The 142,561-nt window shown below is 52.6% G+C and overlaps 5 protein-coding genes across 10 annotated transcripts; 2 read left to right on the forward strand and 3 right to left on the reverse strand.

Moving 5' to 3' along the window:
* Window positions 1–47,286: 47,286 nt before the first annotated feature.
* On the reverse strand, window positions 47,287–57,349 carry LOC141157631 (uncharacterized). 3 transcript variants are annotated; one of them, XM_073645134.1, is made up of 2 exons: window positions 57,195–57,349; window positions 47,287–50,582 (listed from the first exon to the last, which is right to left on the reverse strand). In XM_073645134.1, exon 2 carries the CDS (start codon window positions 50,467–50,469, stop codon window positions 49,078–49,080), a length of 1,392 nt encoding a protein of 463 aa, XP_073501235.1. In that variant the 5' UTR covers window positions 50,470–50,582; window positions 57,195–57,349; the 3' UTR covers window positions 47,287–49,077. The 3 variants fall into 3 exon arrangements, with proteins under 3 accessions (XP_073501235.1, XP_073501234.1, XP_073501236.1); XM_073645133.1 differs by having other exon boundaries at window positions 57,183–57,335; XM_073645135.1 differs by lacking the exon at window positions 57,195–57,349 and adding an exon at window positions 57,034–57,151.
* Window positions 57,350–60,706: 3,357 nt separating this feature from the next.
* CUNH3orf18 (chromosome unknown C3orf18 homolog) lies at window positions 60,707–80,429 on the reverse strand. Its single transcript, XM_073645136.1, has 5 exons — window positions 80,274–80,429; window positions 76,653–76,885; window positions 75,454–75,479; window positions 73,745–73,862; window positions 60,707–62,212 (listed from the first exon to the last, which is right to left on the reverse strand). The coding sequence occupies exons 2-5, from the start codon at window positions 76,827–76,829 to the stop codon at window positions 62,132–62,134; spliced, it is 402 nt and encodes a 133-aa protein (XP_073501237.1). The 5' UTR covers window positions 76,830–76,885; window positions 80,274–80,429; the 3' UTR covers window positions 60,707–62,131.
* On the forward strand, window positions 64,355–73,469 carry LOC141156633 (uncharacterized). The gene is made up of 3 exons (XM_073642823.1): window positions 64,355–64,367; window positions 64,714–66,968; window positions 73,443–73,469. Exons 1-3 carry the CDS (start codon window positions 64,355–64,357, stop codon window positions 73,467–73,469), a joined length of 2,295 nt encoding a protein of 764 aa, XP_073498924.1.
* Window positions 80,430–80,575: 146 nt separating the features above from the next.
* HEMK1 (HemK methyltransferase 1, mitochondrial release factors N(5)-glutamine) lies at window positions 80,576–114,200 on the forward strand. Of its 4 annotated transcripts, none has more exons than XM_073645139.1 (12): window positions 80,576–81,014; window positions 86,621–86,815; window positions 87,330–87,421; window positions 90,380–90,473; window positions 90,741–90,869; window positions 91,423–91,487; window positions 91,559–91,608; window positions 93,394–93,499; window positions 93,587–93,682; window positions 93,773–93,886; window positions 94,314–94,388; window positions 113,566–114,200. In XM_073645139.1, the coding sequence occupies exons 2-11, from the start codon at window positions 86,624–86,626 to the stop codon at window positions 94,354–94,356; spliced, it is 981 nt and encodes a 326-aa protein (XP_073501240.1). In that variant the 5' UTR covers window positions 80,576–81,014; window positions 86,621–86,623; the 3' UTR covers window positions 94,357–94,388; window positions 113,566–114,200. The 4 variants fall into 4 exon arrangements, with proteins under 4 accessions (XP_073501240.1, XP_073501241.1, XP_073501239.1 ...); XM_073645140.1 differs by lacking the exon at window positions 113,566–114,200 and adding an exon at window positions 112,231–113,543 and having other exon boundaries at window positions 80,576–80,810; XM_073645138.1 differs by having other exon boundaries at window positions 80,577–80,810.
* On the reverse strand, window positions 110,379–113,436 carry CISH (cytokine inducible SH2 containing protein). Its single transcript, XM_073645142.1, has 3 exons — window positions 113,105–113,436; window positions 112,674–112,924; window positions 110,379–111,700 (listed from the first exon to the last, which is right to left on the reverse strand). Exons 1-3 carry the CDS (start codon window positions 113,149–113,151, stop codon window positions 111,198–111,200), a joined length of 801 nt encoding a protein of 266 aa, XP_073501243.1. The 5' UTR covers window positions 113,152–113,436; the 3' UTR covers window positions 110,379–111,197.
* Window positions 114,201–142,561: the final 28,361 nt, after the last annotated feature.

Here is a 142,561-nt window from a genome sequence, read left to right on the forward strand (position 1 = left end):
AGGATCAGTAATGTAATGTATGTACACAGTGACTGCACCAGCAGAATAGTGAGTGCAGCTCTGGAGTATAATACAGGAGTTAACTCAGGATCAGTAATGTAATGTATGTACACAGTGACTGCACCAGCAGAATAGTGAGTGCAGCTCTGGAGTATAATACAGGATGTAACTCAGGATCAGTAATGTAATGTATGTACACAGTGACTCCACAAGCAGAATAGTGAGCGCAGCTCTGGAGAATAATACAGGATGTAACTCAGGATCAGTAATGTAATGTATGTACACAGTGACTCCACCAGCAGAATAGTGAGCGCAGCTCTGGAGCATAATACAGGATGTAACTCAGGATCAGTAATGTATGTACACAGTGACTGCACCAGCAGAATAGTGAGTGCAGCTCTGGAGTATAATACAGGATGTAACTCAGAATCAGTAATGTAATGTATGTACACAGTGACTCCACCAGCAGAATAGTGAGTGCAGCTCAGGAGTATAATACGGGATGTAACTTAGGATCAGTAATGTAATGTATGTACACAGTGACTGCACCAGCAGAATAGTGAGTGCAGCTCTGGAGTATAATACAGGAGGTAACTCAGGATCAGTAATGTAATGTATGTACACAGTGACTGCACCAGCAGAATAGTGAGTGCAGCTCTGGAGTATAATACAGGATGTAACTCAGGATCAGTAATGTAATGTGTGTACACAGTGACTCCACCAGCAGAATAGTGAGTGCAGCTCTGGAGTATAATACAGGATGTAACTCAGGATCAGTAATGTAATGTATGTACACAGTGACTGCACCATCAGAATAGTGAGTGCAGCTCTGGAGTATAATACAGGATATAACTCAGGATCAGTAATGTAATGTATGTACACAGTGACTCCACCAGCAGAATAGTGAGTGCAGCTCTGGAGTATAATACAGGATGTAACTCAGGATCAGTAATGTAATGTATGTACACAGTGACTGCACCAGCAGAATAGTGAGTGCAGCTCAGGAGTATAATACAGGATATAACTCAGGATCAGTAATGTAATGTATGTACACAGTGACTGCACCATCAGAATAGTGAGTGCAGCTCTGGAGTATAATACAGGATATAACTCAGGATCAGTAATGTAATGTATGTACACAGTGACTGCACCAGCAGAATAGTGAGTGCAGCTCTGGAGTATAATACAGGATATAACTCAGGATCAGTAATGTAATGTATGTACACAGTGACTGCACCATCAGAATAGTGAGTGCAGCTCTGGAGTATAATACAGGATATAACTCAGGATCAGTAATGTAATGTATGTACACAGTGACTCCACCAGCAGAATAGTGAGTGCAGCTCTGGAGTATAATACAGGATGTAACTCAGGATCAGTAATGTAATGTATGTACACAGTGACTGCACCAGCAGAATAGTGAGTGCAGCTCTGGAGTATAATACAGGAGGTAACTCAGGATCAGTAATGTAATGTATGTACACAGTGACTGCACCAGCAGAATAGTGAGTGCAGCTCTGGAGTATAATACAGGATATAACTCAGGATCAGTAATGTAATGTATGTACACAGTGACTCCACCAGCAGAATAGTGAGTGCAGCTCTGGAGTATAATACAGGATGTAACTCAGGATCAGTAATGTAATGTATGTACACAGTGACTCCACCAGCAGAATAGTGAGTGCAGCTCTGGAGTATAATACGGGATGTAACTCAGGATCAGTAATGTAATGTATGTACACAGTGACTGCACCAGCAGAATAGTGAGTGCAGCTCTGGAGTATAATACAGGAGGTAACTCAGGATCAGTAATGTAATGTATGTACACAGTGACTGCACCAGCAGAATAGTGAGTGCAGCTCTGGAGTATAATACAGGATGTAACTCAGGATCAGTAATGTAATGTATGTACACAGTGACTGCACCAGCAGAATAGTGAGTGCAGCTCTGGAGTATAATACAGGATGTAACTCAGGATCAGTAATGTAATGTATGTACACAGTGACTCCACCAGCAGAATAGTGAGTGCAGCTCTGGAGTATAATACAGGTTGTAACTCAGGATCAGTAATGTAATGTATGTACACAGTGACTCCACCAGCAGAATAGTGAGTGCAGCTCTGGAGTATAATACAGGATGTAACTCAGGATCAGTAATGTAATGTATGTACACAGTGACTGCACCAGCAGAATAGTGAGTGCAGCTCTGGAGTATAATACAGGATGTAACTCCGGATCAGTAATGTAATGTATGTACACAGTGACTGCACCAGCAGAATAGTGAGTGCAGCTCTGGAGTATAATACAGGATGTAACTCCGGATCAGTAATGTAATGTGTGTACACAGTGACTCCACCAGCAGAATAGTGAGTGCAGCTCTGGAGTATAATACAGGATGTAACTCAGGATCAGTAATGTAATGTATGTACACAGTGACTCCACCAGCAGAATAGTGAGTGCAGCTCTGGAGTATAATACAGGATGTAACTCAGGATCAGTAATGTAATGTATGTACACAGTGACTCCACCAGCAGAATAGTGAGTGCAGCTCTGGAGTATAATACAGGAGGTAACTCAGGATCAGTAATGTAATGTATGTACACAGTGACTCCACCAGCAGAATAGTGAGTGCAGCTCTGGAGTGTAATACAGGATGTAACTCAGAATCAGTACAGGATCAGTAATGTAATGTATGTACACAGTGACTCCACCAGCAGAATAGTGAGTGCAGCTCTGGAGTATAATACAGGATGTAACTCAGGATCAGTAATGTAATGTATGTACACAGTGACTCCACCAGCAGAATAGTGAGTGCAGCTCTGGAGTATAATACAGGATGTAACTCAGGATCAGTAATGTAATGTATGTACACAGTGACTCCACCAGCAGAATAGTGAGTGCAGCTCTGGAGTATAATACAGGAGGTAACTCAGGATCAGTAATGTAATGTATGTACACAGTGACTCCACCGGCAGAATAGTGAGTGCAGCTCTGGAGTGTAATACAGGATGTAACTCAGAATCAGTACAGGATCAGTAATGTAATGTATGTACACAGTGACTCCACCAGCAGAATAGTGAGTGCAGCTCTGGAGTATAATACAGGATGTAACTCAGGATCAGTAATGTAATGTATGTACACAGTGACTCCACCAGCAGAATAGTGAGTGCAGCTCTGGAGTATAATACGGGATGTAACTCAGGATCAGTAATGTAATGTATGTACACAGTGACTGCACCAGCAGAATAGTGAGTGCAGCTCTGGAGTATAATACAGGAGGTAACTCAGGATCAGTAATGTAATGTATGTACACAGTGACTGCACCAGCAGAATAGTGAGTGCAGCTCTGGAGTATAATACAGGAGGTAACTCAGGATCAGTAATGTAATGTATGTACACAGTGACTGCACCAGCAGAATAGTGAGTGCAGCTCTGGAGTATAATACAGGATGTAACTCAGGATCAGTAATGTAATGTATGTACACAGTGACTGCACCAGCAGAATAGTGAGTGCAGCTCTGGAGTATAATACAGGATATAACTCAAGATCAGTATGAGTGCAGCTCTGGAGTATAATACAGGATATAACTCAGGATCAGTATGAGTGCAGCTCTGGAGTATAATACAGGATATAACTCAGGATCAGTATGAGTGCAGCTCTGGAGTATAATACAGGATATAACTCAGGATCAGTATGAGTGCAGCTCTGGAGGATAATACAGGATGTAACTCAGGATCAGTATGAGTGCAGCTCTGGAGTATAATACAGGATATAACTCAGGATCAGTATGAGTGCAGCTCTGGAGTATAATACAGGATATAACTCAGGATCAGTATGAGTGCAGCTCTGGAGGATAATACAGGATGTAACTCAGGATCAGTATGAGTGCAGCTCTGGAGGATAATACAGGATATAACTCAGGATCAGTATGAGTGCAGCTGTGGAGGATAATACAGGATGTAACTCAGGATCAGTATGAGTGCAGCTCTGGAGTATAATACAGGATGTAACTCAGGATCAGTATGAGTGCAGCTCTGGAGGATAATACAGGATATAACTCAGGATCAGTATGAGTGCAGCTCTGGAGGATAATACAGGATGTAACTCAGGATCAGTATGAGTGCAGCTCTGGAGGATAATACAGGATGTAACTCAGGATCAGTATGAGTGCAGCTCTGGAGTATAATACAGGATGTAACTCAGGATCAGTATGAGTGCAGCTATGGAGTACCTGCAGCTTGAAAGATACTTGACATTTGCAGACATTTCCAATAAAAATGGAGACGTGTCTGTGACTCTGATGACTGGAATGTTCTATACTTAAAATCATAATTTGGTAATAACAGTAAAGAAATGATAATTAGTGGGGTAATCACTCCTGGCAGTGTCAGGGCGGTCTGCAGAGAGCACGGTGGCAGACATGTCAGTGACAGGCGACACATTTTATGTTTGCAGCCACCTCTTCAAAAGGCTTAGATACTCCGCAGACAGTATCACAGAGGATGGGATTGGATACACTGGCAGTGTCACCCCTCCCCCGGTCCTTGTACCTCTGCTACCTGTCTGTTTTCCTCTGTTTGTGGATGGAGGAGCTGCTGTCACTCTCCGCCGCCCCCGTCCTCTCTCCTGTCAGTGTTAATAAGCCGGCAGACATCTTTATCTCACCCCGGAGCTGCGATCTCTCGGGCTAATGCTTCAAGGGACCTTCCATTGATTTGGGTTAATAGAGAATAAAATTGCCTCTGAGCTGCGTCCGGCTCCTGTGTGTGAATCACGTCCTTCCCAAATATCCAGGGGAGCAAAGCATGCTGGGAAATGTCAGGAAGAGCGAACTCCGCCAGATGGGGGCGCTGCAAGATCAATACTGACAAAACTATGGAGGCATCACAAAGCTGAGACAAGAAACCAGGGGGGCTGAGAAACACCCCAAATCCAAGTGTGACGTCAGGTGATAGATAAGCGGCATTCTCAGTGATGTCACCGCTGATCTCTGGTGATGGATAGGAGGCATTCTCAGTGATGTCACCGCTGATCTCTAGTGATGGATAGGCGGCATTCTCAGTGATGTCACCGCTGATCTCTAGTGATGGATAGGTGGCATTCTCAGTGATGTCACCGCTGATCTCTGGTGATGGATAGGCGGCATTCTCAGTGATGTCACCGCTGATCTCTGGTGATGGATAGGAGGCATTCTCAGTGATGTCACCGCTGATCTCTAGTGATGGATAGGTGGCATTCTCAGTGATGTCACCGCTGATCTCTGGTGATGGATAGGAGGCATTCTCAGTGATGTCACCTCTGATCTCTAGTGATGGATAGGCGGCATTCTCAGTGATGTCACCGCTGATCTCTAGTGATGGATAGGCGGCATTCTCAGTGATGTCACCGCTGATCTCTAGTGATGGATAGGTGGCATTCTCAGTGATGTCACCTCTGATCTCTAGTGATGGATAGGCGGCATTCTCAGTGATGTCACCGCTGATCTCTAGTGATGGATAGGAGGCATTCTCAGTGATGTCACCTCTGATCTCTAGTGATGGATAGGCGGCATTCTCAGTGATGTCACCGCTGATCTCTAGTGATGGATAGGAGGCATTCTCAGTGATGTCACCTCTGATCTCTGGTGATGAATAGGCGGCATTCTCAGTGATGTCACCTCTGATCTCTAGTGATGGATAGGCGGCATTCTCAGTGATGTCACCTCTGATCTCTAGTGATGGATAGGCGGCATTCTCAGTGATGTCACCTCTGATCTCTAGTGATGGATAGGCGGCATTCTCAGTGATGTCACCGCTGATCTCTAGTGATGGATAGGAGGCATTCTCAGTGATGTCACCTCTGATCTCTGGTGATGAATAGGCGGCATTCTCAGTGATGTCACCGCTGATCTCTAGTGATGGATAGGAGGCATTCTCAGTGATGTCACCTCTGATCTCTAGTGATGGATAGGCGGCATTCTCAGTGATGTCACCTCTGATCTCTAGTGATGGATAGGCGGCATTCTCAGTGATGTCACCGCTGATCTCTAGTGATGGATAGGAGGCATTCTCAGTGATGTCACCTCTGATCTCTAGTGATGGATAGGCGGCATTCTCAGTGATGTCACCTCTGATCTCTAGTGATGGATAGGCGGCATTCTCAGTGATGTCACCGCTGATCTCTAGTGATGGATAGGAGGCATTCTCAGTGATGTCACCTCTGATCTCTGGTGATGAATAGGCGGCATTCTCAGTGATGTCACCGCTGATCTCTGGTGATGGATAGGCGGCATTCTCAGTGATGTCACCGCTGATCTCTAGTGATGGATAGGAGGCATTCTCAGTGATGTCACCTCTGATCTCTAGTGATGGATAGGCGGCATTCTCAGTGATGTCACCGCTGATCTCTAGTGATGGATAGGCGGCATTCTCAGTGATGTCACCTCTGATCTCTGGTGATGAATAGGCGGCATTCTCAGTGATGTCACCGCTGATCTCTGGTGATGGATAGGCGGCATTCTCAGTGATGTCACCTCTGATCTCTGGTGATGGATAGGCGGCATTCTCAGTGATGTCACCGCTGATCTCTAGTGATGGATAGGAGGCATTCTCAGTGATGTCACCTCTGATCTCTAGTGATGGATAGGCGGCATTCTCAGTGATGTCACCGCTGATCTCTAGTGATGGATAGGAGGCATTCTCAGTGATGTCACCGCTGATCTCTAGTGATGGATAGGCGGCATTCTCAGTGATGTCACCTCTGATCTCTAGTGATGGATAGACGGCATTCTCAGTGATGTCACCTCTGATCTCTGGTGATGGATAGGCGGCATTCTCAGTGATGTCACCTCTGATCTCTGGTGATGGATAGGCGGCATTCTCAGTGATGTCACCTCTGATCTCTAGTGATGGATAGGCGGCATTCTCAGTGATGTCACCTCTGATCTCTAGTGATGGATAGGCGGCATTCTCAGTGATGTCACCTCTGATTTCTGGTGATGGATAGGCGGCATTCTCAGTGATGTCACCGCTGATCTCTGGTGATGGATAGGAGGCATTCTCAGTGATGTCACCGCTGATCTCTGGTGATGGATAGGAGGCATTCTCAGTGATGTCACCGCTGATCTCTGGTGATGGATAGGAGGCATTCTCACTGATGTCACCGCTGATCTCTGGTGATGGATAGGCGGCATTCTCAGTGATGTCACCTCTGATTTCTGGTGATGGATAGGCGGCATTCTCAGTGATGTCACCGCTGATCTCTGGTGATGGATAGGCGGCATTCTCAGTGATGTCACCTCTGATCTCTAGTGATGGATAGGAGGCATTCTCAGTGATGTCACCTCTGATCTCTGGTGATGGATAGGCAGCATTCTCAGTGATGTCACCGCTGATCTCTGGTGATGGATAGGCGGCATTCTCAGTGATGTCACCGCTGATCTCTGGTGATGGATAGGCGGCATTCTCAGTGATGTCACCGCTGATCTCTAGTGATGGATAGGCGGCATTCTCAGTGATGTCACCGCTGATCTCTAGTGATGGATAGGCGGCATTCTCAGTGATGTCACCGCTGATCTCTAGTGATGGATAGGAGGCATTCTCAGTGATGTCACCGCTGATCTCTGGTGATGGATAGGCGGCATTCTCAGTGATGTCACCGCTGATCTCTGGTGATGGATAGGCGGCATTCTCAGTGATGTCACCGCTGATCTCTGGTGATGGATAGGCGGCATTCTCAGTGATGTCACCGCTGATCTCTAGTGATGGATAGACGGCATTCTCAGTGATGTCACCGCTGATCTCTAGTGATGGATAGGAGGCATTCTCAGTGATGTCACCGCTGATCTCTGGTGATGGATAGGCGGCATTCTCAGTGATGTCACCGCTGATCTCTGGTGATGGATAGGCGGCATTCTCAGTGATGTCACCGCTGATCTCTAGTGATGGATAGGCGGCATTCTCAGTGATGTCACCGCTGATCTCTAGTGATGGATAGGCGGCATTCTCAGTGATGTCACCGCTGATCTCTAGTGATGGATAGGCGGCATTCTCAGTGATGTCACCGCTGATCTCTAGTGATGGATAGGCAGCATTCTCAGTGATGTCACCGCTGATCTCTGGTGATGGATAGGCGGCATTCTCAGTGATGTCACCTCTGATCTCTAGTGATGGATAGGCAGCATTCTCAGTGATGTCACCGCTGATCTCTAGTGATGGATAGGCGGCATTCTCAGTGATGTCACCGCTGATCTCTAGTGATGGATAGGCAGCATTCTCAGTGATGTCACCGCTGATCTCTGGTGATGGATAGGCGGCATTCTCAGTGATGTCACCTCTGATCTCTGGTGATGGATAGGAGGCATTCTCAGTGATGTCACCGCTGATCTCTGGTGATGGATAGGCGGCATTCTCAGTGATGTCACCGCTGATCTCTGGTGATGGATAGGAGGCATTCTCAGTGATGTCACCGCTGATCTCTGGTGATGGATAGGAGGCATTCTCAGTGATGTCACCGCTGATCTCTGGTGATGGATAGGAGGCATTCTCAGTGATGTCACCGCTGATCTCTGGTGATGGATAGGAGGCATTCTCAGTGATGTCACCGCTGATCTCTGGTGATGGATAGGAGGCATTCTCAGTGATGTCACCGCTGATCTCTGGTGATGGATAGGAGGCATTCTCAGTGATGTCACCGCTGATCTCTGGTGATGGATAGGAGGCATTCTCAGTGATGTCACCGCTGATCTCTGGTGATGGATAGGCGGCATTCTCAGTGATGTCACCTCTGATCTCTAGTGATGGATAGGCGGCATTCTCAGTGATGTCACCGCTGATCTCTAGTGATGGATAGGCGGCATTCTCAGTGATGTCACCTCTGATCTCTAGTGATGGATAGGCGGCATTCTCAGTGATGTCACCGCTGATCTCTAGTGATGGATAGGCGGCATTCTCAGTGATGTCACCGCTGATCTCTAGTGATGGATAGGCAGCATTCTCAGTGATGTCACCGCTGATCTCTAGTGATGGATAGGCGGCATTCTCAGTGATGTCACCGCTGATCTCTGGTGATGGATAGGAGGCATTCTCAGTGAAGTCACCGCTGATCTCTGGTGATGGATAGGCAGCATTCTCAGTGATGTCACCGCTGATCTCTGGTGATGGATAGGCGGCATTCTCAGTGATGTCACCGCTGATCTCTAGTGATGGATAGGCGGCATTCTCAGTGATGTCACCGCTGATCTCTAGTGATGGATAGGAGGCATTCTCAGTGATGTCACCGCTGATCTCTGGTGATGGATAGGCAGCATTCTCAGTGATGTCACCGCTGATCTCTGGTGATGGATAGGAGGCATTCTCAGTGATGTCACCGCTGATCTCTAGTGATGGATAGGAGGCATTCTCAGTGATGTCACCACTGATCTCTGGTGATGGATAGGCGGCATTCTCAGTGATGTCACCGCTGATCTCTGGTGATGGATAGGCGGCATTCTCAGTGATGTCACCTCTGATCTCTAGTGATGGATAGGCGGCATTCTCAGTGATGTCACCGCTGATCTCTGGTGATGGATAGGAGGCATTCTCAGTGATGTCACCGCTGATCTCTGGTGATGGATAGGAGGCATTCTCAGTGATGTCACCGCTGATCTCTGGTGATGGATAGGAGGCATTCTCAGTGATGTCACCGCTGATCTCTGGTGATGGATAGGAGGCATTCTCAGTGATGTCACCTCTGATCTCTGGTGATGGATAGGAGGCATTCTCAGTGATGTCACCGCTGATCTCTGGTGATGGATAGGAGGCATTCTCAGTGATGTCACCGCTGATCTCTGGTGATGGATAGGCGGCATTCTCAGTGATGTCACCGCTGATCTCTAGTGATGGATAGGTGGCATTCTCAGTGATGTCACCTCTGATCTCTAGTGATGGATAGGAGGCATTCTCAGTGATGTCACCTCTGATCTCTGGTGATGGATAGGAGGCATTCTCAGTGATGTCACCGCTGATCTCTGGTGATGGATAGGAGGCATTCTCAGCGATGTCACCTCTGATCTCTAGTGATGGATAGGAGGCATTCTCAGTGATGTCACCTCTGATCTCTGGTGATGGATAGGCGGCATTCTCAGTGATGTCACCTCTGATCTCTAGTGATGGATAGGAGGCATTCTCAGTGATGTCACCGCTGATCTCTGGTGATGGATAGGTGGCATTCTCAGTGATGTCACCTCTGATCTCTAGTGATGGATAGGAGGCATTCTCAGTGATGTCACCTCTGATCTCTGGTGATGGATAGGCGGCATTCTCAGTGATGTCACCTCTGATCTCTAGTGATGGATAGGAGGCATTCTCAGTGATGTCACCGCTGATCTCTGGTGATGGATAGGAGGCATTCTCAGTGATGTCACCTCTGATCTCTGGTGATGGATAGGAGGCATTCTCAGTGATGTCACCGCTGATCTCTGGTGATGGATAAGAGGCATTCTCAGTGATGTCACCGCTGATCTCTGGTGATGGATAGGAGGCATTCTCAGTGATGTCACCTCTGATCTCTGGTGATGGATAGGAGGCATTCTCAGTGATGTCACCGCTGATCTCTGGTGATGGATAGGAGGCATTCTCAGTGATGTCACCGCTGATCTCTGGTGATGGATAGGAGGCATTCTCAGTGATGTCACCGCTGATCTCTGGTGATGGATAGGAGGCATTCTCAGTGATGTCACCGCTGATCTCTGGTGATGGATAGGAGGCATTCTCAGTGATGTCACCGCTGATCTCTGGTGATGGATAGGAGGCATTCTCAGTGATGTCACCGCTGATCTCTGGTGATGGATAGGAGGCATTCTCAGTGATGTCACCGCTGATCTCTGGTGATGGATAGGCGGCATTCTCAGTGATGTCACCGCTGATCTCTAGTGATGGATAGGTGGCATTCTCAGTGATGTCACCTCTGATCTCTAGTGATGGATAGGAGGCATTCTCAGTGATGTCACCTCTGATCTCTGGTGATGGATAGGCGGCATTCTCAGTGATGTCACCTCTGATCTCTAGTGATGGATAGGCGGCATTCTCAGTGATGTCACCTCTGATCTCTGGTGATGGATAGGAGGCATTCTCAGTGATGTCACCGCTGATCTCTGGTGATGGATAGGAGGCATTCTCAGTGATGTCACCTCTGATCTCTGGTGATGGATAGGCGGCATTCTCAGTGATGTCACCTCTGATCTCTAGTGATGGATAGGCGGCATTCTCAGTGATGTCACCTCTGATCTCTGGTGATGGATAGGAGGCATTCTCAGTGATGTCACCGCTGATCTCTAGTGATGGATAGGAGGCATTCTCAGTGATGTCACCTCTGATCTCTAGTGATGGATAGGCGGCATTCTCAGTGATGTCACCTCTGATCTCTGGTGATGGATAGGAGGCATTCTCAGTGATGTCACCGCTGATCTCTGGTGATGGATAGGAGGCATTCTCAGTGATGTCACCTCTGATCTCTAGTGATGGATAGGAGGCATTCTCAGTGATGTCACCTCTGATCTCTGGTGATGGATAGGCGGCATTCTCAGTGATGTCACCTCTGATCTCTAGTGATGGATAGGAGGCATTCTCAGTGATGTCACCGCTGATCTCTGGTGATGGATAGGTGGCATTCTCAGTGATGTCACCTCTGATCTCTAGTGATGGATAGGAGGCATTCTCAGTGATGTCACCTCTGATCTCTGGTGATGGATAGGCGGCATTCTCAGTGATGTCACCGCTGATCTCTAGTGATGGATAGGCGGCATTCTCAGTGATGTCACCTCTGATCTCTGGTGATGGATAGGAGGCATTCTCAGTGATGTCACCGCTGATCTCTGGTGATGGATAGGAGGCATTCTCAGTGATGTCACCGCTGATCTCTGGTGATGGATAAGAGGCATTCTCAGTGATGTCACCGCTGATCTCTGGTGATGGATAGGAGGCATTCTCAGTGATGTCACCTCTGATCTCTGGTGATGGATAGGAGGCATTCTCAGTGATGTCACCGCTGATCTCTGGTGATGGATAGGAGGCATTCTCAGTGATGTCACCGCTGATCTCTGGTGATGGATAGGAGGCATTCTCAGTGATGTCACCGCTGATCTCTGGTGATGGATAGGAGGCATTCTCAGTGATGTCACCGCTGATCTCTGGTGATGGATAGGAGGCATTCTCAGTGATGTCACCGCTGATCTCTGGTGATGGATAGGAGGCATTCTCAGTGATGTCACCGCTGATCTCTGGTGATGGATAGGAGGCATTCTCAGTGATGTCACCGCTGATCTCTGGTGATGGATAGGAGGCATTCTCAGTGATGTCACCGCTGATCTCTGGTGATGGATAGGAGGCATTCTCAGTGATGTCACCGCTGATCTCTGGTGATGGATAGGAGGCATTCTCAGTGATGTCACCGCTGATCTCTGGTGATGGATAGGCGGCATTCTCAGTGATGTCACCTCTGATCTCTAGTGATGGATAGGCGGCATTCTCAGTGATGTCACCGCTGATCTCTAGTGATGGATAGGCGGCATTCTCAGTGATGTCACCTCTGATCTCTAGTGATGGATAGGCGGCATTCTCAGTGATGTCACCGCTGATCTCTAGTGATGGATAGGAGGCATTCTCAGTGATGTCACCGCTGATCTCTGGTGATGGATAGGAGGCATTCTCAGTGATGTCACCGCTGATCTCTGGTGATGGATAGGAGGCATTCTCAGTGATGTCACCTCTGATCTCTAGTGATGGATAGGCGGCATTCTCAGTGATGTCACCGCTGATCTCTGGTGATGGATAGGAGGCATTCTCAGTGATGTCACCGCTGATCTCTGGTGATGGATAGGAGGCATTCTCAGTGATGTCACCGCTGATCTCTAGTGATGGATAGGTGGCATTCTCAGTGATGTCACCGCTGATCTCTAGTGATGGATAGGCGGCATTCTCAGTGATGTCACCGCTGATCTCTGGTGATGGATAGGCGGCATTCTCAGTGATGTCACTGCTGATCTCTGGTGATGGATAGGCGGCATTCTCAGTGATGTCACCGCTGATCTCTAGTGATGGATAGGCGGCATTCTCAGTGATGTCACCGCTGATCTCTGGTGATGGATAGGAGGCATTCTCAGTAATGTCACTGCTGATCTCTAGGGATGGATAGGCGGCATTCTCAGTGATGTCACCGCTGATCTCTGGTGATGGATAGGCGGCATTCTCAGTGATGTCACCGCTGATCTCTGGTGATGGATAGGCGGCATTCTCAGTGATGTCACCTCTGATCTCTGGTGATGGATAGGCGGCATTCTCAGTGATGTCACCGTTGATCTCTGGTGATGGATAGGAGGCATTCTCAGTAATGTCACTGCTGATCTCTAGGGATGGATAGGCGGCATTCTCAGTGATGTCACCTCTGATCTCTGGTGATGGATAGGCGGCATTCTCAGTAATGTCACTGCTGATCTCTAGGGATGGATAGGCGGCATTCTCAGTGATGTCACCGCTGATCTCTGGTGATGGATAGGAGACATTCTCAGTGATGTCACCCCTGATCTCTAGTGATGGATAGGCGGCATTCTCAGTGATGTCACCGCTGATCTCTAGTGATGGATAGGCGGCATTCTCAGTGATGTCACCGCTGATCTCTGGTGATGGATAGGCGGCATTCTCAGTGATGTCACCGCTGATCTCTGGTGATGGATAGGCGGCATTCTCAGTGATGTCACCTCTGATCTCTGGTGATGGATAGGCGGCATTCTCAGTGATGTCACTGCTGATCTCTAGGGATGGATAGGAGGCATTCTCAGTGATGTCACCGCTGATCTCTGGTGATGGATAGGAGGCATTCTCAGTGATGTCACTGCTGATCTCTAGGGATGGATAGGCGGCATTCTCAGTGATGTCACCGCTGATCTCTAGTGATAGATAGGCGGCATTCTCAGTGATGTCACCGCTGATCTCTGGTGATGGATAGGAGGCATTCTCAGTGATGTCACCGCTGATCTCTAGTGATGGATAGGCGGCATTCTCAGTGATGTCACCGCTGATCTCTAGTGATGGATAGGCGGCATTCTCAGTGATGTCACCGCTGATCTCTAGTGATGGATAGGAGGCATTCTCAGTGATGTCACCGATGATCTCTAGTGATGGATAGGAGGCATTCTCAGTGATGTCACCGCTGATCTCTAGTGATGGATAGGCGGCATTCTCAGTGATGTCACCGCTGATCTCTGGTGATGGATAGGTGGCATTCTCAGTGATGTCACCGCTGATCTCTAGTGATGGATAGGAGGCATTCTCAGTGATGTCACCGATGATCTCTAGTGATGGATAGGCGGCATTCTTAGTGATGTCACCACTGATCTCTGGTGATGGATAGGCGGCATTCTCAGTGATGTCACTGCTGATCTCTAGGGATGGATAGGCGGCATTCTCAGTGATGTCACCACTGATCTCTGGTGATGGATAGGCGGCATTCTCAGTGATGTCACCGCTGATCTCTAGTGATGGATAGGAGGCATTCTCAGTGATGTCACCGATGATCTCTAGTGATGGATAGGAGGCATTCTCAGTGATGTCACCGCTGATCTCTAGTGATAGATAGGCGGCATTCTCAGTGATGTCACCTCTGATCTCTGGTGATGGATAGGTGGCATTCTCAGTGATGTCACCGCTGATCTCTGGTGATGGATAGGCGGCATTCTCAGTGATGTCACCTCTGATCTCTGGTGATGGATAGGTGGCATTCTCAGTGATGTCACCTCTGATCTCTGGTGATGGATAGGCGGCATTCTCAGTGATGTCACCTCTGATCTCTGGTGATGGATAGGAGGCATTCTCAGTGATGTCACCTCTGATCTCTAGTGATGGATAGGCGGCATTCTCAGTGATGTCACCGCTGATCTCTGGTGATGGATAGGCGGCATTCTCAGTGATGTCACTGCTGATCTCTAGTGATGGATAGGAGGCATTCTCAGTGATGTCACCGCTGATCTCTGGTGATGGATAGGCGGCATTCTCAGTGATGTCACCGCTGATCTCTAGTGATGGATAGGCGGCATTCTCAGTGATGTCACCGCTGATCTCTGGTGATGGATAGGCGGCATTCTCAGTGGTGTCACCGCTGATCTCAGGTGATGGATAGGCGGCATTCTCAGTGATGTCACCGCTGATCTCTAGTGATGGATAGGCGGCATTCTCAGTGATGTCACCGCTGATCTCTAGTGATGGATAGGCGGCATTCTCAGTGATGTCACCGCTGATCTCTAGTGATGGATAGGCGGCATTCTCAGTGATGTCACCGCTGATCTCTGGTGATGGATAGGCGGCATTCTCAGTGGTGTCACCGCTGATCTCAGGTGATGGATAGGCGGCATTCTCAGTGATGTCACCGCTGATCTCTAGTGATGGATAGGAGGCATTCTCAGTGATGTCACCGCTGATCTCTGGTGATGAATAGGCGGCATTCTCAGTGGTGTCACCGCTGATCTCTGGTGATGGATAGGGGGCATTCTCAGTGATGTCACCGCTGATCTCTGGTGATGGATAGGGGGCATTCTCAGTGATGTCACCGCTGATCTCTGGTGATGGATAGGCGGCATTCTCAGTGATGTCACTGCTGATCTCTAGTGATGGATAGGAGGCATTCTCAGTGATGTCACCGCTGATCTCTGGTGATGGATAGGCGGCATTCTCAGTGATGTCACCGCTGATCTCTAGTGATGGATAGACGGCATTCTCAGTGATGTCACCGCTGATCTCTAGTGATGGATAGGCGGCATTCTCAGTGATGTCACTGCTGATCTCTGGTGATGGATAGGAGGCATTCTCAGTGATGTCACCGCTGATCTCTAGTGATGGATAGGCGGCATTCTCAGTGATGTCACCTCTGATCTCTAGTGATGGATAGGCGGCATTCTCAGTGATGTCACCTCTGATCTCTAGTGATGGATAGGCGGCATTCTCAGTGATGTCACCTCTGATCTCTAGTGATGGATAGGAGGCATTCTCAGTGATGTCACCTCTGATCTCTAGTGATGGATAGGAGGCATTCTCAGTGATGTCACCTCTGATCTCTAGTGATGGATAGGAGGCATTCTCAGTGATGTCACCGCTGATCTCTAGTGATGGATAGGAGGCATTCTCAGTGATGTCACCTCTGATCTCTAGTGATGGATAGGAGGCATTCTCAGTGATGTCACCGCTGATCTCTAGTGATGGATAGGCGGCATTCTCAGTGATGTCACCGCTGATCTCTGGTGATGGATAGGCGGCATTCTCAGTGATGTCACCGCTGATCTCTGGTGATGGATAGGCGGCATTCTCAGTGATGTCACCGCTGATCTCTAGTGATGGATAGACGGCATTCTCAGTGATGTCACCGCTGATCTCTAGTGATGGATAGGCGGCATTCTCAGTGATGTCACCGCTGATCTCTAGTGATGGATAGGCGGCATTCTCAGTGATGTCACCGCTGATCTCTGGTGATGGATAGGCGGCATTCTCAGTGATGTCACCGCTGATCTCTGGTGATGGATAGGAGGCATTCTCAGTGATGTCACCTCTGATCTCTGGTGATGGATAGGCGGCATTCTCAGTGATGTCACCGCTGATCTCTAGTGATGGATAGACGGCATTCTCAGTGATGTCACCTCTGATCTCTAGTGATGGATAGGAGGCATTCTCAGTGATGTCACCTCTGATCTCTAGTGATGGATAGGCGGCATTCTCAGTGATGTCACCGCTGATCTCTAGTGATGGATAGGCGGCATTCTCAGTGATGTCACCGCTGATCTCTGGTGATGGATAGGCGGCATTCTCAGTGATGTCACCTCTGATCTCTAGTGATGGATAGGAGGCATTCTCAGTGATGTCACCGCTGATCTCTAGTGATGGATAGGCGGCATTCTCAGTGATGTCACCGCTGATCTCTAGTGATGGATAGGCGGCATTCTCAGTGATGTCACCGCTGATCTCTGGTGATGGATAGGAGGCATTCTCAGTGATGTCACCGCTGATCTCTAGTGATGGATAGGCGGCATTCTCAGTGATGTCACCGCTGATCTCTAGTGATGGATAGGTGGCATTCTCAGTGATGTCACCGCTGATTTCTGGTGATGTATAGGCGGCATTCTCAGTGATGTCACCGCTGATCTCTAGTGATGGATAGGCGGCATTCTCAGTGATGTCACCGCTGATCTCTGGTGATGGATAGGCGGCATTCTCAGTGATGTCACCGCTGATCTCTAGTGATGGATAGGAGGCATTCTCAGTGATGTCACCGCTGATCTCTGGTGATGGATAGGAGGCATTCTCAGTGATGTCACCGCTGATCTCTAGTGATGGATAGGAGGCATTCTCAGTGATGTCACCGCTGATCTCTGGTGATGGATAGGCGGCATTCTCAGTGATGTCACCGCTGATCTCTGGTGATGGATAGGCGGCATTCTCAGTGATGTCACCGCTGATCTCTGGTGATGGATAGGTGGCATTCTCAGTGATGTCACCGCTGATCTCTAGTGATGGATAGGCGGCATTCTCAGTGATGTCACCGCTGATCTCTGGTGATGGATAGGCGGCATTCTCAGTGATGTCACCGCTGATCTCTAGTGATGGATAGGAGGCATTCTCAGTGATGTCACCGCTGATCTCTAGTGATGGATAGGCGGCATTCTCAGTGATGTCACCGCTGATCTCTGGTGATGGATAGGCGGCATTCTCAGTGATGTCACCGCTGATCTCTGGTGATGGATAGGAGGCATTCTCAGTGATGTCACCGCTCATCTCTGGTGATGGATAGGCGGCATTCTCAGTGATGTCACCGCTGATCTCTAGTGATGGATAGGCGGCATTCTCAGTGATGTCACCTCTGATCTCTGGTGATGGATAGGTGGCATTCTCAGTGATGTCACCGCTGATCTCTGGTGATGGATAGGAGGCATTCTCAGTGATGTCACCGCTGATCTCTAGTGATGGATAGGCGGCATTCTCAGTGATGTCACCTCTGATCTCTGGTGATGGATAGGCGGCATTCTCAGTGATGTCACCGCTGATCTCTAGTGATGGATAGGCGGCATTCTCAGTGATGTCACCGCTGATCTCTAGTGATGGATAGGCGGCATTCTCAGTGATGTCACCGCTGATCTCTAGTGATGGATAGGCGGCATTCTCAGTGATGTCACCGCTGATCTCTGGTGATGGATAGGAGGCATTCTCAGTGATGTCACCGCTTATCTCTAGTGATGGATAGGCGGCATTCTCAGTGATGTCACCGCTGATCTCTAGTGATGGATAGGCGGCATTCTCAGTGATGTCACCGCTGATCTCTGGTGATGGATAGGCGGCATTCTCACTGATGTCACGGCTGATCTCTAGTGATGGATAGGCGGCATTCTCAGTGATGTCACCGCTGATCTCTGGTGATGGATAGGAGGCATTCTCAGTGATGTCACCGCTGATCTCTAGTGATGGATAGGAGGCATTCTCAGTGATGTCACCGCTGATCTCTAGTGATGGATAGGCGGCATTCTCAGTGATGTCACCGCTGATCTCTAGTGATGGATAGGCGGCATTCTCAGTGATGTCACCGCTGATCTCTGGTGATGGATAGGCGGCATTCTCAGTGATGTCACCGCTGATCTCTGGTGATGGATAGGTGGCATTCTCAGTGATGTCACCGCTGATCTCTAGTGATGGATAGGAGGCATTCTCAGTGATGTCACCGCTGATCTCTAGTGATGGATAGGCGGCATTCTCAGTGATGTCACCGCTGATCTCTGGTGATGGATAGGCGGCATTCTCAGTGATGTCACCGCTGATCTCTAGTGATGGATAGGAGGCATTCTCAGTGATGTCACTGCTGATCTCTGGTGATGGATAGGCGGCATTCTCAGTGATGTCACCGCTGATCTCTGGTGATGGATAGGAGGCATTCTCAGTGATGTCACCGCTGATCTCTGGTGATGGATAGGCGGCATTCTCAGTGATATCACCGCTGATCTCTAGTGATGGATAGGAGGCATTCTCAGTGATGTCACCGCTGATCTCTGGTGATGGATAGGCGGCATTCTCAGTGATATCACCGCTGATCTCTAGTGATGGATAGGAGGCATTCTCAGTGATATCACCGCTGATCTCTAGTGATGGATAGGAGGCATTCTCAGTGATGTCACCGCTGATCTCTAGTGATGGATAGGAGGCATTCTCAGTGATGTCACCGCTGATCTCTAGTGATGGATAGGAGGCATTCTCAGTGATATCACCGCTGATCTCTGGTGATGGATAGGCGGCATTCTCAGTGATATCACCGCTGATCTCTAGTGATGGATAGGCGGCATTCTCAGTGATGTCACCGCTGATCTCTAGTGATGGATAGGTGGCATTCTCAGTGATGTCACCGCTGATCTCTAGTGATGGATAGGCGGCATTCTCAGTGATGTCACCGCTGATCTCTGGTGATGGATAGGCGGCATTCTCAGTGATGTCACCGCTGATCTCTAGTGATGGATAGGAGGCATTCTCAGTGATGTCACCGCTGATCTCTGGTGATGGATAGGCGGCATTCTCAGTGATGTCACCGCTGATCTCTGGTGATGGATAGGAGGCATTCTCAGTGATGTCACCGCTCATCTCTGGTGATGGATAGGCGGCATTCTCAGTGATGTCACCGCTGATCTCTGGTGATGGATAGGAGGCATTCTCAGTGATGTCACCGCTGATCTCTGGTGATGGATAGGCGGCATTCTCAGTGATGTCACCGCTGATCTCTGGTGATGGATAGGCGGCATTCTCAGTGATGTCACCGCTGATCTCTAGTGATGGATAGACGGCATTCTCAGTGATGTCACCGCTGATCTCTAGTGATGGATAGGCGGCATTCTCAGTGATGTCACCTCTGATCTCTGGTGATGGATAGGAGGCATTCTCAGTGATGTCACCGCTGATCTCTAGTGATGGATAGGCGGCATTCTCAGTGATGTCACCGCTGATCTCTGGTGATGGATAGGCGGCATTCTCAGTGATGTCACCGCTGATCTCTGGTGATGGATAGGAGGCATTCTCAGTGATGTCACCTCTGATCTCTGGTGATGGATAGGCGGCATTCTCAGTGATGTCACCGCTGATCTCTGGTGATTGATAGGCGGCATTCTCAGTGATGTCACCGCTGATCTCTAGTGATGGATAGGAGGCATTCTCAGTGATGTCACCGCTGATCTCTGGTGATGGATAGGCGGCATTCTCAGTGATGTCACCGCTGATCTCTAGTGATGGATAGGAGGCATTCTCAGTGATGTCACCGCTGATCTCTGATGATGGATAGGCGGCATTCTCAGTGATATCACCGCTGATCTCTAGTGATGGATAGGAGGCATTCTCAGTGATGTCACCGCTGATCTCTAGTGATGGATAGGCGGCATTCTCAGTGATGTCACCGCTGATCTCTAGTGATGGATAGGAGGCATTCTCAGTGATGTCACCGCTGATCTCTGATGATGGATAGGCGGCATTCTCAGTGATATCACCGCTGATCTCTAGTGATGGATAGGCGGCATTCTCAGTGATGTCACCGCTGATCTCTGGTGATGGATAGGTGGCATTCTCAGTGATGTCACCTCTGATCTCTGGTGATGGATAGGCGGCATTCTCAGTGATGTCACCGCTGATCTCCAGTGATGGATAGGCGGCATTCTCAGTGATGTCACCGCTGATCTCTGGTGATGGATAGGTGGCATTCTCAGTGATGTCACCTCTGATCTCTGGTGATGGATAGGCGGCATTCTCAGTGATGTCACTGCTGATCTCCAGTGATGGATAGGCGGCATTCTCAGTGATGTCACCGCTGATCTCAGGTGATGGATAGGCGGCATTCTCAGTGATGTCACCGCTGATCTCTAGTGATGGATAGGCGGCATTCTCAGTGATGTCACCGCTGATCTCTGGTGATGGATAGGCGGCATTCTCAGTGATGTCACTGCTGATCTCTAGTGATGGATAGGAGGCATTCTCAGTGATGTCACCGCTGATCTCTGGTGATGGATAGGCGGCATTCTCAGTGATGTCACCGCTGATCTCTAGTGATGGATAGGCGGCATTCTCAGTGATGTCACCGCTGATCTCTAGTGATGGATAGGCGGCATTCTCAGTGATGTCACCGCTGATCTCTGGTGATGGATAGGCGGCATTCTCAGTGATGTCACCGCTGATCTCTAGTGATGGATAGGAGGCATTCTCAGTGATGTCACCGCTGATCTCTGGTGATGGATAGGAGGCATTCTCAGTGATGTCACCGCTGATCTCTGGTGATGAATAGGCGGCATTCTCAGTGGTGTCACCGCTGATCTCTGGTGATGGATAGGGGGCATTCTCAGTGATGTCACCGCTGATCTCTGGTGATGGATAGGCGGCATTCTCAGTGATGTCACCGCTGATCTCTGGTGATGGATAGGCGGCATTCTCAGTGATGTCACTGCTGATCTCTAGTGATGGATAGGAGGCATTCTCAGTGATGTCACCGCTGATCTCTGGTGATGGATAGGCGGCATTTTCAGTGATGTCACCGCTGATCTCTAGTGATGGATAGACGGCATTCTCAGTGATGTCACCGCTGATCTCTAGTGATGGATAGGCGGCATTCTCAGTGATGTCACCTCTGATCTCTGGTGATGGATAGGAGGCATTCTCAGTGATGTCACCGCTGATCTCTAGTGATGGATAGGCGGCATTCTCAGTGATGTCACCGCTGATCTCTGGTGATGGATAGGCGGCATTCTCAGTGATGTCACCGCTGATCTCTGGTGATGGATAGGAGGCATTCTCAGTGATGTCACCTCTGATCTCTGGTGATGGATAGGCGGCATTCTCAGTGATGTCACCGCTGATCTCTGGTGATTGATAGGCGGCATTCTCAGTGATGTCACCGCTGATCTCTAGTGATGGATAGGAGGCATTCTCAGTGATGTCACCGCTGATCTCTGGTGATGGATAGGCGGCATTCTCAGTGATGTCACCGCTGATCTCTGGTGATGGATAGGAGGCATTCTCAGTGATGTCACCGCTGATCTCTGGTGATGGATAGGAGGCATTCTCAGTGATGTCACCTCTGATCTCTGGTGATGGATAGGCGGCATTCTCAGTGATGTCACCGCTGATCTCTGGTGATTGATAGGCGGCATTCTCAGTGATGTCACCTCTGATCTCTGGTGATGGATAGGAGGCATTCTCAGTGATGTCACCGCTGATCTCTAGTGATGGATAGGCGGCATTCTCAGTGATGTCACCGCTGATCTCTAGTGATGGATAGGAGGCATTCTCAGTGATGTCACCGCTGATCTCTAGTGATGGATAGGAGGCATTCTCAGTGATGTCACCGCTGATCTCTGGTGATGGATAGGGGGCATTCTCAGTGATGTCACCGCTGATCTCTGGTGATGGATAGGAGGCATTCTCAGTGATTTCACCGCTGATCTCTGGTGATGGATAGGGGGCATTCTCAGTGATGTCACCGCTGATCTCTGGTGATGGATAGGCGGCATTCTCAGTGATGTCACTGCTGATCTCTAGTGATGGATAGGAGGCATTCTCAGTGATGTCACCGCTGATCTCTGGTGATGGATAGGTGGCATTCTCAGTGATGTCACCGCTGATCTCTGGTGATGGATAGGCGGCATTCTCAGTGATGTCACCTCTGATCTCTAGTGATGGATAGGCGGCATTCTCAGTGATGTCACTGCTGATCTCTGGTGATGGATAGGCGGCATTCTCAGTGATGTCACCTCTGATCTCTAGTGATGGATAGGCGGCATTCTCAGTGATGTCACCTCTGATCTCTAGTGATGGATAGGCGGCATTCTCAGTGATGTCACCGCTGATCTCTAGTGATGGATAGGCGGCATTCTCAGTGATGTCACCGCTGATCTCTGGTGATGGATAGGCGGCATTCTCAGTGATGTCACCGCTGATCTCTGGTGATGGATAGGCGGCATTCTCAGTGATGTCACCGCTGATCTCTAGTGATGGATAGGCGGCATTCTCAGTGATGTCACCGCTGATCTCTGGTGATGGATAGGAGGCATTCTCAGTGATGTCACTGCTGATCTCTAGTGATGGATAGGAGGCATTCTCAGTGATGTCACCGCTGATCTTTGGTGATGGATAGGAGGCATTCTCAGTGATGTCACCGCTGATCTCTGGTGATGGATAGGCGGCATTCTCAGTGATGTCACCGCTGATCTCTAGTGATGGATAGGCGGCATTCTCAGTGATGTCACCGCTGATCTCTAGTGATGGATAGGAGGCATTCTCAGTGATGTCACCGCTGATCTCTAGTGATGGATAGACGGCATTCTCAGTGATGTCACCGCTGATCTCTAGTGATGGATAGGCGGCATTCTCAGTGATGTCACCGCTGATCTCTGGTGATGGATAGGCGGCATTCTCAGTGATGTCACCGCTGATCTCTGGTGATGGATAGGAGGCATTCTCAGTGATGTCACCTCTGATCTCTGGCGATGGATAGGCGGCATTCTCAGTGATGTCACCGCTGATCTCTGGTGATTGATAGGCGGCATTCTCAGTGATGTCACCGCTGATCTCTAGTGATGGATAGACGGCATTCTCAGTGATGTCACCTCTGATCTCTAGTGATGGATAGGCGGCATTCTCAGTGATGTCACCGCTGATCTCTAGTGATGGATAGGCGGCATTCTCAGTGATGTCACCTCTGATCTCTAGTGATGGATAGGCGGCATTCTCAGTGATGTCACCGCTGATCTCTGGTGATGGATAGGAGGCATTCTCAGTGATGTCACCGCTGATCTCTAGTGATGGATAGGAGGCATTCTCAGTGATGTCACCGCTGATCTCTAGTGATGGATAGGTGGCATTCTCAGTGATGTCACCGCTGATCTCTAGTGATGGATAGGTGGCATTCTCAGTGATGTCACCTCTGATTTCTGGTGATGTATAGGCGGCATTCTCAGTGATGTCACCGCTGATCTCTAGTGATGGATAGGCGGCATTCTCAGTGATGTCACCGCTGATCTCTGGTGATGGATAGGCGGCATTCTCAGTGATGTCACGGCTGATCTCTAGTGATGGATAGGAGGCATTCTCAGTGATGTCACCGCTGATCTCTGGTGATGGATAGGAGGCATTCTCAGTGATGTCACCGCTGATCTCTAGCGATGGATAGGCGGCATTCTCAGTGATGTCACCGCTGATCTCTAGTGATGGATAGGCGGCATTCTCAGTGATGTCACCGCTGATCTCTAGTGATGGATAGGCGGCATTCTCAGTGATGTCACCGCTGATCTCTGGTGATGGATAGGCGGCATTCTCAGTGATGTCACCGCTGATCTCTGGTGATGGATAGGTGGCATTCTCAGTGATGTCACCGCTGATCTCTAGTGATGGATAGGAGGCATTCTCAGTGATGTCACCGCTGATCTCTGGTGATGGATAGGAGGCATTCTCAGTGATGTCACCGCTGATCTCTGGTGATGGATAGGCGGCATTCTCAGTGATGTCACCGCTGATCTCTAGTGATGGATAGGAGGCATTCTCAGTGATGTCACCGCTGATCTCTGGTGATGGATAGGAGGCATTCTCAGTGATGTCACCGCTGATCTCTGGTGATGGATAGGCGGCATTCTCAGTGATATCACCGCTGATCTCTAGTGATGGATAGGAGGCATTCTCAGTGATGTCACCGCTGATCTCTAGTGATGGATAGGCGGCATTCTCAGTGATGTCACCGCTGATCTCTGGTGATGGATAGGCGGCATTCTCAGTGATGTCACCGCTGATCTCTAGTGATGGATAGGAGGCATTCTCAGTGATGTCACCGCTGATCTCTGGTGATGGATAGGCGGCATTCTCAGTGATGTCACCGCTGATCTCTGGTGATGGATAGGAGGCATTCTCAGTGATGTCACCGCTCATCTCTGGTGATGGATAGGCTGCATTCTCAGTGATGTCACCGCTGATCTCTGGTGATGGATAGGAGGCATTCTCAGTGATGTCACTGCTCATCTCTGGTGATGGATAGGCGGCATTCTCAGTGATGTCACCGCTGATCTCTGGTGATGGATAGGAGGCATTCTCAGTGATGTCACCGCTCATCTCTGGTGATGGATAGGCGGCATTCTCAGTGATGTCACCGCTGATCTCTGGTGATGGATAGGAGGCATTCTCAGTGATGTCACCGCTGATCTCTGGTGATGGATAGGCGGCATTCTCAGTGATGTCACCGCTGATCTCTAGTGATGGATAGGCGGCATTCTCAGTGATGTCACCTCTGATCTCTGGTGATGGATAGGTGGCATTCTCAGTGATGTCACCGCTGATCTCTGGTGATGGATAGGAGGCATTCTCAGTGATGTCACCGCTGATCTCTAGTGATGGATAGGCGGCATTCTCAGTGATGTCACCTCTGATCTCTGGTGATGGATAGGTGGCATTCTCAGTGATGTCACCGCTGATCTCTGGTGATGGATAGGCGGCATTTTCAGTGATGTCACCGCTTATCTCTGGTGATGGATAGGCGGCATTCTCAGTGATGTCACCGCTGATCTCTAGTGATGGATAGGCGGCATTCTCAGTGATGTCACCTCTGATCTCTGGTGATGGATAGGAGGCATTCTCAGTGATGTCACCGCTGATCTCTGGTGATGGATAGGTGGCATTCTCAGTGATGTCACCTCTGATCTCTGGTGATGGATAGGCGGCATTCTCAGTGATGTCACCGCTGATCTCAGGTGATGGATAGGCGGCATTCTCAGTGATGTCACCGCTGATCTCTAGTGATGGATAGGCGGCATTCTCAGTGATGTCACCGCTGATCTCTGGTGATGGATAGGCGGCATTCTCAGTGATGTCACTGCTGATCTCTAGTGATGGATAGGAGGCATTCTCAGTGATGTCACCGCTGATCTCTGGTGATGGATAGGCGGCATTCTCAGTGATGTCACCGCTGATCTCTAGTGATGGATAGGCGGCATTCTCAGTGATGTCACCGCTGATCTCTAGTGATGGATAGGCGGCATTCTCAGTGATGTCACCGCTGATCTCTGGTGATGGATAGGCGGCATTCTCAGTGGTGTCACCGCTGATCTCAGGTGATGGATAGGCGGCATTCTCAGTGATGTCACCGCTGATCTCTAGTGATGGATAGGAGGCATTCTCAGTGATGTCACCGCTGATCTCTGGTGATGGATAGGCGGCATTCTCAGTGATGTCACCGCTGATCTCTGGTGATGAATAGGTGGCATTCTCAGTGGTGTCACCGCTGATCTCTGGTGATGGATAGGGGGCATTCTCAGTGATGTCACCGCTGATCTCTGGTGATGGATAGGCGGCATTCTCAGTGATGTCACTGCTGATCTCTAGTGATGGATAGACGGCATTCTCAGTGATGTCACCGCTGATCTCTAGTGATGGATAGGAGGCATTCTCAGTGATGTCACCGCTGATCTCTGGTGATGGATAGGCGGCATTCTCAGTGATGTCACCTCTGATCTCTGGTGATGGATAGGAGGCATTCTCAGTGATGTCACCGCTGATCTCTGGTGATGGATAGGAGGCATTCTCAGTGATGTCACCTCTGATCTCTGGTGATGGATAGGCGGCATTCTCAGTGATGTCACCGCTGATCTCTGGTGATTGATAGGCGGCATTCTCAGTGATGTCACCGCTGATCTCTAGTGATGGATAGGAGGCATTCTCAGTGATGTCACCGCTGATCTCTGGTGATGGATAGGCGGCATTCTCAGTGATGTCACCGCTGATCTCTAGTGATGGATAGACGGCATTCTCAGTGATGTCACCGCTGATCTCTAGTGATGGATAGGCGGCATTCTCAGTGATGTCACCGCTGATCTCTGGTGATGGATAGGCGGCATTCTCAGTGATGTCACCGCTGATCTCTGGTGATGGATAGGCGGCATTCTCAGTGATGTCACCTCTGATCTCTGGTGATGGATAGGCGGCATTCTCAGTGATGTCACCTCTGATCTCTAGTGATGGATAGGCGGCATTCTCAGTGATGTCACCTCTGATCTCTAGTGATGGATAGGCGGCATTCTCAGTGATGTCACTGCTGATCTCGTGATGGATAGGCGGCATTCTCAGTGATGTCACCTCTGATCTCTAGTGATGGATAGGTGGCATTCTCAGTGATGTCACCTCTGATCTCTAGTGATGGATAGGCGGCATTCTCAGTGATGTCACCTCTGATCTCTAGTGATGGATAGGCGGCATTCTCAGTGATGTCACTGCTGATCTCGTGATGGATAGGCGGCATTCTCAGTGATGTCACCGCTGATCTCTAGTGATGGATAGGCGGCATTCTCAGTGATGTCACCTCTGATCTCTAGTGATGGATAGGTGGCATTCTCAGTGATGTCACTGCTGATCTCTGGTGATGGATAGGCGGCATTCTCAGTGATGTCACCGCTGATCTCTGGTGATGGATAGGCGGCATTCTCAGTGATGTCACCGCTGATCTCTGGTGATGGATAGGCGGCATTCTCAGTGATGTCACCGCTGATCTCTGGTGATGGATAGGAGGCATTCTCAGTGATGTCACCGCTGATCTCTAGTGATGGATAGGCGGCATTCTCAGTGATGTCACCTCTGATCTCTAGTGATGGATAGGTGGCATTCTCAGTGATGTCACCGCTGATCTCTAGTGATGGATAGGTGGCATTCTCAGTGATGTCACCTCTGATCTCTAGTGATGGATAGGCAGCATTCTCAGTGATGTCACCGCTGATCTCTAGTGATGGATAGGCGGCATTCTCAGTGATGTCACCTCTGATCTCTAGTGATGGATAGGTGGCATTCTCAGTGATGTCACTGCTGATCTCTAGTGATGGATAGGAGGCATTCTCAGTGATGTCACCGCTGATCTCTAGTGATGGATAGGCGGCATTCTCAGTGATGTCACCGCTGATCTCTGGTGATGGATAGGAGGCATTCTCAGTGATGTCACTGCTGATCTCTAGTGATGGATAGGAGGCATTCTCAGTGATGTTACCGCTGATCTCTGGTGATGGATAGGCGGCATTCTCAGTGATGTCACCGCTGATCTCTAGTGATGGATAGGCGGCATTCTCAGTGATGTCACCGCTGATCTCTAGTGATGGATAGGCGGCATTCTCAGTGATGTCACCGCTGATCTCTAGTGATGGATAGACGGCATTCTCAGTGATGTCACCGCTGATCTCTAGTGATGGATAGGCGGCATTCTCAGTGATGTCACCGCTGATCTCTAGTGATGGATAGGAGGCATTCTCAGTGATGTCACCGCTGATCTCTAGTGATGGATAGACGGCATTCTCAGTGATGTCACCGCTGATCTCTAGTGATGGATAGGCGGCATTCTCAGTGATGTCACCGCTGATCTCTAGTGATGGATAGGCGGCATTCTCAGTGATGTCACTGCTGATCTCTAGTGATGGATAGACGGCATTCTCAGTGATGTCACCTCTGATCTCTAGTGATGGATAGGAGGCATTCTCAGTGATGTCACCGCTGATCTCTGGTGATGGATAGGAGGCATTCTCAGTGATGTCACCGCTGATCTCTAGTGATGGATAGGCGGCATTCTCAGTGATGTCACCGCTGATCTCTAGTGATGGATAGACGGCATTCTCAGTGATGTCACCTCTGATCTCTAGTGATGGATAGGCGGCATTCTCAGTGATGTCACCGCTGATCTCTAGTGATGGATAGGCGGCATTCTCAGTGATGTCACCGCTGATCTCTAGTGATGGATAGGCGGCATTCTCAGTGATGTCACCTTTGATCTCTAGTGATGGATAGGCGGCATTCTCAGTGATGTCACCGCTGATCTCTAGTGATGGATAGGCGGCATTCTCAGTGATGTCACCGCTGATCTCTGGTGATGGATAGGCGGCATTCTCAGTGATGTCACCGCTGATCTCTGGTGATGGATAGGCGGCATTCTCAGTGATGTCACCTCTGATCTCTAGTGATGGATAGGAGGCATTCTCAGTGATGTGACCGCTGATCTCTAGTGATGGATAGGCGGCATTCTCAGTGATGTCACCGCTGATCTCTGGTGATGGATAGGCGGCATTCTCAGTGATGTCACCGCTGATCTCTGGTGATGGATAGGCGGCATTCTCAGTGATGTCACCGCTGATCTCTGGTGATGGATAGGAGGCATTCTCAGTGATGTCACCGCTGATCTCTGGTGATGGATAGGAGGCATTCTCAGTGATGTCACCTCTGATCTCTAGTGATGGATAGGAGGCATTCTCAGTGATGTCACCGCTGATCTCTAGTGATGGATAGGAGGCATTCTCAGTGATGTCACCGCTGATCTCTAGTGATGGATAGGCGGCATTCTCAGTGATGTCACCGCTGATCTCTGGTGATGGATAGGCGGCATTCTCAGTGATGTCACCGCTGATCTCTGGTGATGGATAGGAGGCATTCTCAGTGATGTCACCTCTGATCTCTAGTGATGGATAGGAGGCATTCTCAGTGATGTCACCGCTGATCTCTAGTGATGGATAGGCAGCATTCTCAGTGATGTCACCGCTGATCTCTGGTGATGGATAGGCGGCATTCTCAGTGATGTCACCGCTGATCTCTGGTGATGGATAGGCGGCATTCTCAGTGATGTCACCGCTGATCTCTAGTGATGGATAGGCGGCATTCTCAGTGATGTCACCGCTGATCTCTGGTGATGGATAGGCGGCATTCTCAGTGATGTCACCGCTGATCTCTGGTGATGGATAGGCGGCATTCTCAGTGATGTCACCTCTGATCTCTAGTGATGGATAGGCGGCATTGTCAGTGATGTCACCGCTGATCTCTGGTGATGGATAGGAGGCATTCTCAGTGATGTCACCGCTGATCTCTAGTGATGGATAGGAGGCATTCTCAGTGATGTCACCGCTGATCTCTAGTGATGGATAGGTGGCATTCTCAGTGATGTCACCGCTGATCTCTGGTGATGGATAGGCGGCATTCTCAGTGATGTCACCGCTGATCTCTGGTGATGGATAGGCGGCATTCTCAGTGATGTCACCTCTGATCTCTAGTGATGGATAGGCGGCATTGTCAGTGATGTCACCACTGATCTCTAGTGATGGATAGGCGGCATTCTCAGTGATGTCACCGCTGATCTCTAGTGATGGATAGGAGGCATTCTCAGTGATGTCACCTCTGATCTCTGGTGATGGATAGGAGGCATTCTCAGTGATGTCACCTCTGATCTCTAGTGATGGATAGGCGGCATTGTCAGTGATGTCACCGCTGATCTCTGGTGATGGATAGGAGGCATTCTCAGTGATGTCACCGCTGTTCTCTGGTGATGAATAGGCGGCATTCTCAGTGATGTCACCTCTGATCTCTGGTGATGGATAGGAGGCATTCTCAGTGATGTCACCTCTGATCTCTGGTGATGGATAGGCGGCATTCTCAGTGATGTCACCGCTGATCTCTAGTGATGGATAGGAGGCATTCTCAGTGATGTCACCGCTGATCTCTGGTGATGGATAGGCGGCATTCTCAGTGATGTCACCTCTGATCTCTAGTGATGGATAGGCGGCATTCTCAGTGATGTCACCTCTGATCTCTAGTGATGGATAGGAGGCATTCTCAGTGATGTCACCTCTGATCTCTGGTGATGGATAGGCGGCATTCTCAGTGATGTCACCTCTGATCTCTAGTGATGGATAGGCGGCATTCTCAGTGATGTCACCTCTGATCTCTAGTGATGGATAGGCGGCATTCTCAGTGATGTCACCGCTGATCTCTAGTGATGGATAGGTGGCATTCTCAGTGATGTCACCTCTGATCTCTAGTGATGGATAGGCGGCATTCTCAGTGATGTCACCTCTGATCTCTAGTGATGGATAGGCGGCATTCTCAGTGATGTCACCTCTGATCTCTAGTGATGGATAGGCGGCATTCTCAGTGATGTCACCGCTGATCTCTGGTGATGGATAGGCGGCATTCTCAGTGATGTCACCTCTGATCTCTAGTGATGGATAGGCGGCATTCTCAGTGATGTCACCGCTGATCTCTGGTGATGGATAGGCGGCATTCTCAGTGATGTCACCTCTGATCTCTAGTGATGGATAGGCGGCATTCTCAGTGATGTCACCGCTGATCTCTGGTGATGGATAGGCGGCATTCTCAGTGATGTCACCTCTGATCTCTAGTGATGGATAGGAGGCATTCTCAGTGATGTCACCGCTGATCTCTGGTGATGGATAGGAGGCATTCTCAGTGATGTCACCTCTGATCTCTGGTGATGGATAGGAGGCATTCTCAGTGATGTCACCTCTGATCTCTAGTGATGGATAGGAGGCATTCTCAGTGATGTCACCGCTGATCTCTGGTGATGGATAGGAGGCATTCTCAGTGATGTCACCTCTGATCTCTGGTGATGGATAGGAGGCATTCTCAGTGATGTCACCGCTGATCTCTAGTGATGGATAGGAGGCATTCTCAGTGATGTCACCTCTGATCTCTGGTGATGGATAGGCGGCATTCTCAGTGATGTCACCTCTGATCTCTAGTGATGGATAGGCGGCATTCTCAGTGATGTCACCGCTGATCTCTAGTGATGGATAGGAGGCATTCTCAGTGATGTCACCTCTGATCTCTGGTGATGGATAGGCGGCATTCTCAGTGATGTCACCTCTGATCTCTAGTGATGGATAGGCGGCATTCTCAGTGATGTCACCTCTGATCTCTAGTGATGGATAGGCGGCATTCTCAGTGATGTCACCGCTGATCTCTGGTGATGGATAGGAGGCATTCTCAGTGATGTCACCTCTGATCTCTGGTGATGGATAGGCGGCATTCTCAGTGATGTCACCGCTGATCTCTAGTGATGGATAGGAGGCATTCTCAGTGATGTCACCTCTGATCTCTGGTGATGGATAGGCGGCATTCTCAGTGATGTCACCTCTGATCTCTGGTGATGGATAGGCGGCATTCTCAGTGATGTCACCTCTGATCTCTAGTGATGGATAGGTGGCATTCTCAGTGATGTCACCTCTGATCTCTGGTGATGGATAGGCGGCATTCTCAGTGATGTCACCTCTGATCTCTGGTGATGGATAGGCGGCATTCTCAGTGATGTCACCTCTGATATCTGGTGATGGATAGGCGGCATTCTCAGTGATGTCACCTCTGATCTCTGGTGATGGATAGGCTGCATTCTCAGTGATGTCACCGCTGATCTCTAGTGATGGATAGGCGGCATTCTCAGTGATGTCACCGCTGATCTCTGGTGATGGATAGGTGGCATTCTCAGTGATGTCACCGCTGATCTCTAGTGATGGATAGGCGGCATTCTCAGTGATGTCACCGCTGATCTCTGGTGATGGATAGGTGGCATTCTCAGTGATGTCACCTCTGATCTCTGGTGATGGATAGGCGGCATTCTCAGTGATGTCACCTCTGATCTCTAGTGATGGATAGGTGGCATTCTCAGTGATGTCACCTCTGATCTCTGGTGATGGATAGGCGGCATTCTCAGTGATGTCACCTCTGATCTCTGGTGATGGATAGGCGGCATTCTCAGTGATGTCACCTCTGATATCTGGTGATGGATAGGCGGCATTCTCAGTGATGTCACCTCTGATCTCTGGTGATGGATAGGCTGCATTCTCAGTGATGTCACCGCTGATCTCTAGTGATGGATAGGCGGCATTCTCAGTGATGTCACCTCTGATCTCTGGTGATGGATAGGCTGCATTCTCAGTGATGTCACCGCTGATCTCTAGTGATGGATAGGCGGCATTCTCAGTGATGTCACCGCTGATCTCTGGTGATGGATAGGTGGCATTCTCAGTGATGTCACCGCTGATCTCTAGTGATGGATAGGCGGCATTCTCAGTGATGTCACCTCTGATCTCTGGTGATGGATAGGCGGCATTCTCAGTGATGTCACCTCTGATATCTGGTGATGGATAGGCGGCATTCTCAGTGATGTCACCGCTGATCTCTAGTGATGGATAGGCGGCATTCTCAGTGATGTCACCGCTGATCTCTGGTGATGGATAGGTGGCATTCTCAGTGATGTCACCTCTGATCTCTGGTGATGGATAGGCGGCATTCTCAGTGATGTCACCTCTGATATCTGGTGATGGATAGGCGGCATTCTCAGTGATGTCACCTCTGATATCTGGTGATGGATAGGCGGCATTCTCAGTGATGTCACCGCTGATCTCTAGTGATGGATAGGAGGCATTCTCAGTGATGTCACCGCTGATCTCTGGTGATGGATAGGCGGCATTCTCAGTGATGTCACCTCTGATCTCTAGTGATGGATAGGAGGCATTCTCAGCGATGTCACCTCTGATCTCTAGTGATGGATAGGAGGCATTCTCAGCGATGTCACCTCTGATCTCTAGTGATGGATAGGAGGCATTCTCAGTGATGTCACCGCTGATCTCTGGTGATGGATAGGCGGCATTCTCAGTGATGTCACCTCTGATCTCTGGTGATGGATAGGTGGCATTCTCAGTGATGTCACCTCTGATCTCTAGTGATGGATAGGAGGCATTCTCAGCGATGTCACCTCTGATCTCTAGTGATGGATAGGAGGCATTCTCAGTGATGTCACCGCTGATCTCTGGTGATGGATAGGCGGCATTCTCAGTGATGTCACCTCTGATCTCTAGTGATGGATAGGCGGCATTCTCAGTGATGTCACCTCTGATCTCTAGTGATGGATAGGCGGCATTCTCAGTGATGTCACCGCTGATCTCTGGTGATGGATAGGCGGCATTTTCAGTGATGTCACCTCTGATCTCTGGTGATGGATAGGCGGCATTCTCAGTGATGTCACCGCTGATCTCTGGTGATGGATAGGCGGCATTCTCAGTGATGTCACCTCTGATCTCTAGTGATGGATAGGCGGCATTCTCAGTGATGTCACCGCTGATCTCTGGTGATGGATAGGCGGCATTCTCAGTGATGTCACCGCTGATCTCTGGTGATGGATAGGCGGCATTCTCAGTGATGTCACCGCTGATCTCTAGTGATGGATAGGCGGCATTCTCAGTGATGTCACCGCTGATCTCTAGTGATGGATAGGCGGCATTCTCAGTGATGTCACCGCTGATCTCTGGTGATGGATAGGCGGCATTCTCAGTGATGTCACCGCTGATCTCTAGTGATGGATAGGAGGCATTCTCAGTGATGTCACCTCTGATCTCTAGTGATGGATAGGCGGCATTCTCAGTGATGTCACCTCTGATCTCTAGTGATGGATAGGTGGCATTCTCAGTGATGTCACCTCTGATCTCTAGTGATGGATAGGAGGCATTCTCAGTGATGTCACCGCTGATCTCTAGTGATGGATAGGTGGCATTCTCAGTGATGTCACCGCTGATCTCTAGTGATGGATAGGCGGCATTCTCAGTGATGTCACCGCTGATCTCTAGTGATGGATAGGAGGCATTCTCAGTGATGTCACCTCTGATCTCTAGTGATGGATAGGCGGCATTCTCAGTGATGTCACCTCTGATCTCTAGTGATGGATAGGTGGCATTCTCAGTGATGTCACCTCTGATCTCTAGTGATGGATAGGCGGCATTCTCAGTGATGTCACCGCTGATCTCTAGTGATGGATAGGTGGCATTCTCAGTGATGTCACCGCTGATCTCTAGTGATGGATAGGTGGCATTCTCAGTGATGTCACCGCTGATCTCTAGTGATGGATAGGTGGCATTCTCAGTGATGTCACCGCTGATCTCTAGTGATGGATAGGCGGCATTCTCAGTGATGTCACTGCTGATCTCTAGTGATGGATAGGTGGCATTCTCAGTGATGTCACCGCTGATCTCTAGTGATGGATAGGTGGCATTCTCAGTGATGTCACCTCTGATCTCTAGTGATGGATAGGAGGCATTCTCAGTGATGTCACCTCTGATCTCTAGTGATGGATAGGCGGCATTCTCAGTGATGTCACCGCTGATCTCTAGTGATGGATAGGAGGCATTCTCAGTGATGTCACCTCTGATCTCTAGTGATGGATAGGCGGCATTCTCAGTGATGTCACCTCTGATCTCTAGTGATGGATAGGCGGCATTCTCAGTGATGTCACCGCTGATCTCTAGTGATGGATAGGTGGCATTCTCAGTGATGTCACCTCTGATCTCTAGTGATGGATAGGCGGCATTCTCAGTGATGTCACCGCTGATCTCTAGTGATGGATAGGTGGCATTCTCAGTGATGTCACCTCTGATCTCTAGTGATGGATAGGAGGCATTCTCAGTGATGTCACCTCTGATCTCTAGTGATGGATAGGCGGCATTCTCAGTGATGTCACCGCTGATCTCTGGTGATGGATAGGAGGCATTCTCAGTGATGTCACCGCTGATCTCTGGTGATGGATAGGAGGCATTCTCAGTGATGTCACCGCTGATCTCTGGTGATGGATAGGCGGCATTCTCAGTGATGTCACCGCTGATCTCTGGTGATGGATAGGCGGCATTCTCAGTGATGTCACCGCTGATCTCTGGTGATGGATAGGCGGCATTCTCAGTGATGTCACCGCTGATCTCTGGTGATGGATAGGCGGCATTCTCAGTGATGTCACCGCTGATCTCTAGTGATGGATAGGCGGCATTCTCAGTGATGTCACCGCTGATCTCTGGTGATGGATAGGCGGCCCTGTATAACCTAAAGCACAGGTCGGAAATCTGAAAATTGTCAGGTTCGGCCAACTGTTATCTAATGTGAGTGTGGGGCTGTACAAGCAGAGCAGGTGGCTGCAGAGGGTCCCGTAACCCAGGGGAGGAGATACGATTGATGCAGCCACACAGGGGCCCAGGAGGTCAGGGGGCCACGTCTACCTTCAAAGCAGGTGGAATTGTGCATTATTCGGGGCTATTGGACTGGAACGGGCCCATATACTGTTCCTGCACAGGGGTCTCTGCTGTCTGTGTCCGCCAGTGCCGTGACCCCTATACTTTATATTTACCGCCAGCAGTTATTTGCATCAATAATAAGATAAGTTTTGTTTTTAAACGGATTATCCTGACATCACAGATCACCGACACATGACAGCGCCACCTGGTGTTCACAATCTATAGCAATGGGCACATTTCTGTAAGAACTTCTAGATAGCAGAGCGAGGGGCGATGGCGCAGTCCGTCTCTTCCATGCACGCCGTCTCTCCGCAGCACTTTACCAATAACGCAAAGCACGAATGAGAAACAAGCAACGGGATGTATGACTTCTCCAACCGCTCCACCGACCAAAGGATCAAATGTAAAAACCAAAGTGCAACCCCTGCACTTCTCCAGCGGATAATCCTGATAATATTCATATCGAGACGCCGTGTGAGGACCGCAGGTGAAAAGAAATGCACCCCATCATTACCACTCATAGTGATCGACTGGGATTACAACATTGAATACTACTACTAACATATAAACACACATCCAGCATTATACTCCAGAGCTGCACTCACTATTCTGCTGGTGCAGTCACTGTGTACATACATTACTGATCCTGAGTTACACCCTGTATTATACTCCAGAGCTGCACTCACTATTCTGCTGGTGCAGTCACTGTGTACATACATTACATTACTGATCCTGAGTTACATCCTGTATTATCCTCCAGAGCTGCACTCACTATTCTGCTGGTGCAGTCACTGTGTACATACATTACATTACTGATCCTGAGTTACCTCCTGTATTATACTCCAGAGCTGCACTCACTATTCTGCTGGTGGAGTCATTGTGTACATACATTACATTACTGATCCTGAGTTACCTCCTGTATTATCCTAGAGCTGCACTCACTATTCTGCTGGTGCAGTCACTGTGTACATACATTACATTACTGATCCTGAGTTACATCCTGTATTCTACCCCAGAGCTGCACTCACTATTCTGCTGGTGCAGTCACTGTGTACATACATTACATTACTGATCCTGAGTTACATCCTGTATTATACTCCAGAGCTGCACTCACTATTCTGCTGGTGCAGTCACTGTGTACATACATTACATTACTGATCCTGAGTTACATCCTGTATTATCCTCCAGAGCTGCACTCACTATTCTGCTGGTGGAGTCACTGTGTACATACATTACATTGCTGATCCTGAGTTACATCCTGTATTATACTCCAGAGCTGCACTCACTATTCTGCTGGTGCAGTCACTGTGTACATACATTACATTACTGATCCTGAGTTACATCCTGTATTACACTCCAGAGCTGCACTCACTATTCTGCTAGTGCAGTCACTGTGTACATACATTACATTACTGATCCTGAGTTACCTCCTGTATTATACCCCAGAGCTGCACTCACTATTCTGCTGGTGCAGTCACTGTGTTGATACATTACATTACTGATCCTGAGTTACATCCTGTATTACACTCCAGAGCTGCACTCACTATTCTGCTGGTGCAGTCACTGTGTTGATACATTACATTACTAATCCTGAGTTACCTCCTGTATTATACTCCAGAGCTGCACTCACTATTCTGCTGGTGCAGTCACTGTGTACATACATTACATTACTGATCCTGAGTTACATCCTGTATTATACTCCAGAGCTGCGCTCACTATTCTGCTGGTGCAGTCACTGTGTACATACATTACATTACTGATCCTGAGTTACATCCTGTATTGTACTCCAGAGCTGCACTCACTATTCTGCTGGTGCAGTCACTGTGCATATACATTACATTACTGATCCTGAGTTACATCCTGTATTATACTCCAGAGCTGCACTCACTATTCTGCTGGTGCAGTCACTGTGTACATACATTACATTACTGATCCTGAGTTACATCCTGTATTATACTCCAGAGCTGCGCTCACTATTCTGCTGGTGCAGTCACTGTGGACATACATTACATTACTGATCCTGAGTTACATCCTGTATTATACTCCAGAGCTGCGCTCACTATTCTGCTGGTGCAGTCAATGTGTACATACATTACTGATCCTGAGTTACATCCTGTATTATACTCCAGAGCTGCACTCACTATTCTGCTGTTGCAGTCACTGTGTACATACATTACATTACTGATCCTGAGTTACATCCTGTATTATACTCCAGAGCTGCACTCACTATTCTGCTGGTGCAGTCACTGTGTATATACATTACATTACTGATCCTGAGTTACATCCTGTATTATACTCCAGAGCTGCACTCACTATTCTGCTGGTGCAGTCACTGTGTACATACATTACATTACTGATCCTGAGTTACCTCCTGTATTATACTCCAGAGCTGCACTCACTGTTCTGCTGGTGCAGTCACTGTGTACATACATTACATTACTAATCCTGAGTTACATCCTGTATTATACTCCAGAGCTGCGCTCACTATTCTGCTGGTGCAGTCAATGTGTACATACATTACTGATCCTGAGTTACATCCTGTATTATACTCCAGAGCTGCACTCAATATTCTGCTGGTGCAGTCACTGTGTACATACATTACATTACTGATCCTGAGTTACATCCTGTATTATACCCCAGAGCTGCACTCACTATTCTGCTGGTGCAGTCACTGTGTACATTCATTACATTACTGATCCTGAGTTACATCCTGTATTATACTCCAGAGCTGCACTCCTATTCTGCTGGTGCAGTCACTGTGTACATACATTACATTACTGATCCTGAGTTACATCCTGTATTATACTCCAGAGCTGCACTCAATATTCTGCTGGTGCAGTCACTGTGTACATACATTACATTACTGATCCTGAGTTACATCCTGTATTATACCCCAGAGCTGCACTCACTATTCTGCTGGTGCAGTCACTGTGTACATTCATTACATTACTGATCCTGAGTTACATCCTGTATTATACCCCAGAGCTGCACTCACTATTCTGCTGGTGCAGTCACTGTGTACATACATTACATTACTGATCCTGAGTTACATCCTGTATTATACTCCAGAGCTGCGCTCACTATTCTGCTGGTGCAGTCAATGTGTACATACATTACTGATCCTGAGTTACATCCTGTATTATACTCCAGAGCTGCACTCAATATTCTGCTGGTGCAGTCACTGTGTACATACATTACATTACTGATCCTGAGTTACATCCTGTATTATACCCCAGAGCTGCACTCACTATTCTGCTGGTGCAGTCACTGTGTACATTCATTACATTACTGATCCTGAGTTACATCCTGTATTATACTCCAGAGCTGCGCTCACTATTCTGCTGGTGGAGTCACTGTGTACATACATTACATTACTGATCCTGAGTTACATCCTGTATTATACCCCAGAGCTGCACTCACTATTCTGCTGGTGCAGTCACTGTGTACATACATTACATTACTGATCCTGAGTTACATCCTGTATTATACTCCAGAGCTGCACTCACTATTCTGCTGGTGCAGTCACTGTGTACATACATTACATTACTGATCCTGAGTTACATCCTGTATTATACCCCAGAGCTGCACTCACTATTCTGCTGGTGGAGTCACTGTGTACATACATTACATTACTGATCCTGAGTTACATCCTGTATTATACCCCAGAGCTGCACTCACTATTCTGCTGGTGCAGTCACTGTGTACATACATTACATTACTGATCCTGAGTTACATCCTGTATTATACTCCAGAGCTGCACTCACTATTCTGCTGGTGCAGTCACTGTGTACATACATTACATTACTGATCCTGAGTTACATCCTGTATTATACCCCAGAGCTGCACTCACTATTCTGCTGGTGCAGTCACTGTGTACATACATTACATTACTGATCCTGAGTTACATCCTGTATTATACTCCAGAGCTGCACTCACTATTCTGCTGGTGCAGTCACTGTGTACATACATTACATTACTGATCCTGAGTTACCTCCTGTATTATACTCCAGAGCTGCATTCACTATTCTGCTGGTGCAGTCACTGTGTACATACATTACATTACTGATCCTGAGTTACCTCCTGTATTATACTCCAGAGCTGCACTCTCTATTCTGCTGGTGCAGTCACTGTGTACATACATTACATTACTGATCCTGAGTTACATCCTGTATTATACTCCAGAGCTGCACTCACTATTCTGCTGGTGCAGTCACTGTGTACATACATTACATTACTGATCCTGAGTTACCTCCTGTATTATACTCCAGAGCTGCACTCACTATTCTGCTGGTGCAGTCACTGTGTACATACATTACATTACTGATCGTGAGTTACATCCTGTATTATCCACCAGAGCTGCGCTCACTATTCTGCTGGTGCAGTCACTGTGTACATACATTACATTACTGATACTGAGTTACATCCTGTATTATACTCCAGAGCTGCACTCACTATTCTGCTGGTGCAGTCACTGTGTACATACATTACATTACTGATCCTGAGTTACATCCTGTATTATACTCCAGAGCTGCACTCACTATTCTGCTGGTGCAGTCACTGTGTACATACATTACATTACTGATCCTGAGTTACATCCTGTATTATACTCCAGAGCTGCACTCACCATTCTGCTGGTGCAGTCGCTGTGTACATACATTGCATTACTGATCCTGAGTTCCCTCCTGTATTATACTCCAGAGCTGCACTCACTATTCTGCTGGTGCAGTCACTGTGTAAATACATTACATTACTGATCCTGAGTTACCTCCTGTATTATACTCCAGAGCTGCACTCACTATTCTGCTGGTGCAGTCACTGTGTACATACATTACATTACTGATCCTGAGTTACCTCCTGTATTATACTCCAGAGCTGCATTCACTATTCTGCTGGTGCAGTCACTGTGTACATACATTACATTACTGATCCTGAGTTACCTCCTGTATTATACTCCAGAGCTGCACTCTCTATTCTGCTGGTGCAGTCACTGTGTACATACATTACCTTACTGATCCTGAGTTACCTCCTGTATTATACTCCAGAGCTGCACTCACTATTCTGCTGGTGCAGTCTCTGTGTACATACATTACATTACTGATCCTGAGTTACCTCCTGTATTATACCCCAGAGCTGCACTCACTATTCTGCTGGTGCAGTCACTGTGTAAATACATTACATTACTGATCCTGAGTTACATCCTGTATTATACTCCAGAGCTGCACTCACTATTCTGCTGGTGCAGTCACTGTGTACATACATTACATTACTGATCCTGAGTTACCTCCTGTATTATACCCCAGAGCTGCACTCACTATTCTGCTGGTGCAGTCACTGTGTAAATACATTACATTACTGATCCTGAGTTACCTCCTGTATTATACCCCAGAGCTGCACTCACTATTCTGCTGGTGCAGTCACTGTGTACATACATTACATTACTGATCCTGAGTTACATCCTGTATTATACTCCAGAGCTGCACTCACTATTCTGCTGGTGCAGTCACTGTGTAAATACATTACATTACTGATCCTGAGTTACCTCCTGTATTATACCCCAGAGCTGCACTCACTATTCTGCTGGTGCAGTCACTGTGTAAATACATTACATTACTGATCCTGAGTTACATCCTGTATTATACTCCAGAGCTGCACTCACTATTCTGCTGGTGCAGTCACTGTGTACATACATTACATTACTGATCCTGAGTTACCTCCTGTATTATACCCCAGAGCTGCACTCACTATTCTGCTGGTGCAGTCACTGTGTACATACATTACATTACTGATCCTGAGTTACATCCTGTATTATACCCCAGAGCTGCACTCACTATTCTGCTGGTGCAGTCACTGTGTACATACATTACATTACTGATCCTGAGTTACATCCTGTATTATACTCCAGAGCTGCACTCACTATTCTGCTGGTGCAGTCACTGTGTACATACATTACATTACTGATCCTGAGTTACATCCTGTATTATACTCCAGAGCTGCACTCACTATTCTGCTGGTACAGTCACTGTGTACATACATTACATTACTGATCCTGAGTTACCTCCTGTATTATACCCCAGAGCTGCACTCACTATTCTGCTGGTGCAGTCACTGTGTACATACATTACATTACTGATCCTGAGTTACCTCCTGTATTATACCCCAGAGCTGCACTCACTATTCTGCTGGTGCAGTCACTGTGTAAATACATTACATTACTGATCCTGAGTTACATCCTGTATTATACTCCAGAGCTGCACTCACTATTCTGCTGGTGCAGTCACTGTGTAAATACATTACATTACTGATCCTGAGTTACCTCCTGTATTATACTCCAGAGCTGCACTCACTATTCTGCTGGTGCAGTCACTGTGTACATACATTACATTACTGATCCTGAGTTACCTCCTGTATTATACTCCAGAGCTGCATTCACTATTCTGCTGGTGCAGTCACTGTGTACATACATTACATTACTGATCCTGAGTTACCTCCTGTATTATACTCCAGAGCTGCACTCTCTATTCTGCTGGTGCAGTCACTGTGTACATACATTACATTACTGATCCTGAGTTACCTCCTGTATTATACTCCAGAGCTGCACTCACTATTCTGCTGGTGCAGTCACTGTGTACATACATTACATTACTGATCCTGAGTTACCTCCTGTATTATACTCCAGAGCTGCACTCTCTATTCTGCTGGTGCAGTCACTGTGTACATACATTACATTATTGATCCTGGGTTACATCCTGTATTATACCCCAGAGCTGCACTCACTATTCTGCTGGTGCAGTCACTATGTACATACATTACATTACTGTTCCTGAGTTACATCCTGTATTATACTCCAGAGCTGCACTCACTATTCTGCTGGTGCAGTCACTGTGTACATACATTACATTATTGATCCTGGGTTACATCCTGTATTATACCCCAGAGCTGCACTCACTATTCTGCTGGTGCAGTCACTGTGTACATACATTACATTACTGATCCTGAGTTACCTCCTGTATTATACTCCAGAGCTGCACTCACTATTCTGCTGGTGCAGTCACTATGTACATACATTACATTACTGTTCCTGAGTTACATCCTGTATTATACTCCAGAGCTGCACTCACTATTCTGCTGGTGCAGTCACTGTGTACATACATTACTGATCCTGAGTTACCTCCTGTATTATACTCCAGAGCTGCACTCACTATTCTGCTGGTGCAGTCACTGTGTACATACATTACTGATCCTGAGTTACATCCTGTATTATACTCCAGAGCTGCACTCACTATTCTGCTGGTGCAGTCACTGTGTACATACATACATTACTGATCCTGAGTTACCTCCTGTATTATCCTCCAGAGCTGCACTCACTATTCAGTAGTCTTCAGGGCAGAAATCTCTCATTATTCCCAGTTTATTGGTGATGTACTTTCCGGCTGCTCCTGGATTACAGGATCTCTGTTGTTCTGATGCTTTTTCTTGGGGTGTCTGTGTATGAGGCCACGGCCCCACTATCAGTATTTGGTCAGTATTCGGTCAGTATTTGTTCTCAGGAGTTGGTGATAAATGCAGAATTGGTGACTTGTTTCTATTAGACCTTTCCTCTGATTGTTCCTCGCCTGGTTTTGGCTCCCACTCCTGAGAAACAATACTGACCGAATACTGACGGAATACTGATGGAATACTGATGGAATACTGATGGAATACTGATGGAATACTGATGGGGCTGTGGCCTTAAGCTGAGAGTTTGTTACAATGTATAAGTCTGGGGAATCCTTTGCAGTAAGCACATCAGCACATGACTGCGGAGCTCAGTGATTGGCTGCAGTGCTGTCAATGTGACATCCGCTCTGCAGACAAGAACAGACACCAGGAGCAGCAGTGAGACTCAGCACGGGACCTGGGGAGGGTGAGTAATCCGCCAGTTGCTCTTTGGAAGATATTGCATTTAGGGAACAGAGGTTTATCCAAACTGGAAAACCCCTATTACCCCTCACTGCTTTGAGAGCACTGGAAGTCCCTGGAGGAATGTAAAGAAGGTCGCACAATGGGGAAGGAAAGGATGTGTGCTGTGGAATTAATACCGCTATATAAGTGAGTAAAAGAAATAAATGTGACACGAGACACAATGTCCGATGGAGAAGCTGCAGCCGGACTGACCGGCGGCAGCAATCATAAATGTCACAAAGAGAAACGTCTGAGCTGCGCAACACAACAGAAAAGGAAACAGGAGACCAGCAAAGAAAGAAGCAGAGAATGCAGCCTCGTGTGAACACTGTCTGGCCGTCGCACACATCGCAGAGTCCTGTCAATCAAGCAGAGTCGTGAAGGGAGCAGACGTGGACCCGCCTTAATGTCTGCTCCCCGCCCTGGTGACTGCTCCCCGCCCTGGTGACTGCTCCCGACCTGATCACTGCTCCCCGCCCTGGTGACTGCTCCCTGCCCTGATCACTGCTCCCCGACCTGATCACTGCTCCCCGCCCTGGTGACTTTTCCCCGCACTGGTGACTGCTCCCCGCCCTGATCACTGCTCCCCGCGCTGGTGACTGCTCCCCGACCTGGTGACTGCTCCCCGACCTGATCACTGCTCCCTGCCTTTTTCTTCCTCCCAGAATAATGCTGTTAGTGATTCCGGATGCAGAAATCATCCCCCAGATCCGCTTAACTTCTTCCTGCCCGGCAATGATGCGAGATGTGCAGGTTTCCGCTACCTCCGACCCCCCACCCTTGGGGGCAATGTGACTGTCCTCTGTGATAAACTGTTCTGGAGGTAATTAGTGACGGATCCTCATAAGAGGCGATAAGAGGATCAGCGGCCGCAGCGTAATGTGGGGGATAATTACAGCTTCTCCAAGTGTCAGGTGCAGTCACGTCTCCACCCGCCCATCCAGAGCCTCCAGCCCTACCACTGCACCCCGACACCGCCATACCGCACCCTGACACCGCCATACCTCACCCCGACCCCGCCATACCGCACCCCGACCCCGCCATACCGCACCCCACCACCATACCGCACCCCGACACCGCCATACCGCACCCCGACACCGCCATACCGCACCCCGACACCGCCATACCGCACCACAACACCGCCATACCACACAACACCGCCATACCGCACGTCGACACCTCCATACCACACCCCGACCCCGCCATACCGCACCCCAACCCCACCATACCGCACCCCACCACCATACCGCACCCCGAAACAACCATACCGCACCCCAACCCCGCCATACCGCACCCCGACCCCGCCATACCGCACCCCACCACCCTACTGCACCCCGATACCACCATACCGCACCCAGACACTGCCATACCGCACCCCAACACCGCCATACCGCACCCCACCACCATACCGCACCCTGACACCGCCATACCGCACCCCGACACCGCACCCCAACACCTCCATACCGCACCCCGACCCCGCCATACCGCACCCCACCACCATACCGCACCCCGACACCGCCATACCGCACCCCGACACTCTCCATACCGCACCACAACACCGCCATACCGCACCCCAACACCGCCATACCGCACCCCGACACCAACATACCGCACCCCGACCCCGCCATGCCGCACCCCAACACCACCATACCTCACCCCAACCCTGCCATACTGCACCCCGACACCGCCATACCGCACCCCGACACCACCATACCGCACCCCGACACCGCCATACCGCACCCCGACCCCGCCATACCACACCACAACACCACCATACCGCACCCCGACACTACCATACCGCACCCCGACCCCGCCGCACCCCAACACCACCATACCTCACCCCGACACCGCCATACCGCACCCCGACACCACCATACCGCACCACAACACTGCCATACCGCACCCCAACACCATCATACTGCACTACAACACCCGGCTATACCGCACTGCAACACCCAGCTATATATGACCGCTATACTGTAAAGTAATACCGCTGCATCTCACTATAACACAGATACACAACACTAAGACAAAGTCATCTTCTTAGCACTGTGGCTCAGTGGTCAGCACTGTACTATATACAGAGCAACACGGTGGCTCAGTGGTTAGCACTGTACCATATATAGGGCAGCATGGTGGCTCAGTGGTTAGCACTGTACTATATACAGAGCAGCATGGTGGCTCAGTGGTCAGCACTGTACTATATACAGAGCAGCATGGTGGCTCAGTGGTCAGCACTGTACTATATACAGAGCAGCATGGTGGCTCAATGGTTAGCACTGTACCATATATAGGGAAGCGCGTTGGCTTGGTGGTTAGTACTGGATGGTGGCTCAGTGGTCGGTAGTATTGCTTTGCAGCACTGGGGTCCTGGATTCACTTCCCATTGAGAATAACATTGGCCAGGAGATTGTATGTTCTCCCGGTGTTTCGTGGGTTTCCTCCAGGTTCTCTGTTTCCTCCCACCCCCCATAGCCTGATTGGGAATGTAGATTGTGAGCCTCGATGGACACAGTGATTGTGATGTCTGTACAGTGCTGTGGAATATGATGGCGATATATAAGTAGAATAAATACAGACGGGAGATTCTGTTCCTTCTGCAGCAGCAGAGATGGAGACCGTCAGTCCGGGTGATGCTTCTCCAGGTCCCCGTCCCGTGTTGGTGGCCGCGCTTTCTGACATGATGGGTGAGCCCGCTATTACCAGAGCATGTGCCACCAGTGACAACCCGAAGTGCAAGTCAGAAACTGTCACAGCAGTTGTCACCCCCCTCACCTCATAGATAGCAGTGCTCAGCAGGGGGCAACACTGAGCAGAGGATCATGAAACCAATGCCCCGAGCTGGGGCATGATGGCCGATACCAGGGCTGTTAGCATCAGCGGTGACTGGAGTAACCCTCTGACCCGCCATCAATGTGCAGCACACGGTGGACCTACTGCAGACGAGGGGACAACAGTGAGACAACGGCGCCACCAGGTGCCCACACCAGATACTGCTCCACCAAGGATGCACGTGCCAGAGAGGTCGACCTGGTACAGGGTCCAAAGTAAGGAAGCCAACACCAGGCACAGCCCATGGACCATAGTGCTGCTGTGTTTGGAAGAAAGTAGCCATGTTTTTCACGTCTTATACAACCTTTTTAATATTTCCTCCACCAATAATGCCCCCAATAACGGCACTGTGACCCCACTGACAGCGCAGCAGCTGGAACGAACAAAAGTTTATTGATTTTTTGTTTTTCTTATATGAATAATCTTCTAATACTTAGATTTAGCAATTTAGCCTCGAACAGCTCTCATCCATCAGGGGCACACCTATCCCATGTCTCTTCTCTCGGGGGCACACCTATCCCATGTCTCTTCTCTCGGGGGCACAGCTATCCTGTCTCTTCCCTCGGGGGCACAGCTATCCCCTGTCTCTTCCCTCGGGGGCACACCTATCCCATGTCTCTTCTCTCGGGGGCACAGCTATCCCATGTCTCTTCTCTCGGGGGCACAGCTATCCCATGTCTCTTCTCTCGGGGGCACAGCTATCCCATGTCTCTTCTCTCGGGGACACAGCTATCCCATGTCTCTTCTCTCGGGGGCACAGCTATCCCATGTCTCTTCTCTCGGGGGCACAGCTATCCCATGTCTCTTCTCTCGGGGACACAGCTATCCCATGTCTCTTCTCTCGGGGGCACAGCTATCCCATGTCTCTTCCCTCGGGGGCACAGCTATCCCATGTCTCTTCCCTCGGGGGCACAGCTATCCTCTGTCTCTTCCCTCGGGGGCACAGCTATCCTCTGTCTCTTCTCTCGGGGGCACAGCTATCCTCTGTCTCTTCCCTCGGGGGCACACCTATCCCATGTCTCTTCCCTCGGGGGCACACCTATCCCATGTCTCTTCTCTCGGGGGCACAGCTATCCCATGTCTCTTCCCTCGGGGGCACAGCTATCCCATGTCTCTTCCATCGGGGGCACAGCTATCCTCGGTCTCTTCCCTCGGGGGCACAGCTATCCTCGATCTCTTCCCTCGGGGGCACAGCTATCCTCGGTCTCTTCTCTCGGGGGCACAGCTATCCTCGGTCTCTTCTCTCGGGGGCACAGCTATCCTCGGTCTCTTCTCTCGGGGGCACAGCTATCCTCGGTCTCTTCTCTCGGGGGCACAGCTATCCTCGGTCTCTTTTCTCGGGGGCACAGCTATCCTCGGTCTCTTTTCTCGGGGGCACAGCTATCCTCGGTCTCTTCTCTCGGGAGCACAGCTATCCTGTCTCTTTTCTCGGGGGCACTGCTCTCCTCTGTCTCTTCTTTCGGGGGCACTGCTCTCCTCTGTCTCTTCTTTCGGGGGCACTGCTCTCCTCTGTCTCTTCTTTCGGGGGCACTGCTATCCTGTCTCTTTTCTCGGGGGGCACAGCTATCCTCGGTCTCTTTTCTCGGGGGCACAGCTATCCTCGGTCTCTTTTCTCGGGGGCACAGCTATCCTCGGTCTCTTTTCTCGGGGGCACAGCTATCCTCGGTCTCTTTTCTCGGGGGCACAGCTATCCTCGGTCTCTTTTCTCGGGGGCACAGCTATCCTCGGTCTCTTTTCTCGGGGGCACAGCTATCCTCGGTCTCTTTTCTCGGGGGCACAGCTATCCTCGGTCTCTTCTCTCGGGGGCACAGCTATCCTCGGTCTCTTTTCTCGGGGGCACAGCTATCCTCGGTCTCTTTTCTCGGGGGCACAGCTATCCTCGGTCTCTTCTCTCGGGAGCACAGCTATCCTGTCTCTTTTCTCGGGGGCACTGCTCTCCTCTGTCTCTTCTTTCGGGGGCACTGCTCTCCTCTGTCTCTTCTCTCGGGGCACTGCTCTCCTCTGTCTCTTCTTTCGGGGGCACTGCTCTCCTCTGTCTCTTCTCTCGGGGCACTGCTATCCTCGGTCTCTTTTCTCGGGGCACTGCTATCCTCGGTCTCTCTTCTCTCGGGGCACTGCTATCCTCGGTCTCTTCTCTCGGGGGCACAGCTATCCTCGGTCTCTTCTCTCGGGGGCACTGCTATCCTCTGTCTCTTCTTTCGGGGGCACTGCTCTCCTCTGTCTCTTCTTTCGGGGGCACTGCTATCCTCGGTCTCTTCTCTCGGGGGCACTGCTATCCTCTGTCTCTTCTTTCGGGGGCACTGCTCTCCTCTGTCTCTTCTTTCGGGGGCACTGCTATCCTCGGTCTCTTTTCTCGGGGCACTGCTATCCTCGGTCTCTCTTCTCTCGGGGCACTGCTATCCTCGGTCTCTTCTCTCGGGGGCACAGCTATCCTCGGTCTCTTCTCTCGGGGGCACCTATGCTGGGTGCTGCATATTCATGCTGTTTTGGTTTCCTATCTGGATATTTCTCGAATCGTGGATCTCAATGGTGGATCCTTGTCCTGGTAATATTAAGTTTGGCTGCAGCAATAACTGTTGACAGAGACGAGCGTTGACGGCGTGCAGCTCCTCCTCGTTACGCTGTATCTCCCCCAGAGCCTGGGACAGGCGTGCAGCATCTTCTAGCTGTTTTTCGGACAATCGTTTCGCCTGTTCTATTTGCCATTCTTCTCGCTGAGTTTTGATCACATTTTCTTTGAATGTTTTCTTCACTCTGGTGTCAAAGAGCGGAGACCTCTCCTCGAGGCGCGTTAATGTGCTCAGAGCTAACGGCATGGGCCTTATTGTAGGGTTAAATCTTGGAATAAGAGGAATGACAGTGCCGCACTTATTTTGGTCTTGGATGGAGTTCATAAGGACGACATTGGCCTGGAACTCGCCCCACTTGGACAGAAATTTGTCTGTGAGCAGAAGAACGATATAGGCAGAGTTCTTCACCGCGTCTTCCAGGCACCGGAGAGGACTTCGTCCTGCAATCTCAAAACCTTCACAAAACGTTGTGCCGTTCCCAATCTTGAGGTCATGCAGAACTGTGCACACCCTCTGAGCTTCCTCCTCATCCTCGGGGACGTGAAGTATGACAAAGCTGAAAAACTTTACCGAAGAGGGTAAATAAGAGACAGAGGGGGGTAAACCGGGGGCAGAGGGGGGTAAATCAGAGACAGATGGGAGAAAACCAGCGGCAGACGGGGGTAAACCGGCGGCAGATGGGGGTAAATCAGAGAAAGATGGGAGCAAACCGGCGGCAGACGGGGGCAAACCGGCGGCAGAAGGGGGTAAACAAACAGCAGATGGGGGTAAATCAGAGACAGATGGGGGCAAACCGGCGGCAGACGGGGGCAAACCGGCGGCAGACGTGGGTAAATCAGAAGCAGAGATGCCAGGAGGTCCTGGAGACATAGTGCCCATCTGACTGCTGCAGGCATGGCATACTACAGGTTGGCAGAGGGAGTCTCTGATTTCTTCTGCATGTGCTTCGCCTTCACCTTCCCGCTCCTTCGCTGCGCTCTCAGTCTCCCCGAGCTCGCTCGATGCGGCTGCTGTCGGATTTGTGGCACATGAACGATCAGATGCATCTGAAGGGCTGGAGCCGCAGGGTGAGAGGCCACTCTTCAGGCCACTGGTCGTCTTGCATTGGCTCTTGTGCTCCCCCGTTACGAGTTCTGCACTGTGTGATCTACTGATCTGCAATGAATAAGATGCACAAGACGGATCTGGCGATTCCGGCAGCAGGATCCCATTGTTCAGTAGATCAGAACGTAAAGTGTGTGGCTCGTCCTGGTCTGAGCTGAGACCCGGCTCCAGCATGGTGATCTGCAGAATGAACGGTCACCAAGGTATTAATTAAGATCCGGTGAGTCCCCGAAATGCACGATGGACGTCGACATTACAGGAAATCTTCAGAATGCACCGTGCCTCGGCTGCAAGGAAAAAGAAAAGAAATGGCTTATCAGCCGACGTTCTGCAATATCTGCGCCAAATCCACAGCGACGGCTCGAGTCCCTATAAACCGATGGTGAAACCTGCACTGATGATTCTGCAGCACGTCCACAACAGAGCGAGCCGCGAATCTGAGACTCGGCAGCACTTTCTGCGTGGAAACTTTCCTCAGTATGAGGAAAAGATGTACGATTTCTTGCTGACATTTTCTGTAACATTTCCGACTATTGGAAACTTATATCTATCAAGAGCGACATTACAGATGAAGTGCTATACAGACACGACCGAAAGATGCAGAGCAAGAGCGCGACAGCGTGCAGACACGACCGAAAGATGCGGAACAAGAGCGCGACGCCGTGCAGACACGACCGAAAGATGCGGAACAAGAGCGCGACGCCGTGCAGACACGACCGAAAGATGCGGAACAAGAGCGCGACGCCGTGCAGACACGACCGAAAGATGCAGAACAAGAGCGCGACGCCGTGCAGACACGACCGAAAGATGCAGAAAAAGAGCGCGACAGCGTGCAGACACGACCGAAAGATGCAGAAAAAGAGCGCGACAGCGTGCAGACATGACCGAAAGATGCGGAACAAGAGCGCGACAGCGTGCAGACACGACCGAAAGATGCGGAACAAGAGCGCGACGCCGTGCAGACACGACCGAAAGATGCGGAACAAGAGCGCGACGCCGTGCAGACACGACCGAAAGATGCGGAACAAGAGCGCGACGCCGTGCAGACACGACCGAAAGATGCGGAACAAGAGCGCGACACCGTGCAGACACGACCGAAAGATGAGGAACAAGAGCGCGACGCCGTGCAGACACGACCGAAAGATGCAGAACAAGAGCGCGACGCCGTGCAGACACGACCGAAAGATGCAGAACAAGAGCGCGACGCCGTGCAGACACGACCGAAAGATGCAGAAAAAGAGCGCGACAGCGTGCAGACACGACCGAAAGATGCAGAAAAAGAGCGCGACAGCGTGCAGACACGACCGAAAGATGCGGAACAAGAGCGCGACAGCGTGCAGACACGACCGAAAGATGCGGAACAAGAGCGAGACGCCGTGCAGACACGACCGAAAGATGCAGAGCAAGAGCGCGACAGCGTGCAGACACGGCCGAAAGATGCAGAACAAGAGCGCGACGCCGTGCAGACACGACCGAAAGATGCGGAACAAGAGCGCGACACCGTGCAGACAAGACAGAAAGATGCGGAACAAGAGCGCAGCGCCGTGCAGGCACGACCGAAAGATGCAGAACAAGAGCGCGACGCTGTGCCGACACGACCGAAAGATGCGGAACAAGAGCGCGACACCGTGCAGACACTACCGAAAGATGCAGAACAAGAGCGCGACACCGTGCAGACACGACCGAAAGATGAGGAACAAGAGCGCAGCGCCGTGCAGACACGACCGAAAGATGAAGAACAAGAGCGCGACACCGTGCAGACACGACCGAAAGATGCAGAACAAGAGCGCGACGACGTGCAGACACGACCGAAAGATGCAGACATTATCCAGACATTTGTTGGGAATCTCTCTCAAGTAAAACTAACAGGTCAAGCAAATTCTTATCCTCTCTTGCTGACAACTTTATCTTCCAAAAGGTAGGGGAGAAAACAAGGGGATCTGCTACTTTGGATCTAATTCTTATAAACAGGGAGGAAATGGTTGAGGAGGTAAAGGTGGCTGGGACCCTAGGAGGCAGCGATCATGCTATTATAGAATTTTGGATAACTAGAGGAGGAAGACATGTGAAGACTCAAACTTCAAGGTTAGATTTTAGAAAGGCAGATTTTAAGAGACTCAGAAAGAGAATAGGAGGGATCCAATGGCTGGATGTCCTTAAGGACAAAAATGTCCAGGTAGGATGGGAAATTTTTAAAAATGAGATTCTCAAAGCACAATCGTTAACAATCCCGAAAAGTAGGAAGAATGGGAAGCATTTAAGGAAACCAGGATGGATGAACACAGAACTTAAACACATGCTAAAAAGAAAGAAAGAAATGTTTATTAAATGGAAAGAGGGAGGCATATCTAAAGAAGATTATAATGCAGTCTGCAGATCCTGCAGGGCACGTATCAGGTTAGCTAAAGCTGACAATGAATTAAGGCTTGCAAGAGATGTCAAAAGCAATAAAAAAGGATTTTGGGGGTATGTCAAAAGTAAAAGAAAAGTCAAAGATGCTATAGGATTTTTACAGGATGAAAATGGAGAAATGGTAAGAGAGGATGTTGAGAAGGCCGAACTTTTTAATTCCTATTTTGCATCTGTTTTCTCTCAGAAAGAAAATGTAACATCAACTGATCTTCACTGTCCTTTTAAAGGAATAGAGGAATCCAAGTTATCAGTAAACAGAAAGATTGTGAGGGAATATTTAGCTAACATAAATGAGTTCAAGTCTCCAGGTCCAGATGAATTACACCCCAGAGTACTGAAGGAGATTGTAGAAGAAATTTTAGAACCACTCTCCATAATCTTTGAAAATTCTTGGAGAACAGGAGAAGTCCCAGAAGACTGGAGAAGAGCAAATGTTGTTCCTATCTTCAAAAAGGGGAAGAAGGTGGACCCAGGGAACTATAGGCCGGTGAGTCTGACTTCTATACCAGGAAAGATCTTTGAACAAATTATTAAACAACATGTATGTAAGTACATGGATAAGAATGAAGTGATTAACCAGAGTCAGCATGGGTTTGTAACTAACAAGTCATGTCAGACTAACTTAATTTCCTTCTATGACAGAATCACTGACTGGGTGGATCAGGGAAATGCTGTAGATATAGTATATCTTGACTTCAGCAAAGCATTTGACAAAGTATCTCACATCATCCTTATTGAAAAAATGACCAAGTATGCAATGGACCAGGCAACTGTTAGGTGGATTCATAACTGGCTTAGTGATCGGACTCAAAGGGTGGTTGTAAATGGCTTCACATCCAGCTGGATGAATGTCTCAAGTGGGGTACCACAGGGCTCCGTCCTGGGACCTGTATTGTTCAACATCTTTATCAATGATCTAGATGACGGAATTGAGGGTAAACTGATTAAATTTGCTGATGACACAAAGCTAGGAGGGATAGCTAATACTAGAGAAGAGAGAGAGAGGATTCAAAAGCATCTAAACAAACTGGAGCAGTGGGCAGCAACCAACAGAATGGTTTATAACAGGGAAAAATGCAAAGTACTACATCTGGGCAATAAAAATGAAAAAAGCATCTACAGAATGGGAGGAATAGAGCTAAGCAACAGTACATGTGAAAAAGACTTAGGTATACTAATAGATCATAGACTGAACATGAGTCAACAGTGTGATGCAGCAGCAAAAAAGGCAAATACAATTCTGGGATGTATTAACAGAAGCATACAGTCTAGATCACGTGAAGTCATTATCGGTCTTTACTCCTCTTTGGTCAGACCTCATCTGGAATACTGTGTACAGTTTTGGGCACCACATTTTAAAAAAGACATCGACAAACTGGAGCAAGTTCAGAGAAGAGCGACCAGAATGGTGACTGGTCTGCAAACCATGTCCTATGAGGAACGGTTGCAGGATTTGGGAATGTTTAGCTTGCAAAAAAGAAGACTGAGAGGAGACTTAATAGCTGTCTACAAATATGTCAAGGGCTGTCACATTGTAGAAGGATCATCTTTATTCTCATTTGCACAAGGAAAGACTAGAAGCAATGGGATGAAACTAAATGGGAGGAGACACAGATTAGATATTAGAAAAAACTTTTTGACAGTTAGGGTGATTAATGAGTGGAACAGGCTGCCACGAGAGGTGGTGAGTTCCCCTTCAATGGACGTCTTCAAACAGAGGCTGGACAGACATCTGTCTGAGATGATCTAGTGAATCCTGCTTTGAGCAGGGGGTTGGACCAGATGACCCAGGAGGTCCCTTCCAACTCTACCATTCTATGATTCTATGATTCTATGCAGAGCAAGAGCACGACTCCGTGCAGACAAGACCGAAAGATGCAGAGCAAGAGCACAACGCCGTGCAGACACGACCGAAAGATGCAGAAAAAGAGCGAGACGCCGTGCAGACACGACCGAAAGATGTAGAACAAGAGCGCGACGCCGTGCAGACACGACCGAAAGATGCAGAACAAGAGCGCGACAGCGTGCAGACACGACCGAAAGATGCAGAAAAAGAGCGCGACGCCGTGCAGACACGACCGAAAGATGCAGAAAAAGAGCGCGACAGCGTGCAGACACGACCGAAAGATGCAGAAAAAGAGCGCGACAGCGTGCAGACACGACCGAAAGATGCAGAACAAGAGCGCGACAGCGTGCAGACACGACCGAAAGATGCGGAACAAGAGCGCGACAGCGTGCAGACACGACCGAAAGATGCGGAACAAGAGCGAGACGCCGTGCAGACACGACCGAAAGATGCAGAGCAAGAGCGCGACAGCGTGCAGACACGACCGAAAGATGCAGAACAAGAGCGCGACGCCGTGCAGACACGACCGAAAGATGTGGAACAAGAGCGCGACACCGTGCAGACAAGACAGAAAGATGCGGAACAAGAGCGCAGCGCCGTGCAGGCACGACCGAAAGATGCAGAACAAGAGCGCGACGCTGTGCCGACACGACCGAAAGATGCGGAACAAGAGCGCGACACCGTGCAGACACTACCGAAAGATGCAGAACAAGAGCGCGACACCGTGCAGACACGACCGAAAGATGAGGAACAAGAGCGCGACACCGTGCAGACACGACCGAAAGATGCAGAACAAGAGCGCGACGACGTGCAGACACGACCGAAAGATGCAGAGCAAGAGCACGACGCCGTGCAGACAAGACCGAAAGATGCAGAGCAAGAGCACAACGCCGTGCAGACACGACCGAAAGATGCAGAAAAAGAGCGAGACGCCGTGCAGACACGACCGAAAGATGTAGAACAAGAGCGCGACGCCGTGCAGACACGACCGAAAGATGCGCTCTTGTTCTGCATCTCTCGGTCGTGTCTGCACGGCGTTGCGCTCTTGTTCTGCAACGTCGTGCAGACACGACCGAAAGATGCAGAACAAGAGCGCGACAGCGTGCAGACACGACCGAAAGATGCAGAAAAAGAGCGAGACGCCGTGCAGACACGACCGAGAGATGCAGAACAAGAGCGCGACGCCGTGCAGACACGACCGAAAGATGCAGAACAAGAGCGCGACGCCGTGCAGACTCGACCGAAAGATGCAGAACAAGAGCGCGACGCCGTGCAGACACGACCGAAAGATGCAGAAAAAGAGCGAGACGCCGTGCAGACACGACCGATAGATGCAGAACAAGAGCGAGACGCCGTGCAGACACGACCGAAAGATGCAGAAAAAGAGCACGACGCCGTGCAGACACGACCGAAAGATGCGGAACAAGTGCACGACGCCGTGCAGACACGACCGAAAGATGCAGAACAAGAGCGCGACGCCGTGCAGACACAATCAAAAGATGCAGAACAAGAGCGCGACGCCGTGCAGACACGACCGAAAGATGCGGAACAAGAGCGCGACGCCGTGCAGACACGACCGAAAGATGCGGAACAAGAGCGCGACGCCGTGCAGACAAGACCGAAAGATGCGGAACAAGAGCGCGACGCCGTGCAGACAAGACCGAAAGATGCGGAACAAGAGCGCGACGCCGTGCAGACAAGACCGAAAGATGCGGAACAAGAGCGCGACGCCGTGCAGACACTACCGAAAGATGCGGAACAAGAGCGCGACGCCGTGCAGACACTACCGAAAGATGCGGAACAAGAGCGCGACGCCGTGCAGACACGACCGAAAGATGCGGAACAAGAGCGCGACGCCGTGCAGACACGACCGAAAGATGCGGAACAAGAGCGCGACGCCATGCAGACACGACCGAAAGATGCGGAACAAGAGCGCGACACCGTGCAGACACGATCGAATGATGCAGAACAAGAGCACGACGCCGTGCAGACACGACCGAAAGATGCGGAACAAGAGCACGACCAAAAGATGCGGAACAAGAGCGCGACGCCGTGCAGACACGACCGAAAGATGCAGAAAAAGAGCGAGACGCCGTGCAGACACGACCGAAAGATGCGGAACAAGAGCGCGACGCCGTGCAGACACGACCGAAAGATGCAGAACAAGAGCGCGACACCGTGCAGACACGACCAAAAGATGCGGAACAAGAGCACGACACCGTGCAGACACGACCGAAAGATGCGGAACAAGAGCGAGACGCCGTGCAGACACGACCGAATGATGCAGAACAAGAGCGCGACGCCGTGCAGACACGACCGAAAGATGCAGAACAAGAGCACGACACCGTGCAGACAAGACCGAAAGATGCGGAACAAGAGCGAGACGCCGTGCAGACACGACCGAAAGATGCGAAACAGAAGAGCGGCTTTGGTATAAAAAGAGCAGAAGTTCAATAAAGAACTTATTACGTAATAGTTACTTCGGGGTTAGACAGAAGTCTTATGCTGGCTGCCGGCAGATCTCGCAGTCACGGCTCCTGTAATCTGACCAGGCAACATGGCGACTGACGAGGAAGTGAAGCCCATCGCTGCCCGCACACCGCACGCTCCGCACACCGGTCACACGCACCGATATACTTGCCCTTTGGTAATTGCCCTTCTCTGGGGGGTTTAGGTCTTTTCTTCCTTATAGGAAGTCTTGGAGGTTTCTGCCGTCAGCTCAGCGTCTGCTTCCTCAGGACTACAACCCCTCCCTTCCGAGATGAAAGGTCACATTCCACATCAGATCTAGGGCTCGTCTCTCCATCTCGTCACCTGCTGCCGGGACATCATCTCAGGGCAGTAGGACAAGTCCCAGCACAACGAGGCGTGTGAATGCGGAGGAAGAGGCTCGAAACGGAGTTTGGGGAATAGAGAATTCGCAGCAGTCGAGATACAAATGGGCAAATCTGTCTGGTGCCCCCCATGGAAGAGCACTGCAATGTGACCAGAGACCTGCGTGCACATGCCGCCCCCTGTCCGCACACAGCGGGGTGCAGGCTGGCTGACAGACGCCTTAAATGTAGGGGTTCTGGTCCTTGTCTACATCCCGCTGAGGTCTAACAGTCAACGAACCCCAAGAAAAAAGTATCAACGGAATGGAAACCGAAGCCGCCAGTGTCTGCGGCGATCAGCAGCAGCGTGCGCGGCCTGGAGATCTGCACAGCTCCGAGGACCCCGATAATGTCCAATACACCATCTGTATCCAGGACCGAGGAGCAGCGCACCCTCCCCATACACCTGCAGCTGGGGGCACTTAAACAGTGGCATGTAAAAGTTTGTGCACCCCTGGTCAAAATTCCTGTTATTGTGAACAGTGAAGCAAATTGAAGATGAAATTATCTAAAAGGCCTAAAGTTACAGATGACGCATCTCCTTTGTATTTTAGGCAAAAAAAATAATTATATTTTCATCTTTTACATTTTAAAAATTGCAAAAAAGGAAAATGGGCCAATGCAAAAGTTTGTGCACCCTGCATGGTTAGTACCCAGTAGCGCCCCCTTTTGCAGGTATCACAGCTTGTAAACGCTTTTTGTAGCCGGACAAGAGTCTTTCAGTTCTTGTTTGAGGGATTTTCCTCCATTCTTCCTTGGAGAATTCCTCCAGAGCTGTGAGATTCCTGGGGCGTCTTGCATCCTCTGCTATTTTGAGGTCTAGCCACAGATTTTCAATGATGTTCAGATCAGGGGACTGTGAGGGCCATTGTGAAACCTTCAGCTTGTGCCTTTAGAGGTCGTCTATTGTTGATAGTGACCTGGGTTTAGGATCATTATCCATTTGTAGGATCATCCTCTTTTCAGCTTCAGCTTTTTTACAGATGGTGTTATGTTTGCATCAAGAATTGGTTGAAATTTCATTGAATCCATTCTTCCCTCTACCTGCGAAATGTTCCCCGTGCCATTGGCTGCAACACAACCCCAAAACACGATTGATCCACCCCCATGCTTAATGGTTGGCGAGCTGTTCTGTTCCTGAAATCTTGTGCCCTTTGTTCTCCACACATAACTTTGATCATTGTGGTCAGAGACTTCTATTTTACCTCATCGGTCCACAGGACTTGTTTCCACAATACATCACGCTTGTTTAGCTGTTCTTTTGCACTTCTGATGCTGAATTTTATGGTGATGACGCAGGAGACGTTTTCTTCTGATGACTCTTCCATGAAGGCCATATTTGTGCAGGTGTCTCTGAACAGTAGAACAACGTACCACAACTCCAGAGTCTGCTAAATCTTTCTGAAGGTCTTTTGCAGTCAAGCGGGGGTCCTGATTTGCCTCTCTAGCAATCCTACGAGCATCTCTCACTGAAATGTTGCTTGGTCTTCCAGACCTTATCTTGACCTCCACTGTTCCTAGTAACTGCCATTTCTTTATTAAATTTCAAACTGAGGAAAGGGCAACTTGGAAACCCTTTGCTCTCTCCTTCTAGCTTCTCCTGCTTTGTGGCCTCCACCATTGTCAGAGCTCGGCAGCTGCTTAGAAGACCCCACGGCTGCTTGTTTGGGCAGAAGGTTAGAGGAGGTTTTTATAAAGCTGGAAATTTGCATCACCGGCCTTTCCTAATGATGATAGTGAACAAGCCATAACCCTAACAGGATAATTAAGGTCTGACACCTTGGTCAAAGTTATCTGAGCACACAAACTTTTGCATCGGCCCATCTTCCTTTTTGTCATTTTTAAAATGTAAAAAGATGAAAATATAATTTTTTTTTTTGCCTAAAATACAAAGGAGATGCGTCATCTGTAACTTTAGGCCTTTTAGATCATTTCATCTTCAACTTGCTTCACTGTTCACAATAACAGGAATTTTGACCAGGGGTGCACAAACTTTTACATGTCACTGTATGAACACTGCAGACCCCCAGCCCTGACGCTCGCACACAATGCACCATACTAACCAGCGCCAGCGCTGCATTTTGACTGCATTTCTTCAGCGATGCCGCAGGCACTTAACCCCTCGTGATTGACAGCAAAAACTGACGAGAAGTTGAATTGCTGGAAATGCCACAATCCCGGCACAATAAAAAGTTCAGCAACTTTCTAAAAGAATTTGCATTTCGACTCCTCTCTTTTCAATGTGTTGGTTTGCTGTGAATGGAAACCTTTATATTTAGAGGCTGAGATGCAGACAGGAAAGGGTTTGCTACAATGTAGTACAATACACAAGCTGAACATCTGGCCTTTGTTACAATGTATCAGTGCAGGTAAAATGTATCACACCAGGTACTAGTGAAGCCAATGCTCATCTGGGAGAAGGAGCGCAGCGGCCGGCGCTGTCCATGTACTAGATTGGGATTATTTTGGGGTCGCGCTGCCCCGAACTGACAGCTGCGGTCCAGACTGACAGCGAATCTGGAATCTGCTTACTTCACAATTAATCTCTTTAATCTGCTCGGCGGCCACAGAAGATTACACTGCACCAAAACCGGAGCGCTCCCCCGAGCAGCCCCCGCCTGCGAAAGTATTATTCTGAGCCCATGATGGACGCAGTCCTCCTATCTGAATGACCAGGCCTACCTTCTTCCGGGCAGCACCAGCGAGGCGCAGTCGCCCACTCCCGTCCTCCTCGGGGGAGGGGGGGGAGCAGTCGCCCGTTACCGTCCTCCTCGGGGGAGGGGGGGGAGCAGTCGCCAGTTACCGTCCTCCTCGGGGGAGGGGGGGGAGCAGTCGCCAGTTACCGTCCTCCTCGGGGGAGGGGGGGGGGGGGAGCAGTCGCCCGTTACCGTCCTCCTCGGGGGAGGGGGGGGAGCAGTCGCCCGTTACCGTCCTCCTCGGGGGAGGGGGGGAGCAGTCGCCCGTTACCATGCTTCAGGAGTGTGGTGCATGTAGCAGTCGCCCGTTACCATGCTTCAGGAGTGTGGGGCATGGAGCAATCGCCCGTTACCGCACTCCCCTTTTGGAGCAGTCGCCCGTTACCGCACTCCCCTTTTGGAGCAGTCGCCCGTTACCGCACTCCCCTTTTGGAGCAGTCGCCCGTTACCGCACTCCCCTTTTGGAGCAGTCGCCCGTTACCGCACTCCCCTTTTGGAGCAGTCGCCCGTTACCGCACTCCCCTTTTGGAGCAGTCGCCCGTTACCGCACTCCCCTTTTGGAGCAGTCGCCCGTTACCATCCGCGGGGTCTGAAGAATTTTTAATGAAGCACAAAAGATCCAAACAAATAAATATCAAATAGGAACAGGACAAAATGGCGCGGCGGCGAATCTGTGGAGGAGGAACAGCCTCACCACCCGGCTGTGCTGTCAGTCTAGCAGCAACCAAGGGGTTAAACCGCTCAGCCGTGTCCAAAAGTGAGAGGCTGGACTGACACAAAGCAACAAAACTCCAGCAGTGCTGTGCTGCAGAATGGAGGGTGAGAGGGTTTGCGGACTGACTGAGGGACGCGGTGCATGGTAGTGATATTAAGGCATATGCACAGGAGGGTCCCGCCCGGGGTCCGCACAGCCGGGGTCTCACACTGCGGGCAGCATCTGTAGAGGGGGCCGGAGAGCAATATAGATATACAGTCAGCGCTCGAGGGGCAGAAACCACCAGAAACAGGAGATGAGTGACCCCAGCCCGCCTGCGCGAGGGAAGCCACGTGTGTCACAGGGCGGAGCGCTCTGCGTGGTGTAGCTCTCTCTCTACGGGCGGAGCGCTCTGGATCTGTCTCTAGGGGCGGAGCGCTCTGCGCGGTGGAGCTCTCTCTCTACGGGCGGAGCGCTCTGGAGCTCTCTCTACGGGCGGAGCGCTCTGGATCTCTCTCTACGGGCGGAGCGCTCTGCGCGGTGGATCTCTCTCTACGGGCGGAGCGCTCTGCGCGGTGGATCTCTCTCTACGGGCGGAGCGCTCTGCGCGGTGGATCTCTCTCTACGGGCGGAGCGCTCTGCGCGGTGGATCTCTCTCTACGGGCGGAGCGCTCTGCGCGGTGGATCTCTCTCTACGGGCGGAGCGCTCTGCGCGGTGGATCTCTCTCTACGGGCGGAGCGCTCTGCGCGGTGGATCTCTCTCTACGGGCGGAGCGCTCTGCGCGGTGGATCTCTCTCTACGGGCGGAGCGCTCTGCGCGGTGGATCTCTCTCTACGGGCGGAGCGCTCCGCGCGGTGGATCTCTCTCTACGGGCGGAGCGCTCTGCGCGGTGGATCTCTCTCTACGGGCGGAGCGCTCTGCGCGGTGGATCTCTCTCTACGGGCGGAGCGCTCCGCGCGGTGGATCTCTCTCTACGGGCGGAGCGCTCTGCGCGGTGGATCTCTCTCTACGGGCGGAGCGCTCTGCGCGGTGGATCTCTCTCTACGGGCGGAGCGCTCTGCGCGGTGGATCTCTCTCTACGGGCGGAGCGCTCTGTGGTGGCCCTCACATATTGGAGGTGTGTACAGGATGGTTTGTTGCGTTAACCCTACAGATGCTGTAGGCAGAAGCTCCTGTGGATCATGATTCAGAGCTGCAGACCCCTGAGCCTTGTGCCGGCCCCCACAATCCTGGCCCCACAGTGGTGAATAAGAGGGCGAGAGGACGGCGAGTCAGGAAGACGCGGACCCCCGACAGATGAGTCAGGAACCTTCCTCAGGCGCTGATGGAGTTGGCCACGTCAGTAAACACAAGACGAGTCGGTCTCTGCAGAGGACACAGACTGGTGAGAAGGACCTGAAATACAGAGAAGACGCCGGGGGTCAGGAGAAATCATCACCCACCGCCTGCGACAGAGACAAGCAGAAGATAAGGGGCCGCCGCTCACAGTCACTGTCTGCACAGTACTCTGCAATACACAGCGAGGAGGGATTCTGCTGGTGCAGTCACTGTGTACATACATTACATTACTGATCCTGAGTTACCTCCTGTATTATACTCCAGAGCTGCACTCACTATTCTGCTGGTGCAGTCACCGTGTACATACATTACATTACTGATCCTGAGTTACCTCCTGTATTATACTCCAGAGCTGCACTCACTATTCTGCTGGTGCAGTCACTGTGTACATACATTACATTACTGATCCGGAGTTACATCCTGTATTATACTCCAGAGCTGCACTCACTATTCTGCTGGTGCAGTCACTGTGTACATACATTACATTACTGATCCTGAGTTACCTCCTGTATTATACTCCAGAGCTGCACTCACTATTCTGCTGGTGTAGTCACTGTGTACATACATTACATTACTGATCCGGAGTTACATCCTGTATTATACCCCAGAGCTGCACTCACTATTCTGCTGGTGCAGTCACTGTGTACATACATTACATTACTGATCCTGAGTTACCTCCTGTATTATCCTCCAGAGCTGCATTCACTATTCTGCTGGTGCAGTCACTGTGTACATTACATTACTGATCCTGAGTTACCTCCTGTATTATCCTCCAGAGCTGCACTCACTATTCTGCTGGTGCAGTCACTGTGTACATACATTACTGATCCTGAGTTACCTCCTGTATTATCCTCCAGAGCTGCACTCACTATTCTGCTGGTGCAGTCACTGTGTACATACATTACTGATCCTGAGTTACCTCCTGTATTATCCTCCAGAGCTGCACTCACTATTCTGCTGGTGCCGTCACTGTGTACATACATTACATTACTGATCCTGAGTTACCTCCTGTATTATCCTCCAGAGCTGCACTCACTATTCTGCTGGTGCAGTCACTGTGTACATACATTACTGATCCTGAGTTACATCCTGTATTATCCTCCAGAGCTGCACTCACTATTCTGCTGGTGCAGTCACTGTGTACATACATTACTGATCCTGAGTTACCTCCTGTATTATACTCCAGAGCTGCACTCACTATTCTGCTGGTGCCGTCACTGTGTACATACTTTACATTACTGATCCTGAGTTACCTCCTGTATTATACTCCAGAGCTGCACTCACTATTCTGCTGGTGCAGTCACTGTGTACATACATTACTGATCCTGAGTTACATCCTGTATTATACTCCAGAGCTGCACTCACTATTCTGCTGGTGCAGTCACTGTGTACATACATTACATTACTGATCCTGAGTTACCTCCTGTATTATCCTCCAGAGCTGCATTCACTATTCTGCTGGTGCAGTCACTGTGTACATTACATTACTGATCCTGAGTTACCTCCTGTATTATCCTCCAGAGCTGCACTCACTATTCTGCTGGTGCAGTCACTGTGTACATACATTACATTACTGATCCTGAGTTACCTCCTGTATTATACCCCAGAGCTGCACTCACTATTCTGCTGGTGCAGTCACTGTGTACATACATTACATTACTGATCCTGAGTTACATCCTGTATTATACTCCAGAGCTGCACTCACTATTCTGCTGGTGCAGTCACTGTGTACATACATTACATTACTGATCCTGAGTTACATCCTGTATTATCCTCCAGAGCTGCACTCACTATTCTGCTGGTGCAGTCACTGTGTACATACATTACATTACTGATCCTGAGTTACATCCTGTATTATCCTCCAGAGCTGCACTCACTATTCTGCTGGTGCAGTCACTGTGTACATACATTACATTACTGATCCTGAGTTACCTCCTGTATTTTCCTCCAGAGCTGCACTCACTATTCTGCTGGTGCAGTCACTGTGTACATACATTACATTACTGATCCTGAGTTACCTCCTGTATTATCCTCCAGAGCTGCACTCACTATTCTGCTGGTGCAGTCACTGTGTACATACATTACATTACTGATCCTGAGTTACCTCCTGTATTATACCCCAGAGCTGCACTCACTATTCTGCTGGTGCAGTCACTGTGTACACACATTACTGTAATGCACAAGCCCGGACTGACTAGCATGTGCGTGTTTAGTGGTTCCACTGTGCCATGAACCGGAGAGTGCCTGGAGGGGCGTAACTAAGTATCTGCTCGATCCAACCAAGGTCGCATGACGGCTACGACGCCGTGCACCAGGGAGGAACCGAGCAGAGGCACCAGGTGCTACTCCAGGTCAGACTTCGGACACGGCTGTTAACTCACACCGGGGAATACAGGAACAGGCAGGCTAGAGCGCAGGCTGGGTAGGGTCCAGTACAGACTGGGAGACGAATTCAGAGCCGCAGATGCAGTAATCAAACAAAGTAAAGCGAAACCGCAGACGCGGTAGACGAGGCTGAGCAGAGCGAAACCGCAGACGCGGTAGACGAGGCTGAGCAGAGCAGAGCGAATCCGCAGACGCGGTGGACGAGGCTGAGCAGAGCGAAACCGCAGAGGCGGTAGACGAGGCTGAGCAGAGCGAAACCGCAGAGGCGGTAGACGAGGCTGAGCAGAGCGAAACCGCAGAGGCGGTAGACGAGGCTGAGCAGAGCGAAACCGCAGAGGCGGTAGACGAGGCTGAGCAGAGCGAAACCGCAGAGGCGGTAGACGAGGCTGAGCAGAGCGAAACCGCAGAGGCGGTAGACGAGGCTGAGCAGAGCGAAACCGCAGAGGCGGTAGACGAGGCTGAGCAGAGCGAAACCGCAGAGGCGGTAGACGAGGCTGAGCAGAGCGAAACCGCAGAGGCGGTAGACGAGGCTGAGCAGAGCGAAACCGCAGAGGCGGTAGACGAGGCTGAGCAGAGCGAAACCGCAGAGGCGGTAGACGAGGCTGAGCAGAGCGAAACCGCAGAGGCGGTAGACGAGGCTGAGCAGAGCGAAACCGCAGAGGCGGTAGACGAGGCTGAGCAGAGCGAAACCGCAGAGGCGGTAGACGAGGCTGAGCAGAGCGAAACCGCAGAGGCGGTAGACGAGGCTGAGCAGAGCGAAACCGCAGAGGCGGTAGACGAGGCTGAGCAGAGCGAAACCGCAGAGGCGGTAGACGAGGCTGAGCAGAGCGAAACCGCAGAGGCGGTAGACGAGGCTGAGCAGAGCGAAACCGCAGAGGCGGTAGACGAGGCTGAGCAGAGCGAAACCGCAGAGGCGGTAGACGAGGCTGAGCAGAGCGAAACCGCAGAGGCGGTAGACGAGGCTGAGCAGAGCGAAACCGCAGAGGCGGTAGACGAGGCTGAGCAGAGCGAAACCGCAGAGGCGGTAGACGAGGCTGAGCAGAGCGAAACCGCAGAGGCGGTAGACGAGGCTGAGCAGAGCGAAACCGCAGAGGCGGTAGACGAGGCTGAGCAGAGCGAAACCGCAGAGGCGGTAGACGAGGCTGAGCAGAGCGAAACCGCAGAGGCGGTAGACGAGGCTGAGCAGAGCGAAACCGCAGAGGCGGTAGACGAGGCTGAGCAGAGCGAAACCGCAGAGGCGGTAGACGAGGCTGAGCAGAGCGAAACCGCAGAGGCGGTAGACGAGGCTGAGCAGAGCGAAACCGCAGAGGCGGTAGACGAGGCTGAGCAGAGCGAAACCGCAGAGGCGGTAGACGAGGCTGAGCAGAGCGAAACCGCAGAGGCGGTAGACGAGGCTGAGCAGAGCGAAACCGCAGAGGCGGTAGACGAGGCTGAGCAGAGCGAAACCGCAGAGGCGGTAGACGAGGCTGAGCAGAGCGAAACCGCAGAGGCGGTAGACGAGGCTGAGCAGAGCGAAACCGCAGAGGCGGTAGACGAGGCTGAGCAGAGCGAAACCGCAGAGGCGGTAGACGAGGCTGAGCAGAGCGAAACCGCAGAGGCGGTAGACGAGGCTGAGCAGAGCGAAACCGCAGAGGCGGTAGACGAGGCTGAGCAGAGCGAAACCGCAGAGGCGGTAGACGAGGCTGAGCAGAGCGAAACCGCAGAGGCGGTAGACGAGGCTGAGCAGAGCGAAACCGCAGAGGCGGTAGACGAGGCTGAGCAGAGCGAAACCGCAGAGGCGGTAGACGAGGCTGAGCAGAGCGAAACCGCAGAGGCGGTAGACGAGGCTGAGCAGAGCGAAACCGCAGAGGCGGTAGACGAGGCTGAGCAGAGCGAAACCGCAGAGGCGGTAGACGAGGCTGAGCAGAGCGAAACCGCAGAGGCGGTAGACGAGGCTGAGCAGAGCGAAACCGCAGAGGCGGTAGACGAGGCTGAGCAGAGCGAAACCGCAGAGGCGGTAGACGAGGCTGAGCAGAGCGAAACCGCAGAGGCGGTAGACGAGGCTGAGCAGAGCGAAACCGCAGAGGCGGTAGACGAGGCTGAGCAGAGCGAAACCGCAGAGGCGGTAGACGAGGCTGAGCAGAGCGAAACCGCAGAGGCGGTAGACGAGGCTGAGCAGAGCGAAACCGCAGAGGCGGTAGACGAGGCTGAGCAGAGCGAAACCGCAGAGGCGGTAGACGAGGCTGAGCAGAGCGAAACCGCAGAGGCGGTAGACGAGGCTGAGCAGAGCGAAACCGCAGAGGCGGTAGACGAGGCTGAGCAGAGCGAAACCGCAGAGGCGGTAGACGAGGCTGAGCAGAGCGAAACCGCAGAGGCGGTAGACGAGGCTGAGCAGAGCGAAACCGCAGAGGCGGTAGACGAGGCTGAGCAGAGCGAAACCGCAGAGGCGGTAGACGAGGCTGAGCAGAGCGAAACCGCAGAGGCGGTAGACGAGGCTGAGCAGAGCGAAACCGCAGAGGCGGTAGACGAGGCTGAGCAGAGCGAAACCGCAGAGGCGGTAGACGAGGCTGAGCAGAGCGAAACCGCAGAGGCGGTAGACGAGGCTGAGCAGAGCGAAACCGCAGAGGCGGTAGACGAGGCTGAGCAGAGCGAAACCGCAGAGGCGGTAGACGAGGCTGAGCAGAGCGAAACCGCAGAGGCGGTAGACGAGGCTGAGCAGAGCGAAACCGCAGAGGCGGTAGACGAGGCTGAGCAGAGCGAAACCGCAGAGGCGGTAGACGAGGCTGAGCAGAGCGAAACCGCAGACGCGGTAGACGAGGCTGAGCAGAGCGAAACCGCAGACGCGGTAGACGAGGCTGAGCAGAGCGAAACCGCAGACGCGGTAGACGAGGCTGAGCAGAGCGAAACCGCAGACGCGGTAGACGAGGCTGAGCAGAGCGAAACCGCAGACGCGGTAGACGAGGCTGAGCAGAGCGAAACCGCAGACGCGGTAGACGAGGCTGAGCAGAGCGAAACCGCAGACGCGGTAGACGAGGCTGAGCAGAGCGAAACCGCAGACGCGGTAGACGAGGCTGAGCAGAGCGAAACCGCAGACGCGGTAGACGAGGCTGAGCAGAGCGAAACCGCAGACGCGGTAGACGAGGCTGAGCAGAGCGAAACCGCAGACGCGGTAGACGAGGCTGAGCAGAGCGAAACCGCAGACGCGGTAGACGAGGCTGAGCAGAGCGAAACCGCAGACGCGGTAGACGAGGCTGAGCAGAGCGAAACCGCAGACGCGGTAGACGAGGCTGAGCAGAGCGAAACCGCAGACGCGGTAGACGAGGCTGAGCAGAGCGAAACCGCAGACGCGGTAGACGAGGCTGAGCAGAGCGAAACCGCAGACGCGGTAGACGAGGCTGAGCAGAGCGAAACCGCAGACGCGGTAGACGAGGCTGAGCAGAGCGAAACCGCAGACGCGGTAGACGAGGCTGAGCAGAGCGAAACCGCAGACGCGGTAGACGAGGCTGAGCAGAGCGAAACCGCAGACGCGGTAGACGAGGCTGAGCAGAGCGAAACCGCAGACGCGGTAGACGAGGCTGAGCAGAGCGAAACCGCAGACGCGGTAGACGAGGCTGAGCAGAGCGAAACCGCAGACGCGGTAGACGAGGCTGAGCAGAGCGAAACCGCAGACGCGGTAGACGAGGCTGAGCAGAGCGAAACCGCAGACGCGGTAGACGAGGCTGAGCAGAGCGAAACCGCAGACGCGGTAGACGAGGCTGAGCAGAGCGAAACCGCAGACGCGGTAGACGAGGCTGAGCAGAGCGAAACCGCAGACGCGGTAGACGAGGCTGAGCAGAGCGAAACCGCAGACGCGGTAGACGAGGCTGAGCAGAGCGAAACCGCAGACGCGGTAGACGAGGCTGAGCAGAGCGAAACCGCAGACGCGGTAGACGAGGCTGAGCAGAGCGAAACCGCAGACGCGGTAGACGAGGCTGAGCAGAGCGAAACCGCAGACGCGGTAGACGAGGCTGAGCAGAGCGAAACCGCAGACGCGGTAGACGAGGCTGAGCAGAGCGAAACCGCAGACGCGGTAGACGAGGCTGAGCAGAGCGAAACCGCAGACGCGGTAGACGAGGCTGAGCAGAGCGAAACCGCAGACGCGGTAGACGAGGCTGAGCAGAGCGAAACCGCAGACGCGGTAGACGAGGCTGAGCAGAGCGAAACCGCAGACGCGGTAGACGAGGCTGAGCAGAGCGAAACCGCAGACGCGGTAGACGAGGCTGAGCAGAGCGAAACCGCAGACGCGGTAGACGAGGCTGAGCAGAGCGAAACCGCAGACGCGGTAGACGAGGCTGAGCAGAGCGAAACCGCAGACGCGGTAGACGAGGCTGAGCAGAGCGAAACCGCAGACGCGGTAGACGAGGCTGAGCAGAGCGAAACCGCAGACGCGGTAGACGAGGCTGAGCAGAGCGAAACCGCAGACGCGGTAGACGAGGCTGAGCAGAGCGAAACCGCAGACGCGGTAGACGAGGCTGAGCAGAGCGAAACCGCAGACGCGGTAGACGAGGCTGAGCAGAGCGAAACCGCAGACGCGGTAGACGAGGCTGAGCAGAGCGAAACCGCAGACGCGGTAGACGAGGCTGAGCAGAGCGAAACCGCAGACGCGGTAGACGAGGCTGAGCAGAGCGAAACCGCAGACGCGGTAGACGAGGCTGAGCAGAGCGAAACCGCAGACGCGGTAGACGAGGCTGAGCAGAGCGAAACCGCAGACGCGGTAGACGAGGCTGAGCAGAGCGAAACCGCAGACGCGGTAGACGAGGCTGAGCAGAGCGAAACCGCAGACGCGGTAGACGAGGCTGAGCAGAGCGAAACCGCAGACGCGGTAGACGAGGCTGAGCAGAGCGAAACCGCAGACGCGGTAGACGAGGCTGAGCAGAGCGAAACCGCAGACGCGGTAGACGAGGCTGAGCAGAGCGAAACCGCAGACGCGGTAGACGAGGCTGAGCAGAGCGAAACCGCAGACGCGGTAGACGAGGCTGAGCAGAGCGAAACCGCAGACGCGGTAGACGAGGCTGAGCAGAGCGAAACCGCAGACGCGGTAGACGAGGCTGAGCAGAGCGAAACCGCAGACGCGGTAGACGAGGCTGAGCAGAGCGAAACCGCAGACGCGGTAGACGAGGCTGAGCAGAGCGAAACCGCAGACGCGGTAGACGAGGCTGAGCAGAGCGAAACCGCAGACGCGGTAGACGAGGCTGAGCAGAGCGAAACCGCAGACGCGGTAGACGAGGCTGAGCAGAGCGAAACCGCAGACGCGGTAGACGAGGCTGAGCAGAGCGAAACCGCAGACGCGGTAGACGAGGCTGAGCAGAGCGAAACCGCAGACGCGGTAGACGAGGCTGAGCAGAGCGAAACCGCAGACGCGGTAGACGAGGCTGAGCAGAGCGAAACCGCAGACGCGGTAGACGAGGCTGAGCAGAGCGAAACCGCAGACGCGGTAGACGAGGCTGAGCAGAGCGAAACCGCAGACGCGGTAGACGAGGCTGAGCAGAGCGAAACCGCAGACGCGGTAGACGAGGCTGAGCAGAGCGAAACCGCAGACGCGGTAGACGAGGCTGAGCAGAGCGAAACCGCAGACGCGGTAGACGAGGCTGAGCAGAGCGAAACCGCAGACGCGGTAGACGAGGCTGAGCAGAGCGAAACCGCAGACGCGGTAGACGAGGCTGAGCAGAGCGAAACCGCAGACGCGGTAGACGAGGCTGAGCAGAGCGAAACCGCAGACGCGGTAGACGAGGCTGAGCAGAGCGAAACCGCAGACGCGGTAGACGAGGCTGAGCAGAGCGAAACCGCAGACGCGGTAGACGAGGCTGAGCAGAGCGAAACCGCAGACGCGGTAGACGAGGCTGAGCAGAGCGAAACCGCAGACGCGGTAGACGAGGCTGAGCAGAGCGAAACCGCAGACGCGGTAGACGAGGCTGAGCAGAGCGAAACCGCAGACGCGGTAGACGAGGCTGAGCAGAGCGAAACCGCAGACGCGGTAGACGAGGCTGAGCAGAGCGAAACCGCAGACGCGGTAGACGAGGCTGAGCAGAGCGAAACCGCAGACGCGGTAGACGAGGCTGAGCAGAGCGAAACCGCAGACGCGGTAGACGAGGCTGAGCAGAGCGAAACCGCAGACGCGGTAGACGAGGCTGAGCAGAGCGAAACCGCAGACGCGGTAGACGAGGCTGAGCAGAGCGAAACCGCAGACGCGGTAGACGAGGCTGAGCAGAGCGAAACCGCAGACGCGGTAGACGAGGCTGAGCAGAGCGAAACCGCAGACGCGGTAGACGAGGCTGAGCAGAGCGAAACCGCAGACGCGGTAGACGAGGCTGAGCAGAGCGAAACCGCAGACGCGGTGGACGAGGCTGAGCAGAGCAGAACCGCAGACGCGGTGGACAAGGCTGAGCAGAGCGAATCCGCAGACGCGGTGGACAAGGCTGAGCAGAGCGAAACCGCAGACGCGGTGGACAAGGCTGAGCAGAGCAGAACCGCAGACGCGGTGGACAAGGCTGAGCAGAGCAGAACCGCAGACGCGGTGGACAAGGCTGAGCAGAGCGAAACCGCAGACGCGGTGGACAAGGCTGAGCAGAGCGAAACCGCAGACGCGGTGGACAAGGCTGAGCAGAGCAGAACCGCAGACGCGGTAGACAAGGCTGAGCAGAGCGAAACCGCAGACGCGGTAGACAAGGCTGAGCAGAGCAGAACCGCAGACGCGGTAGACAAGGCTGAGCAGAGCAGAACCGCAGACGCGGTAGACAAGGCTGAGCAGAGCGAAACCGCAGACGCGGTAGACAAGGCTGAGCAGAGCAGAACCGCAGACGCGGTAGACAAGGCTGAGATAAATCGCCGAAGAGGTAAACAAAGACAAAGCAAAGGGGACAGGGCTCTGTTCACACGGAACAGAAAGAAAGGCAGAACCAGATACACACAAGGTACTTGCGAAGAAGTAGCGAGACGACTCCAACTCACAAACGGAAGTACAGCGACAACGAGAAGGAGTTAGGTGCAGGTTCAGACACTACAGAAAAAGGGAGCAAACGGACATAAAGGCAAAACAGATAAAAAACTAGGAGACAGTTCAGACAAGAACAGTTACTGCAACAAAACAGGAGCGAGTCTGGGTATGCGGCCCCCAGAGGGCGAGACGAACAGGCTAGGAGCGTGTTCAGACAGGTCTGGAAATACAGCCTCAGGAAGGCAGACAGAGAGCTGGCTAGAGTGCACAGACTAGACACAGTTCAGACATGGGAACTGATACTGATAGGCTATGTGCCCACGTTGCATTTATGAAGCAGAAAATTTCTGCTTCATAAATGCAAGTCCTCTCCCGGAAAAACGCATGCGGAATTGCCTTGCGTTTTTTATGCATTGGACAAAGGCAATTCCGCTTGCGGAAACGCAAAATTAAATGACATGCTGCGGATTTTTGAACGCAGCATAAACGCTGCGGAAAAATCCGCAGCATGTGCATAGAACTTGCGGAATCCCATTGGGGACCATGGGGTGCGGATATACATGCGTTTTTCAAGCGTTTACGCTGCGGAAATTCCGCAGCATATACGCTTGAAAAATGCTACGTGGGCACACAGCCATAGGCAGGAAACATAGACGGGACCTGGCATGTCAGCGACCAGAAGCCAACTGACAGAACACAATGCTCAAGCATGGATTCCAGGGAGGAGCTGGGTTAAATACCAGGTGACAGACAGCAATAGGCTGAGGACGCATTAGGGGTGTGTCTGCAGCAGCTACAAGAATCAGGAAGTTCGGCAGGCGTCGCCCTAAGCAACAAGAGCAAAGCAAAGCAGACAACATGGAAAGAAGCCAAAGTGGCAGTCTGGACTGGAGATCAAGTGCACGCTCTTGCACAGTGGGAGATGGACCACTATGCAAGGACGCCGCCAGGTATGTTACACTGATCCTGAGTTACATCCTCTATTATACTCCAGAGCTGCACTCACTATTCTGCTGGTGCAGTCACTGTGTACATACATTACATTACGGATCCTGAGTTACATCCTGTATTATACTCCAGAGCTGCACTCACTATTCTGCTGGTGCAGTCACTGTGTACATACATTACATTACTGATCCTGAGTTACATCCTGTATTATACTCCAGAGCTGCACTCACTATTCTGCTGGTGCAGTCACTGTGTACATACATTACATTCCTGATCCTGAGTTACATCCTGTATTATACTCCAGAGCAGCACTCACTATTCTGCTGGTGCAGTCACTGTGTACATACATTACATTCCTGATCCTGAGTTACATCCTGTATTATACTCCAGAGCAGCACTCACTATTCTGCTGGTGCAGTCACTGTGTACATACATTACATTCCTGATCCTGAGTTACATCCTGTATTATACTCCAGAGCTGCACTCACTATTCTGCTGGTGCAGTCACTGTGTACATACATTACATTACTGATCCAGAGTTACCTCTTGTATTATACTCCAGAGCTGCACTCACTATTCTGCTGGTGCAGTCACTGTGTACATACATTACAATGCCATTAATTTGCCACCAACGCAAAGTCTGAACGAGATGAAATGCGAGGGGTTATACGTGGCATCAATATTAGAGATTACTCCGATCACTGAGCAGAATTCTATAACCTAATGAGCTGCTGTTCTGAAATAGAGAATAATTACTGTACAAGGATTTGCTGAAATCCTCTGCACAGGAATGCTCAGTTGGTCTTTCTTCTCCACACGCAGGTTATTCCTTGTGGTTCTGGGCCTGCAGGAAACATCCACAGACAGCAGGTGGCGCTGACACATAAAAGAAGTGAAGCCAAGTGTGTGTAGGTTTATCTGCATCCAGTAGGTGGCACTAGAGGTCATGTCCGCTCTCTATTTGCACATGACACTGAATTCACTGCTGTTCTCTGTTATCAGCCATTTTCCACAGTGTCAGACATTTAACATTCTTTGACCAATGCTGGAGAATCCTGGGTCCACGTGCAGAGTGGATGGAGCGTTGCTGAGCGCTGGATGTTAAGGGCATGTCTCTGACCTATTAGTACAGGGTGCAGCAGCGGGGGTGCACAATATGGGGGTGCACCAGGCCCGGGAGACCATGAAAGTTCTTTGTGCCACAAGAGGGGATTGGCACCATGAGATGTGCCATAGTCGGGATTACAGTTTTGCCCTGGGCCCCCTGTGTTCGGCGACCCCGGGGTCTCTACCGCGGCGCTCACCTTTCCCTGGGGCTGCAGATCTCGGTTCGGTTCCAGCAGTTCTTGCTCCAAGTCTTCCTGTTCCTCGGCCGGGTCAAAGTTGTACATTGGCATCAGCTGATGGCGGAGCTTCTCCAGCCTGGCACAGAAAGAGGAGAAGAGTAACTGCAAATGTCTGCAAGACGAGGGAGAAGAGGAGAAGCCGTCTCTGCCCGGAGGATCCTCGGCTGTAACGTTATCACTTCCTGAACGTTTGACACAAATCAGATCATAGGAACAGGCGAGAACAACGGGCGACTGAGGAGCGAAGCCCGACCGCCCGAGCCCAGGATAGAGCCGAGGCGCCCGACTGCCCGAGCCCGGGATAGAGCCGAGCCGCCCGACCGCCTGAGCCCGGGATAGAGCCGAGCCGCCCGAGCCAGAGACCTGACCCCGGGATAGAGCCGAGCCGCCCGACCGCCCGAGCCCGGGGAAGAGACCTGAGCAGCCCGACCGCTCGAACCCGGGATAGAGCCGAGCCGCCCGACCGCCCGAGCCCGGGATAGAGCCGAGCTGCCCGAGCCTGGGATACAGCCGAGCCGCCAGTCCGCGGGATAGAGCTGAGGATAGAGCCGAGCCGCCCGCCCGAGCCCGAGGAAGAGCCGAGCCGCCCGCCCGAGCCCGAGGAAGAGCCGAGCCGCCCGCCCGAGCCCGAGGAAGAGCCGAGCCGCCCGCCCGAGCCCGGGGAAGAGCTGCCCGCCCGCCCGAGCTCGGTGAAGAGCCGAGCCGCCCGCCTGAGCCAGACATGACCAATACATCATAAACCATATTTTTTGGACTACAGGACGCATTTTATCAAAAGAAAAACTCTTGTTTTGTGCATCAATAGTCCGGGGGCGGCTTCCTGTGATGAAGGAAAGTGATCACAGAGAGCTGCTCCCGTCTGACACTGATCTATGTGATCAGTGCTGAGCAGGAGAGGAAACTTACCGACCGGAACAGAGGCTGCAGGAGCTGAGCAGCCAAAGGACCTTCTGCACCAGTAATTACAGGACCTTCCAGGTCATGTGACTGATCACATGACTTGAAAGGTGCTTGAGTTAATCAAGTGGAAGGTTCTGCAAATGCCCTTCTGCGACATCCATACTGGTCCCGATCAGAAACTGCAGGATGTGGTCATGTATAGTGTGAGTGTGCGTGTGGCAGAGCTGTGCGTGTCTACACGTGTGCGTGTGGCAGAGCTGTGCGTGTCTACACGTGTGCGTGTGGCAGAGCTGTGCGTGTCTACACGTGTGCGTGTGGCAGAGCTGTGCGTGTCTACACGTGTGCGTGTGGCAGAGCTGTGCGTGTCTACACGTGTGCGTGTGGCAGAGCTGTGCGTGTCTACACGTGTGCGTGTGGCAGAGCTGTGCGTGTCTACACGTGTGCGTGTGGCAGAGCTGTGCGTGTCTACACGTGTGCGTGTGGCAGAGCTGTGCGTGTCTACACGTGTGCGTGTGGCAGAGCTGTGCGTGTCTACACGTGTGCGTGTGGCAGAGCTGTGCGTGTCTATAAGTGTGCGTGTAGCAGAGCTGTGCGTCGGGGGGACAAGGAGCGCGGGGACGCGGCGGGGGGGGCGGACGGCGCGCAGGCACGCAGCACGGGGGGGGGGAGGCAGAGCGCGGGGACGCAGCACGGGGGGGCAGAGCGCGGGGACGCGGTGGGGGCGCACGGCGCGCAGCACGGGGGGGGCAGAGCGCGGGGACGCTCACCTCTTCTGCTTCCTGATGTACAGAACCTGGGGGCAGCGGAGGAAGAGACAAAGAAGAGAAACTGAGGATGAGACAGAGCCCAACTGAAACAGAGAGCCGAGGAGTCTGCAAATAACACAGACACTGTGCACGGTGGTACTACGTCTCACACTCCAGTAACATCCGGAGCTGCACTCACAAAGCCGGCACCGGGCACAGATGCATCATGGGAGATCCGGCAACATAAACTGCAAATCCTTCAACAATGCGAAACAATGAAGTGCAATTATATGAATGCAGCTCAGGATGTGAATAGAGCACAAGAGAAGATGTTAAAATAAGCAAAAGTCAAAGTTATAGGTGTGAAAATTGGGTTCAAAAGTGGAGAAATAAAGCTAAAAATACGCAGATATAAAATGTAAAATTACCAAATCATACAGAGAATTAGCGCTACAATACTTACCTTGTATTATACCCCAGAGCTGCACTCACTATTCTGCTGGTGCAGTCACTGTGTACATACATTACATTACTGATCCTGAGTTACATCCTGTATTATACCCCAGAGCTGCACTCACTATTCTGCTGGTGCAGTCACTGTGTACATACATTACATTACTGATCCTGAGTTACATCCTGTATTATACTCCAGAGCTGCACTCACTATTCTGCTGGTGCAGTCACTGTGTACATACATTACATTACTGATCCTGAGTTACATCCTGTATTATACTCCAGAGCTGCTCTCACTATTCTGCTGGTGCAGTCACTGTGTACATACATTACATTACTGATCCTGAGTTACCTCCTGTATTATACTCCAGAGCTGCTCTCACTATTCTGCTGGTGCAGACACTGTGTACATACATTACATTACTGATCCTGAGTTACCTCCTGTATTATACTCCAGAGCTGCACTCACTATTCTGCTGGTGCAGTCACTGTGTACATACATTACATTACTGATCCTGAGTTACCTCCTGTATTATACTCCAGAGCTGCACTCACTATTCTGCTGGTGCAGTCACTGTGTACATACATTACATTACTGATCCTGAGTTACCGCCTGTATTATACTCCAGAGCTGCACTCACTATTCTGCTGGTGCAGTCACTGTGTACATACATTACATTACTGATCCTGAGTTACATCCTGTATTATACTCCAGAGCTGCACTCACTATTCTGCTAGTGGAGTCACTGTGTACATACATTACTTACCATCCCTACCGCCAGTCCAATGACAGTCACGATGCCGAGGGACAGGAGCCAGGTGCCCACAGTGGTTGTTCCAGTGGTGATGAGCCCCCTTGTGTTGTTATAGGGGGGAGTGGCAGTTCCCGGCTCTGTAGTTAACCCCAGATACAGAGGGGGCGCCACACTGCTATTACTGTTCATGGTGGTTTGGTCGTCACCGTGGGTCAGGAAGCATAGTCACACAGTCCACAGGAAACCTGCAGGAGAAAAGACAGAGTGTGTTACTAGGCCAAAACAGAGCATGTCCACTGTGCTTTACCTACCTCCTACTGATCCTGAGGTACATCATGGCTACAATCAGATCCAGAGACGCATTCATTATTCTGTCCCGCATTGTGTAACACACATAATGACTGCATCAGTGTGAGGAGCTCATCCCCCCAATGCACCGAGCCTGCAACTCCAAGCAGCGAGAGGAGCTCATCCCCCCCAATGCACCGAGCCTGCAACTCCAAGCAGCGAGAGGAGCTCATCCCCCCAATGCACCGAGCCTGCAACTCCAAGCAGCGAGAGGAGCTCATCCCCCCAATGCACCGAGCCTGCAACTCCAAGCAGCGAGAGGAGCTCATCCCCCCAATGCACCGAGCCTGCAACTCCAAGCAGCGAGAGGAGCTCATCCCCCCAATGCACCGAGCCTGCAACTCCAAGCAGCGAGAGGAGCTCATCCCCCCAATGCACCGAGCCTGCAACTCCAAGCAGCGAGAGGAGCTCATCCCCCCAATGCACCGAGCCTGCAACTCCAAGCAGCGAGAGGAGCTCATCCCCCCAATGCACCGAGCCTGCAACTCCAAGCAGCGAGAGGAGCTCATCCCCCCAATGCACCGAGCCTGCAACTCCAAGCAGCGAGAGGAGCTCATCCCCCCAATGCACCGAGCCTGCAACTCCAAGCAGCGAGAGGAGCTCATCCCCCCAATGCACCGAGCCTGCAACTCCAAGCAGCGAGAGGAGCTCATCCCCCCAATGCACCGAGCCTGCAACTCCAAGCAGCGAGAGGAGCTCATCCCCCCAATGCACCGAGCCTGCAACTCCAAGCAGCGAGAGGAGCTCATCCCCCCAATGCACCGAGCCTGCAACTCCAAGCAGCGAGAGGAGCTCATCCCCCCAATGCACCGAGCCAGCAACTCCAAGCAGCGAGAGGAGCTCATCCCCCCAATGCACCGAGCCAGCAACTCCAAGCAGCGAGAGGAGCTCATCCCCCCAATGCACCGAGCCAGCAACTCCAAGCAGCGAGAGGAGCTCATCCCCCCAATGCACCGAGCCAGCAACTCCAAGCAGCGAGAGGAGCTCATCCCCCCAATGCACCGAGCCAGCAACTCCAAGCAGCGAGAGGAGCTCATCCCCCCAATGCACCGAGCCTGCAACTCCAAGCAGCGAGAGGAGCTCATCCCCCCAATGCACCGAGCCTGCAACTCCAAGCAGCGAGAGGAGCTCATCCCCCCAATGCACCGAGCCTGCAACTCCAAGCAGCGAGAGGAGCTCATCCCCCCAATGCACCGAGCCTGCAACTCCAAGCAGCGAGAGGAGCTCATCCCCCCAATGCACCGAGCCTGCAACTCCAAGCAGCGAGAGGAGCTCATCCCCCCAATGCACCGAGCCTGCAACTCCAAGCAGCGAGAGGAGCTCATCCCCCCAATGCACCGAGCCTGCAACTCCAAGCAGCGAGAGGAGCTCATCCCCCCAATGCACCGAGCCTGCAACTCCAAGCAGCGAGAGGAGCTCATCCCCCCAATGCACCGAGCCTGCAACTCCAAGCAGCGAGAGGAGCTCATCCCCCCAATGCACCGAGCCTGCAACTCCAAGCAGCGAGAGGAGCTCATCCCCCCAATGCACCGAGCCTGCAACTCCAAGCAGCGAGGGGAGCTCATCCCCCCAATGCACCGAGCCTGCAACTCCAAGCAGCGAGGGGAGCTCATCCCCCCAATGCACCGAGCCTGCAACTCCAAGCAGCGAGGGGAGCTCATCCCCCCAATGCACCGAGCCTGCAACTCCAAGCAGCGAGAGGAGCTCATCCCCCCAATGCACCAAGCCTGCAACTCCAAGCAGCGAGAGGAGCTCATCCCCCCAATGCACCGAGCCTGCAACTCCAAGCAGCGAGAGGAGCTCATCCCCCCAATGCACCGAGCCTGCAACTCCAAGCAGCGAGAGGAGCTCATCCCCCCAATGCACCGAGCCTGCAACTCCAAGCAGCGAGAGGAGCTCATCCCCCCAATGCACCGAGCCTGCAACTCCAAGCAGCGAGAGGAGCTCATCCCCCCAATGCACCGAGCCTGCAACTCCAAGCAGCGAGAGGAGCTCATCCCCCCAATGCACCGAGCCTGCAACTCCAAGCAGCGAGAGGAGCTCATCCCCCCAATGCACCGAGCCTGCAACTCCAAGCAGCGAGAGGAGCTCATCCCCCCAATGCACCGAGCCTGCAACTCCAAGCAGCGAGAGGAGCTCATCCCCCCAATGCACCGAGCCTGCAACTCCAAGCAGCGAGAGGAGCTCATCCCCCCAATGCACCGAGCCTGCAACTCCAAGCAGCGAGAGGAGCTCATCCCCCCAATGCACCGAGCCTGCAACTCCAAGCAGCGAGAGGAGCTCATCCCCCCAATGCACCGAGCCTGCAACTCCAAGCAGCGAGAGGAGCTCATCCCCCCAATGCACCGAGCCTGCAACTCCAAGCAGCGAGAGGAGCTCATCCCCCCAATGCACCGAGCCTGCAACTCCAAGCAGCGAGAGGAGCTCATCCCCCCAATGCACCGAGCCTGCAACTCCAAGCAGCGAGAGGAGCTCATCCCCCCACCAATGCACCGAGCCTGCAACTCCAAGCAGAGAGAGGAGCTCATCCCCCCAATGCACCGAGCCTGCAACTCCAAGCAGCGAGAGGAGCTCATCCCCCCAATGCACCGAGCCTGCAACTCCAAGCAGCGAGAGGAGCAACAGGAAACCAGAAAATTGGGACTGAAGTAGAAGACAATATCAAGATGAGAGCAGCTCCGAAGGTGACTGGAGTATAAGACACAATATAACGGTGAGTGCAGCTCTGGAGGTGACTGGAGGATAAGACATGCTATAACGATGAGTGTAGCTCTGGAGGATAAGACACGATACAGTGACGAGCGCAGCTCTGGAGGTGACTGGAGGATAAGACACAAAACAGTGACGAGTGCAGCTCTGGAGGTGACTGGAGGATAAGACACGATACAGTGATGAGTGCAGCTCTGGAGGTGACTGGAGGATAAGACACAAAACAGTGACGAGTGCAGCTCTGGAGGTGACTGGAGGATAAGACACGATACAGTGATGAGTGCAGCTCTGGAGGTGACTGGAGGATAAGACACGATACAGTGATGAGTGCAGCTCTGGAGGTGACTGGAGGATAAGACACGATACAGTGATGAGTGCAGCTCTGGAGGTGACTGGAGCACACGCAGTGTCGCACACGATCAGTAATGTCGCAGTGTAGCGGAGCTCTCGCGCTGTGGCCGGTTACGGCGCCGGATCTCTCGGTTAGTCTCCATCCACCTGCACTATCAGGAGTGACCGTCACTGTGCTCCGTGCTGGGACCTGTAGTTCCGCGGCTGTGTGCGGGCAGCCCTCACCTGTGGCTCCGGCAGCTGCTCAGGCCGCTGTGGGGCCCCTCTCGGGCTCGACCCGCTGCCTCCTCCTCTCCGGGTCTCCTCACGAGCCGAGTATTGGGGCACGGACTACCCCTGTGACAGGCTGCTTATCCCGCCCACTGTCAGACACTACCCGCCTCTGATTGGTCAATGGTCCTGTCACTCACTATGTAAAGTGACGAGAAACGTGGTTGTGTCTCTACGCATGCGCTCATCTTGGACGGAAAAGAACAAAAGCTAAGTGGCACGGCGTCGCCATCTTTATTAAGGGCGCAGCCATGCCTACTGTGCTGTGCATTCTGGGAAGGAACACAAATACTACCATGGTTACCGGGATGGCTTCTCCAAAATGTCTACGGGGCTGAAGACGGAAACTGAGAAAAGGACAACCATATTCATGCGAAGGAAAGACACGCGAATTCTATAGGCACTAATGTTCTGGGGCTTCGTTTTCTGGAGGATACCGGAAGTCGTATGTCCATATATATCAGGGTGCTCCGTTAACCCCTGAGCTGCCAGGTAGGATAAGTTCCCGGTGCAGTTATAGCTCAGCCCTGCCTCCAGCCATTACCGCGGCCCCGGGGGGGTGACTGCGCCTCCACTGCCGTTGTCAGCATGTGATGGAAGCCTGGGGCACCACAAGTCCAAGCATGCCTCGCCACCTCCTGGACATGTTGTGACTTGTAGTTCCACCTTAGCGATTGAGAGACGAGGCTGGAGCCGGTTCGTATTTTCTTAGGCTAAGTGCCCACGATGCAGAAATGCTGCAGATTTTTTCCGCTTCTCCCTGGCAGGAAAAACGCATGCGGATTGTCCGTGCGGATTGTGCGTGCGGATTGTCCGTGCGGATTGTGCGTGCGGATTGTGCGTGCGGATTGTGCGTGCGGATTGTCCATGCGGATTGTCCGTGCGGATTGTGCGTGCGGATTGTGCGTGCGGATTGTGCGTGCGGATTGTGCGTGCGGATTGTCCGTGCGGATTGTGCGTGCGGATTGTCCGTGCGGATTGTGCGTGCGGATTGTGCGTGCGGATTGTCCGTGCGGATTGTGCGTGCGGATTGTGCGTGCGGATTGTGCGTGCGGATTGTGCGTGCGGATTGTGCGTGCGGATTGTCCGTGCGGATTGTCCGTGCGGATTGTGCGTGCGGATTGTCCGTGCGGATTGTCCGTGCGGATTGTGCGTGCGGATTATGCGTGCGGATTGTGCGTGCGGATTGTCCGTGCGGATTGTGCGTGCGGATTGTGCGTGCGGATTGTGCGTGCGGATTGTGCGTGCGGATTGTCCGTGCGGATTGTGCGTGCGGATTGTGCGTGCGGATTGTGCGTGCGGATTGTCCGTGCGGATTGTCCGTGCGGATTGTCCGTGCGGATTGTGCGTGCGGATTGTCCGTGCGGATTGTCCGTGCGGATTGTGCGTGCGGATTGTGCGTGCGGATTGTGCGTGCGGATTGTGCGTGCGGATTGTGCGTGCGGATTGTGCGTGCGGATTGTCCATGTGGATTGTGCGTGCGGATTGTACGTGCGGATTGTACATGTGTTTTCCTGCCAGGGACATGCGGATGTGACGCGTTTTTCACTTGCATTTCCGCATGCGGGTTGTGATTTTAGCATCACTTGGAAAGTGCTTGACAACTTGGTCACACTATATAAATCCATGCAACCGGCATATATAGAGTGACCAAGCAATAGTTAAAAAAAAGAATAAGAATGGTAAAAAATAAAGATTATACTCACCTTCCGATGTCCTCCCGGTGTTTTCTCCCCTCTGTCTGGTCTGCTGTATGGGTTGCGCTGTTGTGAAGGACCTGCGGTGACGTCATTGAGTCATGTGTCAGGTCACATGACTCAATGACGTCATGGCTGGTCCTTGCAGACCAGACAGAGGGGAGAAAACACCGGGAGGACATCAGAAGGTGAGTATAATCTTTATTTTTTATTTTAAATTCTTTTTTTTTACAGGTTCTGTGGTACCCGGGTCTGGATGAGAGTCTCCTCTTCTCCAGACCTGGGTACCATCCGCACATAGAATCGCATAATATCCGTGTGTACAGATGCAGTGACACGGATATTATGTGTTTCAATGCAAGTCAATGGCGGCAATTACGCTGCGTGTCCGCAAAATTAATGGACATGCTGCGGATTTTTCCGCAATGATAATCCGCAGCAGAAATTTCCACAGCATGTGCACATGCGGATTATCATTGGGGACCATGGGGCACGTATTACCAAGTGTTTTTTAAGCGTTTTCACTGCAGAAATTCCGCGGCAAAAACGCTTGAAAAACACATAGTGGGCACACAGCCTTATTCACTTTTTCTTTTTTGCTTTTTACAAGTTTATTAAGAAGCAGAAATGATCGAAACACCACGGAGCGGCCGGAGGAGCCGGCGAGCTCAGTGAGCACCCAGAAGTCAGAAGTCCCAACGAGCTCAGCGAGCGCCCAGAGGAGCCAACGAGCTCAGCGAGCGCCCAGAGGAGCCAACGAGCTCAGCGAGCGCCCAGAGGAGCCAACGAGCTCAGCGAGCGCCCAGAGGAGCCAACGAGCTCAGCGAGCGCCCAGAGGAGCCAACGAGCTCAGCGAGCGCCCAGAGGAGCCAACGAGCTCAGCGAGCGCCCAGAGGAGCCAACGAGCTCAGCGAGCGCCCAGAGGAGCCAACGAGCTCAGCGAGCGCCCTGAAGACCCAACGAGCTCAGTGAGCACCTAGAAGTCCCAGCGAGCTCCCAGAAGACCCAACAAGCTCAGCGAGCTCCCAGAAGACCCAACAAGCTCAGCGAGCGCCCAGAGGAGCCAACGAGCTCAGCGAGCGGGCTCAGCGAGCGCCCCGAAGACCCAACGGGCTCAGCGAGCGCCCCGAAGACCCAACGGGCTCAGCGAGCGCCCCGAAGACCCAACGGGCTCAGCGAGCGCCCCGAAGACCCAACGGGCTCAGCGAGCGCCCCGAAGACCCAACGGGCTCAGCGAGCGCCCCGAGGAGCCAACGGGCTCAGCGAGCGCCCCGAGGAGCCAACGAGCTCAGCGAGCGCCCCGAGGAGCCAACGAGCTCAGCGAGCGCCCCGAGGAGCCAACGAGCTCAGCGAGCGCCCCGAGGAGCCAACGAGCTCAGCGAGCGCCCCGAGGAGCCAACGAGCTCAGCGAGCGCCGAGAGGAGCCAACGAGCTCAGCGAGCGCCCTGAAGACCCAACGAGCTCAGTGAGCACCCAGAAGTCCCAGCGAGCTCCCAGAAGACCCAACGAGCTCAGCGAGCGCCCAGAGGAGCCAACGAGCTCAGCGAGCGGGCTCAGCGAGCGCCCCGAAGACCCAACGGGCTCAGCGAGCGCCCCGAAGACCCAACGGGCTCAGCGAGCGCCCCGAAGACCCAACGGGCTCAGCGAGCGCCCCGAAGACCCAACGGGCTCAGCGAGCGCCCCGAGGAGCCAACGAGCTCAGCGAGCGCCCCGAGGAGCCAACGAGCTCAGCGAGCGCCCCGAGGAGCCAACGAGCTCAGCGAGCGCCCCGAGGAGCCAACGAGCTCAGCGAGCGCCCCGAGGAGCCAACGAGCTCAGCGAGCGCCCCGAGGAGCCAACGAGCTCAGCGAGCGCCCCGAGGAGCCAACGAGCTCAGCGAGCGCCGAGAGGAGCCAGCGAGCTCAGCGAGCGCCGAGAGGAGCCAGCGAGCTCAGCGAGCGCCGAGAGGAGCCAGCGAGCTCAGCGAGCGGTCAGAGGAGCCAGCGAGCTCAGCGAGCGGTCAGAGGAGCCAGCGAGCTCAGCGAGCGGTCAGAGGAGCCAGCGAGCTCAGCGAGCGGTCAGAGGAGCCAGCGAGCTCAGCGAGCGGTCAGAGGAGCCAGCGAGCTCAGCGAGCGCCCAGAGGAGCCAACGAGCTCAGCGAGCTCCAGAAGACCCAACGAGCTCAGCGAGCGCCTAGAAGTGCCTACCCTATGTACTTACAAAATACTGCCCAGTAGAGGGAAATAACGCCACATAGCGCCCAGAAGCCATATGACGCTATCACCACCGGAGCTTGTGTTCTTCTGATTCCTCAGTGTGACTCGAGGGTGCGTTTTGGACAATCCTGGAGCAGATTTCCAGTGATCTGAGGAGGATCGAGCCCTGGATTCCTGGAACTGATGTAGACGTATGCGCTGCCTCCTCCGCCGATTGTAACTTCCTCTGATGTTCTCTGTATCATTATAATAAATAACTCCTGAATGTGTCGGTGCCAATGACTCCCATTATAGCTTTCGTGTCACCCAGCTTTCCACACATCCTGAATGGCTTATACAGTACAGACCAAAAGTTTGGACACACCTTCTCATTTAAAGATTTTTCTGTATTTTCATGACTATGAAAATTGTCCATTCACACTGAAGGCATCAAAACTATGAATTACCACATGTGGAATTATATACTTAACAAAAAAGTGTGAAACAACTGAAAATATGTCTTATATTCTAGGGTCTTCAAAGTAGCCACCTTTTGCTTTGATGACTGCTTTGCACACTCTTGGCATTCTCTTGATGAGCTTCAAGAGGTAGTCACCAGAAATGGTCTTCCAACAATCTTGAAGGAGTTCCCAGAGATGCTTAGCACTTGTTGGCCCTTTTGCCTTCACTCTGCGGTCCAGCTCACCCCAAACCATCTCGATTGGGTTCAGGTCTGGTGACTGTGGAGGCCAGGTCATCTGGCGTAGCCCCCCATCACTCTCCTTCTTGGTCAAATAGCCCTTACACAGCCTGGAGGTGTTTGGGGTCATTGTCCTGTTGAAAAATAAATGATGGTCCAACTAAACGCAAACCGGATGGAATAGCATGCCGCTGCAAGATGCTGTGGTAGCCATGCTGGTTCAGTATGCCTTCAATTTTGAATAAATCCCCAACAGTGTCACCAGCAAAGCCCCCCCACACCATCACACCTCCTCCTCCATGCTTCACGGTGGGAACCAGGCATGTAGAGTCCATCCGTTCACCTTTTCTGCGTCGCACAAAGACACGGTGGTTGGAACCAAAGATCTCAAATTTGGACTCATCAGACCAAAGCACAGATTTCCACTGGTCTAATGTCCATTCCTTGTGTTCTTTAGCCCAAACAAGTCTCTTCTGCTTGTTGCCGGTCCTTAGCAGTGGTTTCCTAGCAGCTATTTTACCATGAAGGCCTGCTGCACAAAGTCTCCTCTTAACAGTTGTTGTAGAGATGTGTCTGCTGCTAGAACTCTGTGTGGCATTGACCTGGTCTCTAATCTGAGCTGCTGTTAACCTGCGATTTCTGAGGCTGGTGACTCTGATAAACTTATCCTCAGAAGCAGAGGTGACTCTTGGTCTTCCTTTCCTGGGGCGCTCCTCATGTGAGCCAGTTTCTTTGTAGCGCTTGATGGTTTTTGCAACTGCACTTGGGGACATTTTCAAAGTTTGCCCAATTTTTCAGACTGACTGACCTTCATTTCTTAAAGTAATGATGGCCACTCGTTTTTCTTTACTTAGCTGCTTTTTTCTTGCCATAATACAAATTCTAACAGTCTATTCAGTAGGACTATCAGCTGTGTATCCACCAGACTTCTGCACAATAAAACTGATGGTCCCAACCCCATTTATAAGGCAAGAAATCCCACTTATTAATCCTGACAGGGCACACCTGTGAAGTGAAGCCCATTTCTGGTGACTACCTCTTGAAGCTCATCAAGAGAATGCCAAGAGTGTGCAAAGCAGTCATCAAAGCAAAAGGTGGCTACTGTGAAGACCCGAGAATATAAGACATATTTTCAGTTGTTTCACACTTTTTTGTTAAGTATATAATTCCACATGTGGTAATTCATAGTTTTGATGCCTTCAGTGTGAATGTACAATTTCCATAGTCATGAAAATACAGGAAAATCTTTAAATGAGAAGGTGTGTCCAAACTTTTGGTCTGTACTGTACATTGACACTTGGGCGCCACTGTCTGTATTCGGTCAGTATGAGGAACAATCAGAGAAAAGGTCTAATAGAAACAAGTCACCGATTCTGCATTTATCACCCCCTCCTGGTTTTGGCTCCCACTCCTGAGAAAAAATACTGACTGAATACTGATAGTGGGGCCGTGGCCTTAGAGGCACATGCCCGTCCTGCTCATTGCTGCCTCTCTGCTGTGTGTCAGTAGTCACTGTTGTGCTGACATTCTGTTCATGAATCAGGATGTACTTCTAGTGATGCATTCTGTGTGACACTCAGGTGTTGACCATGGGGCAGACAGAGCAGAGAAGGTGCTGAGGGCGTTATGTGTGAGTGGTTGGCAGCGGCGGACGAGCACCGGGGTGCAGATCTGGTGATTATAAGGCGATCTATGTCGGATCTTCACAGAGTAGTTCTCTCTCTCCTGCAGGTCATGCAACTTTTATTGCGCAAGTTTCTTGCCAAAGTTGCCCACATACCAGTACCATGCCGTAGGATGGGAGCAACAGGAATGACACCGGGTATGCTGGCCTCATACTGGGAGAAAGTCTTCCGTGAACATGGGATCCCTGAACCGGAGGACTCCAGCCAAATACTAATAGCTCATGCCCTGGGAGCAAAGACGGTGAGTGCAGAATCCTGAGGGCAGAAGAGAAGTCTTGATGGTGAAAGGGGTCTGGAGGACGTGACAGAGGGGGTCTGGAAGACGAGGACAGAGGGGGCCTGGAGGACGAGGACAGAGGGGGCCTGGAGGACGAGGACAGAGGGGGTCTGGAAGAAGACGAGGACAGAGGGGGTCTGGAAGAAGACGAGGACAGAGGGGGTCTGGAAGAAGACGAGGACAGAGGGGGTCTGGAAGAAGACGAGGACAGAGGGGGTCTGGAAGAAGACGAGGACAGAGGGGGCCTGGAAGAAGACGAGGACAGAGGGGGCCTGGAGGACGAGGACAGAGGGGGCCTGGAGGACGAGGACAGAGGGGGCCTGGAGGACAAGGACAGAGGGGGGCCTGGAGGACGGGGCGGGAGGGCTCTCGAGGACGTGACTGAGGGGGGGTCTGGAGGAAGGGGATGGGGTTGTCTGGAGGAAGGGGACGGGGGGGTAGTGCTCCCATCCTGATGGATCCCTTTTCTCTCTGTCAGATGCACAGTGTCGGATCCTGCGCGGTTCGTTCTCCTGTATCTGCGGATCAGTTGGTGTTCATAGAGAAAATGGCGCAGGAACGTCTGAAGAGGTGAGTGCGCTCCACGGCACACTCTTGATGTTACGCTTTCATCACTTTTATTTGTGAGTCTCAGTATTAAAAATCCTTCATTCCTCTTATACTCGGTTGTCCTGATCACAAGTCTCATCCAGAGCTTCATTCATAGTTCTTCTGGCTTCTCATCTCTTTCCAGGTTACAGGACGTCCCATGTCCCTGCTGGTTCAGTGTCTGCACAGAGCGTGCATTGCAGCGACACATGAGCAGATTCCAACCAGCTTTATTCTGCAGTGTATAGAAAAAAATATATTTCCCACAATGCACTGCACTAAAGTGAGAGATTATAGGATTCCGCGCCACATCCGGCAGAACTATGAATGCAGCTCTGGATGTGGCTGAAGTACAAGGGAAGAGCTGTAGTGCAGATTGGGGTTATGTAAAGGTGACTGTGCAGCGTCTGTAGAATTCCTCTGGGCCTCGTACATTTATTATATATTGTGGTTAAGTAACAGATGAATCACAACGTCCCGGAACAATGGACCCGTGTGAGGGGCGCGACGCCTCCGCGCGTGCAGAGTGTGAGGGGCGCGACGCCTCCGCGCGTGCAGAGTGTGAGGGGCGCGACGCCTCCGCGCGTGCAGAGTGGAGCGTGTTGATCCCACAGGTACACTGTAGTACACACAGCTGTATAGATGTGCGGGGGTCGCTTCTCACACTGGTTTCTGCTGCTTTAGGGCTCGGCCTCCTTTCCCCCCCTCTCATCTCTGTGGCTCCTGTCCCTCCCCCTTGTCTTTGTGGCCCCCCCCACCCCCCCTCGTCTCTGTGGCTCCCGTCCCCTCGTCTCTGTGGCTCCCGTCCCCTCGTCTCTGTGGCTCCCGTCCGTCCCCCCCCTCGTCTCTGTGGCTCCCGTCCGCCCCCCCCTCGTCTCTGTGGCTCCCGTCCGCCCCCCCCCCCCTCGTCTCTGTGGCTCCCGTCCGCCCCCCCCCCCTCGTCTCTGTGGCTCCCGTCCGACCCCCCCTCGTCTCTGTGGCTCCCGTCCGCCCCCCCCCTCGTCTCTGTGGCTCCCGTCCGCCCCCCCCCTCGTCTCTGTGGCTCCCGCCCCCCCCCTCGTCTCTGTGGCTCCCGTCCCCCCCTCGTCTCTGTGGCTCCCGTTCCCCCCCCCCTCGTCTCTGTGGCTCCCGTTCCCCCCCCCCCTCGTCTCTGTGGCTCCCGTTCCCCCCCCCTCTCGTCTCTGTGACTCCCGTTCCCCCCCCTCTCATCTCTGTGACTCCCGTTCCCCCCCCCTCTCGTCTCTGTGACTCCCGTCCCCTCCCTCTCGTCTCTGTGACTCCCGTTCCCCCCCCCTCTCGTCTCTGTGACTCCCGTTCCCCCCCCCTCTCGTCTCTGTGACTCCCGTTCCCCCCCCCTCTCGTCTCTGTGACTCCCGTTCCCCCCCCCTCTCGTCTCTGTGACTCCCGTTCCCCCCCCCCTCTCGTCTCTGTGACTCCCGTTCCCCCCCCCTCTCGTCTCTGTGGCTCCCGTTCCCCCCCCTCTCGTCTCTGTGGCTCCCGTCCGTCCCCCCTCTCGTCTCTGTGGCTCCCGTCCGTCCCCCCTCTCGTCTCTGTGGCTCCCGTCCGTCCCCCCTCTCGTCTCTGTGGCTCCCGTCCGTCCCCCCTCTCGTCTCTGTGGCTCCCGTCCGTCCCCCCTCTCGTCTCTGTGGCTCCCGTCCGTCCCCCCTCTCGTCTCTGTGGCTCCCGTCCGTCCCCCCTCTCGTCTCTGTGGCTCCCGTCCGTCCCCCCTCTCGTCTCTGTGGCTCCCGTCCGTCCCCCCTCTCGTCTCTGTGGCTCCCGTCCGTCCCCCCTCTCGTCTCTGTGGCTCCCGTCCGTCCCCCCTCTCGTCTCTGTGGCTCCCGTCCGTCCCCCCTCTCGTCTCTGTGGCTCCCGTCCGTCCCCCCTCTCGTCTCTGTGGCTCCCGTCCGTCCCCCCTCTCGTCTCTGTGGCTCCCGTCCGTCCCCCCTCTCGTCTCTGTGGCTCCCGTCCGTCCCCCCTCTCGTCTCTGTGGCTCCCGTCCGTCCCCCCTCTCGTCTCTGTGGCTCCCGTCCGTCCCCCCTCTCGTCTCTGTGGCTCCCGTCCGTCCCCCCTCTCGTCTCTGTGGCTCCCGTCCGTCCCCCCTCTCGTCTCTGTGGCTCCCGTCCGTCCCCCCTCTCGTCTCTGTGGCTCCCGTCCGTCCCCCCTCTCGTCTCTGTGGCTCCCGTCCGTCCCCCCTCTCGTCTCTGTGGCTCCCGTCCGTCCCCCCTCTCGTCTCTGTGGCTCCCGTCCGTCCCCCCTCTCGTCTCTGTGGCTCCCGTCCGTCCCCCCTCTCGTCTCTGTGGCTCCCGTCCGTCCCCCCTCTCGTCTCTGTGGCTCCCGTCCGTCCCCCCTCTCGTCTCTGTGGCTCCCGTCCGTCCCCCCTCTCGTCTCTGTGGCTCCCGTCCGTCCCCCCTCTCGTCTCTGTGGCTCCCGTCCGTCCCCCCTCTCGTCTCTGTGGCTCCCGTCCGTCCCCCCTCTCGTCTCTGTGGCTCCCGTCCCCCCCCCCCTCTCGTCTCTGTGGCTCCCGTCCCCCCCCCCCCCTCTCGTCTCTGTGGCTCCCGTCCCCCCTCCCTCTCGTCTCTGTGGCTCCCGTCCCCCCCCCCCCTCTCGTCTCTGTGGCTCCCGTCCCCCCCCCCTCTCGTCTCTGTGGCTCCCGTCCCCCCTCCCTCTCGTCTCTGTGGCTCCCGTTCCCCTGCCCCCCCCCTTGTCTCTGTGGCTCCCCCCCCCCCCTCTCGTCTCTGTGGCTCCCGTCCCCCCCCCCCCCTCGTCTCTGTGGCTCCCGTCCCCCCTCCCTCTCGTCTCTGTGGCTCCCCCCCCCCCTCTCGTCTCTGTGGCTTCCGTTCCCCTGCCCCCCCCCTTGTCTCTGTGGCTCCCGTCCCCTCCTCGTCTCTGTAGCTGACATTTGGGCAGAGCCCGGACTCTTCACGCTTTTCTCGCCCCCAGGGTTCCCGTCCAGTATATAATTGGAGAATGGGACTTCCTGGATCTGACGTTAGAAATGAGACCCCCGGTGCTGATCCCGCGGCCGGAGACGGAGGTAAGAGAGGAATGCGAGGGGTTTCTTTGCTGCCTCGTCTGCTGCATTGCGTCACTGCTACAGCTGGAGTCTGAAGTCTACCGCCCGCGTCATTAGAGACTCTGTTTCCTGCTCCTCCCTTTCATACTTTACACTGCAGCTCTGCTCCATTTCGGAGGTCCACCTCTCCAAGAGAGAGGGGCCTCAATAAGAGGGAGGAGTCTGGAGAGAAGCCGCCGGTCGCCTGTCCAGTATGGCTGCTGTAGTGATGTTGTTTCTCTGATGCAGGAGCTCGTGGGGCTGGTGGTGGCCGCCTGCGCGGAGCTGCACCATTCTGCTGGGGCCTCCGTCCTAGAGGTCGGCTGTGGATCAGGAGCCGTGTCCTTGGCGTTACTCCGGAGGATCCCGCAGGTAAAGGTGGGCGTCCGCCATGACGCCGGCACTCTATCCCTCCTCCGCTGTATCCTGTGATGAGCGGAGCCTCCGCCATGACGCCGGCGCTCTCTGTCCCTCCTCCGCTGTATCCTGTGATGAGCGGAGCCTCCGCCATGACGCCGGCACTCTATCCCTCCTCCGCTGTATCCTGTGATGAGCGGAGCCTCCGCCATGACGCCGGCGCTCTCTGTCCCTCCTCCGCTGTATCCTGTGATGAGCGGAGCCTCCGCCATGACGCCGGCGCTCTATCCCTCCTCCGCTGTATCCTGTGATGAGCGGAGCCTCCGCCATGACGCCGGCGCTCTATCCCTCCTCCGCTGTATCCTGTGATGAGCGGAGCCTCACACATGACGCCTGCGCTCTCTATCCCTCCTCCGTTGTATCCTGTGATGAGCGGAGCCTCCGCCATGACGCCGGCGCTCTCTGTCCCTCCTCCGCTGTATCCTGTGATGAGCGGAGCCTCCGCCATGACGCCGGCGCTCTCTGTCCCTCCTCCGCTCCCCGGATTTACCCTCTGCCTCCTCGTGTCTCTTAGGTGCGCGTCATTGCTGTAGATAAGTCGGAGGCCGCTGTGCGTCTGACCCGGGATAACGCCGAGAGGTAGGTCCCTGAACGAGGACCGAATAGCCGAGCTCCGCTGCAGCTCCTGACTCTGTGCCTCCTTCCTCCAGGCTCGGCCTCCAGCACAGACTTGACCTCCTGCAGCACGACGTACTGACCGGTGAGAAGTGGACGCTCCGCAGCGCGGCGTCTCCTCTGATGATTGTCCCAGTACTTCTTTTTAGGGCCCTGAGAAACACTTTCTTGGGGGATAACTTCCATCATGGTTTTCATTGTAGAATTGACATTTTATGAGGCAGTGTGTCCTCCCAGCATGCTGAGAGTTGTAGTGTCACAGGGATTGTATGCGGTGTGTTGGTCTGCAGCTTGTGTCCTCCCAGCATGCTGAGAGTTGTAGTGTCACAGGGATTGTATGCGGTGTGTTGGTCTGCAGCGTGCGTCCTCCCAGCATGCTGAGAGTTGTAGTGTCACAGGGATTGTATGCGGTGTGTTAATCTGCAGCGTGCGTCCTCCCAGCATGCTGAGAGTTGTAGTGCAACAGGGATTGTATGCGGTGTGTTAATCTGCAGCGTGCGTCCTCCCAGCATGCTGAGAGTTGTAGTGTCACAGGGATTGTATGCGGTGTGTTAATCTGCAGCGTGCGTCCTCCCAGCATGCTGAGAGTTGTAGTGTCACAGGGATTGTATGCAGTGTTTTGGTCTGCAGCTTGCGTCCTCCCAGCATGCTGAGAGTTGTAGTGTCACAGGGATTGTATGCGGTGTGTTGGTCTGCAGCTTGCGTCCTCCCAGCATGCTGAGAGTTGTAGTGTCACAGGGATTGTATGCGGTGTGTTGGTCTGCAGCTTGCGTCCTCCCAGCATGCTGAGAGTTGTAGTGCAACAGGGATTGTATGCGGTGTGTTAATCTGCAGCGTGCGTCCTCCCAGCATGCTGAGAGTTGTAGTGTCACAGGGATTGTATGCGGTGTGTTGGTCTGCAGTGTTCGTCCTCCCAGCATGCTGAGAGTTGTAGTGTCACAGGGATTGTATGCGGTGTGTTAATCTGCAGCGTGCATCCTCCCAGCATGCTGAGAGTTGTAGTGCAACAGGGATTGTATGCGGTGTGTTAATCTGCAGCGTGCGTCCTCCCAGCATGCTGAGAGTTGTAGTGTCACAGGGATTGTATGCAGTGTTTTGGTCTGCAGCTTGCGTCCTCCCAGCATGCTGAGAGTTGTAGTGTCACAGGGATTGTATGCAGTGTTTTGGTCTGCAGCTTGCGTCCTCCCAGCATGCTGAGAGTTGTAGTGTCACAGGGATTGTATGCGGTGTGTTGGTCTGCAGCTTGCGTCCTCCCAGCATGCTGAGAGTTGTAGTGTCACAGGGATTGTATGCGGTGTGTTGGTCTGCAGCTTGCGTCCTCCCAGCATGCTGAGAGTTGTAGTGTCACAGGGATTGTATGCGGTGTATTGGTCTGCAGTGTTCGTCCTCCCAGCATGCTGAGAGTTGTAGTGTCACAGGGATTGTATGCGGTGTGTTGGTCTGCAGCGTGCGTCCTCCCAGCATACTGAGAGTTGTAGTGTCACAGGGATTGTATGCAGTGTTTTGGTCTGCAGCTTGCGTCCTCCCAGCATGCTGAGAGTTGTAGTGTCACAGGGATTGTATGCGGTGTGTTGGTCTGCAGCTTGCGTCCTCCCAGCATGCTGAGAGTTGTAGTGTCACAGGGATTGTATGCGGTGTATTGGTCTGCAGTGTTCGTCCTCCCAGCATGCTGAGAGTTGTAGTGTCACAGGGATTGTATGCAGTGTTTTGGTCTGCAGCTTGCGTCCTCCCAGCATGCTGAGAGTTGTAGTGCCACAGGGATTGTATGCGGTGTGTTGGTCTGCAGCTTGCGTCCTCCCAGCATGCTGAGAGTTGTAGTGCCACAGGGATTGTATGCCGTGTGGTGCTGACCTCTTCTCTCACAACGCAGATCCCATAGAGCGACTTCTGGATCTGGGGGCCGTGTCTGCGGTGGTCAGTAACCCGCCCTATATATGCACAGAGGACATGAGTCAGCTGGAGCCGGAGATCCTCAGGTGGGTGCTGTATGGGGTCGGGGGGGGGGGTCTATCCGTACCCCCTATTATTAGCCTGAGCTATTCCAGCCTGTACCACGTCTCTAGATATGAAGACCACTCGGCATTGCACGGGGGTCTCGATGGGATGGATGTGATGAAGGGGATCCTACGTCTTGCACCGCTCCTTCTAAAGGACGGGGGGTAAGTGACCTTATAGCGACTTCTGCAGTTTATGGGGGGGAGATTGGGATGTTCAGGGTCTCCAATGTCGTCTGTTCCTTCATTTTCCAGGGATGTTTTTCTGGAGGGGGATCCTCGGCATCCTGAGATGGTGAAAAAATGGCTGGAAGACCACCCAGACGGGCGACTCCAGCTCCTGAAGACAGTGCTGGATTTCTGCGGCAAGTAAGTGTCAGGGAAGGAGGTATTGCTGCATGTGAGGTGGCGGCGGCTGTGTGTGCAGACCCGTCACTGTGCCCCATAATGTGCCCCATATTGCGCCAGGTTTGCCAATAACCCGCCGTGCACTAATCATTCACAGGTCACTTGTAGCACTTTGTAACTCTATTACCCCCCAAAATAAGGCGCACATAAGACGGGGACCACTTGTCCTCAGGCTGCCCTCCACTGTGTGGTCATGGGGTCACCTGCCTTGTTATAAGGGACTCCAATGACAACCTGCTGGAATGGCGAGGGGCAGGGTGAGCCCTGCGGGCGGAGGGCAGCCCCCCACAGTGCCCACCTGTGTAACATACAGCGTCTATCCACACTTATACATCTCATTGTTCCTGTCCGGCCGCCATGTCTGACATCTGTTCTTTTCCATCCTCAGGCCTCGCTTCATCCATCTACGTAGACAAAGCTCCGCGCACTGACACCGCAGAAACCGGGACAAGTCACTAGTGAGGTACCTATCCCTCCATACTGGTGTATCTCAGCCATGTGCACTGACACCGGGACAAGTCACTAGTGAGGTACCTATCCCTCCATACTGGTGTATCTCAGTCATGTGCACTGACACCGGGACAAGTCACTAGTGAGGTACCTATCCCTCCATACTGGTGTATCTCAGCTCCAGGAAATGAGAATGCTTTACTGATAGTGATGCATCATGGGAAGAAACATGAAATATGTCTGGAGCATGTGTTGCCCAGATATAGATGAAGCCCCCTCTACATCATCACCCCAGGATTCCAGAAATCAGAAGACGCAGCAGTCAGTCCGCCTGATGTACACTGAGCATCAACGACGCTGATATAGTTAATCATTTCTTATTAGGTATATTATGACTGATCAGACCCAGCACAAGGGGGCAGAGCTGACAACCTCTCACACATGTATACAGGCAGGATGTCAGCAGTGATGGCTGAGGAGCTGGTGCTGTAGTATGAGGTGTGTGGTCTGATCAGTGAATTGTGGCCCTGCAGTTTTCTATCCTCCTCTGTGTCCATCTAATCCTGCGGCCCCGTAGTTTTCTCCCTCCTCTGCGTCCATCTAATCCTGCAGCCCCACAGTTTTCTGTCCTCCTCTGTGTCCATCTAATCCTGCGGCCCACAGTTTTCTGTCCTCCTCTGCGTCCATCTAATCCTGCGGCCCCACAGTTTTCTGTCCTCCTCTGCGTCCATCTAATTCTGCGGCGCCACAGTTTTCTCTCCTCTGTGTCCGTCTTCCCCACGGCCCTGTAGACTTCTCTCCTCCTCTGTGTCCGTCTTCCCCACGGCCCCGTAGTTTTCTCTCCTCCTCTGTGTCCATCTAATCCTGCGGCCCCGTAGTTTTCTCTCCTCTGTGTCCATCTAATCCTGCGGCCCCGTAGTTTTCTCTCCTCCTCTGTGTCCATCTAATCCTGCGGCCCCGTAGTTTTCTCTCCCCCTCTGTGTCTGTCTTCCCTGCGGCCCCGTAGTTTTCTCTCCTCCTTCTCCTTTGCGTCCATCTTCCCCGCAGCCCTGTAGTTTTATCTCCTCCTTTGCGTCCATCTTCCCCGCAGCCCTGTAGTTTTCTCTCCTCCTCTGTGTCCATCTAATCCTGCGGCCCCACAGTTTTCTCTCCTCCTCTGTGTCCATCTAATCCTGCGGCCCCACAGTTTTCTCTCCTCCTCTGTGTCCATCTAATCCTGTGGCCCCACAGTTTTCTCTCCTCCTCTGTGTCCATCTAATCCTGCGGCCCCACAGTTTTCTCTCCTCCTCTGCGTCCATCTTATCCTGCGGCCCCGTAGTTTTCTCTCCTCTGTGTCCATCTAATCCTGCGGCCCCACAGTTTTCTCTCCTCCTCTGCGTCCATCTAATCCTGCGGCCCCGTAGTTTTCTCTCCTCCTCTGTGTCCATCTAATCCTGCGGCCCCACAGTTTTCTGTCCTCCTCTGTGTCCATCTAATCCTGCGGCCCCGTAGTTTTCTCTCCTCTGTGTGTGTCTTCCCCACGGCCCTGTAGACTTCTCTCCTCTGTGTCCGTCTTCCCCACGGCCCCGTAGTTTTCTCTCCTCCTCTGTGTCCATCTAATCCTGCGGCCCCGTAGTTTTCTGTCCTCCTCTGCGTCCATCTAATCCTGCGGCCCCGTAGTTTTCTCTCCTCTGTGTCCATCTAATCCTGCGGCCCCACAGTTTTCTGTCCTCCTCTGTGTCCATCTAATCCTGCGGCCCCGTAGTTTTCTCTCCTCCTCTGCGTCCATCTAATTCTGCGGCCCCACAGTTTTCTCTCCTCCTCTGCGTCCATCTAATTCTGCGGCCCCACAGTTTTCTGTCCTCCTCTGTGTCCATCTAATCCTGCGGCCCCGTAGTTTTCTCTCCTCTGTGTCCGTCTTCCCCACGGCCCTGTAGACTTCTCTCCTCCTCTGTGTCCGTCTTCCCCACGGCCCCGTAGTTTTCTCTCCTCCTCTGTGTCCATCTAATCCTGCGGCCCCGTAGTTTTCTCTCCTCTGTGTCCATCTAATCCTGCGGCCCCGTAGTTTTCTCTCCTCCTCTGTGTCCATCTAATCCTGCGGCCCCGTAGTTTTCTCTCCCCCTCTGTGTCTGTCTTCTCTGCGGCCCCGTAGTTTTCTCTCCTCCTCCTCCTTTGCGTCCATCTTCCCCGCAGCCCTGTAGTTTTCTCTCCTCCTCTGTGTCCATCTAATCCTGCGGCCCCACAGTTTTCTCTCCTCCTCTGTGTCCATCTAATCCTGCGGCCCCACAGTTTTCTCTCCTCCTCTGTGTCCATCTAATCCTGCGGCCCCACAGTTTTCTGTCCTCCTCTGCGTCCATCTAATCCTGCGGCCCCGTAGTTTTCTCTCCTCTGTGTCCATCTAATCCTGCGGCCCCACAGTTTTCTCTGCTCCTCTGCGTCCATCTAATCCTGCGGCCCCGTAGTTTTCTCTCCTCCTCTGTGTCCATCTAATCCTGCGGCCCCACAGTTTTCTGTCCTCCTCTGCGTCCATCTAATCCTGCGGCCCCACAGTTTTCTGTCCTCCTCTGCGTCCATCTAATTCTGCGGCCCCACAGTTTTCTGTCCTCCTCTGTGTCCATCTAATCCTGCGGCCCCGTAGTTTTCTCTCCTCTGTGTCCGTCTAATCCTGCGGCCCCGTAGTTTTCTCTCCTCCTCTGTGTCCATCTAATCCTGCGGCCCCATAGTTTTCTCTCCTCCTCTGTGTCCGTCTTCCCCTTGGCCCCATAGTTTTCCCTCCTCCTCCTCCTCCTCCTCCTCCTCCTCCTCCTCCACCTCCACCTCCTCCTCCTCCTTTGCGTCCATCTTCCCCGCAGCCCCGTAGTTTTCTCTCCCCCTCTGTGTCTGTCTTCCCTGCGGCCCCGTAGTTTTCTCTCCTCCTCCTCCTTTGCGTCCATCTTCCCCGCAGCCCTGTAGTTTTATCTCCTCCTTTGCGTCCATCTTCCCCGCAGCCCTGTAGTTTTATCTCCTCCTTTGCGTCCATCTTCCCCGCAGCCCTGTAGTTTTATCTCCTCCTCTGTGTCCGTCTTCCCCTTAGCCCCGTAGTTTTCTCTCCCCCTCTGTGTCTGTCTTCCCTGCGGCCCCGTAGTTTTCTCTCCTCCTCCTCCTTTGCGTCCATCTTCACCGCAGCCCTGTAGTTTTATCTCCTCCTTTGCGTCCATCTTCCCCGCAGCCCTGTAGTTTTCTCTCCCCCTCTGTGTCTGTCTTCCCTGCGGCCCCGTAGTTTTCTCTCCTACTACTCCTTTGCGTCCATCTTCACCGCAGCCCCATAGTTTTCTCTCCTCCTCTGTGTCTGTCTTCCCCTTGGCCCCGTAGTTTTCTCTCCTCCTCTGTGTCTGTTTTCCCTGCGGCCCCGTAGTTTTCTCTCCTCCTCTGTGTCTGTCTTCCCTGCGGCCCCGTAGTTTTCTCTCCTCCTCCTCTGCGTCCATCTTCACCGCAGCCCCATAGTTTTCTCTCCTCCTCTGTGTCTGTCTTCCCCTTGGCCCCGTAGTTTTCTCTCCTCCTCTGTGTCTGTCTTCCCTGCGGCCCCGTAGTTTTCTCTCCTCCTCTGTGTCTGTCTTCCCTGCGGCCCCGTAGTTTTCTCTCCTCCTCCTCCTTTGCGTCCATCTTCACCGCAGCCCCATAGTTTTCTCTCCTTCTCTGTGTCTGTCTTCCCCTTGGCCCCGTAGTTTTCTCTGCTCCTCTGTGTCTGTCTTCCCTGCGGCCCCATAGTTTTCTCTCCTCCTCCTCCTTTGCGTCCATCTTCACCACAGCCCCATAGTTTTCTCTCCTCCTCTGTGTCTGTCTTCCCCTTGGCCCCGTAGTTTTCTCTCCTCCTCTGTGTCTGTCTTCTCTGCGGCCCCGTAGTTTTCTCTCCTCCTCCTCCTTTGCGTCCATCTTCACCGCAGCCCCATAGTTTTCTCTCCTCTGTGTCCGTCTAATCCTGCGGCCCCGTAGTTTTCTCTCCTCCTCTGTGTCCGTCTAATCCTGCGGCCCCGTAGTTTTCTCTCCTCCTCTGTGTCCGTCTAATCCTGCGGCCCCGTAGTTTTCTCTCCTCCTCTGTGTCCGTCTTCCCCTCGGCCCCGTAGTTTTCTCTCCTCCTCTGTGTCCGTCTTCTCCGCGGCCCCGTAGTTTTCTCTCCTCCTCTGTGTCCGTCTAATCCTGCTGCCCCGTAGTTTTCTCTCCTCCTCTGTGTCCGTCTAATCCTGCGGCCCCGTAGTTTTCTCTCCTCCTCTGTGTCCGTCTTCCCCTCGGCCCCGTAGTTTTCTCTCCTCCTCTGTGTCCGTCTTCTCCGCGGCCCCGTAGTTTTCTCTCCTCCTCTGTGTCCGTCTTCCCCGCGGCCCCGTAGTTTTCTCTCCTCCTCTGTGTCCGTCTTCCCCGCGGCCCCGTAGTTTTCTCTCCTCCTCTGTGTCCGTCTTCTCCGCGGCCCCGTAGTTTTCTCTCCTCCTCTGTGTCCGTCTTCCCCGCGGCCCCGTAGTTTTCTCTCCTCCTCTGTGTCCGTCTTCTCCGCGGCCCCGTAGTTTTCTCTCCTCCTCTGTGTCCGTCTTCTCCGCGGCCCCGTAGTTTTCTCTCCTCCTCTGTGTCCGTCTTCCCCGCGGCCCCGTAGTTTTTTCTCCTCCTCTGTGTCCGTCTTCCCCGCGGCCCCGTAGTTTTCTCTCCTCTGTGTCCGTCTTCCCCTCGGCCCCGTAGTTTTCTCTCCTCTGTGTCCATCTAATCCTGCGGCCCCACAGTTTTCTCTGCTCCTCTGCGTCCATCTAATCCTGCGGCCCCGTAGTTTTCTCTCCTCCTCTGTGTCCATCTAATCCTGCGGCCCCACAGTTTTCTGTCCTCCTCTGCGTCCATCTAATTCTGCGGCCCCACAGTTTTCTGTCCTCCTCTGTGTCCATCTAATCCTGCGGCCCCGTAGTTTTCTCTCCTCTGTGTCCGTCTAATCCTGCGGCCCCACAGTTTTCTCTCCTCCTCTGTGTCCATCTAATCCTGCGGCCCCATAGTTTTCTCTCCTCCTCTGTGTCCGTCTTCCCCTTGGCCCCATAGTTTTCCCTCCTCCTCCTGCTCCTCCTCCTCCTCCTCCTCCACCTCCACCTCCTCCTCCTCCTTTGCGTCCATCTTCCCCGCAGCCCCGTAGTTTTCTCTCCCCCTCTGTGTCTGTCTTCCCTGCGGCCCCGTAGTTTTCTCTCCTCCTCCTCCTTTGCGTCCATCTGCCCCGCAGCCCTGTAGTTTTATCTCCTCCTTTGCGTCCATCTTCCCCGCAGCCCTGTAGTTTTATCTCCTCCTCTGTGTCCGTCTTCCCCTTAGCCCCGTAGTTTTCTCTCCCCCTCTGTGTCTGTCTTCCCTGCGGCCCCGTAGTTTTCTCTCCTCCTCCTCCTTTGCGTCCATCTTCACCGCAGCCCTGTAGTTTTATCTCCTCCTTTGCGTCCATCTTCCCCGCAGCCCTGTAGTTTTATCTCCTCCTCTGTGTCCGTCTTCCCCTTAGCCCCGTAGTTTTCTCTCCTCCTCTGTGTCTGTCTTCCCCTTGGCCCCGTAGTTTTCTCTCCTCCTCTGTGTCTGTTTTCCCTGCGGCCCCGTAGTTTTCTCTCCTCCTCTGTGTCTGTCTTCCCTGCGGCCCCGTAGTTTTCTCTCCTCCTCCTCTGCGTCCATCTTCACCGCAGCCCCATAGTTTTCTCTCCTCCTCTGTGTCTGTCTTCCCCTTGGCCCCGTAGTTTTCTCTCCTCCTCTGTGTCTGTCTTCCCTGCGGCCCCGTAGTTTTCTCTCCTCCTCTGTGTCTGTCTTCCCTGCGGCCCCGTAGTTTTCTCTCCTCCTCCTCCTTTGCGTCCATCTTCACCGCAGCCCCATAGTTTTCTCTCCTCCTCCTCCTTTGCGTCCATCTTCACCACAGCCCCATAGTTTTCTCTCCTCCTCTGTGTCTGTCTTCCCCTTGGCCCCGTAGTTTTCTCTCCTCCTCTGTGTCTGTCTTCCCCTCGGCCCCGTAGTTTTCTCTCCTCCTCTGTGTCCGTCTTCTCCGCGGCCCCGTAGTTTTCTCTCCTCCTCTGTGTCCGTCTTCTCCGCGGCCCCGTAGTTTTCTCTCCTCCTCTGTGTCCGTCTAATCCTGCTGCCCCGTAGTTTTCTCTCCTCCTCTGTGTCCGTCTAATCCTGCGGCCCCGTAGTTTTCTCTCCTCCTCTGTGTCCGTCTAATCCTGCGGCCCCGTAGTTTTCTCTCCTCCTCTGTGTCCGTCTTCCCCTCGGCCCCGTAGTTTTCTCTCCTCCTCCTCCTTTGCGTCCATCTTCACCACAGCCCCATAGTTTTCTCTCCTCCTCTGTGTCTGTCTTCCCCTTGGCCCCGTAGTTTTCTCTCCTCCTCTGTGTCTGTCTTCTCTGCGGCCCCGTAGTTTTCTCTCCTCCTCCTCCTTTGCGTCCATCTTCACCGCAGCCCCATAGTTTTCTCTCCTCTGTGTCCGTCTAATCCTGCGGCCCCGTAGTTTTCTCTCCTCCTCTGTGTCCGTCTAATCCTGCGGCCCCGTAGTTTTCTCTCCTCCTCTGTGTCCGTCTAATCCTGCGGCCCCGTAGTTTTCTCTCCTCCTCTGTGTCCGTCTTCCCCTCGGCCCCTTAGTTTTCTCTCCTCCTCTGTGTCCGTCTTCTCCGCGGCCCCGTAGTTTTCTCTCCTCCTCTGTGTCCGTCTAATCCTGCTGCCCCGTAGTTTTCTCTCCTCCTCTGTGTCCGTCTAATCCTGCGGCCCCGTAGTTTTCTCTCCTCCTCTGTGTCCGTCTTCCCCTCGGCCCCGTAGTTTTCTCTCCTCCTCTGTGTCCGTCTTCTCCGCGGCCCCGTAGTTTTCTCTCCTCCTCTGTGTCCGTCTTCCCCGCGGCCCCGTAGTTTTCTCTCCTCCTCTGTGTCCGTCTTCCCCGCGGCCCCGTAGTTTTCTCTCCTCCTCTGTGTCCGTCTTCTCCGCGGCCCCGTAGTTTTCTCTCCTCCTCTGTGTCCGTCTTCCCCGCGGCCCCGTAGTTTTCTCTCCTCCTCTGTGTCCGTCTTCTCCGCGGCCCCGTAGTTTTCTCTCCTCCTCTGTGTCCGTCTTCTCCGCGGCCCCGTAGTTTTCTCTCCTCCTCTGTGTCCGTCTTCTCCGCGGCCCCGTAGTTTTCTCTCCTCCTCTGTGTCCGTCTTCCCCGCGGCCCCGTAGTTTCCTCTCCTCCTCTGTGTCCGTCTTCTCCGCGGCCCCGTAGTTTTCTCTCCTCCTCTGTGTCCGTCTTCTCCGCGGCCCCGTAGTTTTCTCTCCTCCTCTGTGTCCGTCTTCCCCGCGGCCCCGTAGTTTTTTCTCCTCCTCTGTGTCCGTCTTCCCCTCGGCCCCGTAGTTTTTTCTCCTCCTCTGCGTCCGTCTTCTCCTCGGCCCCGTAGTTTTTTCTCCTCCTCTGTGTCCGTCTTCCCCTCGGCCCCGTAGTTTTCTCTCCTCCTCTGTGTCCGTCTTCCCCTCGGCCCCGTAGTTTTTTCTCCTCCTCTGCGTCCGTCTTCCCCTCGGCCCCGTAGTTTTTTCTCCTCCTCTGTGTCCGTCTTCCCCTCGGCCCCGTAGTTTTCTCTCCTCCTCTGTGTCCGTCTTCCCCTCGGCCCCGTAGTTTTTTCTCCTCCTCTGCGTCCGTCTTCCCCTCGGCCCCGTAGTTTTTTCTCCTCCTCTGTGTCCGTCTTCCCCGCGGCTCCGTAGTTTTCTCTCCTCCTCTGCGTCCGTCTTCCCCTCGGCCCCGTAGTTTTTTCTCCTCCTCTGTGTCCGTCTTCCCCGCGGCCCCGCAGTTTTCTCTCCTCCTCTGTGTCCGTCTTCCCCGCGGCCCCGTAGTTTTCTCTCCTCCTCTGTGTCCGTCTTCCCCTCGGCCCCGTAGTTTTCTCTCCTCCTCTGTGTCCGTCTTCCCCTCGGCCCTGTAGTTTTCTCTCCTCCTCTGTGTCCGTCTTCCCCGTGGCCCCGTAGTTTTCTCTCCTCCTCTGTGTCCGTCTTCCCCGCGGCCCCGTAGTTTTCTCTCCTCCTCTGCGTCCGTCTTCCCCTCGGCCCCGTAGTTTTCTCTCCTCTGTGTCCGTCTTCCCCTCGGCCCCGTAGTTTTCTCTCCTCCTCTGTGTCCGTCTTCCCCTTGGCCCCTCAGTTTTCTCTCCTCCTCCTCCTCCTCCTCTGTGCCTGTCTTCCTGCCGCCCCGTCCCTCCCCCTCCATCAGGAATCGCTCACTGTTGCCAGTTCTTAGAATCTAGGGTGACAAAGTCCCGGCCGTCCTGCAGATCTTTCCAGGAATTCAGCAATGAATGATGAGGGTGTAAATTGTCTGACTTTCCCTGATGTCTCGTATGATGGTGTCTGCTCTGTGGATTGTCAGCTCTGTGGTCGAGGCTTTTCCTGCTCGGTCCCTTTTGTACAATTCTCTGGACGGACGGCAGGAATCTCTATTTTTTTATTCCGTGCTATGAATCTGTTCAGTTTCGATCTTCATTGTGTAAAACGCCCGAGTCATTGATCTCCATGTGCTTCACGACCTCCGCTTGCTGTCAGTAAATGGAAACCTCCTGTCTGCGGGGCTTTACCTTCCCTTGAGCAGTGGATTTTGAGCCTTTTGCTTGTAGGCCAGTCTCTGACAGCAAGCAGAGATCTTAATGATGGAAGGTGAAAATGTAAAAAATATTATAAAGTTGCAGAACTTTTTTTACATTTTTTTTAATAATGTCAGATTGGAATTTTTTTTGGGGGGGTGGAAATTAAGACACAGATTATCTGCCGCTTAGCACTGACTTTTAGACTGTAGTGTCTTTCATTGCTGCCTGGGAAATCGGATGGATCAGCGGTGACGACTCCCGCTGATCAGTACGAGGCGGATATAATGTAACTCAGCGTTGGATACAATGGTAAGCGCCTTATAACCATGGCAACGGAAATATAAAATATCCGCTAAAAGCCCACGCTGCGACGTACAGAGATTATTATAGGGGTCTGTGATAAAGGGATATACAAGAATGTCCGTCAGAGGTTGCACAGATTTGGCCTTCACACTAATCAATCACTAGCAACATCCGGGCCTGATCGCACAGAAAGTCTTGATAGTCCGGCACTTTGTGATCGTCATATGTCAGATATTATAGGACGGCACTTTATATTGTGGTTCGTCATCTCAGAAGCCCCTCACCCTGAAGAGAAGACCCTCGCTCCAATAATACCTGTCCCGGGAGGTGATTCTATATGATCCGGAGCAGATGTGTGTGAGCAGGGATTCCAGGAAACCCCGTACCGGGCGTCCTTAAGGGAATTGCAGACCCTGGACTCGGCAGAAGAGGGGATTTGTTTGGCAGATTCCTGACTGCGGAGAATTCCATCTTTCCAGTGAATGTTTATGATCTAAAAGAATTTCTGTAAAATGGATAAATTTATAAATTCATGGAAAAGTAAAGATGGAAAAAATCAGCGGCCGGCAGCGGAGGTCCGCAACCGAACACCGCACCCCCTACACAGGAGAATGGGGGGAGATCAGATCCACAGAAGAGATCAGAACCCGACTCGTCAGATCTCACCCCGATTCCTGAGAATCCAGGACACCAAATGTGGCAGCGGAGGTCCGCAACTGAGCACCGCACCCCCTACAGAGGAGAATGGGCGGAGATCAAATCCACAGAAGAGATCAGAACCCGACTCGTCAGATCTCATCCCGATTCCTGAGAATCCAGGACACCAAATGTGGCAGCGGAGGTCCGCAACTGAGCACCGCACCCCCTACAGAGGAGAATGGGCGGAGATCAAATCCACAGAAGAGATCAGAACCCGACTCGTCAGATCTCACCTTGATTCCTGAGAATGCAGGACACCAAATGTGGCAGCGGAGGTCCGCAACCAAGCACCGCAACCCCTACACAGGAGAATGGGGGGAGATCAGATCCACAGAAGGGATCAGAACCCGACTCGTCAGATCTCACCCCGATTCCTGAGAATCCAGGACACCAAATGTGGCAGCGGAGGTCCGCAACCAAGCACCGCAACCCCTACACAGGAGAATGGGGGGAGATCAGATCCACAGAAGGGATCAGAACCCGACTCGTCAGATCTCACCCCGATTCCTGAGAATCCAGGACACCAAATGTGGCAGCGGAGGTCCGCAACCAAGCACCGCACCCCCTACACAGGAGAATGGGGGGAGATCAGATCCACAGAAGGGATCAGAACCCGACTCGTCAGATCTCACCCCGATTCCTGAGAATCCAGGACACCAAATGTGGCAGCGGAGGTCTGCAACTGAGCACCGCACCCCCTACACAGGAGAATGGGGGGAGATCAGATCCACAGAAGAGATCAGAACCCGACTCGTCAGATCTCATCCCGATTCCTGAGAATCCAGGACACCATATGTGGCAGCAGAGGTCCGCAACCGAGCACCACACCCCCTACACAGGAGAATGGGGGGAGATCAAATCCACAGAAGAGATCAGAACCCGACTCGTCAGATCTCATCCCGATTCCTGAGAATCCAGGACACCAAATGTGGCAGCGTAGGTCCGCAACCGAGCACCACACCCCCTACACAGGAGAATGGGGGGAGATCAGATCCACAGAAGAGATCAGAACCCGACTCGTCAGATCTCACCTCGATTCCTGAGAATCCAGGACACCAAATGTGGCAGCGGAGGTCCGCAACCAAGCACCGCACCCCCTACACAGGAGAATGGGGGGAGATCAGATCCACAGAAGGGATCAGAACCCGACTCGTCAGATCTCACCCCGATTCCTGAGAATCCAGGACACCAAATGTGGCAGCGGAGGTCCGCAACCAAGCACCACACCCCCTACACAGGAGAATGGGGGGAGATCAGATCCACAGAAGGGATCAGAACCCGACTCGTCAGATCTCACCCCGATTCCTGAGAATCCAGGACACCAAATGTGGCAGCGGAGGTCTGCAACTGAGCACCGCACCCCCTACAGAGGAGAATGGGGGAGATCAAATCCACAGAAGAGATCAGAACCCGACTCGTCAGATCTCACCTTGATTCCTGAGAATCCAGGACACCAGATGTGGCAGCGGAGGTCCGCAACCGAGCACCGCACCCCCTACAGAGGAGAATGGGGGGAGATCAGATCCACAGAAGGGATCAGAACCCGACTCGTCAGATCTCATCCCGATTCCTGAGAATCCAGGACACCATATGTGGCAGCAGAGGTCCGCAACCGAGCACCACACCCCCTACACAGGAGAATGGGGGGAGATCAAATCCACAGAAGAGATCAGAACCCGACTCGTCAGATCTCATCCCGATTCCTGAGAATCCAGGACACCAAATGTGGCAGCGTAGGTCCGCAACCGAGCACCACACCCCCTACACAGGAGAATGGGGGGAGATCAGATCCACAGAAGAGATCAGAACCCGACTCGTCAGATCTCACCTCGATTCCTGAGAATCCAGGACACCAAATGTGGCAGCGGAGGTCTGCAACCGAGCACCGCAACCCCTACACAGGAGAATGGGCGGAGATCAAATCCACAGAAGAGATCAGAACCCGACTCGTCAGATCTCATCCCGATTCCTGAGAATCCAGGACACCAAATGTGGCAGCGGAGGTCCGCAACCGAGCGCCGCACCCCCTACACAGGAGAATGGGGGGAGATCAAATCCACAGAAGAGATCAGAACCCGACTCGTCAGATCTCATCCCGATTCCTGAGAATCCAGGACACCAAATGTGGCAGCGGAGATCCGCAACTGAGCACCGCACCCCCTACAGAGGAGAACGGGGGGAGATCAGATTGACAGAAGAGATCAGAACCCGACTCATCAGATCTCACCCCGATTCCTGAGGATCCAGGACACCAAATGTGGCAGCGGAGGTCTGCAACCGAGCACCGCACCCCCTACAGAGGAGAACGGGGGGAGATCAGATTGACAGAAGAGATCAGAACCCGACTCGTCAGATCTCACCCCGATTCCTGAGAATCCAGGACACCAAATGTGGCAGCGGAGGTCTGCAACCGAGCACTGCACCCCCTACAGAGGAGAACGGGGGGAGATCAAATCCACAGAAGAGATCAGAACCCGACTCGTCAGATCTCATCCCGATTCCTGAGAATCCAGGACACCAAATGTGGCAGCGGAGGTCTGCAACCGAGCACTGCACCCCCTACAGAGGAGAACGGGGGGAGATCAAATCCACAGAAGAGATCAGAACCCGACTCGTCAGATCTCATCCCGATTCCTGAGAATCCAGGACACCAAATGTGGCAGCGGAGGTCTGCAACCGAGCACCGCACCCCCTACACAGGAGAATGGGGGGAGATCAGATTGACAGAAGGGATCAGAACCTGACCGGTCTTCTGCTGCTCCAAATCCGATTTCTGAGAATCTGCCAGTGGAGGAAACTTTGGGAAGGCCGAGGGGCAGCCCCTGTGGTGGCTACAACTGCTGGTGACTGGAGAATGATTTGAGCCTGGTTCACCTGGCTGATAACAGAGAACAATAGTCTGCACTCATGTTCACAGCAGATGGAGAGGACAGACTGACATTTAAAGGAACATACACTAATGAGTTTGTCTCTTGGCATCTGCCCCCTAATCCTGAAACTAAGGGTCCTGGTCCCTGTTCCTCACACATGGGGGGCGCTCTCTCCGCTATCCCATGTGCATTGACTGGAGGGGGCACGGCCGCTTCTCAAGGGGCACTTCAGAACCCCACAATTGGGATTATTGAGGGTCCCAGCGGTCGGACCCCCATCGATCAGCAAGGGTCCAAGGCGGGAGTTTAAGTCTGGCTCCGCACACAACATCCTTGTGGCTGTGGATTGTTTCGGGTGCTTTCCCCACAGGCTTCTCTATAGGACTCGCATACAAAAGTCCAGATCACAAGCCCCAGCAGATCAGGAGTTAAATCCACCGTTTTTTGCGCTGATACATTGTATCTATAGATTTTTGGTGGTGCTTCCGCTGCCCTTCACCCCGCGTCCCGCTGACACATTATTGGAGGCTTTGTGTCAGTTCCCAGGAAATCAGGAGGGATTTTCCGAGCCTCGGTTTTCCTAGGAAGAGGAACCTGCCAGCGCTGTGATTGGCTGCGCGCCGCTCCCAGGCTCCGCCCACGGCTTTATCAGGATTTCTTAGAAAGGGCCTAGTTCCAGAGAAATGCAGAGGAGGAGGGTGGGGGTTGTGATCCGCAGAGCTCGCAGCCGCCTGCACTCATGACGTTTTCTGTGGAACTCGCTTTCTGCTACTTCGAGCCGCCGCCGCCGTCGTGTGTAAATGACATATACCTGACGTGACAAACAGCCGGAGGTACCGCAGGAGCACCGCAGAGCAATGCCGACTCCGCACATAGTCTGCCTCTAAGCAAAGGGATTCCAGAAAACCTCTCCAGATGTTATTCCTGCTTCTAGGAAAGTTGGGTGACAACCTGTACTACCACAGTTATTACAGCTCAGGTCATCAGCCAGCTACCTGTGCGAGGGGCATCACCGGGCGGGGGCAGGGGGCCGCAGAAAGCCGGGGACCCACAAACAGCGGGCACGACTGGTGCATCTGCCCGGGTACCGCTATACGTGACCGGATGGGTGACTACAATCTATTACTCCCTGTTATCAGCCATTACTGTGGGAGGGGACTGTACACTCTATTACTCCTCTTATAATGCCTCTGTACTGTTATAAGCTCGGGCTTTTGGGTTATTGTCCCTTTAATTCCTGGACAGGAGCGCACGGACGGATCCTCCAGTTCTGACTGCAGCCGTGTTAGCCGGGCCCCCTGATTAGGTGGGGCCCCTGATTAGCCGGGGGCCCCTGATTAGCCGGGCTGTGTGAGGAGCGGTTTTGTGGTGCCCCGATCTGCGCCGTCTCTCTGCCTCCTGCTTCTGTCTCTGCTCAGATTCTCAGAAATCCTGTGACGAGCGTTTCCTGGTAAACCCTGTGTTCTGCAGAGGACGAGGGTGGGGAGAGAAGTCTCAGAAATATTTGTGTGTCTGTAAAGTGTAACCCTGCCCGGCGGCTGAATGCAGAGAACATCTACCGGAGGAATAATTGGCAGCGGAGAGTGTGGAAGAATACAGGTTTACATGGGGGAGAGACGGCGATATACGACCGGTGATAACGCCACGTCACCGCCATCCCTCCAACATCACCCAAAAAAGTCAGGGAGATAAGAGCCAAGCTAGAGACCCCTCCTAAGCCAGAGGGGGCACATGAACCGACACCTGCACCGACAGGGCACAAGAACCATAGAACAGCTTCTTGTAGATGGGGCTTAGTAATTTTGGTGATTCCTATTGTCTGGGGTGGGATAACATCTCTTATGGAGGAAATCCAGTGAGCTTTTACTTCCCATGGATCATTGCCTGTAAATGAGTCTATATACACCGCAGTGGGTGTCCGTGCCCCCCTGAGTCATGGTGTACTATGGCACTCACTAATAGCGGCATTATACCAGAGTATTCTATAATAAGGGCACTATACTAAGTATAGTATACGTAAGGGCACTTTATACAAGGGTATTCTCTAACCGGGGCAATCCATAACAGGGTACACTCCTGAGAAAAAATACTGACAAAATACTGATAGTGGGGCCGTGGAGTATAGGGTCACTCTATACCAGGGTACTCTCTAATAGGGGCACTCTATACCAGGGTACTCTCTAATAGGGGCACTATATACCAGGGTACTCTAATAGGGGCACTATATACCAGGGTACTCTCTAATAGGGGCACTCTATACCAGGGTACTCTCTAATAGGGGCACTATATACCATGGTACTCTCTAATAGGGGCACTCTATACCAAGGTACTCTCTAATAGGGGCACTATATACCAGGGTACTCTCTAATGGGGGCACTATGTACCAAGGTACTCTCTAATAGGGGCACTCTATACCATGGTACTCTCTAATTGGGGCACTCTATACCAGGGTACTCTCTAATAGGGGCACTCTATACCATGGTACTCTCTAATTGGGGCACTCTATACCAGGGCACTCTCTAATAGGGGCACTCTATACCAGGGCACTCTCTAATAGGGGCACTCTATACCAGGGTACTCTCTAATAGGGGCACTCTATACCAGGGTACTCTCTAATAGGGGCACTATATACCAGGGTACTTTCTAATAGGGGCACTATATACCAGGGTACTCTCTAATGGGGGCACTCTATACCAGGGTACTCTCTAATGGGGGCACTCTATACCAGGGTACTCTCTAATAGGGACACTCTCTATACCAGGGTACTCTCTAATAGGGACACTCTCTATACCAGGGTACTCTCTAATAGGGGCACTCTATACCAGGGTACTCTCTAATGGGGGCACTCTATACCAGGGTACTCTCTAATGGGGGCACTCTATACCAGGGTACTCTCTAATGGGGGCACTCTATACCAGGGTACTCTCTAATAGGGGCACTCTATACCAGGGTACTCTCTAATAGGGGCACTCTATACCAGGATACTCTCTAATAGGGGCACTCTATACCAGGATACTCTCTAATAGGGGCACTCTATACCAGGATACTCTCTATTGGGAGCATATTATACTATGGCACTCTCTCGTTGCGGCACTCCCTCGTGGACACTCTCTTTCTACATCCCTGTATGGATTATGTCTGTGGTTTTGCAGTAATCACAGGACGTCTGATTTGCTGTTCAGGGTCCTGGGAAAGCTGAGTATTGTTCCTGTATACAGGACCTCTGCAGAGTAATGCTGCTTCCCATGATGCATTGCTGTACAGTTAGAGGAGTTTTCGCTGGATCTTCCTCTTGCCACGGCCCCCTGGCACCCCAGATTTATGCCCCCTGGCGCTGAGCAATCACAGCTTTACTAGGATCAGTGGATCTGCAGCGATTACAGGAGATTCTCCGTATAAATGATCCAGTGAAAGTCTCCGGGCCGAGCGACTAACGAGCCCGAGGGCAACCAGTGCAGCTGAACATCACAAACCTGAAAGGGTTAAAGACATAGTATCAGGTGAAGGCAGGGAGCGACACATTGTTTCACCTCATTTCCTTTTTTTAAAGTGAGTTAACCCTTAGTGGTGCAGAGAAAACAATCATTTTCCATCTGTCTTTCATGTTTGCATTGCAGCTGAAGGATTCCTCTGGCTGCTCCTTTAAGTGAACTGCGCTCGTACTTTCCTCAGTAACGTCTTCTGCTACAGTGTGAACAGCTCCGTATAGTGTAGTAATATGGAATATACCGCACTAATGTACAGCGGTTATATTAGGGAGCGGTTCCCCTTTAAATCTTCTATAATGTTACTAATGCCTCATATCTGTCTCTGGAAAAGCTGAATGACAACCAACATGGCCGCCATGATACATCTTTCCCAGACTCCTGAATGTTGCCTGCACGTTTGCCATTCAGGGCTGTAGGAAAGTTGAGTGTCGGCCCTCGTGGTGATGGCCATACTGGTGGCCACCCAGTTTTCCCCAGTGCTAGAATGGACCTCAAGGACTTGATATAAGATGGAAGAGCCCTTTAAATAATCTCAGGACGGCCACGTTAGTAAGAAATCCTATTTATTGTCATCTCCAGCGTCCAGACGGAAAGATTCCTCCCCCGTCGTCACCACCAAACCACTAAAGTGCAGCTCTGCCGCCTTATCAGGGCACAGCAGAGGCATCCGCGGGGTCCGTCAGCGACTACGCCCACGGGGCACGTCCAGACAATGGCCGCCGCGCTCCACTGTAGAACGGGTATAATCCTCTGCTGGCACCAGTTCTGAGGGGGCAAGGGAAGCCCATCCTGGGGTAATCATCCACTGAAAGTATAAAACCCCCAGAAGTACAAATAGTCGAGTGCGGGGGGCTTTATAATAAATAGGTCACTATATACAGTCTTGGACGCATGGCGGGAAGTACGTGTAAAAGAAATGTCAGTCCTGCCCTGCTAGGATCAGAGCCTGAATGGGTACCGCTGCAGGTAGTCCACCACCCTGCGGGGCAGCGGCAGCTCTGTCAGGTCTGAGCCCGCCGGCACGCTGCGGTGTATCTGTAGCCGGCACAGGTGCTGCAGACTCGGGCTTCCTGCGCTTCGATGCAGCGGTTGCAGGAGCTTGAGGTGCACGGCGGCCGGCTCTTTCGGGGAGGTGGGTGCGGGGGGCGACTGGCTGGCAGGGTCCTTGGAGCTCTCAGAGTTGCAGGACGAGACGTAATATTGCACCAGGCTGACGACGTCGGGGAAAGAGAGGATCCGCGGCTTAGACAGCCAGTTAGAGTCCAGCCGGAAGAGACTGTCCGAGTACTCGATGCGAACGTTCGTAGGTCCGCGGTTCGTCCGGACGGATAAAGTAAAGAGGTAACTGGGGTGCGTACTGTCCCGCACCAGGAAGACGCCTTCTGGCATTATCTGGAGTCTCTGTTTGGCTTCTGTGGCGGTAATCGGCCCCCAATACCAACCTGAAAGGGGGAGAGAAAGAGACAACTTGTAGGAACCTCAAAATTAAGATCATCAACCCCAAACTCCCCGGACATAAAACTCCCAGCGTCTTCTGTCCCGCTGTTAAATGTCTAAATTACGGCACTTCTGTCCAGTTGTGGGAAAGCTGGGTGACCTCCATTATAGCAGCCGGCACAGGTCCTGTGGCGATGCCACTCAGCTTTCCCAGTTTCCTGAACAGCAGTGGATCATTTTGTAGTGATACTTTTCACTACTCCATTCCAGGCTCCCAATAAACTGCGTGACCTCCGTCCTGGGAGCCGAGTCTGGTACAACTAGGAAACCGTGCGACAGAAGACCCCCGCAGACTTTACAGCTCACAACCCAGTAAAATTAAAAAAAAAAAAAAAATCCAGAAAAACATTCTGAAGTTTTGCAGTTCATACCAAAATTTTCTGAATTATTTCAGTTTTATCAGTCCAAAAGTTAATTTTAAAAAAAAAGTCCAGGATTTTTGGGGTTAAACGCGGAGCTATTTTTTTTTTTGCAGAGCAAACTTTCTGCCATGTTCCATCTGACGCCATAGAAGTGGCAGCTCCAGGTCCAAACCCATTCGTGTCTCGTTCCAGCTTTGTAAACGTGGCCGCTCGGGTCTATGAATATACAGAGAGATCTGGGAGCGTCGCGAGTGAGACCGCGGAGAAAAGCCGCCGTGAGGCTGAATATTTCTCGCGTTGTATTATTATTATTATTATTATTTTTTTGCCTCCGTCGGGTTAATGCGCCATTGTGAGCTAAACTCGTCCGGTGCCAGATGCCGCCGTGTACAGCCGATACCATCTCTGATCAGGGTGGGAGGACGAGGAGAAGTCGTTTGCCAGAAAAGTGTTACTTAAAGGGACACCCGATTTCTATGAATATATACACTTATAGAGAACCCCCCCCCCCCCATTAAAAGTTTTGCTCCGCTTCCAGTGTTTTTTGGGGTCTTACCGGATTCTCGGAGATAGCAGAACGTCTTGGCAATGCAGAGAAGATCTTCCTCTGGGTCCCTGTTGTTCTGGGGAGGTGGCGGCAGCCGCAGGGGCTCAGGCGTCCTTGGGGGCACCTCGGGTGCATTCAGTGGGTGCCCCGGACAGGTGGGAGGGTTCAGGGGGTGCATGACTTGGTCGGCTGCAAAGCCTGGGACCCCCACACAAGATGAAGGTCGACAAACCCTTTGCTCTGCCAAGAGGCTCTGTGGGCTGGAGAATAGAGAGAAGTGTTAAACGGATGCAGGTGGAGAGGACCTTAGTGCATCAGAAGAAAAAAACACATGACGTGCGGCGTCCTTCAGCGGAGCGACACAATAACCGGAGACGTCACGCTGTGTGTCCTGCGCTGCGGAATAGGGCGCCGCTATCGGAACAATGAACGTCTCTTACCTTCTCACACAAAGAATCATATCCGTCCAGGAAAAGCGGAAAGGCATGTGTGGCCCACCGCAGAGACCTCGGTACCAGGGAAAGGGACGACGGTTCCGAAAAGCTGCGATTTGTCAGGTGCCGGCGCTCAGCGACTGCGTCCTCTCCGCGCTGCAGCTATATATAGTTGCATTGGGTGTGTGTTGTCCCAGCTTAAGAGCAGAACTCGGCTAATATATTTCCAAGAACTTTCCAGGAAAAGTGGGCAGACCTATGTAAATCCACCAATGGCCGGGGGCCGGAGGAGGAGTGGTCCTGTCCCTGCTGCCTGCCCTGGGAGGCGCCTGCATTGCCTGCTGCTGTGTCCTCAGCCGCTGGGGTGATAGGAAGTGCTGCTGCAGAGCGAGGCTGGGCTCATGGAGGAAGGGGGCTTCGGCTGGCACCGGAAGGGTTACTTATTTTTTTATATCTCTTATTTCCAGGGAATTGGTTTGATTCCAGAAATTCCGCCAGACATTCCTCATCTGCTGCTTCCTGCAGCCATTACGTGGTCGCACAGGCACGTCAGGATATATTTAGCCGGACAAGCAGCGGAAGTGGCCTCATGTCTCATTCCTAGAGCCAGGGGTGGTCGGAGGCAGACACCCAGGATAAATCTCCTATGGTCTGGTGCCCCCCCGCCGGACTGCCAGTGACGTCACGTACCACTGTGGATGATGTCATCGCTCTTTACAGGAAGAAGTTAATCACCGCCTGTGGCCCCCACTGGTTTATAGGGTCCTCCACTTCTCCAGGGTCCCTTGACAATTGGCTGATCACACAGCGATCCAGGGATCTGTGGGGGAAACCTACCTTGGGGGCTACATTTCCCTGCAGCGCCACCACAGGGGAGATGAAATATTACACCATGCCCATTCTCACCATTCCCATATTACACCATGTCCATTCTTATTTCTGTGTAATGCAGAATAAGCTGGGTTCTCCAATGAGAGACCCCCAATGTAACCCAAGAGATGAGGACCCCCGCAGAAAAAAAGGCAATTTCATGAGTCACTTTTATACCAAAAGTCCACAAATTTACTGTATTTCTATCATTACAGAAGCATCCTTGTCATTATTTGTCAGTGTCCTGCCTGGTACGGCTGCTGATCTGGACAGAATCAGTCTCCTTTCCCCTCTGGCAGCTGAAATTATATTCTGTTATTTTCCCTGTAAAAGGGGGTCTTCTCAGCTCCACCGCCACTCTGCTCCTAAACCAAGAAGCAGAAAAATATATCCATTGGCCGCCTTGCATTGACCAGAGGATATGGAGAAATGTGAGATTAACTGAGTGTCCTCCAGCCCTCAGCGCATTAGGTGGAGGTGACTGAGCGTGTGTGTCCTCCAGCCCTCAGCGCATTAGGTAGAGGTGACTGAGCGTGTGTGTCCTCCAGCCCTCAGCGCATTAGGTGGAGGTGACTGAGCGTGTGTGTCCTCAAGCACCCAGCTCATTAGGTGGAGGTGACTGAGCATGTGTGTCCTCCAGCACTTTGCTCATTAAGTGGAGGGGACTGAGCATTTGTGTCCTCCAGCACCCGACTCATTAGGTGGAGGGGCCTGAGCGTGTGTGTCCTCCAGCACCCCACTCATTAGGTGGAGGGGCCTGAGCATGTGTGTCCTCCAGCCCTCGGCTCATTAGGTGGAGGGGACTGAATGTGTGTGTCCTCCAGCACTCTGCTTGCTAGTTAGAGGTGAGTGAGCTTGTGTGTCCTCCAGCACTCGACTCATTAGGTGGAGGGGACTGAGCATCTGTGTCCTCCAGCACTCCGCTCACTAGGTTCAGGGGAGTGAGCATGTGTGTCCCCCAGCACTTTGCTCGTTAGGTGGAGGGGACTGAGCATGTGTGTCCTCCAGCCCTTGGCTCATTAGGTGGAGGGGACTGAATGTGTGTGTCTTCCTGCACTCCGCTCACTAGGCTGAGGGGAGTGAGCATGTGTGTCCACCAGCACTCGGCTCACTTGGTAGAGGTGACTGAGCATGTGTGTCCTCCAGCACTTTGCTCGTTAGGTGGAGGGGACTGAGCATGTGTGTCCTCCAGCACCCGACTCATTAGGTGGAGGGGCCTGAGCGTGTGTGTCCTCCAGCACCCGACTCATTAGGTGGAGGGGCCGGAGCGTGTGTGTCTTCCAGCTCTCGGATCATTAGGTGAAGGGGACTGAACGTGTGTGTCCTCCAGCACTCTGCTTACTAGTTAGAGGTGACTGAGCTTGTGTGTCCTCCAGCACTCTACTCATTAGGTGGAGGGGACTGAGCATCTGTGTCCTCCAGCACTTTGCTCGTTAGGTGGAGGGGACTGAGCATGTGTGTCCTCCAGCACCCGACTCACTAGGTTGAGGGGAGTGAGCATGTGTGTCCTCCAGCACTTTGCTCATTAGGTGGAGGTGACTGAGCAGTGTGTCCTCCAGCACTTGACTGGAGGGGACTGAGCATTTGTGTCCTCCAGCACCCAATTCATTAGGTGGAGGGGCCTGAGCGTGTGTGTCCTTCAGCACCCCACTCATTAGGTGGAGGGGCCTGAGCATGTGTGTCCTCCAGCCCTCGGCTCATTAGGTGGAGGGGACTGAATGTGTGTGTCCTCCAACACTCTGCTTACTAGTTAGAGGTGAGTGAGCTTGTGTGTCCTCCAGCACTCGACTCATTAGGTGGAGGGGACTGAGCATCTGTGTCTTCCAGCACTCCGCTCACTAGGTTGAGGGGAGTGAGCATGTGTGTCCACCAGCACTCGGCTCACTTGGTAGAGGTGACTGAGCATGTGTGTCCTCCAGCACTTTGCTTGTTAGGTGGAGGGGACTGAGCATGTGTGTCCTCCAGCACCCGACTCATTAGGTGGAGGGGCCGAAGCGTGTGTGTCCTCCAGCTCTCGGATCATTAGGTGGAGGGGACTGAACGTGTGTGTCCTCCAGCACTCCGCTCACTAGGTTGAGGGGAGTTAGCATGTGTGTCCACCAGCACTCGGCTCACTAGGTAGAGGTGACTGAGCATGTGTGTCCTCCAGCACTTTGCTCATTAGGTGGAGGTGACTGAGCAGTGTGTCCTCCAGCACTTGACTGGAGGGGACTGAGCGTGTGTGTCTTCTAGCACCCAGCTCACTAGGTGGAGTGGACTGAGCGTGTGTGTCCTCCAGCACTTGGATCACTAAGTGGGGGGGACTATGCATGTGTCCCTTCCAGCACTTCGCTCACTAGGTGGAGGGGACTGAGCGTGTGTGACTTCCAACACTTGGCTCATTAGGTGGAGGTGTGTCCTTCAGCACTTAGCTCACTAGGTGGAGGGGACTGATCGTGTGTCTTCCAGCACTCTGCTCATTAGGTGGAGGGGACTGAGCGTGTGTGTCCTCCAGAACTCTGCTCACTAGGTGGAGGGGACTGAGCGTGTGTGTCATCCAGCACTCTGCTCACTAGGTGGAGGGGACTGAGCGTGTGTGTCATCCAGCACTCTGCTCACTAGGTGGAGGGGACTGAGCGTGTGTGTCCTCCAGCACTCTGCTCACTAGGTGGAGGGGACTGAGCGTGTGTGTCTTCCAACACTCGGCTCATTAGGTGGAGGTGATTGAGCGTGTGTGTCCTCCAGCACTTCGCTCACTAGGTGGAGGGGACTGATCGTGTGTCTTCCAGCACTCTGTTCATTAGGTGGAGGGGACTGAGCGTGTGTGACCTCCAGCACTCTGCTCACTAGGTGGAGGGGACTGAGCGTGTGTGTCCTCCAGCACTCTGCTCACTAGGTGGAGGGGACTGAGCGTGTGTGTCCTCCAGCACTCGGCTCACTAGGTGGAGGTGACGGAGCGTGTGTGTCCTCCAGCACTCGGTTCACTAGGTGGAGGTGACGGAGCGTGTGTGTCCTCCAGCACTCGGCTCACTAGGTGGAGGTGACGGAGCGTGTGTGTCCTCCAGCACTCGGCTCACTAGGTGGAGGTGACGGAGCATGTGTGTCCTCCAGCACTCGGCTCACTAGGTGGAGGTGACGGAGCGTGTGTGTCCTCCAGCACTCGGCTCACTAGGTGGAGGTGACGGAGCGTGTGTGTCCTCCAGCACTCGGCTCACTAGGTGGAGGTGACGGAGCGTCTGTGTCCTCTAGCACTCGGCTCACTAGGTGGAGGTGATTGAGCTTGTGTGTCCTCCAGCACTCGGCTCACTAGGTGGAGGTGACGGAGCGTGTGTGTCCTCCAGCACTCGGCTCACTAGGTGGAATTGACGGAGCATGTGTGTCCTCCAGCACTCGGCTCACTAGGTGGAGGTGACTGAGCGTGTGTGTCCTCCAGCACTCGGCTCACTAGGTGGAGGTGACGGAGCGTGTGTGTCCTCTAGCACTCGGCTCACTAGGTGGAGGTGATTTAGCGTTTGTGTCCTCCAGCACTCGGCTCACTAGGTGGAGGTGACGGAGCGTGTGTGTCCTCCAGCACTCGGCTCACTAGGTGGAATTGACGGAGCGTGTGTGTCCTCCAGCACTCGGCTCACTAGGTGGAGGTGACTGAGCGTGTGTGTCCTCCAGCACTCGGCTCACTAGGTGGAGGTGACGGAGCGTGTGTGTCCTCCAGCACTCGGCTCACTAGATGGAGGTGACGGAGCGTGTGTGTCCTCCAGCACTCGGCTCACTAGGTGGAGGTGACGGAGCGTGTGTGTCCTCCAGCACTCGGCTCACTAGGTGGAGGTGACGGAGCGTGTGTGTCCTCCAGCACTCGGCTCACTAGATGGAGGTGACGGAGCGTGTGTGTCCTCCAGCACTCGGCTCACTAGGTGGAGGTGACTGAGCGTGTGTGTCCTCCAGCACTCGGCTCACTAGGTGGAGGTGACTGAGCGTGTGTGTCCTCCAGCACTCGGCTCACTAGGTGGAGGTGACGGAGCGTGTGTGTCCTCCAGCATTCGGCTCACTAGGTGGAGGTGACGGAGCGTGTGTGTCCTCCAGCACTCGGCTCACTAGGTGGAGGTGACGGAGCGTGTGTGTCCTCCAGCACTCGGCTCACTAGGTGGAGGTGACGGAGCGTGTGTGTCCTCCAGCACTCGGCTCACTAGGTGGAGGTGACGGAGCGTGTGTGTCCTCCAGCACTCGGCTCACTAGATGGAGGTGACGGAGCGTGTGTGTCCTCCAGCACTCGGCTCACTAGGTGGAGGAGATGGAGCGTGTGTGTCCTCCAGCACTCGGCTCACTAGGTGGAGGTGACGGAGCGTGTGTGTCCTCCAGCACTCGGCTCACTAGGTGGAGGAGACGGAGCGTGTGTGTCCTCCAGCACTCGGCTCACTAGGTGGAGGTGACGGAGCGTGTGTGTCCTCCAGCACTCGGCTCACTAGGTGGAGGTGACGGAGCGTGTGTGTCCTCCAGCACTCGGCTCACTAGGTGGAGGTGACGGAGCGTGTGTGTCCTCCAGCACTCGGCTCACTAGGTGGAGGTGACGGAGCGTGTGTGTCCTCCAGCACTCGGCTCACTAGGTGGAGGAGATGGAGCGTGTGTGTCCTCCAGCACTCGGCTCACTAGGTGGAGGTGACGGAGCGTGTGTGTCCTCCAGCACTCGGCTCACTAGGTGGAGGTGACGGAGCGTGTGTGTCCTCCAGCACTCGGCTCACTAGGTGGAGGTGACGGAGCGTGTGTGTCCTCCAGCACTCGGCTCACTAGGTGGAGGTGCACATTACTATACATTATGAACATTGGGGCGCGATGCTGGGTAAGGGATGTTCAGAACTTTGCTGTGGATGCAGCAAAATGATGAATATATGATCAATAAGTGAAGATGAGATTTGATGACCAGTGCAGGCACGGAGCTGGTTGTCCTGGGTCCCGCTCCTCACTCCCTTGGAAACAGCTGTGAAAAGTCAGTGACTGCTGCAGGGTCAATGATATCTTTATGGCATCCTAAAAAATCCAAATAAGCAGGTACCATTCCTCGCCCATCACATGGCCAGTGACAGATTGTCACATTTACTTGCTACGAATGAGAGAAGCATGAGAGTGTCACATGACTCGACTCCTTTTTAATAGTCAGGTAGGTGGAGCTTATCCTGGATTAGCCATTTAGTAGATGCAGTTGTAGATGCCCTAGGGACAGGTTTCCATTAATCCTCTGCAGGTGGGAGACTCTTCTCCTGGTTGTGAGCAGTTCATAGGACAAGACCTAATGACTTGCTGACGTCACTGGTGACCTGGGTCATGTCTGAACCTGCAGGTGCCTGGAGCAGACGGTTGACACATCGTCAGGTCTTCACCGCAGAGCTGCCGGCATCCGGAGAGAAGAACATGCATTTGTTATGGCTCATCTGCTGAGGCGGACATGCTAAGCCGGAGATCTGGATGAGAAGCACAAACCCCAGAGGTGATGGTGCAGCATAGAACAGCAGAGCTGGGTAAGATGGATGGCACCTTGTGCAAGATATAGCAGAACTGAGTGGGTAGATGGCACCACGAAGGTGGAACAGAGAAGCTGAGTATGCTGGATGGCGCCTTTAATCTTGGAACGGCAGTGATGAGTATAATGGACAGCACCTTGGAACAGCAGAGCCGAGTTTGTCCGTCGACTCACTTTGGATTATATGCAGCGGAGCCAGGTTTGACATGTAACTCCAGAGTTCAGAAACATGGCAGTGGTGAGGATGCCGAATACTCGGGCCGTGTTGCCACATGAATCAGCCTAAAACGCCCTCGGCGTGTGACATCAATGGCCCAAAGCACACGGGAACAGAGAGACCTGACCGCTGGGAAAGATAGCCGCAGAGTAATGAGAGCATTCATTATCTCCATCCTTAGCCTGAAAGCCTGTGGACCACCGGAGACATGTCACAGACTGGCATGACGGGCACAGGCCTGTGTCGCTCTACATTTTTGCACACTTTTCTGAATACTGGTCTGTATACAGTGGAGGGGCGGCCGTCAGGTCCTCCACACGCCGCAGTCTCTTCGGCCAGCAGTGCGGCCTCATAGGCTTCATGTCCTGGATCCGAGGCTGATTGCCCTGCTATAAGAGCGGTGCAGCACTGGCTATAGGGAGAAATCTGTCCTAGTTGCCCTCTTTCCCCTATTGTGACAATTATTACAGAGGTGGGAGCTCATAGAGATCAGTGGCCCCGGATCTCGGTGTCCCACGTGCCGCCTTCACATTACTATAGAATGAGATACTGCACAATGATAACACCGCGGTGACGCCATTTATCATCCAATATAAAATTACTGCTGCAAGTTCAATAAATTCTGTTTTGCTCTTTAAAACTAAAATTCTGCAGCAGAAACTGAAGTTCTGGATCCGCACCGTAAATAAATGAAATAGAAATTGTATTATCAGTCATTTACTAAAATACTGCTAATCTATCCCGCGGGTGCGTCCAGCGGGGTCCTGGCTCCGATTATATCAGTCTGTATTCTGCACGCTGCTTATAGCAGTCTGTATTCTGCACGCTGCTTATAGCTGTCTGTATTCTGCATGCTGCTTATAGCTGTCTGTATTCTGCATGCTGCTTGTAGCAGTCTATATTCTGCATGCTGCTTGTAGCAGTCTGTATTCTGCACCCTGCTTGTAGCAGTCTATATTCTGCATGCTGCTTGTAGCAGTCTGTATTCTGCACCCTGCTTGTAGCAGTCTATATTCTGCACGCTGCTTATAGCAGTCTGTATTCTGCACCCTGCTTGTAGCAGTCTGTATTCTGCACCCTGCTTGTAGCAGTCTGTATTCTGCACCCTGCTTGTAGCAGTCTGTATTATGCACGCTGCTTATAGCAGTCTGTATTCTGCACGCTGCTTATAGCAGTCTGTATTCTGCACCCTGCTTATAGCAGTCTGTATTCTGCACGCTGCTTATAGCAGTCTGTATTCTGCACCCTGCTTATAGCAGTCTGTATTCTGCACGCTGCTTATAGCAGTCTATATTCTGCACGCTGCTTATAGCAGTCTGTATTCTGCACGCTGCTTATAGCAGTCTGTATTCTGCACCCTGCTTCTTGCAGACTGTATTCTGCACCCTGCTTGTAGCAGACTGTATTCTGCACCCTGCTTGTAGCAGTCTGTATTCTACACGCTGCTTGTAGCAGTCTGTATTCTACACGCTGCTTCTTGCAGACTGTATTCTGCACCCTGCTTGTAGCAGACTGTATTCTGCACCCTGCTTGTAGCAGTCTGTATTCTGCACCCTGCTTCTTGCAGACTGTATTCTGCACCCTGCTTGTAGCAGTCTGTATTCTGCACCCTGCTTGTAGCAGTCTGTATTCTGCACCCTGCTTGTAGCAGTCTGTATTCTGCACCCTGCTTCTTGCAGACTGTATTCTGCACCCTGCTTGTAGCAGTCTGTATTCTGCACCCTGCTTGTAGCAGTCTGTATTCTGCACGCTGCTTGTAGCAGTCTGTATTCTGCAGAGTGTAGGTATGAGCCTGGTACAATGTCACTTTACACCGGCATGCAGACTGCCTTGACCATTGCCCGTATGCCGCAGCTGCGGAGGCATGTGGTTTCTCTGTGATTATGGCTCCCTGGAGTAATCTAGCCGCACTGTTAATAACATTAGGGAGTCTCTGCTGCTGCAATCCTCTAAGATAGTCATCAGCCGCAGCGGGGTGTCCTGAGCCTTCATCACTGAGTGCAGGTCGCTCTCCAGGACGCTCAGTAATGTCAGACATGTTGCTGCCTCATGTAGAGCTCCATCTGCTGCATCTATCAGACGTCTCTGCTTACATGTCCTGCGCTGCCCCTCCATGCCCACCAATGTACCAAAGCACCAGGATACTGCAAAGTCATCCCGAGGAGGGCTGGGGTGCCAGGATCTCATTACTGTTCTGAAGATATCCGGAAATCCTTCATCTGCTGCTGTTGTAGACCTAGGTTCTGTGACTGGACGATGAAGTCTGGGGCCAACAATGAAGATGTGAAGAGGGGTCCCCTCTGTACCCAAAGATCTGCTGGAGTGGAGCCTCGAGGATCCACCATAACAGGGGCTGCAGATACAAGTGGATCCCTAGGGATCCACCATGACGGGCAGTAGGTGCGAGAGGATCCCTGTGTATCAACCACAACAGAACAGCATAGCAGATTCGAGCGGATCGCTGGAAATCCACCATGACCAGAGCAGCAGATACGGGAGGATCCCTGAGGATCCACCATGACAGTAGCAGCAGGAGCGAGCAGAGGCCTGAGGATCCACCATAACAGGAGCAGCAGGTGCGAGAGGAACCTTGAGGATCCACCATGACAGAAGCAGCAGGTACAAGGAGAGCCCTGAGGGTCCACCATGACAGGAGCAGCAGGTGCGAGCCGAAGCCTGAGGACCTATCATGACAGGAGCAGCAGGTACAAGTGGGGCCTGAGATGCAGCAGGCAGGTACGAGCAGAGGCCGGAGGAACCACTATGACAGGAGCAGCAGGTCCAAGCCGAGGCCTGAGGATCCACCATGACAGGAGCAGCAGGTACAAGCCGAGGCCTGAGGATACACCATGACAGGAGCAGCAGGTACAAGCCGAGGCCTGAGGATCCACCATGACAGGAGCAGCAGGTACAAGTGGGGCCTGAGATCCACCATGACTGGAGCAGCAGGTACAAGTGGGGCCTGAGATCCACCACGACAGGAGCAGCAGGTACAAGTGGGGCCTGAGATCCACCATGACAGGAGCAGCAGGTACAAGTGGGGCCTGAGATCCACCATGACTGGAGCAGTAGGTACAAGCCGAGGCCTGAGGATCCACCATGACAGGAGCAGCAGGTACAAGCCGAGGCCTGAGGATCCACCATGACAGGAGCAGCAGGTACAAGTGGGGCCTGAGATCCACCATGACAGGAGCAGCAGGCAGGTACGAGCAGTGGCCTGAGGAACCACTATGACAGGAGCAGCAGGTACAAGCCGAGGCCTGAGGATCCACCATGACAGGAGCAGCAGGTACAAGCTGAGGCCTGAGGATCCACCATGACAGGAGATGCAGGTGGGAGCAGAGGCCTGAGGATCCACCATGACAGAAGCAGCAGGTACGAGCAGAGCCCTGAGGATCCACCATGACAGGAGCAGCAGGTACAAGCCGAGGCCTGAGGATCCACCATGACAGGAGCAGCAGGTACAAGCTGAGGCCTGAGGATCCACCATGACAGGAGATGCAGGTGGGAGCAGAGGCCTGAGGATCCACCATGACAGGAGCAGCAGGTACGAGCAGAGCCCTGAGGATCCACCATGACGGGAGCAGCAGGTACAAGCCGAGGCCTGAGGATCCACCATGAGAGGATTAGCAGGTACAAGCAGAGGCCTGAGATCCACCATGACAGGAGCAGCAGGTGAAAGCAGAGGCCTGAGAATCTACCATGGCAGGAGCAGCAGGTAGTAGCGAGCAGAGGCCTGAGGATCCTCCATGACAGGAGCAGCAGGTAGGAGCAGAGGCCTAAGGATCCTCCATGACAGGAGCAGCAGGTACGAGCAGAGGCCTGAAGATCCTCCATGACAGGAGCAGCAGGTGCGAGCAGAGGCCTGAGGATCCTCCATGACAGGAGCAGCAGGTACGAGCAGAGGCCTGAGGATCCTCCATGACAGGAGCAGCAGGTACGAGCAGAGCCCTGAGGATCCTCCATGACAGGATCAGCAGGTACGAGCAGAGGCCTGAAGATCCTCCATGACAGGATCAGCAGGTACGAGCAGAGCCCTGAGGATCCTCCATGACAGGATCAGCAGGTACGAGCAGAGGCCTGAGGATCCTCCATGACAGGATCAGCAGGTACGAGCAGAGCCCTGAGGATCCTCCATGACAGGATCAGCAGGTACGAGCAGAGGCCTGAGGATCCTCCATGACAGGATCAGCAGGTACGAGCAGAGGCCTGAGGATCCTCCATGACAGGAGCAGCAGGTGCGAGCAGAGGCCTGAGGATCCTCCATGACAGGAGCAGCAGGTACGAGCAGAGGCCTGAGGATCCTCCATGACAGGAGCAGCAGGTACGAGCAGAGGCCTGAGGATCCACCATGACAGGAGCAGCAGGTACGAGCAGAGGCCTGAGGATCCTCCATGACAGGAGCAGCAGGTACGAGCAGAGGCCTTAAGATCCACTTTGACAGAAGCAGTAGGTGCGAGTGGAGTCCTGAGGATCCACCATGACTGGAGCAGCAGGTAGGAGCAGAGCCCTGAGGATCCACCATGACAGGAGCAGCAGGTGCAAGCAGAGCCCTGAGGATTCACCATGACTGGAGCAGCAGGTACAAGCCGAGGCCTGAGGATCCACCATGACAGGAGCAGCAGGTAGGAGCAGAGCCCTGAGGATCCACCATGACAGGAGCAGCAGGTACGAGCAGAGCCCTGATGATCCACCATGAATGGAGCAGTAGGTACAAGCAGAGTCCTGAGGATCCACCATGACTGGAGCAGCAGGTACGAGCAGAGCCCTGAGGATCCACCATGACGGGAGCAGCAGGTAGGAGCAGAGCCCTGAGGATCCACCATGACAGGAGCAGCAGGCAGGTACGAGCAGAGCCCTGAGGATCCACCATGACAGGAGCAGTAGGTACGAGCAGAGCCCTGAGGATCCACCATGACAGGAGCAGTAGGTACGAGCAGAGCCCTGAGGATCCACCATGACAGGAGCAGAAGGTACGAGCAGAGCCCTGAGGATCCACCATGACAGAAGCAGCAGGTACAAGGAGAGCCCTGAGGGTCCACCATGACAGGAGCAGCAGGTGCGAGCCGAAGCCTGAGGACCTATCATGACAGGAGCAGCAGGTACAAGTGGGGCCTGAGATGCAGCAGGCAGGTACGAGCAGAGGCCGGAGGATCCACCATGACAGGAGCAGCAGGTACGAGCAGAGGCCGGAGGATCCACCATGACAGGAGCAGCAGGTACAAGTGGGGCCTGAGATCCACCATGACAGGAGCAGCAGGTACAAGCCGAGGCCTGAGGATCCACCATGACAGGAGCAGCAGGTACAAGTGGGGCCTGAGATCCACCATGACAGGAGCAGCAGGCAGGTACGAGCAGTGGCCTGAGGAACCACTATGACAGGAGCAGCAGGTACAAGCTGAGGCCTGAGGATCCACCATGACAGGAGATGCAGGTGGGAGCAGAGGCCTGAGGATCCACCATGACAGGAGCAGCAGGTACAAGCCGAGGCCTGAGGATCCACCATGAGAGGAGTAGCAGGTACAAGCAGAGGCCTGAGATCCACCATGACAGGAGCAGCAGGTGAAAGCAGAGGCCTGAGAATCTACCATGGCAGGAGCAGCAGGTAGTAGCGAGCAGAGGCCTGAGGATCCTCCATGACAGGAGCAGCAGGTAGGAGCAGAGGCCTGAGGATCCTCCATGACAGGAGCAGCAGGTACGAGCAGAGGCCTGAGGATCCTCCATGACAGGAGCAGCTGGTGCGAGCAGAGGCCTGAGGATCCTCCATGACAGGAGCAGCTGGTACGAGCAGAGGCCTGAGGATCCTCCATGACAGGATCAGCAGGTACGAGCAGAGCCCTGAGGATCCTCCATGACAGGATCAGCAGGTACGAGCAGAGGCCTGAGGATCCTCCATGACAGGATCAGCAGGTACGAGCAGAGGCCTGAGGATCCTCCATGACAGGATCAGCAGGTGCGAGCAGAGGCCTGAAGATCCTCCATGACAGGAGCAGCGGGTAGGAGCAGAGGCCTTAAGATCCACTTTGACAGAAGCAGTAGGTGCGAGTGGAGTCCTGAGGATCCACCATGACAGGAGCAGCAAGTACGAGCGGAGCCCTGAAGATCCACCATGACAGGAGCAGCAGGTACGAGCAGAGCCCTGAGGATCCACCATGACAGGAGCAGCAGGTAGGAGCAGAGCCCTGAGGATCCACCATGACAGGAGCAGCAGGTGCAAGCAGAGCCCTGAGGATCCACCATGACTGGAGCAGCAGGTACAAGCCGAGGCCTGAGGATCCACCATGACAGGAGCAGCAGGTACGAGCAGAGCCCTGATGATCCACCATGAATGGAGCAGTAGGTACAAGCAGAGTCCTGAGGATCCACCATGACTGGAGCAGCAGGTACGAGCAGAGCCCTGAGGATCCACCATGACAGGAGCAGTAGGTACGAGCAGAGCCCTGATGATCCACCATAAATGGAGCAGTAGGTACAAGCAGAGTCCTGAGGATCCACCATGACTGGAGCAGCAGGTACGAGCAGAGCCCTGAGGATCCACCATGACAGGAGCAGTAGGTACGAGCAGAGCCCTGATGATCCACCATAAATGGAGCAGTAGGTACAAGCAGAGTCCTGAGGATCCACCATGACAGGAGCAGCAGGTACGAGCAGAGCCCTGAGGATCCACCATGACAGGAGCAGCAGGTACGAGCAGAGCCCTGAGGATCCACCATGACTGGAGCAGCAGGTACGAGCAGAGCCCTGAGGATCCACCATGACAGGAGCAGTAGGTACAAGCAGAGCCCTGAGGATCCACCATGACAGGAGCAGCAGGTAGGAGCAGAGCCCTGAGGATCCACCATGACAGGAGCAGCGAGTACAAGCAGAGGACTGAGGATCCACCATGACTGGAGCAGCAGGTACGAGCAGAGCCCTGAGGATCCACCATGACGGGAGCAGTAGGTACGAGCAGAGCCCTGAGGATCCTCCATGACGGGAGCTGCAGGTACAAGCGGAGGACTGAGGATCCACCATGACGGGAGCAGCAGGTACAAGCAGAGGACTGAGGATCCACCATGACTGGAGCTGTAGGTATGAGCAGAGGACTGAGGATCCACCATGACAGGAGCAGCAGGTACAAATGGGGCCTGAGATCCACCATGACGGGAGCAGCAGGTACAAGCAGAGGCCTGAGGATCCACCATGACAGGAGCAGCAGGTACAAGCAGAGCCCTGAGGATCCACCATGACGGGAGCAGTAGGTACGAGCAGAGCCCTGAGGATCCTCCATGACGGGAGCTGCAGGTACAAGCGGAGGACTGAGGATCCACCATGACAGGAGCAGCAGGTACAAGCAGAGGACTGAGGATCCACCATGACTGGAGCTGTAGGTATGAGCAGAGGACTGAGGATCCACCATGACAGGAGCAGCAGGTACAAATGGGGCCTGAGATCCACCATGACGGGAGCAGCAGGTACAAGCAGAGGCCTGAGGATCCACCATGACAGGAGCAGCAGGTACAAGCAGAGGACTGAGGATCCACCATGACAGGAGCAGCAGGTGAAAGCAGAGGCCTGAGAATCTACCATGGCAGGAGCAGCAGGTAGTAGCGAGCAGAGGCCTGAGGATCCTCCATGACAGGAGCAGCAGGTAGGAGCAGAGGCCTGAGGATCCTCCATGACAGGAGCAGCAGGTACGAGCAGAGGCCTGAGGATCCTCCATGACAGGAGCAGCTGGTACGAGCAGAGGCCTGAGGATCCTCCATGACAGGATCAGCAGGTACGAGCAGAGCCCTGAGGATCCTCCATGACAGGATCAGCAGGTACGAGCAGAGGCCTGAGGATCCTCCATGACAGGATCAGCAGGTACGAGCAGAGGCCTGAGGATCCTCCATGACAGGATCAGCAGGTGCGAGCAGAGGCCTGAGGATCCTCCATGACAGGAGCAGCAGGTACGAGCAGAGGCCTGAGGATCCTCCATGACAGGATCAGCAGGTACGAGCAGAGGCCTGAGGATCCTCCATGACAGAAGCAGCAGGTGCGAGCAGAGGCCTGAGGATCCACCATGACAGGAGCAGCAGGTACGAGCAGAGGCCTGAGGATCCTCCATGACAGGAGCAGCAGGTGCGAGCAGAGGCCTGAGGATCCTCCATGACAGGAGCAGCTGGTACGAGCAGAGGCCTGAGGATCCTCCATGACAGGATCAGCAGGTACGAGCAGAGCCCTGAGGATCCTCCATGACAGGATCAGCAGGTACGAGCAGAGGCCTGAGGATCCTCCATGACAGGATCAGCAGGTACGAGCAGAGGCCTGAGGATCCTCCATGACAGGATCAGCAGGTGCGAGCAGAGGCCTGAGGATCCTCCATGACAGGATCAGCAGGTGCGAACAGAGGCCTGAGGATCTTCCATGACAGGAGCAGCAGGTACGAGCAGAGGCCTGAGGATCCTCCATGACAGGATCAGCAGGTACGAGCAGAGGCCTGAGGATCCTCCATGACAGAAGCAGCAGGTGCGAGCAGAGGCCTGAGGATCCTCCATGACAGGAGCAGCAGGTACGAGCAGAGGCCTGAGGATCCTCCATGACAGGAGCAGCAGGTAGGAGCAGAGGCCTTAAGATCCACTTTGACAGAAGCAGTAGGTGCGAGTGGAGTCCTGAGGATCCACCATGACAGGAGCAGCAGGTACCAGCGGAGCCCTGAAGATCCACCATGACAGGAGCAGCAGGTACGAGCAGAGCCCTGAGGATCCACCATGACAGGAGCAGCAGGTACGAGCAGAGCCCTGAGGATCCACCATGACAGGAGCAGCAAGTACCAGCGGAGCCCTGAAGATCCACCATGACAGGAGCAGCAGGTGCAAGCAGAGCCCTGAGGATCCACCATGACTGGAGCAGCAGGTAGGAGCAGAGCCCTGAGGATCCACCATGACAGGAGCAGCAGGTAGGAGCAGAGCCCTGAGGATCCACCATGACAGGAGCAGCGGGTACAAGCAGAGCCCTGAGGATCCTCCATGACGGGAGCTGCAGGTACAAGCGGAGGACTGAGGATCCACCATGACGGGAGCAGCAGGTACAAGCAGAGGACTGAGGATCCACCATGACAGGAGCAGCAGGTACAAGCAGAGGACTGAGGATCCACCATGACAGGAGCAGCAGGTACAAGCAGAGGACTGAAGATCCACCATGACAGGAGCAGCAGGTACAAATGGGGCCTGAGATCCACCATGACAGGAGCAGCAGGTACAAATGGGGCCTGAGATCCACCATGACAGGAGCAGCAGGTACAAATGGGGCCTGAGATCCACCATGACGGGAGCAGTAGGTACAAGCAAAGGACTGAGGATCCTCCATGACTTACACTCCCTTCTTCCCAGAGCTGTGGTCTTGTCCTGTAGCGCTCGGTGTAGCGCTCGGTGTGGGGCTCTCATGCCCCTTCTTCCCCTCTATGTGACGCTTGGTGCATTGCGGTCGTACAGGAGGGGATGGGACGTGATGCTTTATATGGCGCCACACTGCTGTGTGTCAGTTTGTGAGCCTCACCTGGTCCAACCAGACACAGATTTTCAAGTTGGCAGTGTTCGGATCATATTTATGGATATTATCGCAGGACGACATCTGTGTCATGCAAGGAATCCTGTGAAAAAAACTTCAGAAAACTTTTTTTTATTCCTTGTGAAATCAGAAAATAGTAAGGCGAGACTATGGAGTTAGACTGGAGCGCCCTCTGGTGACTGATGGGGGGAAGTGAGAAAAAAAAATCTCTGATCATCCACATTTCTTATCGGGTCTGTTTAACAAAAATATGTAAGAAAAAGCCGTAATCAGTGAGGAACATTAGATTGTATCCAAAGTGTTTATGAAATATCAGGACAGTGTTAATTGCTCCCGTTTAGTGTCAGGGAATCCCTACGGGCAGAGGTGATACAATGTGTGATGTTAGTGCAGGTTCTGTGGGGGCGGAGCTTGGCACATGGATACAGAGCGCAGCGTCATGCTCCGCCCCCGCGGATCCTGCACTCATCATGTATCCGTGTGACGACTGAGCTGAGTTGAGGCGGCGTTATGAGTGAGTGTGTGCTCCGTTGAGTGAGTGTGTGCTCCGCGTCTTAGCGCAGTCCATCATTTTTTACATTGTTTTTTTTTATGTTTTTTGTGTTTTTTTTCCCTTTTATCTGATGATGTTACATTTTCTCTGATTCATTATCCCACATTTTGCCGCAGTTACAATTGTATCCGTTCTAGATAATATAAATCGCTTGTAGTCCAGACTGATACATTGTAACAAATGACACAGATTTACAGCTTCTGAAGAAACTAAATGTTCCCTTTGTTAACAGCGAAGAGATTCTGGAGATGGTAAAAAAGACGAAACACTAAAAGGCTCCGATTCATCGCTGCTTTTGTTTTGTTCTGCAAACTTTTTGCCCCAATTTTGATGATTTTTTTGCCCAGCATTCCCCGGCCCAAAAAGAAAGACAAAGAAACAAAAAAAGTGCTAATGATGATCTGAGGTCTTTATGAAAATTGCAGCAATATCCTGAGGAAGCGGACGGCTCTTTATTATTTTCTGTCAGCTTTTAGTTCCTTTTTCTAATATTTTCTCGCCCGACTACAGAACATTTTCTTAGTGAACCACAAGTGGGCGCCATACCCACGCTCTTCGTTTAGAGCAGCAAAGATCAAACTTTTTAGATATAATATATGAAAAAAGATCACAGATTGTCCCGACACCGGATTCTTATAGATGTGACATGGAAATATTGCATTTCCATTAGGCGCTATGATGTCCCTGGTATGGACTGGAGACGTCCAGTCTTCCATAGGCGCAGTTATCGTCCCTTGCGTATTATTAGCAGGTGAGAAGAATACACAGAGAAAGTTTGCTCTTCTTGGGAAGAAATGCTGCCCGGTGTCCAGTGACATCGGATATATATGTATATAATCCATAACATAGATCAACTCTGATCTAACGCAGAACAGGAGTATACCCATCCTATTTAATCCATTGCAATTACAACCTGCCATCATGGATGATCTGATACAGCCCAATCAAATTCAGTGCAATCAAATCTTGTACAATCTAATGCAGTTTAAGTCAGTCAATCTGAATCAATACTGAGCAATCAAATATTTTTATCCAATGCAATTACGGTAAATCGTACGGTGTAGCGTCGGTGTCCCTGCACGCTTCCATCCTCCTCCCCCTCGACAGGGACGCCGTCTCGCTCACTGCCCCGGCCCTCGCTCCCTGCGGCCTCCCTGAGTCTGTGCTCACCTGGCAGATCCCCCGGCACTCCGTCTAGGGCAGGGGTCTCAAACTCGGCTGGGTATATGGGCCGCATATGGAAAAAAAATTTGAATTTGGGGGGGCCGCGTTCTTTGCAGGTCAAAGTGACATTTTTAGTGATACCATTTTATTTGTATAAACCTTTTGAACATTTTTGCCGTGTTTATTTTTTTATGGCCTGGGTCGTAATGGATGTGGCGATAATAAACGTGCACTTTTTTGTGTTTACTTTAGTTTATATATAAAACAGCATTTTGAGTGCCAAAATATTTTTCATGCTTTATTATTATTATTATTATTATTATTATTATTTTTTTTTTTTTTTTAACTATTACAATTTTGTTTCCCCCAATTGGCCACATACATTAATATTGTCTTATAATTAGCACAATATAGTCATTCTGGCGAACATCTTGCAGTAATGTGCCTCATCCCGGTCCTCATCTTGTAGTAATGAGCCTCATCCCGGTCCTCATCTTGTAGTAATGTGCCTCATCCCGGTCCTCATCTTGTAGTAATGAGCCTCATCCCGGTCCTCATCTTGTAGTAATGAGCCTCATCCTGGTCCCCATCTTGTAGTAATGTGCCTCATCCCGGTCCTCATCTTGTAGTAATGAGCCTCATCCCGGTCCTCATCTTGCAGTAATGTGCCTCATCCCGGTCCTCATCTTGTAGTAATGAGCCTCATCCCGGTCCTCATCTTGTAGTAATGAGCCTCATCCCGGTCCTCATCTTGTAGTAATGAGCCTCATCCCGGTCCTCATCTTGTAGTAATGAGCCTCATCCTGGTCCCCATCTTGTAGTAATGTGCCTCATCCCGGTCCTCATCTTGTAGTAATGAGCCTCATCCCGGTCCTCATCTTGCAGTAATGTGCCTCATCCCGGTCCTCATCTTGTAGTAATGAGCCTCATCCCGGTCCTCATCTTGTAGTAATGAGCCTCATCCCGGTCCTCATCTTGTAGTAATGTGCCTCATCCCGGTCCTCATCTTGTAGTAATGTGCCTCATCCCGGTCCTCATCTTGCAGTAATGTGCCTCATCCCGGTCCTCATCTTGTAGTAATGAGCCTCATCCCGGTCCTCATCTTGTAGTAATGAGCCTCATCCCGGTCCTCATCTTGTAGTAATGTGCCTCATCCCGGTCCTCATCTTGTAGTAATGTGCCTCATCCCGGTCCTCATCTTGTAGTAATGTGCCTCATCCCGGTCCTCATCTTGTAGTAATGAGCCTCATCCCGGTCCTCATCTTGTAGTAATGAGCCTCATCCCGGTCCTCATCTTGTAGTAATGTGCCTCATCCCGGTCCTCATCTTGTAGTAATGTGCCTCATCCCGGTCCTCATCTTGTAGTAATGAGCCTCATCCTGGTCCTCATCTTGTAGTAATGCCTCATCCTGGTCCCCATCTTGTAGTAATGTGTCTCATCCTGGTCCCCACCTTGTAGTAATGTGCCTCATCCTGGTTCTCATCTTGTAGTAATGTGCCTCATCCTGGTTCTCCTCTTGTAGTAATGTGCCCCATCCTGGTCACCATCCTGTAGTAATGTTCCCCATCCTGGTCACCATCCTGTAGTAATGTCCTCATCCTGGTCCCCATCTTGTAGTAATAAGCCTCATCCTGGTCTCCATCTTGTAGTAATGTGCCCATCCTGGTCCTCATCTTGTAGTAATGCCCCATCCTGGTCTCCATCTTGTAGTAATGTGCCCCATCCTGGTCCTCATCTTGTAGTAATGTCCCCATCCTGGTCCCCATCTTGTAGTAATGTGCCCATCCTGGTCCTCATCTTGTAGTAATGTCCTCATCCTGGTCCCCATCTTGTAGTAATGTGCCTCATCCTGGTCCCCATCTTGTAGTAATGTCCCCATCCTGGTCCCCATCTTGTAGTAATGAGCCTCATCCTGGTCCTCATCTTGTAGTAATGTCCTCATCCTGGTCTCCATCTTGTAGTAATGTCCCCATCCTGGTCCCCATCTTGTAGTAATGTTCCCCATCCTGGTCACCATCCTGTAGTAATGTCCTCATCCTGGTCCCCATCTTGTAGTAATGTGCCTCATCCTGGTCCTCATCTTGTAGTAATGCCCCATCCTGGTCTCCATCTTGTAGTAATGCCCCATCCTGGTCCTCATCTTGTAGTAATGAGCCTCATCCTGGTCCCCATCTTGTAGTAATGTGCCCATCCTGGTCCTCATCTTGTAGTAATGTGCCCATCCTGGTCCTCATCTTGTAGTAATGCCCCATCCTGGTCCCCATCTTGTAGTAATGTGCCTCATCCTGGTCCCCATCTTGTAGTAATGTGCCTCATCCTGGTCCTCATCTTGTAGTAATGCCCCATCCTGGTCCCCATCTTGTAGTAATGTGCCTCATCCTGGTCCCCATCTTGTAGTAATGTGCCTCATCCTGGTCCTCATCTTGTAGTAATGTGCCCCATCCTGGTCCCCATCTTGTAGTAATGAGCCTCATCCTGGTCCCCATCTTGTAGTAATGTGCCCCATCCTGGTCCTCATCTTGTAGTAATGTGCCTCATCCTGGTCCTCATCTTGTAGTAATGTGCCCCATCCTGGTCCCCATCTTGTAGTAATGAGCCTCATCCTGGTCCCCATCTTGTAGTAATGTGCCCCATCCTGGTCCCCATCTTGTAGTAATGAGCCTCATCCTGGTCCCCATCTTGTAGTAATGTGCCCCATCCTGGTCCTCATCTTGTAGTAATGTGCCCATCCTGGACCCCATCTTGTAGTAATGTGCCCCATCCTGGTCCTCATCTTGTAGTAATGTGCCCATCCTGGACCCCATCTTGTAGTAATGTGCCTCATCCTGGTCCTCATCTTGTAGTAATGTGCCTCATCCTGGTCCTCATCTTGTAGTAATGTGCCTCATCCTGGTCCTCATCTTGTAGTAATGAGCCTCATCCTGGTCCCCATCTTGTAGTAATGAGCCTCATCCTGGTCCTCATCTTGTAGTAATGAGCCTCATCCTGGTCCCCATCTTGTAGTAATGTGCCCCATCCTGGTCCTCATCTTGTAGTAATGTGCCTCATCCTGGTCCTCATCTTGTAGTAATGTGCCTCATCCTGGTCCTCATCTTGTAGTAATGTGCCCCATCCTGGTCCCCATCTTGTAGTAATGAGCCTCATCCTGGTCCTCATCTTGTAGTAATGTCCTCATCCTGGTCCCCATCTTGTAGTAATGTGCCCCATCCTGGTCCTCATCTTGTAGTAATGTGCCTCATCCTGGTCCTCATCTTGTAGTAATGTGCCCCATCCTGGTCCTCATCTTGTAGTAATGAGCCTCATCCTGGTCCCCATCTTGTAGTAATGTGCCTCATCCTGGTCCTCATCTTGTAGTAATGTGCCTCATCCTGGTCCTCATCTTGTAGTAATGTGCCCCATCCTGGTCCTCATCTTGTAGTAATGAGCCTCATCCTGGTCCCCATCTTGTAGTAATGTGCCTCATCCTGGTCCCCATCTTGTAGTAATGTCCCCATCCTGGTCCTCATCTTGTAGTAATGTGCCTCATCCTGGTCCCCATCTTGTAGTAATGAGCCTCATCCTGGTCCCCATCTTGTAGTAATGTGCCCCATCCTGGTCCCCATCTTGTAGTAATGTGCCCCATCCTGGTCCCCATCTTGTAGTAATGTGCCTCATCCTGGTCCCCATCTTGTAGTAATGTGCCCCATCCTGGTCCCCATCTTGTAGTAATGTGCCTCATCCTGGTCCCCATCTTGTAGTAATGTGCCCCATCCTGGTCCCCATCTTGTAGTAATGTGCCTCATCCTGGTCCCCATCTTGTAGTAATGTGCCCCATCCTGGTCCCCATCTTGTAGTAATGTGCCTCATCCTGGTCCTCATCTTGTAGTAATGTGCCTCATCCTGGTCCCCATCTTGTAGTAATGTGCCTCATCCTGGTCCTCATCTTGTAGTAATGTGCCTCATCCTGGTCCTCATCTTGTAGTAATGTGCCTCATCCTGGTCCCCATCTTGTAGTAATGTGCCTCATCCTGGTCCCCATCTTGTAGTAATGTGCCTCATCCTGGTCCTCATCTTGTAGTAATGAGCCTCATCCTGGTCCTCATCTTGTAGTAATGAGCCTCATCCTGGTCCCCATCTTGTAGTAATGTGCCTCATCCTGGTCCCCATCTTGTAGTAATGTGCCTCATCCTGGTCCTCATCTTGTAGTAATGAGCCTCATCCTGGTCCTCATCTTGTAGTAATGAGCCTCATCCTGGTCCCCATCTTGTAGTAATGTGCCTCATCCTGGTCCTCATCTTGTAGTAATGTGCCTCATCCTGGTCCTCATCTTGTAGTAATGAGCCTCATCCTGGTCCTCATCTTGTAGTAATGAGCCTCATCCTGGTCCCCATCTTGTAGTAATGAGCCTCATCCTGGTCCTCATCTTGTAGTAATGAGCCTCATCCTGGTCCTCATCTTGTAGTAATGAGCCTCATCCTGGTCCTCATCTTGTAGTAATGAGCCTCATCCTGGTCCCCATCTTGTAGTAATGAGCCTCATCCTGGTCCTCATCTTGTAGTAATGAGCCTCATCCTGGTCCCCATCTTGTAGTAATGTGCCACATCCTGGTCCTCATCTTGTAGTAATGTGCCCCATCCTGGTCCTCATCTTGTAGTAATGAGCCTCATCCTGGTCCCCATCTTGTAGTAATGTGCCCATCCTGGTCCCCATCTTGTAGTAATGTGCCTCTTCCTGGTCCCCATCTTGTAGTAATGAGCCTCATCCTGGTCCTCATCTTGTAGTAATGAGCCTCATCCTGGTCCTCATCTTGTAGTAATGAGCCTCATCCTGGTCCCCATCTTGTAGTAATGTGCCTCATCCTGGTCCTCATCTTGTAGTAATGAGCCTCATCCTGGTCCTCATCTTGTAGTAATGAGCCTCATCCTGGTTCTCATCTTGTAGTAATGTGCCTCATCCTGGTCCTCATCTTGTAGTAATGAGCCTCATCCTGGTCCTCATCTTGTAGTAATGAGCCTCATCCTGGTCCTCATCTTGTAGTAATGAGCCTCATCCTGGTTCTCATCTTGTAGTAATGTGCCTCTTCCTGGTCCCCATCTTGTAGTAATGAGCCTCATCCTGGTCCTCATCTTGTAGTAATGAGCCTCATCCTGGTCCTCATCTTGTAGTAATGAGCCTCATCCTGGTCCCCATCTTGTAGTAATGTGCCTCATCCTGGTCCTCATCTTGTAGTAATGAGCCTCATCCTGGTCCTCATCTTGTAGTAATGAGCCTCATCCTGGTTCTCATCTTGTAGTAATGAGCCTCATCCTGGTCCTCATCTTGTAGTAATGAGCCTCATCCTGGTCCCCATCTTGTAGTAATGTGCCTCATCCTGGTCCCCATCTTGTAGTAATGAGCCTCATCCTGGTCCTCATCTTGTAGTAATGAGCCTCATCCTGGTTCTCATCTTGTAGTAATGAGCCTCATCCTGGTCCCCATCTTGTAATGTGCCTCATCCTGGTCCTCATCTTGTAGTAATAAGCCTCATCCTGGTCCTCATCTTGTAGTAATGTGCCTCATCCTGGTCCTCATCTTGTAGTAATAAGCCTCATCCTGGTCCTCATCTTGTAGTAATAAGCCTCATCCTGGTCCTCGTCTTGTAGTAATGAGCCTCATCCTGGTCCTCATCTTGTAGTAATGAGCCTCATCCTGGTCCTCATCTTGTAGTAATAAGCCTCATCCTGGTACTCATCTTGTAGTAATGTGCCCCATCCTGGTCCTCATCTTGTAGTAATGTGCCCCATCCTGGTCCCCATCTTGTAGTAATGTCCTCATCCTGGTCCCCATCTTGTAGTAATGTGCCTCATCCTGGTCCTCATCTTGTAGTAATGTGCCTCATCCTGGTCCTCATCTTGTAGTAATGTGCCCCATCCTGGTCCTCATCTTGTAGTAATGAGCCTCATCCTGGTCCCCATCTTGTAGTAATGAGCCTCATCCTGGTTCTCATCTTGTAGTAATGTGCCCCATCCTGGTCCTCATCTTGTAGTAATGAGCCTCATCCTGGTCCCCATCTTGTAGTAATGTGCCCCATCCTGGTCCTCATCTTGTAGTAATGAGCCTCATCCTGGTCCTCATCTTGTAGTAATGAGCCTCATCCTGGTCCCCATCTTGTAGTAATGAGCCTCATCCTGGTTCTCATCTTGTAGTAATGTGCCCCATCCTGGTCCTCATCTTGTAGTAATGAGCCTCATCCTGGTCCTCATCTTGTAGTAATGAGCCTCATCCTGGTCCCCATCTTGTAGTAATGTCCCCATCCTGGTCCCCATCTTGTAGTAATGTGCCTCATCCTGGTCCCCATCTTGTAGTAATGAGCCTCATCCTGGTCCCCATCTTGTAGTAATGAGCCTCATCCTGGTCCCCATCTTGTAGTAATGAGCCTCATCCTGGTCCCCATCTTGTAGTAATGTGCCTCATCCTGGTCCCCATCTTGTAGTAATGAGCCTCATCCTGGTCCCCATCTTGTAGTAATGAGCCTCATCCTGGTCCTCATCTTGTAGTAATGTGCCTCATCCTGGTCCCCATCTTGTAGTAATGTGCCCCATCCTGGTCCTCATCTTGTAATAATGTGCCCATCCTGGTCCTCATCTTGTAGTAATGTGCCCATCCTGGTCCCCATCTTGTAGTAATGAGCCTCATCCTGGTCCCCATCTTGTAGTAATGAGCCTCATCCTGGTTCTCATCTTGTAGTAATGAGCCTCATCCTGGTCCTCATCTTGTAGTAATGTGCCCCATCCTGGTCCTCATCTTGTAGTAATGTGCCTCATCCTGGTCCTCATCTTGTAGTAATGTGCCCCATCCTGGTCCTCATCTTGTAGTAATGAGCCTCATCCTGGTCCCCATCTTGTAGTAATGTGCCCCATCCTGGTCCTCATCTTGTAGTAATGAGCCTCATCCTGGTCCTCATCTTGTAGTAATGAGCCTCATCCTGGTTCTCATCTTGTAGTAATGTCCCCATCCTGGTCCTCATCTTGTAGTAATGAGCCTCATCCTGGTCCCCATCTTGTAGTAATGAGCCTCATCCTGGTTCTCATCTTGTAGTAATGCCTCATCCTGGTCCCCATCTTGTAGTAATGTGTCTCATCCTGGTCCCCATCTTGTAGTAATGCCTCATCCTGGTCCCCATCTTGTAGTAATGTGTCTCATCCTGGTCCCCATCTTGTAGTAATGCCCCATCCTGGTCCCCATCTTGTAGTAATGAGCCTCATCCTGGTCCCCATCTTGTAGTAATGAGCCTCATCCTGGTTCTCATCTTGTAGTAATGTCCCCATCCTGGTTCTCATCTTGTAGTAATGAGCCTCATCCTGGTCCTCATCTTGTAGTAATGAGCCTCATCCTGGTCCTCATCTTGTAGTAATGAGCCTCATCCTGGTCCCCATCTTGTAGTAATGTCCCCATCCTGGTCCCCATCTTGTAGTAATGTGCCTCATCCTGGTCCCCATCTTGTAGTAATGAGCCTCATCCTGGTCCCCATCTTGTAGTAATGAGCCTCATCCTGGTCCCCATCTTGTAGTAATGTGCCTCATCCTGGTCCCCATCTTGTAGTAATGAGCCTCATCCTGGTCCCCATCTTGTAGTAATGAGCCTCATCCTGGTCCTCATCTTGTAGTAATGTGCCTCATCCTGGTCCCCATCTTGTAGTAATGTGCCTCATCCTGGTCCTCATCTTGTAGTAATGTGCCCATCCTGGTCCCCATCTTGTAGTAATGAGCCTCATCCTGGTCCCCATCTTGTAGTAATGAGCCTCATCCTGGTTCTCATCTTGTAGTAATGTCCCCCATCCTGGTCCTCATCTTGTAGTAATGAGCCTCATCCTGGTCCTCATCTTGTAGTAATGTGCCCCATCCTGGTCCTCATCTTGTAGTAATGTGCCTCATCCTGGTCCTCATCTTGTAGTAATGTCCCCCATCCTGGTCCTCATCTTGTAGTAATGAGCCTCATCCTGGTCCCCATCTTGTAGTAATGTGCCCCATCCTGGTCCTCATCTTGTAGTAATGAGCCTCATCCTGGTCCTCATCTTGTAGTAATGAGCCTCATCCTGGTTCTCATCTTGTAGTAATGTCCCCATCCTGGTCCTCATCTTGTAGTAATGAGCCTCATCCTGGTCCCCATCTTGTAGTAATGAGCCTCATCCTGGTTCTCATCTTGTAGTAATGTGCCCCATCCTGGTCCTCATCTTGTAGTAATGAGCCTCATCCTGGTCCTCATCTTGTAGTAATGAGCCTCATCCTGGTCCCCATCTTGTAGTAATGTCCCCATCCTGGTCCCCATCTTGTAGTAATGTGCCTCATCCTGGTCCCCATCTTGTAGTAATGAGCCTCATCCTGGTCCCCATCTTGTAGTAATGAGCCTCATCCTGGTCCCCATCTTGTAGTAATGAGCCTCATCCTGGTCCCCATCTTGTAGTAATGTGCCTCATCCTGGTCCCCATCTTGTAGTAATGAGCCTCATCCTGGTCCCCATCTTGTAGTAATGAGCCTCATCCTGGTCCTCATCTTGTAGTAATGTGCCTCATCCTGGTCCCCATCTTGTAGTAATGTGCCCCATCCTGGTCCTCATCTTGTAATAATGTGCCCATCCTGGTCCTCATCTTGTAGTAATGTGCCCATCCTGGTCCCCATCTTGTAGTAATGAGCCTCATCCTGGTCCCCATCTTGTAGTAATGAGCCTCATCCTGGTTCTCATCTTGTAGTAATGAGCCTCATCCTGGTCCTCATCTTGTAGTAATGTGCCTCATCCTGGTCCCCATCTTGTAGTAATGAGCCTCATCCTGGTCCTCATCTTGTAGTAATGAGCCTCATCCTGGTCCCCATCTTGTAGTAATGAGCCTCATCCTGGTACTCATCTTGTAGTAATGCCCCATCCTGGTCTCCATCTTGTAGTAATGTCCTCATCCTGGTCCTCATCTTGCAGTAATGAGCCTCATCCTGGTCCTCATCTTGTAGTAATGAGCCTCATCCTGGTCCCCATCTTGTAGTAATGAGCCTCATCCTGGTACTCATCTTGTAGTAATGCCCCATCCTGGTCTCCATCTTGTAGTAATGTCCTCATCCTGGTCCTCATCTTGTAGTAATGAGCCTCATCCTGGTCCTCATCTTGCAGTAATGAGCCTCATCCTGGTCCTCATCTTGTAGTAATGTGGCTCATCCTGGGCCCCATCTTGTAGTAATAAGCCTCATCCTGGTCCTCATCTTGTAGTAATGTGCCTCATCCTGGTCCCCATCTTGTAGTAATAAGCCTCATCCTGGTCCCCATCTTGTAGTAATGCCTCATCCTGGTCCTCATCTTGTAGTAATGTGCCTCATCCTGGTCCTCATCTTGTAGTAATGCCCCATCCTGGTCTCCATCTTGTAGTAATGCCCCATCCTGGTCTCCATCTTGTAGTAATGCCCCATCCTGGTCCCCATCTTGTAGTAATGAGCCTCATCCTGGTCCTCATCATGTAGTAATGTGTCTCATTCTGGTCCCCATCTTGTAGTAATAAGCCTCATCCTGGTCCCCATCTTGTAGTAATGAGCCTCATCCTGGTCCTCATGTTGTAGTAATGAGCCTCATCCTGGTCCTCATCTTGTAGTAATGTGCCTCATCCTGGTCCCTATCTTGTAGTAATGAGCCTCATCCTGGTCCTCATCTTGTAGTAATGTGCCTCATCCTGGTCCCCATCTTGTAGTAATAAGCCTCATCCTGGTCCCCATCTTGTAGTAATGCCTCATCCTGGTCCTCATCTTGTAGTAATGTGCCTCATCCTGGTCCTCATCTTGTAGTAATGCCCCATCCTGGTCTCCATCTTGTAGTAATGCCCCATCCTGGTCTCCATCTTGTAGTAATGCCCCATCCTGGTCTCCATCTTGTAGTAATGCCCCATCCTGGTCCCCATCTTGTGGTAATGAGCCTCATCCTGGTCCTCATCTTGTAGTAATGTGCCTCATCCTGGTCCCCATCTTGTAGTAATGTGCCCCATCCTGGTCCTCATCTTGTAGTAATGTGCCTCATCCTGGTTCTCATCTTGTAGTAATGTCCCCCATCTTGTAGTAATGTGCCTCATCCTGGTCCCCATCTTGTAGTAATGAGCCTCATCCTGGTCCTCATCTTGTAGTAATGTGCCCCATCCTGGTCCTCATCTTGTAGTAATGAGCCTCATCCTGGTCCCCATCTTGTAGTAATGTGCCTCATCCTGGTCCCCATCTTGTAGTAATGTGCCTCATCCTGGTCCCCATCTTGTAGTAATGTGCCTCATCCTGGTCCCCATCTTGTAGTAATGTGCCTCATCCTGGTCCCCATCTTGTAGTAATGTGCCTCATCCTGGTCCCCATCTTGTAGTAATGTCCCCATCTTGGTCCCCATCTTGTAGTAATGAGCCTCATCCTGGTCCCCATCTTGTAGTAATGTCCCCATCCTGGTCCCCATCTTGTAGTAATGAGCCTCATCCTGGTCACCATCTTGTAGTAATGTGCCTCATCCTGGTTCTCATCTTGTAGTAATGTCCCCATCTTGGTCCCCATCTTGTAGTAATGTTCCCCATCCTGGTCACCATCCTGTAGTAATGTCCCCATCCTGGTCCCCATCTTGTAGTAATGTTCCCCATCCTGGTCACCATCCTGTAGTAATGTCCTCATCCTGGTCCCCATCTTGTAGTAATGTGCCTCATCCTGGTCCTCATCTTGTAGTAATGTGCCCATCCTGGTCCTCATCTTGTAGTAATGCCCCATCCTGGTCCCCATCTTGTAGTAATGTGCCTCATCCTGGTCCTCATCTTGTAGTAATGTCCCCCATCCTGGTCCCCATCTTGTAGTAATGTCCCCCATCCTGGTCCCCATCTTGTAGTAATGAGCCTCATCCTGGTCCTCATCTTGTAGTAATGCCCCATCCTGGTCCTCATCTTGTAGTAATGAGCCTCATCCTGGTCCTCATCTTGTAGTAATGAGCCTCATCCTGGTCCTCATCTTGTAGTAATGAGCCTCATCCTGTGTCCCCATCTTGTAGTAATGTGCCTCATCCTGGTCCTCATCTTGTAGTAATGAGCCTCATCCTGGTCCTCATGTTGTAGTAATGAGCCTCATCCTGGTCCTCATCTTGTAGTAATGCCCCATCCTGGTCCTCATCTTGTAGTAATGTGCCTCATCCTGGTCCCCATCTTGTAGTAATGTACCTCATCCTGGTCCCCATCTTGTAGTAATGAGCCTCATCCTGGTCCTCATCTTGTAGTAATGTGCCTCATCCTGGTCCTCATCTTGTAGTAATGAGCCTCATCCTGGTTCTCATCTTGTAGTAATGTCCCCCATCCTGGTCCTCATCTTGTAGTAATGAGCCTCATCCTGGTCCTCATCTTGTAGTAATGAGCCTCATCCTGGTCCCCATCTTGTAGTAATGTGCCCCATCCTGGTCCCCATCTTGTAGTAATGCCCCCCATCCTGGTCCCCCATCTTGTAGTAATGTGCCTCATCCTTGTCCCCATCTTGTAGTAATGTGCCTCATCCTGGTCCCCATCTTGTAGTAATGAGCCTCATCCTGGTCCCCATCTTGTAGTAATGCCCCCCATCCTGGTCCCCATCTTGTAGTAATGAGCCTCATCCTGGTCCCCATCTTGTAGTAATGCCCCCCATCCTGGTCCCCATCTTGTAGTA

This window comes from Phyllobates terribilis, unplaced genomic scaffold (assembly GCF_046119375.1).
Source record: "Phyllobates terribilis strain yellow unplaced genomic scaffold, ASM4611937v1 Scaffold_8__6_contigs__length_399053987, whole genome shotgun sequence".
In the NCBI taxonomy this organism is placed as follows: Eukaryota; Metazoa; Chordata; class Amphibia; order Anura; family Dendrobatidae; genus Phyllobates; species Phyllobates terribilis.

Bases quoted from the DNA above. Each gene is read 5' to 3' on its own strand.
- CISH (XM_073645142.1), bottom strand. From the start codon at position 113,151: ATGCCTTTCCGCTTTTCCTGGACGGATATGATTCTTTGTGTGAGAAG. The intron at 112,925-113,104 runs GTAAGAGACGTT...TCTATTCTCCAG, and splicing joins ATGATTCTTTGTGTGAGAAG to CCCACAGAGCCTCTTGGCAG. The intron at 111,701-112,673 runs GTAAGACCCCAA...TCCCCCTTTCAG, and splicing joins CTGCTATCTCCGAGAATCCG to GTTGGTATTGGGGGCCGATT.
- HEMK1 (XM_073645139.1), top strand. From the start codon at position 86,624: ATGCAACTTTTATTGCGCAAGTTTCTTGCCAAAGTTGCCCACATACCA. The intron at 90,474-90,740 runs GTAAGAGAGGAA...TCTCTGATGCAG, and splicing joins TCCCGCGGCCGGAGACGGAG to GAGCTCGTGGGGCTGGTGGT. The intron at 90,870-91,422 runs GTGGGCGTCCGC...CGTGTCTCTTAG, and splicing joins GGAGGATCCCGCAGGTAAAG to GTGCGCGTCATTGCTGTAGA.
- CUNH3orf18 (XM_073645136.1), bottom strand. From the start codon at position 76,829: ATGAACAGTAATAGCAGTGTGGCGCCCCCTCTGTATCTGGGGTTAACT. The intron at 75,480-76,652 runs GTAAGTAATGTA...CGCTGCCCCCAG, and splicing joins TTGGACTGGCGGTAGGGATG to GTTCTGTACATCAGGAAGCA. The intron at 73,863-75,453 runs GTGAGCGTCCCC...TTTCTGTGCCAG, and splicing joins TACATCAGGAAGCAGAAGAG to GCTGGAGAAGCTCCGCCATC.
- LOC141156633 (XM_073642823.1), top strand. The intron at 66,969-73,442 runs GTAGACGAGGCT...CTCTGTTATCAG, and splicing joins AGAGCGAAACCGCAGAGGCG to CCATTTTCCACAGTGTCAGA.
- LOC141157631 (XM_073645134.1), bottom strand. From the start codon at position 50,469: ATGCTGGAGCCGGGTCTCAGCTCAGACCAGGACGAGCCACACACTTTA.